This window comes from Chelonoidis abingdonii, chromosome 4, assembly GCF_003597395.2.
Source record: "Chelonoidis abingdonii isolate Lonesome George chromosome 4, CheloAbing_2.0, whole genome shotgun sequence".
In the NCBI taxonomy this organism is placed as follows: Eukaryota; Metazoa; Chordata; order Testudines; family Testudinidae; genus Chelonoidis; species Chelonoidis abingdonii.
The window spans coordinates 92,303,734-92,447,912 of NC_133772.1; the positions used below are offsets into that span (position 1 = coordinate 92,303,734).

The window sequence follows — 144,179 nt, forward strand, 5'->3', positions numbered from 1 at the left end:
ACCTCTTGTCCTACCTTCAATGGACATGGAGAACAACTGATCAGTCTTCTTTATAACAGTCCTTAACATGTTACAAAAATTATCAGGTCCCCTTAGTCTTCTTTTCTCAAGACTAAACATGCCCAGGTTTTATAACCTTTCCTCACAGGTCAGGTTTTCTAAACCTTGTAACATTTTTGTTGCTCTCCTTTGGATTCTCCAGTTTGTCCACAACTCTCAAAGTGTGGCACTCAGGGCTGGATGCAGTACTCCAGCTGACACCTTGTTAGTGCCAAGCAGAGCGGAACAACTACCTCCCCTGTCCTGCATCTGACACTCCTGTTAATACACCCCACATATTAGCCTTTTCTGCAACTGCATCACATTGTTGACTCATTCATTTGATCCTCTATAACTCCCAGATCCTTTTCAGCAGTACTACTAACTTCCACAGCTAGTCCCTATTTTGTAGCTGTCTTTGATTTTTCTTTTCTAAATACCGTACTTTGTACTTATCTTTACTGGATTTCATCTTGTTGATTTCAGACCAGTTCTCCAATTTGTCAAGCTTGTTTTGAATTCTAATCCCGCCCTCCAAAGTGCTTGTGAACCCTCCCAGCTTGGTGTTATCTGCAAATTTTATAAGCATACTCTCCACTTCATAATCCAAATCGTTAATGAAAACATTGACTAGTGCCAGATCCCACTACATATGTCCTCAAGTTTGACTGTGAACCATTGATAGTGACTCAGTATGGTTTTTCAACCATTTTATAGTCGTTTCACATAGACCAGATTTCCCTAGTTTGCTTATGAGTATGTCACATGGGACTGTGTTAAAAATCCTACAAAACCAAGATATATCATGTATACTGCTTCCCCCTTATCCACTAGGCCAGAGACTCTGTCAAAGAAAGAAATTAGATTGTCTGGCATGATTTGTTCTTGACAAATCCATGCTGGCTATTCCATATAAACTTATTATCCTCTAGGTGCTTACAAATGAATTAATAATTTGTTTCAGTATCTTTCCAGGTATTGAAATAGGCTGACTGGTGCCTAATTCCCACAGTTCTCTTTGTTCCCTTAATGTGTTGGAGCTCATGATAAACATCCCTGAGGCTTGAAAGAAATCCTCCTGTAAAACCAGAAAAGAGAAAACTTGACATTCCTGATATTTCTTAGGGTTAAAAGAAAAACAGATCTTATTTTTTTAAACATGGAAAAGAAAAATCTTTCAGACATTCTTTCTCCATCATAAACAAACAAACAGGCAAAAGCCCATTTGTAATAAATTCTTTTCAGGTCACTTTTAAAGATTTGCTATTCAAGCCACGGTGGGATGTGCTTTCTATCTTGGCGGGATGTCGGTTCTCGAGTGTGCTCATCCATTAGTTCTGATGAAACTCTGTTGACGGTGCTGCTGTTAGCTCAGAAAAGAACAAAGGAGGCATGATAGTAAACACAATTGTGCTTCTCTTGAAAACAAGTGCTGGGTTTGTGAATAAGACTTTCAAGTTTCTAAAAAATTATTGATCTGAGAAAATGGTGTTGGCTGAAAGGGAGAGAGAAAAAGGCTACATACTAACGGCAGCCACTGGAGGAGCACATCTACCTCTATTCAAGCCATGATTTCTCTTTCTTGTCTGTCCCAAACTAGTGAATATGGGCCTATGCTAATGCTCCCACTTTTTCCTGGAAGAGTCTCCCTCCCTCCGAGCTTAATCCTGCCATCTTTAATCAGTCAAAACACTCAGACACACGTGCTGTTTTGTCTGTGGCTCATTTTTCAGTAGTCACTTGAATGGGACAAAGCTGTGGGAAACCTGTTAAGAGGATTCTGTCACTTTAATCTGACAGTCAGAACTGCTCCTGTCACTTTGCTGTGACACAATTACTGTCAGTTACAAGTACACATGTTGTCGTGGCAGTTAAATGCAACCAACACTTGTGGCTTTTGCTCTCTGACTTCATAATACGATGGCATCCAGGAACTGTCTACTGTCGAGATGAGGTGGTGGTCCCTTCTGGTCTTACCCCCTGTGAAATAAGTCCCACAAGTCACAGAGTTTATGTCTATGAAGGAAAAGCTGTGTCTGGGCTTGCCTGTCTGAGCTAGCTTGGGACACCGAGCAGTGCAGACAGCGCAGTGTGGGCTTCAGCACAGATCATACAAGCCTGGTCCAAACCCTGGCTCTATACTTGGCTTGCTGGCCTGCACTGCGTTTCCTTCCCTGCTACCATTACGCATGCTAACTGGAATAAAGCTAGCTTATGTACAGCTTTTGCTCTGTAGAAATACCCAGAGTCTTAAGCTGCCAGAGATGCATTGGTACCCTGTATTTCTCCATTCTGTCAGTGGGGGACATGTCCTAGAATCCATCACTTGCCAAAATAAGAAAAGCGTAAAACCATGAAGCAAATGTAAACAGAGTGTTGTCTTTGTGAGACTGCAGAAAGTATGAAACAATAGCTCTGAGGTCTGAACCAGCTCATTATCTCAGTGAACTTTGAAACCTAAGATGACAATTTAAATGTCAACATCCATCCGATGTGCCACAACCCTAAACCACCCAGGTGCCAAATACCCAAACTGTTCCTTCCAATGTGCCCAAACCTCCAGCTTCCCCTGGCAACTTCTAAAAGGTACTTACACATTTTCACTATAGATGTGGCACACTGAAAATATACAGCAGTGTGCATTTAATATCGAAACAAGCAGCACATGGGGCTACTGCACTGGTTGTGCAGCTAATCATTGTCCTTTAGTTCGTTACAGCATTACATTCGTTATTTAAATGAAACCACTGTGAACTCCTGAGCCTGCCACACCACAGTGCTGGAGAAACCACAGATCCTGCTGGAGAACATAGGTCCAGCTTGACAGAGTACATGTTGCCTGGCCTATTAGCTCATACAGTCCATCTCTCTTGCAATGCACAATTGTCACACCTGGTATAGTGATCATAAGAACAGCCATCCTGAGTCAGACCTATGGGCCATCTAGCTCAGTATCCTGTCTCTGACAGTGCCAGTATCAGATGCTTCTGAGGGAATGAACAGAACAGGGCAATTATTGAGTGTTCCATCCCCTGTTGTCCAGTTCCAGCTTCTGGCAGTCGGAGGCTTAGGGACACCCAGGGCACGCAGCCCCAAAGACCTCTGTAGCGAGCTGAACCCCTCAGGTATGTCAGACCATAAATTCCGTACCAATATCAGGTTCACAGAAAGAGTTAATTTAATATAAATAGGAAAACAATTGAGACTAGGTCCAGTATTCCTCATGTTACTTTGATACAAAATCCAATTCTTTTCTACATTGTCCCTATGGTTTCGATGTGCCATGGATTTGTGTTGGCAATGCCTAAGGACGCTAACAAGGGGAAGTTCAGGGATTTGGCCTTTGACTAAGGCCTTGGTGGGGCTTTAAGCACTTGGGAAGGCATGGAAGCTGGTTGGGATTGTGGGATAGAAACATTACCTGGCTGTTTCAGCTAAAATGATGCACAGTTAAATTGTTAATGCTGACAGTCTTGTCGTCGTTGGTTTTCAGTATTAAACAAGTGCTAGTCACACACTTCTCTTAAAGCTATTGCTTCAGGCTGTCTCCAGACCCAGGGAGATAAACAAGCAAGATATTGAATTAAAGGAGATTCACTTTTGCAAAGATCTCTTTGCAACCAAAAGGATTCAAATAAACAAATAAAAAAATGTAATAGCAATGATTCTGGAACAAAAGCCTGCAGTCATGGAAGCAGGAATACACAGGACTCTGCCTCCTGAATTTACTGTTCTGTGCAGTTCAATTTAAATGCTACATGCAGAAGTGCCTCACTTCCTTTGGGAAACTATTCACAGCTTAATCAATTTCATTGTCAAGAAGTCTTTTTTTCCTGACCTCACCCTACATTATCTCTCACTTCTATCCATTTTTCTGATTTACAGGTGAAACTTGCACCGAGTTTTCTGTAAGGAACAGCACTGGTAACAAAGATTCTTGGTAAAGAAATTGAGGGCACTGTATCCTGTGGCAAAAAGCAGAATCCTACAAAGAAGCAGGTCCTGGAGCTTTTAATGAAATGTACCAGAAGGCTGGCAGGGCCACTACAGAATCATAGAATTATAGGACTGAACAGGATCTTGAGAGGTCATCTAGTCCAGTCCCCTGCACTAAGGGCAGGACTAAGTCCCTTGCAGGTGTTTCTCTAACCTGCTCTTAAAAATCTCTAGTGATGGAGATTCCACAACCTCCATAGGCAATTTATTCTAGTGCTTAACTACCCTGACAGGTAGGAAGTTTTTCCTAATGTCCAACCTAAGCTGCCCTTACTGCAGTTTAAGCCCATTGCTTCTTGTCCTATCCTCAGAGGTTAAGAAGAACAATTTTTCTCCCTCCTCCTTGTAACAACCTTTTATGTACTTGAAAACTGTTATCATGTTCCCCCTCAGTCTTCTCTTCTGCAGGCTAAACAAACCCAATTTTTTCAATCTTCTCTCATAGGTCGTGTTTTGTAGACCTTTCATAATTTTTGTCGCTCTTCTCTGGACTCTCTCAAATTTGTCCACATCTTTCCTGAAATGTGGCACCAAGAACTGGACACAATACTCCAGCTGAGGCCTGGTCAGCATGGAGCAGACTGTTAGAATTACATCTCATGTCTTGCTTACAACACTCCTGCTAGTACATCCTACAATGATTTTTTTTTTTTTTTGTGGCAACATATACAGTTCACTCACATTTAGCTTGTGGTCTGCTATGACCCCCAGATCCTTTTCCACAGTACTCCTTCCTAGGCAGTCATTTCCCATTTTGTATGAGAACATTTCCTTTAAAAGCAGCTCAGGAGCTGCAGCTGCATCTTTCTAAAAAGCCAGGGAAGGCCTGTCCACACTGCACCAGAGCACATCTGAACCTGGTTCCACAAATATGGCTGGTTGTCCACACAGCATTATTCCAGCAAGCAAAATTGTATCTCAGCACTGCATGTCCTCACTTACTATGCTTCAAAACAGTCTTTGCCCCAGTGCACTGTGGGAGTTTGCACATACTTGCAAGCTCAGGTTACTGTGATGTTTACTGAATTTTATTTGGATTCCATCAATATCAGGAAGTGTTCTATAATTTGGAATTGTCTCTATGGATTATTTCCTACAACTCCATAATATTACCTTCACCCAACAACCTAGATAAAACGTATAATTGTATTGTATCCGTAGGTGAGCTAAAAACAAACAAAACCAGTATTCTTTACAACAGCACACAAATAGACAGCCCAGAACAGGGATCCACAACACCCAAAATGCAACTCTAAAACTCCATAAGTCATTCTTCAGTCCACGGAGGTCTGTGCTGAGCTTTCACAGACCTGCAAGTTGTTTTTTTGTATCCTCACTATCTGGCAAGGACAGTTAATATGTGAGGAGTGGGTAGTTGAGACTGTATGGGCTACAGAATGTATGTGTATGGCCTCTCGTGGCCCTGATAGGTTAAAGATAGATGCATCACTGGAGCTCTGGGAATGAAAGATGAGAGGACTGCCTTCTCAAGAAGCCAGTTACACCACCCACTGTATTTATGACATGTGGGGCGGGGTCTGAAACATTTTGCACATACTGTAAGTGGTTACTATGTGCTACCACACCACCTCTCCCACAAACCACAACAATTCACCCCCCTCTGTACACTTAGGAGCCAATTCAGTGTCAGTAACAGACATTGACTCTTTTCCCCCTCCTCCCTCGTCTCGCTCCCAGGATTCATTCTCTCCCTTCACTAGTGTACAGGGTCTCTCTCCCATTAATGAAACACAGTCCATCACTTCTATAAATTGCTCTTTCCATTTCCAAGGGCCTATGGAGAGGTCACCACATAATCCAAACTGCTCTGTCTCTGCCTATATGGAGGGGTTTGGCTGAGCCTCATGGAGCAGCACTCAAGGCACTGCTGAGTTGCAGAGATCTTCCTGGTTCTTTTCATCAGACCTCAGGGTAAGCAGCTCAAGGCACTGACCCCCTTCCCAATGATCTCGGATCCTTGCTGCGCTGGCCTTGCCATCCAGCAGAAGTATTTCTCCACGGAGCTATGCTTGGTGGGTGTGTTACAACTATAGGCACTATGGGCCAAGCCTGTAGTCCTCAGTCCTTTTCAAAACAAAACTCTCTTAGGGAGGGTTTTGGGGGGATTTTAATTTTTTTTGTAACTTGAGTAAGGACTCCAGGATTTGGCTTTTTTTAAAGTAACGATGATGATAGCTAGATCGGTTCTTACCCTCATTACCACGCACAACACTCTGGCGATGCTTCCCAGTCACGAGTCTGCCACCAGATGGCAGACCTACCTAATAGTCAAGCACCCATCAAAAGTCCTATTTCTCTTCTCTTCCCCCAAATCCCAACCATATCAAGATATACAAAACTACGCTTGCCTCTGCCCTTTGGGGCCCTCTCCATTTGAGGCATTTTTCTTCCTGTTGAGCGTAAACCCGTTTTGATTGCTGTAGAGACCTTTGGCAGATGACAGGGTCACACTCCGCTGCAGATGTATTTTTACAGGTGGAAGTGGCCACTGAGGGAAAGGCCATGGGATCACTCACCAGTTTCCCAGTGAGGATGTCTCCCTGGCTAGAACGCTTCCTTGCCTGAGCCTGGTGCTGCTGTCTGCAGGAGCAAGAAATGAAGGCACTCCAGAGAGTGCGCACACGAGAGAGTGAACAAACCAACACACAGGCTACTATTCCACTGTAAAAGAACACAGCAAGGTGTGGCCAATATGGCTTCATCAAGGACTAATCAGAGATCTGAGGTATAATAGCAGCCTTCCTTGGAAGTGAGACAGAAGCAAAAGAGAATATAATCAGTTAATACTGCAGAGTGTCTGTTACAGCTGTCCCCCTATTCCATTTTGTTTCTTACAGCTGTCCCCATACTCCATTTTGTTTTTGTTCTCCTGTGGCCTCCCCTCCCTGGCTGTTAAGTTGTTTACCAGGGCCACTGCCCTTCTCAAAGGGAGGGCCCCTTAAAGTTGTTTACCAAGAGCCATTGCCCTTCTCAAAGGGATTGGCACGTGCTGGGCCATTTTGGTAAGTGGACCACTGCCCTGTTCAAAGGGTTAGTCCTGTTACACTTGTTAACTGGCTCGGTTAGGGTAGGCCAATGTTCAGAGCTGCAAGACCTATTGTGTTTTTAAGATCTTGGGCATAGGTCAATAAGCCTCATGTGCTTTTGAGTCACCTACTGCACAGGACTCTGCCCAAGACATGTTCTGTGTCACCTTACAGTTGTCCCTGCCTCCCTCCTCCTGTGACAGGGGAGCCAATCAAAAGTACTTGCGGGAAACTGCCTGAGTTTGCCTGTTAAAAACAGACATTTTTAAAACTAGATCAGTAAGGTTCCTGCATGTCTGCCTTGGTCTGATCAGCCAGGGGTTCTGGGGGGCCTTTCTCCGCTCTCGTTTATTTTTGGCATTACCCCCATTTTTTTACCATCCGTGCCCATGAGAACAAATTTGCTTGCCTGAGAGTCTCCTGATTATTGAAGACGTATCTAGCCTTCCAACGTTCTTGCTGCTTTGCCTCTGCTGCTTTCCTTTGGGGCTGGTAAGAATCCCTCTGTGGAAACTCTCTGTATTATTTATTTGTTTAGCTGTGGCTCTGTCTTCCCAGCACAACAGACCAAGCTAACTGTGGTCTGTGTCTTAAAACCTCTCCTAAACTCCGCGGCATTTGCTGCTAAAAATAAGTTTTGTGCCTGCTAAGCTCTCTCCTGGTGGGCTTTGCCTCGGGCTCTCTGCTTGCAGTTGTATTCACTGCTAGCACCATCCCTTGCTTCCTTGAAGCTGGATTCCTGGCACATCATCACTCTGCCCTCTGTAACCTTGTGCTGAACCCCACTTACTGTACCCCACTGTTAGAACTCCCTACACTGTTCAATAAGAACCCCCCCCATCATTGTCTATTGTAAACACCCTATACACCCCATCCCTTCGTATTTTATTGTGAAATTCCCACCACTTCCTTTTTCTTTTAATAAAGAAATTAATTGGCAGCCCACCTGTGTGGTAATTGCTCCCCAAGATCCCATATACCTGCTGAAAGGGACACAGAGAAAAGATAAAGGCAGTGAAAATGCAGGATTAGAGCAGCTTCCCCAAATCTGTGCATGAGATGGGGTGACCAGATACCCCGATTTTATAGGGACAGTCCCAGTTTTTGGGTCTTTTTCTTATATAGGCCTTTCAGCCTCGTCCACCCCGGTCCTGATTTTTCACATTTGCTTCTGGTCACAGTAGCGTGAGAAGGAAAATAAAGAGAGAGACATTTGAACAATTCAGAAGTAGTGAAGAGCTTGTGAACGCGGCTCTTGATAAATAGTTAGTATGACACACCTGGGAAATGGACCATGCACAAACTGGCAAGTCCGGAGATGTCCAACACTGTAGTATTTTCTAAATACAGAAATCAAAATAAGTATAGAGCTTTGTGGCTCAGGATGTTCACTAGCTAACTCCTTGCATGCACCTCCCCCTCCTTGTGCCTTCACCCATTGCTAGTGGCTTTGCCAATAGATAGTGATGGTCTATCCCACATAACCGGATGGTGCACACCCACATAACCTGCAATGCCAATTTTTCCCACCTGGCTAGTGGCCTTACAGACCCATTTCTGCAGCCACCTCAACCTCCAAGCTTTCTTCAACCTGCTGCAGTGGATGAAGCTCTTCTCCAGTGGATCCAAATCCCACAGTGAACCTGCCAACAGCCTCAAAGAAAACACAATATTTAATTTGCATAAAATAAACCAGCCCAATTTAGGTACATTTAGATTTGCACACAAAGCAGTAGACAAAGAAAGCGAGTCCAGTGGATGGCGCACCAGCCTAGGAGTCGGAGGACCTGGCTTCTATTCCCAGCCCTGCCACTGACCTGCGGGGTGAGCATAGGCAAGTCACTTCACCTCTCTCTGCCTCTGTTTCCTCTGCACCCTTTCTTTGTCCTATTTCAACTGTAAACTCTTTGGGACAGAGACAGACTTTCACTATGTGTATGTACAGAACCCAGCACAACAGGGTCTCTCTGTCACAGTTGGAGTCTCTACGCGCCACTGTAATACAAATTACAGACACCTACTGATCTCCTGGTGATGTTGAAGGGACTCCCCACTCGCTCCCTCACCCCCCAAGGTGATAATCCTTCATCCCTCAGAATGCTTTGCTGAATGGGTCTGTTCCAGTGGGCGTTTCCGTCTGGTGTTCTGAAGGCATAGACCTTGGAGGCTGAGGGGTTTTTTGCTTTTACCACTAAGAAGTCAACTTCTTTTTTATTTTTAATTCATTTGATTCCTCTCTCAGATTCTCCTGGGATGGAAGCCACAGAAAACCAGATTAAAAAAAACAATGCCCCCATCTGGTGCTCACTCAGCATCTTCCTCCTTGGGTGGCTCTCTTGACACACACAAAGATACCTAATTACTTTCCCTATCCCTTTGTCGGCTCATTCTATAACCCTACAGATAGCCACACCTCCATAAGTACTTCCCCCCATCTCCCAACTGCAAGTTTCCCATCAATCACACATACCAAGGTCACACATTAACATCTGCTCCTAACAGACTCAGGCCTTGGCTACACTGGCGCTTTACAGCGCTGCAACTTTCTCGCTCAGGGGTGTGAAAAAAACACCCCCCTGAGCGCTGCAAGATATAGCGCTGTAAAGCACCAATGTAAACAGTGCCGCAGCGCTGGGAGCACAGCTCCCAGTGCTGCAAGCTAAACCCCATCAGGATGTGGAGTATGTGCAGTGCTGGGAGAGCTCTCTCCCAGCGCTGGCGCTGCGACCACACTCGCACTTCAAAGCATGAAGTTTCAAGTGTAGCCATACCCTCAATCTTGCTCGCTTCCGGTTCCTGGATTCCTGGCCTCTACTCAATTCTCCTCTTAAATTGTTCAAAGAGCCCCCCTGCCTGAAAACTGGCCAGAGCTCTAAGCCAAATGAAATTCTGAGTGACAGCGAAAAATAAAAACTGCACAAGACTTGACATTTGTTTTCTAAATCAATACAATTTTTCAAATTTATTTTTTAAGAATTACTTCTAATATATCTTTCTCACAGAAGGAGGGTATAGGGAATGTTCTCATTCCATCTGTAAACACTGAAATACAGATCTGGGAAACCAGGGAAGAGACACAAAAAAGTGCATTTTACAAAATTCTCAACTAAAATATATTTTACATGTATTACATTTCAATTTAAATTCTACTGACTGCATTTTCAGTTTCAAAAAATATTTCCATATCTAATAGATTAAAAAAGCATGAAATAGTCTCATTATGGATAAGATATTTTGATTCATTTACATGCTGTTTGCACAACAGCATAAGCAACCATGTGAGTCTTGAACAATGTTCTTGGCCTGAAGCAGATTCTGACATATCAGAAGAGAGAGGATTTCTCCTCTCTGGACAGGGGTGACAGCACATCCCAGAACATGGGTAAATACAATTTTTCCTCTTCCCTTTGGGCAAGCTGGATTTCTTTCCCCGCACCTGGAAAGGAGATAGGACAGGTGGAGGGGGAACCAGGAGAAATAAAATTTTCAGCAAGTGACTGTGGTTTCTGAGGCTGGATAGTAAACGCTTTACTGACTTTGCAGTAGTGTGCAGATTTGAATTAGCAGGAAAGCTTGAGAAACCCTGTCATGACACCAGTAAATAAAGCTACTCCTTTTGTAGAAGAGGATCCTCAGGCAACTTAGCATGGACTGTCTCTGACCCCACTGATCCTACTCAGGATGGCTGTTGAAGGAGTCCCAAATCTGACTCAGAACACATCAGCTTGTCCATAAGGGTTCCTAATACTTTCCCATATCATTGATCTGCGCTGTTTCCCCTGTATTAGTCCCACTGCTCCATTTTCCTTGTGCGCCCCTCTCCACCCTGTAGCCACAACTAACTACCTCTCACCATGGGACCAGAAGGGCAGGCAGCAGCTACAGAAACTACAATATTGCTCCACAACCACACCACTGTTTACTATGAGGGAGCAGGAACTACACCATCCTCCCATCTAGTGAGCATCCATCCCCTCCATGACGCTCTCACTTGGCCAATTGAGAGCCCTGAGGTTACCCCAACCCTGCTCTGACACTGTAGTGAAATGCGCTCTGTAGTGCCAATGGCCTAACCTCCTTATTCCAAGTAATTATTAAGGAGAAAACAGACAATTACTTGACACCAACAGTACCTTGAGGTATAAGTGGGATTAAATGCTTAAATTATGGATTTGTGCTCAGGTTCCTAGGGTTAAACCTCTTGAAAATGAAAGCTTGGGAGTTTTCCCCTGGGGCGCACTGGCAGGGACTTTGGAATTTTTCATTGTTCTCTGGAATACTGAGCAAGAATTGTCCATTGAGATCAAGTGAACATGTGCCACACTTCCAGGGTTGGCCCTCATGGGCCTCGGACCTTCCCATCTTCCTTCAAGGTTCTCTTGTCCTTCCATAAACATTTCCCTCTTTGGTATGTAGAACAAATCTCTGGATAGCGCCTGTGTTAACAGAAACACAGACTGCACAATTTTCACTTAACGGAATTTAACGTGGTAGGGATATTTTCTCCAGGCCAGGTAGGCATAGCCTCAGTGATCAAAGCAAGAGGAAAATCTCCTTGATCGCAGCTCCATCAGTGTCTGTGGTGAGTAAAGGTAGTGCTACTTCCACTTAAAGGACAACAACATTAAAGCAGTATGAACATTTCTATTGTTTAACACTAGTTCAGGCACCCCAAAAACTGAAAATGCAGGTCTCTACTTTAAATGAGTGACTCCAGCAGTCAGCAGGTACATGGACTGATACAGTGTTGATTCTCATTCTTTAAATTAGTGCAATCTACAAATGGATTCCCAGCTGTGTGTGACTGATTCAATGGACTCTGTTATGCTGTCCTTTGGTTTTCTTTAGAATTAACTTCAATAGTTTGTGTTAAGATATACTAAAGTATCTCTAGGATCTATACACATAAGGCAAGAGGCAAAAGTATCTGTAGGAATCAGGCAGCATTTTTCAACAACGCACACCTCTCATTGGTCAGTTCCTTTCAGAAGCCACAAAGCCACCCTGGTGAGCATGTTCAGATGTCAGTATAAATAGTAGGGGAGGAGGATGGAAGGCAGTGCCAAGAGAGAGCACTGCTAATTTTATCAGCAGTATGACCATGCCCAAGACCAAAACAATTGTCAGGTGTCATTTTTAGGATGAAATAGCCAAAGGAAATATTTTTCACTTCTTCCCCTGCCTCTAGCTTACCCACCTATGGTGGAATGTGCACATCTAGATTCTACAGGGACTAAACTACAGCAAAGAAAACTGAACTTGGAAGGGAGAGAATAAACCATTTACACTGTTAGGGAAGGCCTCTGATGTCAAGGAGGGCAAGGAGATGAGTATCCTGAAGATAAGAAAAGCATGGCTTTCACCTACAGAGCAAAGCTCATGTGTTCCATATCTTACAACAGTACGTGTCTGCTGGAGGTATGCCTTGTTGGTCAAAGACCTCTGACAGACATGCAGCTTTCCATAAAGGCATGAGGTAACGCCTACTATCCCTTGCCCCGTTTTTTACCTTGGAGCTGAAACAGAGTTCAAGGCCTGCCTAAAGGCCCCGATCTGGGTGGTAAATCATAGACTGCAGAAAAATTGTAGAGGAAAAAGGAGTCCCTCTCCGTTTTCAAAGCAAAAACTATTCAGTACAGCAGATGGCCACTCTGCACTTGGCACAACTTCAAGAGGAATTATTGGATTTTGAAGTAGCAGTGACATCAAGAATCCCCACACCCTGCCTTTTCTGCTGGGCAAGCATGACTATCCTGCACCATGCAAATGAACTGGGCTTTACCCTCTCTCTTCACATCAGGACATGAAAACCATGGACCTATCACAGCTTGACTCATATCTGCATCACAGAATCCCTCCTGCATATTCCAACCACCCCCATCAATGATGGCTTTGGATTTAGTATACTGACTTTTCTCCCCTGCAAAATCCCTCTCAATATATGCATCTCTATATACATATATAGATATAGATTTACATATGCAAGTACCTATATCTATATACATATATTTATTTATAGGTATATATTTTAATTTTAATTTATGCTCTTTAATGAAGTGCTGTGCTTTGAACTGCTGGCCTTCCTTGACATGGATCTGTTCCTGAATGCGGAAATCTTTTCAGTCTTTGAGGACAGAGTGCTTGGACGTTCCTTCTGGCCTGCAAGCAGTACTAAAAAGGTTGCTGAGCATGCATGGATGTCCCAGACGGTCAACCTGCCACTGGCTCTCTGGTGCCACTTGTCATCACCATAGCTGGACTGAAGAGTTTTGCTACTGCGGATTCTTCAAGATGCGCCCATGTCGAAAATCATAGACATGGCGGCAGAGAAAAACCAGATCAGGATCAGTGTCCTCTGGGACCTTGCGATGTGGAGGTGTGGAATACTCTTCTGACGGAGGAACCATCATTGTTTTCCTGCCTGGGATCCCCTCGACACGACGCTTTGCCAAGGCACAGAATCTGCAATGTAATTAAATACAAAAAGTCACAGGGAATCTTCATTTAGTGCCTTCACTGCTCAAGCTTTCACTATTCCTGCTAAGGCCTCCTGCTGGAAGAGACTATAATCTCCTTCTGCTCCTTAGGGTTACACTCATTACAGTATATTCCTGCCAGGCTACTGCAGGAGTGGGAAGGATAAAGTTATGGATTCTGGAATAGAACTATCCTTTCACCAAAAAGAGATTTAGAGGTTGGTTTACAAGTTATAACTACTCTGAGCTTTACCAAATAGCACACTAGTTTAGATTTCCTGGCTGGTAGATTCTCTACAGTTTTACAGTATGGAGGATTACAACAGTTAATCTGCATTGTTTAACCACCTTTGCCTTATTTCTGTTGATTAGCACTGGAAAAAGATTATTGCTCAAATAAAGGTGATTAAGCAAGAACATAAGCCAGGTCACAGAACACTCCATTCTCTGAGTCAACAAGGTCTTTTACTGGTGCTACAGGATGACAAAAAGACTTAAATTAATGCACGCTGGAGTTGGATATTCTGCAACAATACCTGCCATTTGTGAGCCTGGTCCAGGAGGAGGAATATGCCCTAGTGGATTATGGTACTTTAAAACAATGACTGGACATTTGCAGAAATAATGCGTGCGTATAAAACGATTCGCCAGCCAGTCAACTTGATAATTATACCACAGAGTTTTAATTTATAAGCACTCATAGCAGAAGGCTACAGGGCACCTTAAAATATAAACATTTGCGTATGAATGGAAAGAACTTGCACAAACAGAACTGAGATCAGGAGCAGAACAAAGCATGACACCCAAACACCAAGTAAAATAAAAAACCTTGAGCCTTTCCCAGTGGGATGACACAGACATGCAGTGGGAAGTGTTGGGAGGGACAGCATTCCTGGCCCTGCAGAGAAGGTTCTGCCTTCTGTCCTTTCTAGAGTTTATTTATAGCAAAGCAGCTGTAAGAACCTCAGTGAGCTCAGCTGTAGCAGCATGACATAAGCAGAAAATACCTGAAGGGCCCTCTAACATAAGGCTATATGATTATAGCCATAGTGATCAATTAGCTGCCTGTTCAGCAAGTCAGCAACCTATGGAATGTGGGTGTAAAACTTGTGGGCGAAGGCTCCTGCATAGTAGCCAAGTTTGTTCTGCAATAGCTGCAGAGCTGGAGTGGTTTAAGGGCACGAGTGTGCACATAACAGTAATCCAGCCTAAAGATCAAAGGCTGGACTCTCCATGCTAAGGTCGGCATCAGGAAGAAAGAGCCTACATTTGAAATACTTTGAAGATTAAAAGCATACGAACAACTGTTGACCACTGAAAAAACATGGGCTTTGGTGATCAGATTGCAATTGAACACGATGCTCATGGTGAGAACTCTTATCATTGTGCTTGGTACATACCTGAGACACAGAGCTGCCAATGAAACAGCAAAATCCTTCACCCACTAGTAAGATCTCCTTCCTATTTAGCTTGAGTTCAAACATGTACTTTGCAACGACTGTGGTAGCACTGGGATGGAACCACCATGAACAAGGCTTACATAATTTTGGCCATCTGCTTACTAACCCAGCTGGTTGAACTCTCACCTGAATAGAGGCACTTAAGAATGGGCGAGGATGTCTGCAAGATCTTAATGAAATGGATACCACATATCATGCTACCTTATCAGTTCTTGAAGTGGTTTCAAACACACATTGTGCAACAGTGGTTATGTGAACAAGTATCTGTATAGGAGGTTATTCTGAGCCAGTGAATTCAGCTTTGTTGACCAGTTTGTGAAAACACCTTCCCACTGCCTGTGCTGATGTCTTTAGACTCCCTGAGCATTCGAACCAGTTTAGCACAGGTCAGCAATGGATTACTTGTATAGTGCGCAGAGAGGCATATTTCTAAGGAACACAGCCAACAGGTCCAATTAGTACAAAATTTGTAAAGGCTCCACACAGTGCAATAAAAATATATCAACATTTGGCCAGTGAGTCAGGAATAGCCCCTGTGGGTTCTGAGATGGGTAACACTTCAGCATACAATAATTTATGAGGAAAGGCTATATTCTAATCACAGCAGCTTCACGCCAGAGCTGATTCAGCTTCATAGGTTCAAAGTAATTAGAGTAGGAACAAACCTATCCTATTTTGCTGGTGTTTTTTTTCTGGACATACCAAGCACATTTGTAAGAACATCCTGGTTTCTTTTTTGCAGGGATTCACTGTATCAACAAGCTTTTCTTTACTACATTTTCATTCTATTGCTCACTTTATTAAGTGCTTCTGAAAGCGCAGTTATGCCAAAAGGAAAATGACAAAGTGATCTTTCCAAATTATTTTAATTCTCCAATTACTCAGAGTGGATTTATTCCACTTTTATTGAAGTTCCATAAAGGCAAATTCTGAATAGTGCAGAGCTGCTCTAGTTGCTTTAATGTAACATCCACCTGCTTCTGTCAAGCCATGCCACAGGGAAATGGGACTCCTGTCCAAAAGTTTCAAACCAGTGCAGAAGCCCAATGGTATATCATTCCCAGTCACTCATGTCTGCTTTTTTGGGAAGTGAGTTATTAAAAAAGCAGCAGGTAGTTCAGAACCAGGATGTACATGGTGCTCAAAAGAACTTTTGTAAAAATCAGTATATGTTCGTTGAACTAAAAATAACTATTTTAGGAAATGACCTTCATTTTTAGAAACCCAGTGAAGCTTTGGTACGTGGCATAAGGACCAGTGTGAAACTGGCTAAGCTACTGCCCAAGATGAGCAAAGCATACAATGCAACCAATAGCACACAGTAAAAGCACGTAAAATAGGACAGATTTTTAAAGGGTTATTTTCCATTTTAATAACCTACAGTTTGGACTTTAAATCTAATTTCTATTTTGCAATTGTTACTTTAAATTTGGTACTGTTAGAAAATACTGTTACTGTTAGAAAATACAGATACTCTGAAGTCCTTGGTCACTAAGACTGATTAAAAATAGCAAAAATTAAACTGTAAAGTCGTTAAATATTTCTCTAGTCACTATATTGGGTGACTCAATTACCAAAACACCTGATACTATTGGCATGCCTGCAAAGAATGATAAGGACAGCAAACACATTAGGCATATGCATTTTAGTTGAACTTGGAGCATACATGTACATATGAAGGAAATGTATGTACACTCCAGTTTTGTAACTGAAATGTTACTGTGTTTTACTGTGTCTACTGATAAGCATGTTCTGTAGCAAAAAGGTCATGCACATGTAAACACTTATAAACTGCTTAAAGTGTTTATAAAACACAAAGCAAAGAAAACAGGAGTACTTGTGGCACCTTAGAGACTAACAAATTTATTTGAGCATAAGCTTTTGTGGGCTACAGCCCACTTCATCAGATGCATGTAGTGGAAAATACAGTAGGAAGATATATATATACACACAGAGAACATGAAACAATGGGTGTTAATATATCTTCCTACTGTATTTTCCACTGCATGCATCTGATGAAGTGGGCTGTAGCCCACAAAAGCTTATGCTCAATTAAATTTGTTAGTCTTTAAGGTGCCACAAGTACTCCTGTTCTTTTTGCGGCTACAGACTAACACGGCTGCTACTCTGAAACAAAGCAAAGAGATACCCAAAGGAGCTAGATAGGGTGACCAGACAGCAAATGTGAAAAATCAGGATGAGGGTGGGGGGTGGGGTGGGGTAATGGGAGCCTATATAAGAAAAAGACCCAAAAATCGGGACTGTCTCTATAAAATCGGGACATTTGGTCACCCTAGAGCTAGAGCACGACAAACACTCTTAGATTAGCACAGCACTCTCACTCACTAAATGTACCGCAGTACAGTTTAACTAGAAGAGGTAGGCTGCAAAGCACACACAGTTCTGCTGAATGAGATCAGGTAACAGAAATGTTGAAAAGAACTGGTGATACAGAGATAAGCTGCAAAAGCAACAGCAAGTTAAGAGCACCACCTACCTGCAGTACTCTGCAAAGGTCAGAACATAGCACTTTTCCTCAATGCAGGCAATACTGTTTTCATCCTGATGTCGGGATGCAAAGATCTCATTCTGCAAACGGATATACAAAGGGGACAGTCACTCAATGGATGGGAGCACTTAGAGAGGCAAGGCAGTCCTAGGTACTCTCTCCTTAAAGGAGAGAAAGACTATGCACACATGCAACACCATACTTCTTAAAGAGAAAGCCACAACCCCCTACAAGTTAGATGTTGCAATCAACCCAAACAATTTACATTTATAATTTTATAGCCTAATTGTTCTAGTGACCAAAAGAACTTCACTGTTTAACATTTGACCAAAATGTTACAGCTTTCCCATCACATAAACTCACCGCCATTCTCCTTTATATTATCAATCTCCACATGTATTGCAAATATCACTGTTCAGTAAGACAGCTGCCACCAGCAGGCAGCTCAGGGTACGTCTACACTATGGGATTATTCCAATTTTACATAAACCGGTTTTATAAAACAGGTTGTATAAAGTCGAGTGCACGCGGCCACACAAAGCACATTAATTCGCGGTCGAGATGCCACGCATCCGGACGCAGACGATAGCGAGTCGATTCCGGTAGCGTTGCAATCGTGGGTCAGCTCATCCATAGCTAGTGCCATAGTCTCACCTCTAAGCACGTTCTGCCCACGCCCTATAGCCACAGGTGAGGAGCCTCTACGTCGGCCACGTGGATGTGAGCGAATCATGCGCGCGCGAAGGTGGTTCTGCGGTAAATGTCGCAGTCATTCCTTCCGTCCGGGGAAGCACGCAAACAATCATTTCGCGCCTTTTTTCCCGGATTGCCTGGCAGACGCCATACCGCACGGCATCCATGACCTGTTCAGCCTTACCCTTTTTTTTTTTTTTTTTTTTATTTTTTTCTATTTGGATACAGCTCACCAGTATGTGTACCTGATGCCGCGGACAGACGAGCGTGCGATACCCAGCAGCGCTACAAGCAGCATTATTGCTTTGCATGATATGCAGAGACGTTATCAGTTCGCTTCTGTACCGGTCTGCCTGACGGCGCTAAATTATGCGAAGAAAAATGATTGGTGGTAGCTTTCCTATGTGCATTCTGGCTGCTATCGATGGGTGCCCTGCGTGTGAGATCGGCCTGGGGGCTACAAAGCAAAAACTGGAATGACCTCCCGAGTCAATCTCTCTATTTCCAAAATAGAGTCATCCACTAGAACATGGGCAAGTCACTATAGAACCAGCGTATCGAGAAGCACAGGGCTCTGTGTCAGATCTGCAGAAAGATGGCTACATGCCATGCACGGGGGTGGCCCTGGAAACAACCTCACCCATTGCTTTCCTCCTCCCCAACCTTCTGGGCTACCCATGGCAGTGTCCCCTTTGTTGTCATGAAGTTATAAAGAATCAGGAAAGAAACAGAGACTTGTTATGAGATAAAACAGGAGGCAGCCCCGGCGCTATGACAGTCCAGGCAGAACATTAAGCGGGCGGGAAAACCCATGCTGGCGCATAGAAGTCAGGCAGTACACAAATCTTCTTTACACAGAAAGCCGCGAGGCCTGATGATCAGCCCCAGTGCTATGCATGATAGACAGGCAGTATCCTGACTTTCTTCACATGAACATGCAGGTGACTGAGCGATGCACCGTGATAGATCACTTCATCTGTTTCTGTACCATTCTGGGACGAGGGTCTCTGGCCAGTGTCCCGAACCGCCTCACTTGAGTGCAGCGGAGCACTCAACGGGTCTGATTGGTAAGACGTCGGATATCAGTCATATTGCACGTCTGTCCGGGAGGAGAACAAGAGCCGGGATAACCTGCTCTTCACTGCTGCAGTATCACGTCTACAGCAGCATAAGTAGACTAGGGTGACACTGAATAGAAGTCAAGAACTGTTTCTTCGCTTTTCTTGTGCAGGGGCATGTGGGGCGGGGGTTGGGGTGCAGTGACGCAGCTATTCTCTCTGAACAACGCCAGACACAATGTGTTTTGACCCACGAAACTGGAGCTCAGCCAAAGTGCCTGGTGGATGTGGGAATAGCTGAGTCCTCAGCCCATCATGCTGAAGTGTATTTGAGTCTTGGTTTCCGTTACGTTTGGTCACGCAGACACTGTGTCCTGTGAGATTTTTTCCAACGCTTTGGCATTTCGTTTCTTAACGGAGCTCTGATGAGACAGATGTTGTTTCCCATACAGCATCAGATCAGTATCTCCGTAACAGGTCCATGCTGGGCTCTTTTTGGATTTGGGACTGCTATGCCACCGTGTGTGATCAGAGCTCCTTGATGGCAAACAGGAGAATGAAATCTAAATTTCGCGGGCTTTTCCTGTTTACTCTGCCAACGGCATCGAGTTCAGATAGCGCTACAGATGCGTGTTCACAGTGGTGCATTCGTGGATATCCGCCCGGAGGCACAATACCGTCGATTCTTCCGGCCATCTATCGAACACCCTATGTCGAGTAATATGTAATAGGCAGCCACTGAGATTTTTAAGCAGGGGGCTACGCCCATCACACCCGAGGGTTGGAGGGATGTATACAGAAACTGATTTAAAGAGCCCTTTATATCGATATAAAGAGCGTTGCAGTGTGGATGGGTACAGTGTTAAATCGGTTTAACGCTGCTAAAATCGGTTTAAACGCGTAGTGTAGACCAGGCCTCAGAGATACTGCTTCTCCAAATCTCTCATTTCAAATGCAATTGAGAATCTGTGTCTTATATTGTGATAAGTGCTTCTCACCAGGTGACCTTTCAGAACGCTGCATTGAGCAATATGAATGCAGCTTTTTCAAAAAGTGCTCTTCCAATACCAGACTCAGCAAGAAGAAGACAGCTTAGAGGGTAAAATGTCCTGTAATGTCTGTCAGGGGAGATATTACAAAAGGCCCAAGATGCAAAGAAATCCAAAGTAAAGACAGAATTTTTCACCCCATCCAGTCCCAACGTCAGACCTCTAGAACTGTATGTGGAAAGACTGGAGAAATTGCATGGCAAAGAATGAAACTTCTTACAATCCACGACTTTGTTTAGCAACTTAGGCAGAAGGCAGGAGCTCTCTTCCCACCCCACTTCCAATACCCTGGGGGACCGTCTCAGTTTTCTCTTTCCTGCACTGGAAATCTTTTCTGATTCATTTACACAAATAAATGATATGAATGGTACTTGGCCAACCTCTCCCACTAGCCTCTAAAGTACTGTAGTGATCAGTCTCAGAGTAAATAAATTGTTCCCTTTTCCTCTCCAACTCTCTCCCATCAACTGGAAGAGCTATTCTAAGTGATGAAAAATGGCAGTAGCCTCTTCTCCCCAGTCTGGATCTTGAAAGGGGGCATCTGAAGCAGTTAGGGACAGATTGACATGTGCTGCCACAGGGCATGGGCCAACCCAGCTGGAGCTAATTTAGTATCAGGTGTGGTAATCGGAAGTGAAGAGGATCTGGGGTAATAAAGGTGCCATTGTATAGGTGCCAGCAATGTGCTTTAGGGTTCATTTCACCTGGAGCCCCAGGGAAGCAGGGTTGGCAGAGGACAGGCTTCACTACAGCCTCAGGAGCAGGGTCAGAGTCTGGGAACATGATCAACAACTAGAAAAGCAACAAAAAACTAACCAACAAACAAACCCCAACCCGCAGAGGTGTGTGAATGTTTTGGTTCCCTCCTTAAATCAAGTTTACCTGAGTCATCCTTGGCAAGCCTATTCCACCTACTCAGCCCAGTGGCAGCTTCTCCTTTTAAAGCAGCTTTTGTACAGCAAGAGAGGTGTGGGAGGAGGAAAGTGAGGTAGTTCCTCCCTAACCTGACTTCTTGGTCTCTCCGCACTAAAATGCAGCTAGATACTCTCAGATTTCGTTTGTGGACTACAATGTCACAAGGTACCACACTGGTTTCCAAAAGAAAATCTGGGGATCATACACGCGGCATGTACAACTACTGAATGGAATTTAAAACCGGCACTTTGTGGACTTTTTGTTGGATGGAAAAATGGCAGTAACTCATTCCTCTCTAATCTCTCTGCTCTTTTGGTTTAAATATGTACCTTTTCCCCTCCATACAAAACTAAGCAAAGCAACAGGCCTGGGTTTGAAGACATATTGGGTCACAAGTTTTACTTTTAAAAGTGAACCCATTGTGCAGAAGGAGCACAGTATACTTCTTAAATCTGTTTTTAACTCCCCTAATAAAGCCACCCTTTTCTGCCCATTATACAAAAAGGGAACAGGAGCTTTTGGTCCCATATGACTAATTTCAGGCTAGAGGGACTGGACTGATCCCCTAAAAGAGGAGTTTTTAACAGAAAGTCACAAATTCAATGCATAGATTTAAGGAAACAAGGGACTCATTCGGATCATCTAAGTTGGATGCCCCGCATAACACAGGCCAGAGATTCTCACCCAGTAATTCCTGCATAGAGCTCATAACTTCTGGCTGAACCAAAGCCTATCTTTTAGAAAGACATTCAGTCTTGATTTAATATAAAACACAGCATCTTCTGATTCCCAAAACAATGCACCTTCCCCTAGCTCAAGTCAAATAACCTCTTTTCTAAAGTGGCATAGCACTGTTTTCAGACCACAGGAAATCGTAAATTTTAAAGCAAAGAAGATCCTGTGAAAGGTACAGATACTTCTGTTACCACCCATTCTTGCTACTTACAGCATCAGATTGCTTGTGTCCTACACGAAACACACTGGTTTTACTCATTCAACACAAAAATATGGTACCATCTGTGGAGCAGCCAGGAGATCAGTGTGACAAGGATCCTGCCTCCACGTGTTATGAAAGGCTAAGCATGAATGCTGAGCAGGGATATTCATTCCAGTCCCATCTCCCTGGAATAGAGTAGATCCTTGCCAAATATCCCCTAACTTTCCCAATGAGGTATTTGGGACTGCTCACCTGATGCATGCTGGGATTGCGACCTCCCTGAGTGTGCTCTGGTCTGTAATACCACAGGAGACTCATCATTAGCTCCCCTGGAAGGAGACAGGAGACATTTTAAAGTCCGTGATGAAAACATGCATTAAGGAGTATCACAAAATCCAGTTTCAGTTCTCCTGTTTCATCCATCAGCCCTTCTATTTCCATAGCTCTCACCTAACTGCAGCTATACCGTGATAAATATTTGATGCTGAGCTGTTTCCTTTTGTTATAGCAACTGACTAAGTAAAACAAGTGGCGTCACTATTCCATTGTACCTGCACCACCTAATAACTATTCACAGTCTCAGATGAAGAGATAACTAGTCAACAAAGCCAAACGTTCAAATGTGAAATAGCAGCTGAACTGGGATTTGTCAAGTACATGGGTCCAAGGTCTGGTACTTGCAATATTTAGTACTGGACAAATGTAACAAAAAAAAAAGCACTGCTAGCATGGTCGCAGCAGTGGCCTTACCATCTTAAGTTTTGCTATTTCACAAGCTGTCAGAGGTGTGACTTGCTCTGTATGATTTGGCATACTGAGTTTCCAACTTACACAAAGAATTAGGCTCTAGCCCTCAAGACCTGTCAGATATGGGATCTTACAATAAAAATCACGTTATTCCAGTTACCGTTTGGCTTGGCCCTATTACATGATTTCCAGTGCTAATATCAAGAATTTCTGCAGCTACAAATCAAATGCTTCATCTCCCAGATTACAAACTGCCTAGAACATTTGCAATATTAGTGCTTCATGAGATACCTGCTCCTACAAAATCACATGGGAGAAATTGTTCAAAGATCTTTAGTTGGTAGATTTGTTGCAAATGCTTTCAGGAGAATTACTGATTCTGAGTTAATGACTAAAAAGATGAAATTTCAGTTCTTGTATCAGAGGTCACCATGCACAGCTATAGGGCTCTGATTACCTAGCTCCTCCCCTTTATCACCAAACCTGTAGTGGTGAGTTATTCTGGTAAATTAGCATCCGCTACTCAATTCTGCCATTAACCCATTTCCACTCAGTTCTTTGGGATTTGATGGACAGAGGGTGAACATAATGTACTCTGGCTTTCTGCCCAGTACCTGTTTTTGGGTCTTCCCACAGCGCCGATATCTTTGCCACATAAGGCATAGATTTCTTTCGTGGTCCTGATTTCAAAAGGACCGTATCTCGTACCCGGATAATTTCCCCATCTCTCTCCACAGCCTGATAGCTCTTACGAACAGCTGGCTCTGGCTCATTCTACAGCATTGGCAGGGGAAAGAGAGACAAAAAGTTAGGCCAGGAAATACTTCAGAACAGCTAATATAAGCTGCCTTTAATCTTCCTGGTCTTGATTAAAACAGTTCATTAAAAGCCCTGTCCGAAGTGGTGCACCTTGGCTACAAGAGATCCCAGAGAGAAGTCATACAGCACAAACCCACTCATAGCATCTCTACATCCAAAGGGTAAATTTGAAAAGTGGGTGTGAACTATTTGCTAATGAACCTAGAAAAAACCCCCACAGAACATTCTCCTGGGTTCAGTAATCAAGTGTCTTCAGATCAGGTATGGCCACCAGTCTGACGTTCAGAAAGGCTATGCAGAAAACATGCTGCTATTGCTTCTGTACAGTAGATTGCAGAATCTTCACCATGCCAGTTTAAGAATCAGTCCTAGTCTAAAAGGAAAAAATAGTACTTTGAAACCATCTCACCCATTGTATTTTAAATGGATCAAAAGAGCATTCCTACACCTGTACACACACAAACCTGCTTTCAGGTAAGTGTTCTTGTGACAACAATTTTTTAATATTATCAACCTAGATATTGCAGGTTTCCAGCTGCTTATGCTACTGGTGCCATTGGAGACTAAATTTGTTGTTTGTTTTGAAATGTAATAGTTATGCGTCCTAAGAGACTGTTAAAAACTATTTGTAAGAATGCAACATGTAATTTGTCCTCTTGAAAATACAGGCAAAGTGAAATTCACTTTACCAACGAAATGAAGTGAAGGGGTTGTGACAACACAAATTGGACTGGTGCAAAAACATTTGGGCTGAGTTACTTGATTCTTGGCTTCTCATTCTTCCTCCAGCACCACAGCAGCACATCCCCTTGTCTCCAGCATGACAAATGAGCAAAGGAAAAGCCTAAAAGGTGAAGGTTGCTTTTCTGCTCTGCTCCCACCTGACCTCTTGGACATGAGGAACAAGAGTAACGGGCTCTGTCTCTATTGGTACATCTACAGTACAAAATCAAACCAAACCCAAAGCTGACATTTCCACTCAGGCTGGAGCCCGGGCTCTGAAACTCAGCAAGGGGGTTGGTCCCAGAGCCCAAGCTCCAGCCCTAGCAGGAATGTCTACACAGCTATTTTTAGCTTTGCACTGCATGCCAGAGTGTGTAGACCTGGGGTTTGAGACTCTCTGCTACAGGGTTTTTTTTGCAACGTAGATATACCCTGATAAGAGCCACCTATTCTGCCCCAAGACATGGGATCGTTTCCTCCAGATTTTTTTTTTTCAAAATTTGTGTGTACACTTTGATATTATGGATAAAATGAAGCCACAGAGCAGGGTAACCCCCTGATGCAGCAGAGTTGTCGCACAGGGACAAATCTCTACTCCTACAGGCTCAGAATGCCAGAGATCTGTTGAAGGGGAAGCCTAGTTGGGAAACCCACATGGAGAAGAACAGCTGGCTAGGGCCTATAAATAGGGCATAAAAGATGTGGGCTGGTGGAGCCCCCATTGGGCTGACTTTGTGTCCTTCCCAAGGCCGTGTACTGGGCAACGGAGGGGAATTATTGCTGGAACTACAGGCACCACCAATGGTTGACAAGACAAGCTCAAGCACCTTGGCAGTTGCTATTTTTGCCTTAGAATAGTCCTTAGACTGCCGCTTCCTCTACTCCCTGTAGTGGGGATAGAAGGTACCACTTGCCACTTCCCTGCTGGGGTTCACTGCTTTTCTGATCCAGCGCCTGTGTCCTGGCTTATGGGAGGCAGTCATCCCTCTCTGAATACAAACCCAGCAGCGCTCGTTATCAATTATCTGGGAAGAGGGGCAGGAGAAGCAGGTTTTCCTTTCAGGCTTTTTCTCTGCTTGCCTGTCATGCCAGACGCCAGGGCAGACCAGGGCATGTGCTGCTGCAGTACGGAGAAAGAAAGAGAAGCCCACGATCAAGTGGTTCAGCCCCAAAGCCCAGCAAAAATGTTTTGCACCAATCCAATTGTTCCCTTGTTAAAGAAATGCTGGATGACATCCAGTGAGATCGTGCTGTTACAGAGGTAATAGCAGGAGTGTCTCTGGAGAATGCTCCTGTACCTGCAGGCAAGTCTACCTAACCTGAAATCCTGCAACCTCCCTTCCTTGTCCCTACTGGATCTCAGTTTACTGTGCAGCATGCTTGGAGGCATACATAGGAAAGCAGAATTTTTCCAGCACTTACCACAACATACACGGCCTTTTCGCAGGCTGCACCCACGGGTATCCAGCCATTGGTTGCTCTCCTCCTGCTGATGCGCTGCTGCTTTGGATGAGAGTGACCTCCTGCTGCTTTGCTATCACAGGCATGTAAACAGCCCGCAGTATTTCGAAGACCAGATTTGGAGCCACTGGGGGGCTTGGAGCTCTGTGGACACTCTCGGGCCATGGTCTGGGGTTCCGAGTTGGGAGTCTGCAAGTGAGGAACTGGTTCTGCAGCTGGTGGCACACTGGGCACAGGGCATCCTGAGAGTGGGTGGGCAGGTGATGCGGGGTGCCCTGCCACAGGGATTGTGAGGCTCAGCTGGTCCAGAGATTTGCAACTTTCTAACAAGAGAGAGGGAGAAGGGAAGAGTGATATATTTGTACCGCAGTCTCTTGATAACGACTAAATTAGTAGGATGATCCTAAGCTAAGCACTACTTTCCTACAGAATTCTCTTTATTGCACTACTAGCAGTAGCCAATACTTATATTTAAGGTAAACATAGACCTTCTGTGCTAGGAAGCATTTTGTACTACTGCTCGATTCTAAAAGCACTTGAGCATGCTGCTTTGAAAAGCAGTGAAGTACATCCTCACTATGACAAACCAATTTGATATGCCCCTCAGTAGTGCCAGCCTTTCATGTACAAAGGGCTGGGTTAGCACCCTAAGTGATACTAGACTTCAGTGATTCCAGCCTGTCAACATACATGTAAAGGTGAGTAGCAGTAGGGCTTACTGTGTGAGAGGATGAGAACTCACAAAGGACTAAACTACACATTAACCATCTGTCAGGGACTGTCTACAAATACTCAACCCTGCCTCAGCTGGGGGTGGTGGACTAGATGACCTCTTGAGGTCCCTTTTAGCCTTACATCTATCTCTCCGTACTAATCCAAAAGCCCAGTTTCCTTCAAGGTGCCAATGCAGATACTCAGTTCAGTCAGTGGAAGTGAAGAGCTTTCTCTAATGAGATCCAGAGCAATGATAAAACATAGGGCGAGCTTGAAACAAAGAATGGGCTGTTGCCTTTAGGACAGCCCTATATCCCAGAAACAGACAGATTTACTACCATATGCTAGCAAGTCAGCTGACAAAGCCTTCCAAAAGCATCCCAAAGCATTTTACAATGATAATACACAGCCAAAATTTCCAGTGCCAGAAGTGTTCAATCCATGAAATAAGCCTGAGTAAAAAAGAAAGAAGCTTAGATCGGAAGAAGTCTAGTGACACAGCATTATCATCTCGGGCAGGGAAAGAGCCCCCAGCTTAACAAACAGCCCAGTACATACGAAAATCCCCATGCTTCATAAATCTCAAAGCATGCATCCTGGAAATGCCAAAAGGGCAGCTTGAGGCAATCTCAGACAGCACTAAGGTTCACAAAGACAGTTGCTTTGATACATCTGCAGGTCCTCAAGTGGGCACTGCCTTAAAAATCAAAGCAGTTTAAGAGAATCAGCGTAATAACTGATTCAATTTACAGAGTGAAGCATGGCTGAGGCTGCTCCAGACAGCAGGAAACTGCTGCCCTCTGCCTCCCACTCAGTGAGCTGTAAAAGGTTATGAAACAATCACCATCCTTGGATATAGGAGCAGTAACAAAAGAAAGATGCATTCACAGATTAGCAACAACAGCTATAAAAACAAGTACATCTAATAGAGCTGGTCAGAAAGATTCTCGATCGCTCTGCTTGCTCGGTTTGTAGCAGCATGGAAGGCTACAGATGTAGAGCACTGTTCCCCTGGGAGGAGGAGTGTTTCCTGTCACTCAGCAGCTTCCCTCCAACTCTTTAGCTGATGGGGTTAGTGGTGATTGTGATGGGTATTTAAAAGATGGTGAAGTGGGAAGAAGAACATTGGAAGGTGCAGAGCGGCACACAAGAAGAATAGAGCAGTTGTACTAATAAAGGGGAAACAGCCCAGAATGGTGATGTAGGAAAGTCTTAGGAACTCGTAAATGGACAAGCTGATATGTCTTGAGTCAGATTTGGGACCACTTGGACAGCCATCATGAGCAGCTCTATTTAATGGTGTGAAGATTAGGCACTGAACTCTGGCGCCCTATGGCCTAGACACCCAGGCTAATTCCACAGATGACCTTGATAGTAATGTAGCAGCCTCAAGGACACTGAGGTCACAAGCCCTTTTCAGTTCCAAACTGAAGCATGACAAACGACTTCACACTAATACAGGGGTTCTCAAACTGGGGGTCGGGACCCGTCAGGGGGTCGTGTGGTTATTATTTGGGGGGGTCACGAGCTGTCAGCCTCCACCCCAAATTCCCGCTTTGCCTCCAGCATTTATAATGATGTTAAATATATTTTAAAGTGTTTTTCATTTATAAGGGGGGGGGTCGCACTCAGAAGCTTGCTATGTGAAAGGTTCACCAGTACAGAAGTTCGAAAGCCACTGCTCTAATAGCTACCCACCTTAAGAAAGGGAAAGACTTCATTCAACCAATGCTCAAGGGGACCACAAGAACTCCATCATGTCCTACATTCCCACCTGCCATGCAAACATTCCCACCACTGAAAATGATCTGCCCAGGTTTAACCTCTCTAGCATCCCTCCACCACCCATTAATTCATTGGCTTCAAGTGCTACCAATAAAGCATCCCCCATGTCTAAAAATAGATAATCATCATGGCCAACTCCTCATCCAGTCTGCTCAGTCTTAACCCCATTACCCTGTGTGCAGTTTTACATAGCAGGCTGCTGTCACTGGAAGTAATCCCTCTCTTTCTCTCTGCCAGATATGGCACACAAACACAGCCCACGGCACCAGCCTAATCCCTTCACCTGTATACAGCAGACCCCCATCATTCACCTACAAGTGAACACATCCTCCCTCAAGAATGAGACTGGCACCTCATTCTTTCAATGCACTGTGCTACTCTGAGTACAAAATTAACACCTGTCCCCTGTAAAGAGAACGCTAGTATCTACGAGCAGCACTAACTAAACCCATCACTATCAGAATGACTGCGTTCAAAATTAGTTACCTCTACAAGGGCAGGTTGGCCTCACTCGGTACCCAGCTAACCTCTCTAACAACCAGGGGCAGCTCCAGGCACCAGCACGCCAAGCGCGTGCTTGGGGCAGCAAGCCGCAGGGGGTGCTCTGCTGGTCCGGCGAAGGCAGCAGGCAGGCTGCCTTCGGCGGCATGCCTGCGGAGGGTCCCCTTGATCCCATGGCTTTGGCGGACCTCCCACAGGCTGCCACCAAATTTGCGGGACTGGGGACCTTCCACAGACAAGCCGCCGAAGGCAGCCTGCCTGCCTGCCGTGCTTGGAGAGGCAAAATGCCTAGAGGCGCCCCTGCTAACAACAGACTGTAATCAACAAGAATATAGATGCAAAGCACTTGATATATCAAGCTGGCAACACTGGAGAGATCAACCTTATCCCCTCTTCTCTGCATATGACATTATTTGGGTTAAGTAATTCTTTAACTCACTGACCTTTCCAGGGAAGACTCAGATCTTTTTCACAAGGCTCAACAAACCAGGTCTAGAACATTAAACTTTATTTATGCTAGAAGAGACCTCCCTCCACAATTCACTCAGCAAAAGCAGAAACTCTAGGGTTTTCCAATTTTGCAGAATTCTAAACGGAAGATACTCGGCAAAAAAGACAAGAGGGCCTGTCCACACCTTTGAACACACACAATGCAAATGCACCACATTTAAGAAGTGCACTACCTTGCTATTTGCCTTTAAAAAGAAAAATCTATAGCAGGTGAAGTCTGGAGGAATACAGCAGAATTGGAGAAATCCTACCTGTGGGACAGATTGGCACTACTCATGGCATCTTAGCTAATTATCAGCTTTCCAAGAAGGGATGACATCAATCTTCTCCCTCTGCATAAGACATCAACTTTTCTCTCTCTACATAGGAAATCACTGAGAGCACCACCAAAATACCATCACACCCCTTTCATCTGAATGTTAAGCTAGCATCACTAAGGTGCCTGACCCAATTCCTTTTAGCATAGTATAGATTGGCATGACTCAAGGCAGTACGTCAAAGAGCAGTATTCTTATTTCTGAACTAGTCTTCGCACAAGTATTATTCAGTTATGAAAACACAGAGCTATTACTGAGACTTTTATGTTACTGTCTAGCCCTCAGGGTGGGGAGGGGGCTTCCACACCAGGACAGCAGAGAGATATTTTGGAAAAAGGAAATCTACACTTTGCTCAACTGCTTCTGAGTTACAGCACCTTCTTAGAACAGAAGGAGACCATAAAGCCCATCTCATCCTGTACTCTTGACTTAGAAGATTCATCCGTCTACCTAAAATCCTCCAGCAGTTTTAATTGGATAAGTTATCCTTCCCTTTGAATCCTAAACTGTACAGCATTGCTGCATGTAGCCGCATCTTCAGAGACAATTCCATCTCAGAGGTAAATGAAGCAATCTCAGTTTACAGATTACACTGTATTTTGGTAATAGCAACACACATCTCGTTTACAGTTTTGTGGCTTTTATGCTGAAAAGGTACTGGTATACGATCGCCCTGGCACAACAATTCTGGTAGCCAGTTTCAAATATGTAAATAGACATTTTTCTACATAGTGAAGGCAAAGCTCCTGGATAAAAACCATAGTACAAAGTCGATGGATAACATAGCTAGAAAAAAAAACTGTACAAATACCTGAACCATTTATTAAACATATTATGCTTCTGGATTTCAATCTCATAGGCTACACACAAAAAATCAGAGAAAGGGATCTAATGCAGTGTTTCTCAAACTGGGATTGCCGCTTGTGTAGGGAAAACCCTTGGCGGGCCGGGTCAGTTTGTTTACCTGCCCCATCTGCAGGTTGATCGCGGCTCCTACTGACCGCGGTTCGCTGCTCCAGGACAATGGGGGCTGCTGGAGGTGGTGGCCAGTATGTCCCTCGGCCCGCGCCGCTTCCCGCAGTCCCCACTGGCCCAGAGCAGCGAACTGTGGACAGTGGGAGCCGCAGTCAGATGGAACTGTGGATGGGGCAGGTAAACAAACCGGCCGGGCCTGCCAGGGGCTTTTCCTACACAACCAGCGACCCCAGTTTGAGAAACACTGATCTAATGGGATCTCAAGAATCCACTGACATTCAGTGAGTTAACTATTTCACTGCTAACATCTTTTGGTGTTTTTCCAAACTGGGTTGTGTGACAGAGTGCTGGGCAACAGCAGCTATACCAACAGTCTGATCACAGGATCACCAGTTAAATCACCCCGGAGGAAACCTGAGGAGATAGACTGGGGATGGGCAGGAGAGAGCTACAAGGCTAATGAATCCATCAGTCCAGAAGCAGAAAACACACAGGAAGGATGTGCTCAGTGGGGAAGAGAGAAAGACTGAGAATGGCACGCAAGCAGGCAGGCTTTTCAGAGTCAGAGCCAGAGCCAGAACCAGGAAAGCTCTTTCAGAAGGAAGATACTTTCTGTCTCCCCCACTCCTTGGCTGAGAGAGCAAAGGAGCATATGCTATTGTAAATACAGAGCTGCACAACTCTGGAAAGGTGGTGGGGAGAATACTGTAATGCATTGCACAAGGTGTTTGACTAGAAGGCTCCGAGCAGTTTGTGCCCAGAGAAGGGACAGGAGCAGGACAGTACCCTGTACCAGGCAGCACCTGCTGAAATACTCAATAACTTTGGTGTGTTCAAAGGAAAGAAAAAACCCAAATCAGCAATTTTGTGAGAATGCAATAAAATGTATTTTGGGAATTTCATGGTTCGCAGATCAGATACAGTGCAGAAGGCAGTGCCAAGTTTCATATACTGCCCTACCAGCATGCCTCAACCCTTCACTAAAGGGACGAAAGGGTCATTCGATTTCCATATTCTAGATTAGCCTTTGGATTCAGATGGAACTGTGAACTAGAGCTCTTATACACAGTGGTGGCCATTTGGGAAACTGGACAGCTCAGCCACTAGGAACTGAGAGGGATATTTCAGAGGTTTGAACACTGGCCTACTAAACGCAAGGGGTGTGAGTTCAATTCTTGAAGGGCCACTTAGGGATCCGGGGCAAAATCAGTACTCGGTCCTGCTAGTGAAGGCAGGGGGCTGGACTTGATAACTTTTCAGGGTCCCTTCCAGTTCCATGAGATAGGTATATCTCCACCCCCTCATTTCCCATAGATTAGACAGCCATTGTACTGTGGTTACTCTAACCTGGGCAGAATTCAAACCCGGGACCACCTTTTTTCTGCCCCAAATCTTACCAGCCTTCTGACTCAAGTTTTCCATCCCCATAAAACATTTTAATGGAAACAGCCTTCAGAGGAAAAGGAAGGAATGCCATAACATCTAGAGGTGTAGCTGAACGCTGCATCTTCCTCACCAACAGACAGTTCATGTCCCAGATTTAGCTAAACCCAATACATAGGAAGCATGCCTCTTACTTGGTCAGACCCAGGCAACGAAATACCCCGCTCTGCTGATCAGTGCACTAATCTAACCTTCTTCACTAAGGCATGCTAAGACCTCCATTTGTTACTTTGTCTTACCTGCTGCAAAAGGCATTTTGTAAGGGTAGCTGTTCCGTCCTGTATGCACACTGCTAATCCTGCTCTCCGGCACATGCATGACTCCACAAAGGCTGTAACTGTTAACAGCTGTTCCTTCTCCACAACAGTATGGAGAGTTACACCAGTGAAGTGGCTGGAAAGGAGTACCTGATGGTAAGGAAGTTGGAGATACCAAGAGCCCCTCACACGTAGACTGTGAAAGCTCATCCTTAGGGTAAACCGAGCAGTGAGAGTAGCCACTGTATCCACTTTGGCCATAATAAACATAAAACCCGTTCAATGGAGTCAAATCTGAAGATTCACAGAGACATCCACAATCCGTGTGATTTCCTGGCACAGGCAAGGGATGGAACTGCTGCACGGGGAAGGAAGGCTGATGAAATTCCTGTTTGGGAGTAGGAGATTTCTCTCCAGGTCTCCCATACTCAGGCTTCATGGAAGCTTGTCCACCCATAAGCAAAGGCAGTCTGTGATAAAAACCCTCTGTGCTATCACAGGAATTAGATAATGGTTCATAATTCAGAGATTCAATTTTGCCATGGAGACTAGGGGAGTCCTGATGGTCTGCTTTCCTAAAAGCACTTGCAGGAAATCCTTGCCAGCCATGTGGACCCTCCATTTTTACATTGGACATTTCCTTTTTGGATTTGACACAATTCTTCCTATTGGCTTTGGCCCACTTGAGCCTCGATTTGGAACAGTGGTTCTCAGACTTGCCCTCTCCATCTGATTTACTCCTCGGCTTCAGAGGTTGGTCTTTTTCATGGGTCAGTTTCAAAAATGCCACAGCATTGAGACTGGCCAATCTCTTTGGGGTGGGATGATAGGGAATTCCACTATCCTCCCTCTTTGTTCCATCTTCAAACACGTCATCCAATGAATGGTCAGAGCTATTGCATTTCTGACTAGATCCACTCTGACTCTTTCCCTTAACTGTTTTTACAGATGGTTTTCCCAATGAGGGCCAGTTGCCACTAGCTTTGCAGTGCAAGCCCTTAGTGCTGCAATCTCCACCGGCTTTGACAGAGTCTTTCCGAAAACGCCTGCCAGATAATAAGCCATCATCTCGTTCAAATAGCAGGTTATTCACTGCCTCTGCATTCAGAGAGGCTAGTCTTCGTTTCCTGGGCTCCAAAGGAGCAGCACTGGGTTCCTGTTCTGTTCCAGGACAAGTTATTGTGCTCTCTTCCCCAGGTGGATCACTCTTCCCTGCTCCCAGAGTCTGAACTTGTTCTGGGAAACAGGGAGGTCTGAAGTCATCCATCCAACTGGAGAGGTCTCTTTTTGTGCCACTCTGGGTCTCCTTTGACAATGATCCAGCCACGTCCTCTAGTCTGGTGAGAAGCACTTTGCACGTTTTTTTGTCCACAGAAGTGATCAGACGTTTCCTTAATGGGTACGTCTTTCTGATCTTCTGCAAATTCCTGCTTTTGTTCACACTCATAAACCCACTCTGGCAGTTTTGAATATCAGCGGTGTCTCCTTGCTCACTGCACTCTGCCTCAGTCCTATCCATTCTTTCACCGTCTACTGGTGACAAAGCTTGGCCAGCAGAACCAGCTGGATGTTTTAGAAGGAAAAGTTGTTTCTTCCGGGCATGAGTCATAGGACCAGGTTCCACTCCTGTAATCAAACAGAAAAAAATGTCTATTAATATCACCGAAAGGAACCCATCTCCTCCTGCGAAATAGGAAACATTTGAGGATGCTGGTTACTATACAAAATATAGTCTTTCTGGGTCATGGCCAGTTTAAAGCAATCAGAAAACAAGATGTAATGAGATGTGGTTTAACACTAAACCATAGAATATGACAGTAATTAAATATGTGACTGACACTGAAAGCCTCAGAAGCCAGGAAAAACCAGGGTTAAAGCCAAAACTTCATCCCTCACATGCCCTATTATGTCTAATTACTATTCCAAGTATGTTACATGAAAGTCCAGTCCCCAGTTAAACTGACATGATTTTTAATAGGTCACAGATTTTAATCAAACTAACGAAAGTTAATTTAAACCCATGCCCAAGGTGTATGGTATAAATACATTCTAGGTATATTTTTGATTACTTGTGTGTTGTTACAAGCAGGGCTGCTTCCCAGTCATTTCCCTGGACAATTAGACAAAAGATTACTGGGTCATGTGAAAGCTGAACTTTAAAGAAAGACAAATGGACAGAGACTTACCAAATATAACACACAAACTTAATATATATACAAATCTTTGTGCAGGTAAGAACTTGTCTAAGTGCTTCTCTTAACAATTAGTTTGAAATTTTAATTCTTTTAAGGTCCACTCACAACCTTTAAGTAAGCCATCTGATCTGTAGATAGGCCAGCATAATAACTGAATCCCAAGACCATGATTTTGGAAGGAAAAAAACTTTTGTTCCACTGAGTTAAAGTCTAACCTTTCATCCAGATTTTGAGAGTCAAAAACGCTATTCAAAACTGAGCTAACACATAACAAAAATACAAAAGAGGAAGTTATAAGCATCTCTCTGCAGAACAGGAACAGGTTCTTCTACTTGCATGGTTGAGTGAATGTATGATTGGTGTTTTTCTAGGATTTCAGTTCCAACTTTTTGCTAGATTTGCATTTTGAAAATTATTTCTGAGTTGGGACTTTTTAGGACTGTTGAGACAATGTCTGTAAAGTGACTCATGACCTCAGTTGTCTCAAAATATCTATGGACTTGCCCACTGACTGGATATATTTTTGGATCCATGGTCTTTGAGTTCATAATTACTGAAATGGGGGAGGTTCTTAATTTGCATAAGGGTGACCTAATCAAACGCTTAAGGTGATGCCAGTGACTTTAGAAGGAGATTCAATTATGATCTGCCATGGGACTCCTGAGGATGGATTCCCAATGGGAGGAACCAGCCATACGGCCATTCTCAAAAACTGGAGGACAAGAAGAAGCTAATACTTGTTACTTCAGGCTTGTTGGCCACAAACCGTGGCTTGCTTGCAATGGTTGTTGCAGTGGCTGCTGCGGACCTTGGCTGCTGGCCTCTGGCCATGAGATGCCACCGTGTCTGACCACATGGCCTGTGCTTCCTCCACCACCCAGGTGGCCACCAAGGGGTAGGAGTCCAGCAACATGCAACATCCAAGACTCAACATCTACATGCAAGTAACTTCTACCCAATGAGCAAGTCCACCACTGTTAAATCTGAGCCAACAAGAGCACTTGCTAATCTTTTCAACCACGTGCCAGCTTTCTTAGATTATCCACAAGAGTTGACACCCATCCTGCATATGTATCAGCCTTTCGGGTTTTGTTTTCTTTTCCATCTCTACCTTAACATTCTTCCACTTTTAACTCCAGCAGATGGCTAGTAGTGAGCAGGAGTGTGTATGGATAAAACCCACAGGATCTGAGAACTGCGCCTATAGAACAGTTTTGCCAGTACCCAAAACAGCCATAAGTTAACCAACTTTGTTGACTGAAAGATCGCACAATATTTCATGGGTTAGAAGTTGTACGCTGACTCCTGAGAAATCACGCTACTTTCACCTAAATTTGTCATTCAAATTTTAAAAATAACAAGTTATTATCTTGAATTGTATTGGAACACTTCATGTAACCCTATGACTGGGGATGGGTGGTGTGCAAGATTAGCTATTACCTAACAACCATTAATTTTCGAAAAGCTCCCTTAATTGGAATCAAAGCTCAAACATTAACTTGAAGCTGGGAGGGATTAGATCCTTCCTGTATTAGCTACTTGGCTGAAAGATAAGTATACTGGCTGACACTGAGATTGATAATATCCTCCCATTTTGGGGGGCTCTCAGTTATGCCTGTCTAAATTATTAGATAAAGCTGTTGATTTAATCCGGTTTAAATCAACCTGATGTATTTATTTATATGTATTTTATTTGATTCTTTCGTTTAGTTAATAAAATATATAAATTAGAAACCTGTTTGATTCAGATGTTTCTTTCAGATGTCAAAGTTCCAGATTTAACAAGTCCCAGGGTAAATAAGAAGCAACTCAGTCTCAGACCCCTATACTGGTGGTCCACTGAACTGCCTCAGAACCCTTCCATACTTGGTGCTGGAACAGAAACACTGTTGATTTTTGAGGGAAAGTTGATTCATGTACTGATCACTTCTTTCAGTAAGAGATGTAGGTTTTAGAACTTTTTGAGGGCCTGGAATGGTGAATACCAACTGGTCAACCTACAGGCTGACCAATTCCCCTTATTTTCTCATACATCAGTGGGCAATTTTAACTTCAAAAACATCAAGAGCAATCAGAAATAGGCAACAAGATCTTCTGTCCCTCTATTTAAAATAAATGAATTTTGTCATATTAAAGAGTCTTCGACTTATCCACCAAACAGGTACAGTAGGGGTAGTGGTAGTGCAAACACCCTACACAACCCTGCCCTGGAGGGAGCCCTTACACCAGACTACATGGACAATTGATTTGTTATAGTATGGCTATTTCTATGATCCTATTTCTTCTTGTCCCCATCAAAAGGATAAGTCTCTAGCATAAGTGCTCTGCAAAGAATTATCTCCAGGTTGTTCAGAGAGAGTCCCTTGAATTTGACATCAGCTGTTCCCTTCCTCTGCTAGCCCCCACCATTCCTTTGTAGGACTTAGTCTAATCCCCCTTGAACAGGAATTTCTTTCCAATATTTTAAAAATACAATTAATAAAACAGTTGTATTTTAATTACATCCAAGTCCAAAATGTCTGACTTAAATAGATATTCAAATTTTATTAATATCCCTTTCTTCTCTATCTTTTCTAGTGGCCAGTTACGACAAATTTTCCCTGAAATGAAAAAGACTGGTGCAGACTCACAAGGAATTGGATTTTTCTGTCAGTAAATATTACTCCTGAGGAACTCTGTGAGAACAAATTAAAAATTCTGTGCACAATATTTTAAAATTCTGCAAATTTTATTTGCTAATAAATAAATGTGGAGGCTCCAGCATGGCAGAGGGCAGTACAGGCTACTGGCTGCATGAAAGTGGGAGATCACCCTGCAGGCTCCTCCCTGCCCCATGGGACATGGACTCGGTGGTGAGGCTGCACCTGACTCTAGGGTGACCAAATGTCCCGATTTTATAGGGACAGTCCCGATATTTGGGGCTTTGTCTTATATAGGCATCTACTAACCCCAGCCCTGTCCTGATTTTTCACATTTGCTCTGTGACCACTCTACCTGACTCTGACAAAGTGCAAGAATTCAGTGTAGTGAGATCTAGGCAAGGGGGGAGAGGGTTCTGTGTGGGGCAATCTGGGTACAGCTGGCTCAGAGTGGGTGGTCTGGGTGTGTGTGGGGGATCTGGATGCACAGGGGCTTGTCAGAGGGGGGTTCTGGGTGCAGGGGCAATAGGAGTCTGCAGGGAAGTCCAGGTGAAGGAGCTTGGGGCTCAGCATGGAGGGTCTGGGCTTGGAAGGGGGATCTGGGTGTGAGGGGCTCACTGAAGAGATCATGTTGCTGCAGCAGTGGGGCTTGGTGGGGTGGGGATTCGGGTGCAGCTTGTTGGGGCTCCGTGGAGTAGGGGTCAATGTGCAGGAGACTCATTGGAGTGGTCTAGGCACATAGGAGATGGGGTTCATTGGGGGGGGGTTCAAGAGCTGGGGATGGTCTGCGTGCAGGGGTGGGGGTCTAGATGTAGGGGGGTGCAGCTTGGCAGGGGGTGGTCTGGGTTCAGGTGGGAGGGGTTCGGCAGGGGTCTGGATGTAAGGGAGTGGGGCCTGGCACAGAGGGCTGGGTGCGGGGAGGGTTCAGCCAGTGGATGGGGGCGGGGGTTCTGTGTGCAGGGGGATGTTTGGCCAGAGGGTCTGGGTGGTGGTGGTGGAAGGAGTATGTCCAGATGAACAGGGGTTGGGCAGACAGGGGAGCAGCTCCCTGTACAGTGATCCATCAACCCATGACTGAGGAGCAATGGGGATAGGAAGCAGGAGTGGTTGGTGCAAAGCTGGGGGAAGTTTCTGGGGGTGGGCTGGACCAGGCCCCAAATGCTCTGTGCAGGGGAAGGCTGCTTCTCCCCTACCCCCAGCTCATCTGGGACTAACAGCTGAGCCTAGCGCAAGGTAGGAGCCATCGGCCAGGGTGTCAGGTGAAGAGGGGCAAAACTCAATGGGGGGAAGGGGCTCCCAATGCAGTGGGTGAGGATCGGCGGGGTGGGGACTGGGTATGGATGCCTGGGGGTGGGCAACTGTGGGGTGGGTCTGACCTGGCACTGGCCGGGGCATCCTCAGCCCCACCCCACCCCAAAGTGACTTGCCTCTCCACTGGCTCCTCTGGGTGCCCGAAACAACACACCCGCGCTGCTGGGGAGGGGTGAGTGACCGCTCTTGTGGCTTCCCTTTGCTTCCCCATTACAAAGTCATTTTTCTGCAAGGAAGCAAAGAAATCTGCAGTGGACATGAATTCTGTGCACATGCAGTGGCACAGAATTCCCCCAGGAGTAAAATAAGGGAGCAGTTTACAGCCCAGGATACATCCCGTGCAGGTTTGGTGGCACAGCCAGTGCTACCAAGAGACTAACCGCTTAAAATGCTTTTAAAAAAAACTATAAATATGAATGCTTAAAATCATATGCCACCGCCCCTGAAAACATTTAGTAAGATGCCTTTCTATAGTAAGTATCACTTAGAATTCAGAAGAAAATTCATACACTCTCCCAACCTTGACTTTGAAATATATGTTCTACTGCACAATACCAAGACAGAACATGGCAAGTTGTGGTTTATTTATAGCTAGTAGTTTAAAAAAAATCATTCAGCACTGATGGACTCAAATCCCACAGATCAAGAGACACTGAATTTATGGCTTATTAGAATAATCTATAACCCACTAACAATCCCCTCCAACTTCTCCCCTCTCCTCTTCCTTTCTTCCCTTTGACTAGAGGGGTGTTAACAAGGCACCTCACCTTGAATGGTCCCTTGAAATATGTGTTTATTTATGTCAAACAATCTGTGCCACCTTGTATTTAGCTGTGACAGTCTGAGTACCTTTCCCAGACCTGAAGAAGAGCTTGAAAACTGGTCTCTCTCACCAACAGAAATTGGTCCAATAAAACATATTACCTCACCCACCGTATCTCTCTACACACCAAGAGAAGCATTTACAGTAGTTTATCATGTGAAGAGATTGCAATAGGTATTCTATACTAGAAAATAACACATTAAAAGGTAAAAGTATCAAGAATTAATATGTATCCAGATTCCATGTAATATGTTCAAGGCAGACCGATTTAAATCAAAGCAATTTAAATCATGGATTTTAATCATGATTTCAAGCAGCAAGCAGGAAACCCTTGATTTAAATTTATTTTATTTAGGTTTTGCATTTGTACGTGTTAGTTATTTTCCTAACGAAAGGTTGATTCCCATTGGTTGGTAACCATTAGAACATGTTGATTTGAAACTAAATATAGCTTTTATACTAAATTTTTTACTTCTTGTTGCTAACCAGGAGGATATACTATATCTACTGGGACAAAGTTCCTCCTCTACCTTGGTGGGTCCTGCACTTATTGGTGAATTTTGCTAGCCTCGGAGATCTTCCTGTGTTGGATCAAGAGTTGAGAGGTTTTGGGGGGAACCCGGGCTTGCTTTCTACCCCAGGTTCCAGTCTACCCCTGTGGACTGCAGCTGTCTAGAGTGCCTTCTGGAACAGCTACATGACAGCTATAATTGCCTGGGCTACTTCCCATGGCCTCCTCCCAACACCTTCTGTATCCTCACCACAGGATCTTCCTCCTGATGTCTGGTAACGCTTGTACTCCTCAGTCCTCCAGCAGCACACACACACACCTCTCTCTCTCTCTCTCTCTCTCTCACAGCTCCTTGCGTCTCTTGCTCCCAGCTCCTCACTTGCACACCACAAACTGAAGTGAGCTCCTTTTTAAACCCAGGTGCCCTGATTAGCCTGCCTTAATTGATTCTAGCAGCTTCATGATTGGCTGCAGGTGTTCTAATAAGCCTGTCTGCCTTGTTTCCAGAAAGTTCCCAATTGTTCTAGAACCTTCCCTGTTACCTTACCCAGGGAAAGGGGACCTACTTAACCTGGGGCTAATATATCTGCCTTCGATCACTCTCCTGTAGCCACCTGGCCTGACCCTATACACAATTATTTAAGCAATTATATAGCTTAACTTACATTTATTCAGTCAGATTCTTAATTTTGACTATGTTAAAAATGGTGAATGAGGTATTTCTTATTTATTAGATTATTTTTTACAAGCCTGACATGGATGAAGATTCAAAGAAATTAAAAATGCCAAAAAAAAAGAAGAAAAGAAAAAAAAAGCACTTTTAAAATTAAACAGATCTACCTTAAATGTGCTGGATAAATGAGAAAAAAGTTTATCAGAAACATTTAGCATTAAAACTAACTGGTTTATTAAATAAAGGAAGTATTATTTGTACTAAATGAATTGAACTGATTGTTTCGTTACCATGTCCTTCAAAATTTTAAAAGTAGTAAATCTCACCCTCTCACATTCAGTTTTTATTCATAGAGAGGAGGAGGAGAAGGAAGAGAAGGAGAAGGAGAAGAAGAAAGCTTGCCTGTTTTTTCAACTCCCAAACAGTGTCTCTACTTTGAATGAACTCACAATTGAGCTGATTGATTGAAATTAAATTAACATGAAGATGATATTGGCTCTGTACAGTACTTGCAGAAGGGACTACTGCTGTCAAAAGCTAGTTTAGCACTTCAACAAAATCCAGCTGCAGGTGCTTAGCCAATGACTTCCACCACTTCAGTGGTTTGACTTTCTTTAAAACTTGGCAATAAATATGTACGCCTTAATTTTTTTTTATTTACTTGAAATGATTTTAACATGCTATAAGTAGCTTAGGCCTTAATATAGGTTGTCACTTTCAAAATTTTAATGTTAAATAGGTTTATTTTTAAAAAAATAAAACTTGTATTTAATTTAATTTAAAATAATTTTTTTCTAAAAAAATCATCGGAATTTTTACCTACCCTGAATCTGTTTCAAAGGTTTCAATTGAATTAGTTATACCTTTGATATGATGAGTGGTTATACACAGTACTTACACAACAATCACAAGCAGCTGCTTTTTTAAGGGGTCATGCATGCATATAATTCTGTTCTTGTTAACCGGCATTATGAGAAAGCATCAACTCCTTAAACAATTCTCCCCACCTTTAGAAGTCAATTTCCCTTAAACATCACATAAGGCTAATCGATATCAAAGACCAGATATTCAGATTTAGAGACACAAAATGATTAAAAAATACGTGCATTGTTTGGCATTATAGATGAACCTCTCCTTTAAAATTTTGGTGAACAAAGTGGTAGTTTAACCCACAGGTAATAAAACACTTTGAAATCTAGGTTTATACCACCAAGCACAAGAGAGATGATATGGAAGCACAAGTCAGAAAAGTATTGTAAGAAGTGTTACTGAGGAATTCCATATTTTCTATTTCAAAGATTTCTACATCAAATTTACTCAGTTTAGAAACCAAAGAATGATTTCCCTGCCACCCTACTGCGGGCTTGGCTACACTTGTGAGTTACAGAGCAATAAAGGAGCCCCAGGCGCCCTAGCTCACTCCCTGTCCACACTGGCAAGGCACGTAGAGCGCTCTGACTCCACAGCTACAGCCCTGCTGGTACTCCATCTCGGCAAGAGGAATAACGTTTGCTGTGCCTTGGCTACAATGCACAGGCATCAGTGCGAACAGGGTATTGCGTTACTGCGCTCCTATCGGCCTCTGGAAACATCTCATAATCCCTTTAAGTCAAGTGGCCACTCTTGTCATTGTTTTGAACTCCTGTAGGAATGCGGAAATGCCCTTTCAAAGCTCCATTTCTGACAGCCGGCACGTAAGCCATTAGTGTGGAATGCTGTGTGTAAGAGAGAGAGGCGGGAGGTCTGCTGCTGTCTGAACTTACAAGACAGCATGCTTACATGCTCTCAGCAACCCAAAAACTCACTCACTCTCCCCCTACATACACACAACACACTCCCTGTCACACTCCACCCCACCACACCCCCCATTTGAAAAGCACGTTGCAGTCACTTGCATGCCGGGCTAGCTGCCCATAATGCACCGCTCCCAATGCTGCTGCAAGTGCCGCAAATGTGGCCATGCCAGTGCTCTTGAAGCTGTCAGTGTGGAAGACTGCAGCGCTTTCCCTACTGCGCTCTCCGAAGGCTCGTTTAACTCAAAGCTCCCTACATTTTCAAGTGTACCCATGCCCTTATGCTTGTTGAGCCCTCAGGGAAAACTTGATAATCCAATTGTTTCAGTCCAGCTCTAAGCTTAAGAGAACTGAAAATTAAGTTATCTAAGGTCAGAACAGCACTATTTTGTACCTAAGGGGACAGAGGACAGAAAGACATTTAGATATACTACTAATTTCGAAAAAGGAAGTATTTAATCACTAGTTCCCAGCTCGTCCTCATCACCCCGGTTACTCTAGAATTCACTAAATGGTAAACTATAGAACCACCACTTGCCAAAAAGTAAAATAACCAGAGAGTTAATGCCTCATTATCAGGAAAATAATCAAATGTGTTAACAGCTGCATTTTCTGTATATGCCCTGTTCATCCAGACAGAGCCCTCTCTCACACCCTGAACAATATCATGCTCAGAATTTGAATTGCTCAGCAGGACATTGGAATAGACAGTGGTACAGGAGGCTGGTATTAAAACAGGTAGTTCACTATCTGTATGATTTCCTGTTAGTGGGCATAGTAGATTTCGGAGTGTGCCGGCCTGCTGGCCTCATTCTAGGTTGGGAGTACCACTACAAGGAGACAAGACATAGGACCCTCTGTTAAGCTGACGCCCTTAGGAACTGAGTTAGATCCACGGGCCGGTATCTGTAGACCCCTAGCAAATAAGCTGGCAGAACTTTTGGGACTGTTCCAGAGGGCCAGAGCATCCAAAACAGTTACATTGCATGAACTGCAGGCTATTATTCGTCATCTTAATTTTGTATGCCAAGTCATGGCCCCAGGACAGTCATTTTGTGTTCACTTCTCAGCTGCCACCTCTGGGATAACAAGGCCCAACCAATTTACAAAAAAGAGTGAATAAAGAAATGAAGGGGATTTATGGGTATGGAAACAGTTCCTGAATCATTGTAATGGAGTTTCCTTTTGGAAAAAAGAACAGACGCTAGAGGCAGACCTAAATATTCATTCTGATGCGTTAGGAAGTACTGGGCTTGGGTTTTTACGGTTTGTAAAACACACATCAGGGAAAGTGATGTTCTCAGAAATGGCTCACTGACTGGCTACAAAAAGGAATTGTAAAGGACATAACATTCCTGGAATACTTTCCCATTTTAGTTACAGTGAGAATTTAGGGAAAAGGAGCTCAGAAGAGAGTGAGATTTTAGAGTGACAACTTGATGGTGGAACCTGTTATCAATTGCCAGTCCTTTAGATCAGTGCTTCTCAAGTTATCTGATGTGGGGGACCAGCAATTTTTTTTTCCAATGTGCCAAGGACCAGTGCCATATTATTATCCTATTTGACACCCTTATGAGGAAACTCGCCGCGGACCAGCAGCCGATGGCTGATGGACCGGCATCGGTCTGCGGACCACCACTTTGAGAAGCACTGCTTTAGATCATTCAGTGTTATGAGGGCATTCATCCTGCTGTGTTTAACTTAACATCTGTTGTACTGCTAAATATGTGCCCAGTATTAATGGTGTAGGCGATGCTTTGACTTGCTACTGGGAACCAAAAAGGAACCCAAACAGATGTTGCTAACCCTTTGGAACATTGGCACATGACTGTTATTGGATTTCACAGAGATCAGTAGCACTGCAAACATTTAGGGCTTATGACAACGGTTAATCAGTTTCAGATGGATGCCAATGTTGACCAATTCCTGAAGATCGGGTACTTCAGTATATAGTGTCATTTAACACCAAATGGTGGCATCAAGCACTCTCTCTTGGCCCTCATCGGGGATAAAAAGTTACCCTGGTTCTTGAAGCAGGTTTTTAAATGGTTGCTAGAGGAGTGGTCTCAATCCAAAGGCCCTAGGGACGATCCAACTACTTGTCACTATTCAGCTATTTTGGGCTCTGGTGTGAGTTCTTCACCAGACATGCCAATGAAGCCAGGAGCGTTCTAGTTCTTCGTGGCATTTTTTTGGAGCATTTAGAGTCAGTGATCTGGTGCCTGGGGTCAGCAAAGAATACCTCTGGTAGGGCTGTGGAGTTAGGGACTTATAAAAAGGTAAGTAATTAGTCATCTTAACTCTGAGATGTCCAAGACAAACCAAGGAAGGCAAGGGGACTCCATAGCTCTGCAAGAGGTAGCAAGGCAGGGATTAGCCCATTAAGGACTTATACAGCACTAAGACTGAGTGGGGATGGGCAATGGGAGGCATCTCACATAATACCAGTTTGAGGCACTCTTTAAAGAGGGGCTTACAGCAGTAGGGTTCCTGCTGTGCATTCAGGTCCTAGTCACTGAAGCTTGTGGCAATGACAAGTGCAGCCCAACTGGCAACAGGGACTCAAGAGAGGCAGCTAGACACCAGTAAATGAGAATCAGAGTCCAACAGTGTGAATGGCTAACATCACTACGATTTCAGTTTTCAGGAGCAAGGTAGCAAGTCCTGTGAACTGCTGTTTGGATCTGCGGATGAAGTATTGTACATTGGACCTACAAATGGGTTGCCAAGTCACCTGTAGGTTCCCGGCTGGACCCTGATGGCAAGGCAACTGAATAGGGATGGAAGGACAGCTATGCTCTGGGACTAGTTGATTCCCATCTTATGCTGTTTAGCGGCCACTGAACATGATTATTGTACACCTGGGTGAAAATGATTTGTGATTTTATGAGAGTGTTGACTCATTCTCCAAGGCAAAGAGCTTTATGACAGATGCAGGACTTTTTCCTGAGGGCAGCCATAAACTGTCTGAAATGCTGCAGCAGAGGATATAGCGGGGAGCTGCCGAGCCTCCACTGGTTGACAAGGCCACAAGATATGTGAATCATGAGGTGGTTAAATATGTACACAAATGGGGATGATTGGTAATTATCCTTCAGAAAATATTATACTGGGCAGATGTGTTATTCAGGGAAGACAGGATATACCTCTCTGATTAAGAAGCAGGTATATTTTTGGTCAGTGGTAGGGAGGTAACTTAACTATCTGGGATGCCCGTCGGGGTGCAGGGGAGACAGCCAAGCTCATTGCTGGTGTGCAAATGAAGGTACTAGTTTTATAGGAGGTGTGGTTTCTTCACAAATCAGAGATGGACAACATTCTTTCTCCAGCCCTTTAACCTTCCAACCATGGTAAAGTGGTGGGTTCCAGCAGGTTGGGAACAGCTTTGGAGGGGTGGGAAGCTGATGGTAACCCTCAAATAGTTGGAAACAAGTCAAGAAGGAATGAAGACCTGCACCGTGCGTTACTGACAGAAGACTCCCAGATTAGTGAAGTTAATACATTTGTGGCCTAATTAAATCACACCCCTCACATTATGATAGATAATAAAACAAACTATCCTTTTCGTAATGGTTCCTACCCTTGCTAGCTTTTTTTGATTGCTGTTGCACATTGAGAAGATATTTTCAGAGAATTATTCAAGATTCCAAGATCTGAGTGGTAAAAGTTAATTTAGACCTCATAATTTTGTGTCTAGTTGGGATTATTTTTTCCAACATGCATTACTTTGTACTTATCAACACTGAATTTCATCTGCCATTTTTGGGTTTGTCTACAGTACAACTAAACACCTGCACCTGGCCGCTGTCAGCTGACTCAAGCTCACGGGGCTCAGGCTGCACAGCTATAAAATTGTGGTAGGGACGTTGGGGTTTGTGCTGGAACAGAAGAGGGTCCCAGAGCTCCGGCTCCCACCTTAGCCCCAATCTCCACACTGCAGTTTCATAGTCCAAGACCACCCCAGCTGACACAGGGCAGCCACAGATGTTTAACTGCATGTAGACACATCTTTTGTTGCCCAGTCATCCTGTTTTGTGAGATTTCTTTGTAACTCTCTGCAGTCAGCTTTTAACTCAGCTATCATGAATAATTTTATATCTGCAAATTTTGCCACCTCACCCTTCAACTCTTTTTCCAGATCATTTTATGACTATGTTGAACAGCACAGGTCCCAGTTCAGATGCTTCAGGGACTGCACTATTTATCTCTCCCCATTGTGAAAACTGACCATTCATACCCATCCTTTATTTCTTATCTTTTAACCAGTTACTCATCCATGAGAGGACCTTCCCTCCTACCCCATGACTGCTTACTTTGCTTAAGAGCCTTTGGTGAGGGTCCTTCTGAAAGTCAAAGTACACTAAATCCACTAGCTCACCCTTGTCCATGTTCGTTGACTCCATCAAAGAATTCTAATAGATGGGTGAGGAATGACTTTCCTTTACAAAAGCCCTGTTACCTCTTTCCCAGCATATCATTGCCTTTCAGTACTTGAGAACACTTTAAAAAAACAGAATAATTTTTTCAGGCTGAAATTGAACTTTCTTGGTTTCAACCCAAAGTCCATCCCCCCACCCCAAAGCTTCACAAAAACCTCTTCAGCCATCTGAGTAAGCTGAACACAAAAGTGTTTTTACAATGCTTTATATATATAATTTTTTTTTTGCTATAACTCAAGAATGGCTTGGTTTTATACCACCACACTTTCTGTGAATTGAATCCTAATGAGTTGCAAGCAAATTTCTGGAAGTTTGCAAATACTGCACTGAAGAATGCCCAGTATAGTTTAACTTCAGAAAGACGTACCCACTGGATATGGAGGCCTCTGTAGCTATCACAGAGCCAATGGACGGAATTTGGAATTTTTATTCAGGGTCAGCACTGTTCACATCCTTGCCCCACAAAGGAAGTTTTCTCTAACTGTATTTTGAACGCTAATGCTAAAAACACTCACAGCACATAAAAGTACAAAATGTAATAAATTACAGGATTTAAAATACATTGCAATTATAGTCAGCCACTGATGTACAATGGCTACATCAGTTTGGATGTAATACCTGATTAATAGTTAAGCATGTTTGAGCGCAGTCCATACTTGCATGGCTGACCAACTGAGGAGTCTATACTTGCTAATTCTCTGTGAAAACTACTGTTATTGTAATAACTATTTGATTTGCTTTACAGCAAGAGTGGCCAACCTGTGGCTCCAGAGCCACATGTGGCTCTTCAGAAGTTAATATGCGGCTCCTTATAATAGGCACTGTCATAAACAGATTGTTAAGGGTTAATGTCTCTTTCACCTGGAAAGGGTTAACAAACAGGGAACTAAGCACCTGACCAGAGGATCAATCAGGAGACAAGATACTTTCAACCCTGGGTGGAGGGAAGTTTGGGTGTGGGTCCTTTGTTCTGTGTTTTCTTTTTCTCTCGGGGGTATGAGAGGGACCAGACGCTATCTCCAGGCTCTCTAAGTTTCTGTTCAAATAGTAAGTAGAACAGGCGATTTAGGTCTTTTAATTGTTTTACTCTGTTNCCCCATTTGAAAAGCACATTGCAGTCACTTGCATGCTGGGCTAGCTGCCCATAATGCACCGCTCCCAATGCTGCTGCAAGTGCCGCAAATGTGGCCATGCCAGTGTGCAAGCAGCTGTCAGTGTGAACAGACTGCAGCATTTTCCCTACTGTGCTCTCTGAAGGTGGGTTTAACTCACAGCGCTCTACATCTGCACGTGTAGCCATGCCCTGCGAGTACTGCATACTCAACTTAGGACCCAAAAAGTCAAGATGTTGTCTTTCTAGCTTACACGTTATCACCAGTATCGTAGACTGCAGTCAAAGCTTAGATTAATTTTATTAAAGACGAACAAAGCAGATAGAATCCAGCTCATCGTATAACTGTTGCTCCACAGCTCCAATGCGAGTAATCTCATTTTTAAGTCACTGACTTAAATCTGCTCACTATATGTAGTTAAGTAAGAGTATACCACTACATACCGGTAGGCATTTTCCTGAGGATATCGTCACCTTAAATAGGACCTGCTACAATATACAGACATTCTTGGAAGCAAAACACTATTCTCAAAAGTGCTTTTAGTGCTAAGAAGAATCCTATTACCATATCTATGGATGCCAGATTTACTAGAGCTTGTTACAAATGATAAACACGTTATCCAAAATATTTCTGGAGACATAGTGGATCTGTGGGTGCTGATATCACCATGATGAATACAAAATGAAGAATCTAGAGTTAGTGACTTGCACATCTCAAGCATCACACTAACTTAAATCCATTCAAATATATGGATTGTTCTTCTCCTGCCCCATCAGCTCTCAGAAAAAAGTATTTTTTAATCTTTCCACCTAGGTCAATCCCTCATTTCAATAATTTTTGCTGCATTTTTCTGAATTTCCTACAATTTGTCACATAAAAAAAGACACAGCAAGAGAAACTTCAAGGTTTTTACCTAGAGTTCTGTGTGACTGTGGATATAACAAGATTGATATCAGTGGAAGAGCTATATCAAGATACAAGCGCAACGCATGACTGGATCATTAAACTGACAACATTGCCAATTCTGGTGGTTACTATTCTCAGCATGAAGAGAAAACTGGACTATTTTAGCAATGCAAACATCATCCCACATTCTGGAAAGAACACCCAAAAGCTAGCACCCAAGAGAACTCAAATAATTTAGCAAGATTTATCAGTAAATAAAAACACCAGAAATAGTAGTACTAGAATGTACTGAGTCTACATTGTTAAAGGAGAGTTCTTAGTACTATGTTGATTTTCTAAAATCAAGTTTCCTTTGGCTACAGATTTGTGCTACATAGTTTATGAAAGCTACCTGGACAACCTGACTCAATATTTGGTGCTTAGCATTCTCCATCCCTCGCCACATCAATACACAACTTCCAGAGCCCTATTCAAAACTAGAACAATGACAGTTGAGTATTATTTCACAGCTTAGTATCAAAGCCACACAGATTTATGAAAACACAAGCTTCTGACCCTTAGTATGAAATACATTTCAGAAGGGAAACAACATTGTCAGATTCTTCATCCCACTATAGTCCCTGCTAACTAATGGATCCATGGTAATGAACTAAAGAATTCACACAAATGATGGAGGGCATGGCTACACTTGTGAGTTAGAGTGCATTAAAGCAGCCCTAACTCACGACGCATCCACACGGGCAAGGCACACAGAGCGCCCAGACTCTGTGGCTAGAGCGCTCTCGGTACTCCACCTCGGTGAGTGGAATAACATTTGATGCATCCCTGCTGGAGCGCTGCAGTGCCAGTGTGGATGCTCTGGTCTGTTAATGCGCTCTGATCGGCCTTCAGAAGTGTCCCGCAATGCCTGTTCTAGCCACTTTGGTCATCACTTTGAACTCTACTGCCCTGCCCTTAGGTAACCAACTATCAGATCCGCCCTTTAAGTTCTCTGGGAATTTTGAAAATCCCCTTCCTGTTTGCTCAGCAAGGAGTGGAGTGCTCTCAGTGAATCTTTCCAGGTGACCATGCCTCCACGCGCCAGACGATCCCCAGTATGGAGCAATGGCGAGGTGCTGGACCTCATCACTGTTTGGGCGGATGAAGCGGTCCAGTCCCAGCTGCACTCCAGCCATAGGAATTTACGATACCTTCGGGCAGATGGAAAGGGGCCATGACTGGGATCCACTGCAGTGCAGGGTTAAAGTGAAGGAGCTGCGGAATGCCTACCATAAAGCCCGCGAGGCAAACCGCTGCTCCGGTGCTGCCCCTCTGATCTGCTGTTTCTACGAAGACCTGGACACGATACTTGGGGGCAACCCCACCTTCACTCCAAGGACCACCATGGACACTTCAGAGCCCAGTTCAACGACGCAGGAGGAGGAGGAGGAAAGTGGGAGCAAGAGTGCTGAGGTGGAGGAAGACACCCCGGAATCCCTAGATGCATGCAGCCAGGAGCTGTTCTCAAGCCAGGAGGAAAGTAGCCAGTCGCTGCGGCCGGTGTTTGGGGAAGGACAAAAGCCCGCTAAGTGGCTTTTATTTTGGGAAGGAAGTTATTCGGTGTGGGCTCTTGGGTTGAGGAGGGTTAAGGCTACATGCATGCCTACATGTGGAATAGGGCATTGATGTGCTCTCTCACATAGCAGTAATTGGTCTCAGTGATCTCTTCAGAGGTCTCATCCAGAACTTGGGTGATGCGCTTGCACAGGTTTCTTGGGAGATCCACTGTGGTCCTTGTTCCAGGCAGGCTAACATGTCCGTGCCACTGTACCGTGAGGGGCGGGGGGACGATTGCTGCACACAGGCAAGCTGCATATGGGCCAGGGCAGAAGCTGCATTGTAGTAGAAGACCGTCCTTTGCTTCCCAAGTCACCCTCAGCTGCGAGATATCTTCCACGATGAACCCCTGTGGAAAATTGGGGACTGTGTTCAGTATAGGGGCCTCCTCCAGCTGTTGGCTCTTCCCAAGGCACAGAACAATCAGTCCCCTTTGACCCTATGCTTACTCAGCATTTTGGGGCTCCCGTGGGTTATGTGGGCTCGCTTTGGGATGGGCAAATTATGCTATTGTGTAGACTGCGCTTGCTCTTAAGTATGGGGGAATCATTGCTCTGTTTGGTGTGAACAATGCTGCCTCTGTTAAGTGTTGCATTTTGCCTTTACAGATACAACCTTGAGATCTCAGCTGTCCATGTTATCACTGGCCGAGAGACTGCAAAGAATCAGGAAGAGGTCACGCAGAAGCAAAGAAGACACACTGCATGAAGTAATGCAGCAGTCACTTAACAAGAAGCTATAAGCGCAGGAGTGGAGGAAGAGTGAAAGGAGGATCTGACAACAGAATGCAGATCACTAGCACAAAAGTGCAGAGCTCCGGCAGCAAAGCACGGATTGGCTGATAAGCATCATGGAGTGCCAAGCAGACTATATCCAGCCACTCATAGCCATGCAGGTGGAGCACTACAGTGCCCACCTCCACTGCAGCCTTTGTCCCAAAACTCTTTCCCTTGTGCCCCTATGTCACCTCCAACCCACTTTCCCCAACATCCGGGTTCTTATCGCCACCAGCTGCCTCCAACACCACCCAGCCCTGAAAACTATGGTCCTTACTCACTGCTCTCAACCCCCAACACCATGCAGTATAGCCATCCTGAAAGTGCAGTACTTATTGCACAGCACTCCAGACAGGAAGGTTGAGTATGATAACAGGACATACACAAATTTGTGATCGTATCATTCCGCACTCCACTCCCTTGCCCTTTCTGTTTCCCAAGCAGTTGTGTTTCTTTTCAATAAATTGATTTTTTGGCTTTGAAAACATTCATTATTGCATAAAGTAAAAGATACTTTAGCCCAGGAAAGCAACAGGCACTGCAAGTCAGAGTAGCAAACACAGATTCCTACTAACATTGGAACCACTGCACTTCACTTCCATGCAGGGCACCAGACATTACTGGTGGCTTTCAGCCTCAAATTGCTCCCTCAAGGCATTCCTAATCCTTGCAGCCCCGCGCTGGGCCCCTCTAATAGCCCTGCTCTCTGGCTGCTCAAATTCAGCCTCCAGGTGTTGAACCTTCGAGGTCCATGCCTGAGCGAATCTTTCACCCTTCCCTTCGTAAATGTTATGGAGGGTTGTCATAAACAGACAGTAGGAGTTAATAAAACAGAAGTACTTATATCTCTTTTGACTGTAAAGGGTTAACAAGTTCAGTAAGCCTGGCTGTCACCTGATCAGAGGACCAATCAGGGGGACAGGATACTTTCAAATCTTGAGGGAGGGAAGTTTGTGTGTGTGCTGTTAGCATGTCGCGTGTGCTGTTAGGTATTCTGTGTGGTGGTTCTCTCTGGATTCTGACAGTGACGCAGACGTGCACCGGTTTCCTCCAATCTCTCCAATACAGGCTTTAAAGTTTAAATAGTAAGTATAGGTAGATAAGGCCGAGTTAGGCTTATGTTTGTTTTTCTTTATTTGCAAATGTGCATTTGGCTGGAAGGAATTAATTGTGCATTTGGCTGGAAGGAGATTAATTGTGTATTTGGCTGAAGGAGTTCAATTTGTATTTTGCTTGAAAGGATTTTAATTTGTACTTGTATACTTAGGCTGGAGGGTATTCGTTCATAGCTGAAACACTGTAACTTAATGCCATCTTAAATCTACAAAAGATAATCTTTATAATGTTTTTTCCTCTCTCTAATTAAAAGCTTTCTTGTTAAAAAGATTACTGTCTCTCTCCACGCTAAAAATTCAAATAGCACAACGGAGAGGGACGGGAAAGAGAGAAGATTAAACAGAACCCGATTAAAGTTAGAGAGGAGAAAAACAGTAAAATTAATCTTATGTAGATTTTAGAGGATAGGTACAGGGTTTTTCAAGCTATAAGAACACTGGGAATACCTCGGCCTAGGGAAGATTCAATGTAAAGAATTAAATCTTTCAGCAATACAATTTGAACTCCTTCCAAGTCCAAAATAACACAATTAAGATTCTCCTTCCAAGCCAAATGCACAATTAAAATTCCTTCCAGCCAAAATGCACATTGCAAATAAAGAAAAACAAACATAAGCCTAACTCGCCTTATCTACCTAGTACTTACTATTTTAAAACTTATAAGAGCCTCGTATTAGGAGAAGCAAATTGGAGAGAAACCGTGGTTGCACGGTCTGGTTCCCACTGTCAGAAAATCAGAGAGACCACCACCAAAAACCTAACAGCACACGCGACATGTCACAAACTTCGCCTCCCCCTCCATGCCCTCAAAGATGAAAAAGTACCTGTCCCCCTGATTGGTCCTCTGATTCAGTGACAGCAGGTACTGAACTTGTTACTTTACAGTCAAAAGAGATATTAACTTCTGTTTTAAATTAACTCTATGTCTGTTTAATGACACCCTCCATAACATTTACGAAGGGAAGAAGGGTGAAGAATTGTCGGGGGCTCAAAGCAGTAGGACCTCGGAAATCCGTAGGTTCATACAACCTGGAGGCTGATTGAAGCTGAGGCCAGAGAGGCAGGGGGAACTATTATTAAGAGGGGCCGCGGGTCTGCAAGGATTAGGCAATGCCCTTGAGGGAAGCAATTGAGGCTGAAAGCCACCAGTTAATGTCTGGTGCCTGCATGGAAGGAAGTGCAGTGGTTTCCAATGTTGTAGGAAATCTGTGTTGCTAAAAATAAAATACTCTGGACTTGACAGTGCCTGTTGCTTCTGGGCTAAATATCTTACTTTATTGCAATAATTGAATGTTTTCAAAGCCAAAAAAAAATCAATTATTGAAAAGAACCCACGATACTGGCTTGGAAACAGAAAGGGCAAGGGAAGTGGTAGTGCGGAATGATACGATCAACAGATTTGTGTTAGAGTGATGTTCTGTTATCAAACTCAACGTTCCTGTTGAGTGCATGTGGGCACATAAGTACTTGCACTTTAGGATGGCTATAGACACACCTGGCATGGTGTTGGGTAGGTGAAGAGCAGTGTTGTTAAAGGACCGGATAGTTTCAGGGCTGGGGTGGTGTTTGGAGGCCAGCTGTTGGCGATAAGAGACAAGAAAAAACGAGGATGGTTGGGGAAGTGGGCTGTTGGAGGTTGACAAATAAGGGGCCACAAGGGAAAGAGTTTTGGGACAACAGGCTGCAGTGGACGGTGGGCACTGGTAGTGCTATGCCCGCAAAATACTGCATGGCTATGATAGGGCTGGAAATTAGTCTGCTGCGCACTCCATGATGCTTAAGCGCTCAATGTGCTTTATTTGGCTGGCCGGGCTCTGCAATTTTTGTGCTAGTGATAACTGCCATCTGTTGTCATATTTCTCCTTTTCCACTCTTCCTCACTTTTCCTGCGCTTATAGCTTCTTGTTAAGTGACATTCCCCGCCATTAACTTCATGCAGGTGTCTTCCTTTGCTTCTCGTGACCTCTTTCCTAGATCTTGCAGTCTCTCTGGCCAGTGATAACTGGACAGGCTGAGAGTAGATTCAAGGTTGTATCTGTAAAGGCAAATGCAACACGTGTAACCAGAGGCAGCATTGTTACACAAACAGAGCATGATTCCCCACGTTAACTTAAGAAGCCAGCGGCAGTCTGCACAATAGCATAATTTGCCCATCCAAACGTGCCCTACAATAACCCCACGGGAAAGCCCCAAATGCTGAAAGTAAGCATAGGGTCAAAGGGGACTGATTGTTCTGTTGCCCTTGGGAAGGAGCCAAACAGCTGGGAGGATAGGCCTTTTACTGAACACAGTCCCCAATTTTCATCCTCCCACCCGGGCAAGGTTTTGGGGGGACCAGAGTGTACCAGGCACTGGAATTCCTGGTTGGTGGCAGCGCTACAGGTTCTAAGCTGGTAACTGAGCTTAGAGGAATTCATGCTGGTACCCCATCTTTTGGACGCTAAGGTTCAGAGTGGGGAATTGTACCATGACAAGGGTACAGCACGCAGATATAACCGCAGGGATGTTGTCATGGGCCAGGTCCAGCTTCCCATACAGAGAGCGCCAGCAGCCCTTTAAATGGCCAAAAGCACACTCCACAGTCATTCTGCACCGGCTCAGCCTGTTGTTGAACCGCTCCTTGCTGCTGTCAAGACTCCCTGTGTAGGGTTTCATGAGCTATGGCATTAAAGGGTAGTGGGGTCTCCAAGGATCACAATGGGCATTTTGACTTCCCCTAAGGTGATCTTCTGGTCTGGGAAAAAAGTCCCAGCTTGCAGCTTCCTGAAGAGGCCAGTGTTCCGAAAGATGCATGTGTCATGCACCTTTCCAGGCCAGCCTGCGTTCATGTCAATGAAACACCCACAGTGATCCACAAGTGCCTAGAGAACCATAAAGAAATACCCCTTCTGATTAACTTACTCGGAAGCTAAGTGGGCTGGTGCCAGAATTGGAATATGCGTCCCATCTATTGCCCCTCCACAGTTAGGGAAACCCATTTGAGAAAAGTCAGCCACAATGCCATGCACGTTACCCAGAGTCATGGTTCTTCTGAGCAGGATGTGATTAATGGCCCTGAAAACTTGCATCAACACAATTACAACAGCTGACTTTCCCACCCTTGGTTCGCGACCGATCGGTAGCTGTCTGGAGTTGCCTGCTTCCAGATTGCAACAGCCACCTGCTTCTCCACCAGCAGGGAAGCTCTCAATCTCGTGTCCTTGCGACACAGGGCTGGGGTGGGCTCACACACAGTCCCATGAAAGTGGCTTTTCTCACCCAAAAGTTCTGCAGCCACTGCTCATCATCCCAAACTTGCATGATGACATTATCCCACCACTCAGTGCTTGCTTCCCGAGCCCAAAAGCGGTGTTCCACAGTGGTAAGCATGTCTGTGAATACTACAAGCAATCTCATGTCGTATGCATTACTCAAGTCAATATCATCGTTGGACTCCTCACTGTCAGTTTGGATTTTAAGGAATAACTCGACTGCCAAATGTGACATGCCGGCGAGACTCGTCAGCATATTCCTCAGCAGTTCGAGCTCCATTCCTGCAGACCGAAAGGGAAGACAGAGCGTGCAGTACAAAAAACATTGAAAGATGATGCCAAATGTGGATGAAAGCACAGGGATTGCTGTGATGCAAACCGATGCATCTCGGGGCACTGGGACAGGACCCAGAATGCCCCGCACCTCCCACCTCCTTCCCACAAACCACAGCGCCAGAATGGGAAGAGGTGCTCTGTGGGATAGCTGCCCATAATGCATTGCTCCCAATTGCCGCTGCAAGTGCTGCAAATGTGGCCATGCCAGTGCGCTTGCAGCTGTCAGTGTGGACAGACTGCAGAGCTTTCCCTACTGCGCTCTCTGAAGGCCACTCTTGTCATTGTTTTGAACTCCTGTAGGAATGCGGAAATGCCCTTTCAAAGCTCCATTTCTGACAGCCGGCACGCAAGCCATTAGTGTGGAATGCTGTGTGTAAGAGAGAGAGGCGGGAGGTCTGCTGCTGTCTGAACTTACAAGACAGCATGCTGACATGCTCTCAGCAACCCAAGAACTCACTCTCTCTCCCCCCACATACACACAACACACTCCCTGTCACACTCCACCCCACCACACCCCCCATTTGAAAAGCACGTTGCAGTCACTTGCATGCCGGGCTAGCTGCCCATAATGCACCGCTCCCAATGCTGCTGCAAGTGCCGCAAATGTGGCCATGCCAGTGCTCTTGAAGCTGTCAGTGTGGAAGACTGCAGCGCTTTCCCTACTGCGCTCTCCGAAGGCTCGTTTAACTCAAAGCTCCCTACATTTTCAAGTGTACCCATGCCCTTATGCTTGTTGAGCCCTCAGGGAAAACTTGATAATCCAATTGTTTCAGTCCAGCTCTAAGCTTAAGAGAACTGAAAATTAAGTTATCTAAGGTCAGAACAGCACTATTTTGTACCTAAGGGGACAGAGGACAGAAAGACATTTAGATATACTACTAATTTCGAAAAAGGAAGTATTTAATCACTAGTTCCCAGCTCGTCCTCATCACCCCGGTTACTCTAGAATTCACTAAATGGTAAACTATAGAACCACCACTTGCCAAAAAGTAAAATAACCAGAGAGTTAATGCCTCATTATCAGGAAAATAATCAAATGTGTTAACAGCTGCATTTTCTGTATATGCCCTGTTCATCCAGACAGAGCCCTCTCTCACACCCTGAACAATATCATGCTCAGAATTTGAATTGCTCAGCAGGACATTGGAATAGACAGTGGTACAGGAGGCTGGTATTAAAACAGGTAGTTCACTATCTGTATGATTTCCTGTTAGTGGGCATAGTAGATTTCGGAGTGTGCCGGCCTGCTGGCCTCATTCTAGGTTGGGAGTACCACTACAAGGAGACAAGACATAGGACCCTCTGTTAAGCTGACGCCCTTAGGAACTGAGTTAGATCCACGGGCCGGTATCTGTAGACCCCTAGCAAATAAGCTGGCAGAACTTTTGGGACTGTTCCAGAGGGCCAGAGCATCCAAAACAGTTACATTGCATGAACTGCAGGCTATTATTCGTCATCTTAATTTTGTATGCCAAGTCATGGCCCCAGGACAGTCATTTTGTGTTCACTTCTCAGCTGCCACCTCTGGGATAACAAGGCCCAACCAATTTACAAAAAAGAGTGAATAAAGAAATGAAGGGGATTTATGGGTATGGAAACAGTTCCTGAATCATTGTAATGGAGTTTCCTTTTGGAAAAAAGAACAGACGCTAGAGGCAGACCTAAATATTCATTCTGATGCGTTAGGAAGTACTGGGCTTGGGTTTTTACGGTTTGTAAAACACACATCAGGGAAAGTGATGTTCTCAGAAATGGCTCACTGACTGGCTACAAAAAGGAATTGTAAAGGACATAACATTCCTGGAATACTTTCCCATTTTAGTTACAGTGAGAATTTAGGGAAAAGGAGCTCAGAAGAGAGTGAGATTTTAGAGTGACAACTTGATGGTGGAACCTGTTATCAATTGCCAGTCCTTTAGATCAGTGCTTCTCAAGTTATCTGATGTGGGGGACCAGCAATTTTTTTTTCCAATGTGCCAAGGACCAGTGCCATATTATTATCCTATTTGACACCCTTATGAGGAAACTCGCCGCGGACCAGCAGCCGATGGCTGATGGACCGGCATCGGTCTGCGGACCACCACTTTGAGAAGCACTGCTTTAGATCATTCAGTGTTATGAGGGCATTCATCCTGCTGTGTTTAACTTAACATCTGTTGTACTGCTAAATATGTGCCCAGTATTAATGGTGTAGGCGATGCTTTGACTTGCTACTGGGAACCAAAAAGGAACCCAAACAGATGTTGCTAACCCTTTGGAACATTGGCACATGACTGTTATTGGATTTCACAGAGATCAGTAGCACTGCAAACATTTAGGGCTTATGACAACGGTTAATCAGTTTCAGATGGATGCCAATGTTGACCAATTCCTGAAGATCGGGTACTTCAGTATATAGTGTCATTTAACACCAAATGGTGGCATCAAGCACTCTCTCTTGGCCCTCATCGGGGATAAAAAGTTACCCTGGTTCTTGAAGCAGGTTTTTAAATGGTTGCTAGAGGAGTGGTCTCAATCCAAAGGCCCTAGGGACGATCCAACTACTTGTCACTATTCAGCTATTTTGGGCTCTGGTGTGAGTTCTTCACCAGACATGCCAATGAAGCCAGGAGCGTTCTAGTTCTTCGTGGCATTTTTTTGGAGCATTTAGAGTCAGTGATCTGGTGCCTGGGGTCAGCAAAGAATACCTCTGGTAGGGCTGTGGAGTTAGGGACTTATAAAAAGGTAAGTAATTAGTCATCTTAACTCTGAGATGTCCAAGACAAACCAAGGAAGGCAAGGGGACTCCATAGCTCTGCAAGAGGTAGCAAGGCAGGGATTAGCCCATTAAGGACTTATACAGCACTAAGACTGAGTGGGGATGGGCAATGGGAGGCATCTCACATAATACCAGTTTGAGGCACTCTTTAAAGAGGGGCTTACAGCAGTAGGGTTCCTGCTGTGCATTCAGGTCCTAGTCACTGAAGCTTGTGGCAATGACAAGTGCAGCCCAACTGGCAACAGGGACTCAAGAGAGGCAGCTAGACACCAGTAAATGAGAATCAGAGTCCAACAGTGTGAATGGCTAACATCACTACGATTTCAGTTTTCAGGAGCAAGGTAGCAAGTCCTGTGAACTGCTGTTTGGATCTGCGGATGAAGTATTGTACATTGGACCTACAAATGGGTTGCCAAGTCACCTGTAGGTTCCCGGCTGGACCCTGATGGCAAGGCAACTGAATAGGGATGGAAGGACAGCTATGCTCTGGGACTAGTTGATTCCCATCTTATGCTGTTTAGCGGCCACTGAACATGATTATTGTACACCTGGGTGAAAATGATTTGTGATTTTATGAGAGTGTTGACTCATTCTCCAAGGCAAAGAGCTTTATGACAGATGCAGGACTTTTTCCTGAGGGCAGCCATAAACTGTCTGAAATGCTGCAGCAGAGGATATAGCGGGGAGCTGCCGAGCCTCCACTGGTTGACAAGGCCACAAGATATGTGAATCATGAGGTGGTTAAATATGTACACAAATGGGGATGATTGGTAATTATCCTTCAGAAAATATTATACTGGGCAGATGTGTTATTCAGGGAAGACAGGATATACCTCTCTGATTAAGAAGCAGGTATATTTTTGGTCAGTGGTAGGGAGGTAACTTAACTATCTGGGATGCCCGTCGGGGTGCAGGGGAGACAGCCAAGCTCATTGCTGGTGTGCAAATGAAGGTACTAGTTTTATAGGAGGTGTGGTTTCTTCACAAATCAGAGATGGACAACATTCTTTCTCCAGCCCTTTAACCTTCCAACCATGGTAAAGTGGTGGGTTCCAGCAGGTTGGGAACAGCTTTGGAGGGGTGGGAAGCTGATGGTAACCCTCAAATAGTTGGAAACAAGTCAAGAAGGAATGAAGACCTGCACCGTGCGTTACTGACAGAAGACTCCCAGATTAGTGAAGTTAATACATTTGTGGCCTAATTAAATCACACCCCTCACATTATGATAGATAATAAAACAAACTATCCTTTTCGTAATGGTTCCTACCCTTGCTAGCTTTTTTTGATTGCTGTTGCACATTGAGAAGATATTTTCAGAGAATTATTCAAGATTCCAAGATCTGAGTGGTAAAAGTTAATTTAGACCTCATAATTTTGTGTCTAGTTGGGATTATTTTTTCCAACATGCATTACTTTGTACTTATCAACACTGAATTTCATCTGCCATTTTTGGGTTTGTCTACAGTACAACTAAACACCTGCACCTGGCCGCTGTCAGCTGACTCAAGCTCACGGGGCTCAGGCTGCACAGCTATAAAATTGTGGTAGGGACGTTGGGGTTTGTGCTGGAACAGAAGAGGGTCCCAGAGCTCCGGCTCCCACCTTAGCCCCAATCTCCACACTGCAGTTTCATAGTCCAAGACCACCCCAGCTGACACAGGGCAGCCACAGATGTTTAACTGCATGTAGACACATCTTTTGTTGCCCAGTCATCCTGTTTTGTGAGATTTCTTTGTAACTCTCTGCAGTCAGCTTTTAACTCAGCTATCATGAATAATTTTATATCTGCAAATTTTGCCACCTCACCCTTCAACTCTTTTTCCAGATCATTTTATGACTATGTTGAACAGCACAGGTCCCAGTTCAGATGCTTCAGGGACTGCACTATTTATCTCTCCCCATTGTGAAAACTGACCATTCATACCCATCCTTTATTTCTTATCTTTTAACCAGTTACTCATCCATGAGAGGACCTTCCCTCCTACCCCATGACTGCTTACTTTGCTTAAGAGCCTTTGGTGAGGGTCCTTCTGAAAGTCAAAGTACACTAAATCCACTAGCTCACCCTTGTCCATGTTCGTTGACTCCATCAAAGAATTCTAATAGATGGGTGAGGAATGACTTTCCTTTACAAAAGCCCTGTTACCTCTTTCCCAGCATATCATTGCCTTTCAGTACTTGAGAACACTTTAAAAAAACAGAATAATTTTTTCAGGCTGAAATTGAACTTTCTTGGTTTCAACCCAAAGTCCATCCCCCCACCCCAAAGCTTCACAAAAACCTCTTCAGCCATCTGAGTAAGCTGAACACAAAAGTGTTTTTACAATGCTTTATATATATAATTTTTTTTTTGCTATAACTCAAGAATGGCTTGGTTTTATACCACCACACTTTCTGTGAATTGAATCCTAATGAGTTGCAAGCAAATTTCTGGAAGTTTGCAAATACTGCACTGAAGAATGCCCAGTATAGTTTAACTTCAGAAAGACGTACCCACTGGATATGGAGGCCTCTGTAGCTATCACAGAGCCAATGGACGGAATTTGGAATTTTTATTCAGGGTCAGCACTGTTCACATCCTTGCCCCACAAAGGAAGTTTTCTCTAACTGTATTTTGAACGCTAATGCTAAAAACACTCACAGCACATAAAAGTACAAAATGTAATAAATTACAGGATTTAAAATACATTGCAATTATAGTCAGCCACTGATGTACAATGGCTACATCAGTTTGGATGTAATACCTGATTAATAGTTAAGCATGTTTGAGCGCAGTCCATACTTGCATGGCTGACCAACTGAGGAGTCTATACTTGCTAATTCTCTGTGAAAACTACTGTTATTGTAATAACTATTTGATTTGCTTTACAGCAAGAGTGGCCAACCTGTGGCTCCAGAGCCACATGTGGCTCTTCAGAAGTTAATATGCGGCTCCTTATAATAGGCACTGTCATAAACAGATTGTTAAGGGTTAATGTCTCTTTCACCTGGAAAGGGTTAACAAACAGGGAACTAAGCACCTGACCAGAGGATCAATCAGGAGACAAGATACTTTCAACCCTGGGTGGAGGGAAGTTTGGGTGTGGGTCCTTTGTTCTGTGTTTTCTTTTTCTCTCGGGGGTATGAGAGGGACCAGACGCTATCTCCAGGCTCTCTAAGTTTCTGTTCAAATAGTAAGTAGAACAGGCGATTTAGGTCTTTTAATTGTTTTACTCTGTTTGCACATGTGGATCTGGCTGGTTAACTTTTATATGTGTAGTTGCTGGGAATATTTTGATTTGTATTGGTACTGGAGGAAGGGTTTCTTCCTTTGTCTGTAAACTATAGGACCCTGTAATATTTACATCTTGAAGTTACAGAGATAATTCTTTACTTTTCCTTTCTTTTATTAAAAGATTTCTTTTAGAGAACCTGATTGATCTTTCCTTGTTTCCCTTGTTTTATCCCAGGGATTGGGTTTAAACACCAGGACTGGTGGGGGAGGAGGGAAGGGAGAGAGAGAGGCTAATTTCTCTCTGTGCCAGGATTACTGTCTCTCTCAGGGAAAGTCTGGGAGGGGGAGAAGGGGAATGGTTTATTTCTCCTGGTTTTAAGAATCCAAGGGATTTGGGTTCTTGGGGTCCCCAGGGAAGGTTGGGGAGATCAGAGTGCCCCAAAACACTATAGTTTTGGGTGGTGGCAGGCTATCAGATCTAAGCTGGTAATTAAGCTTAGAGGAATTCATGCAGGTACCCAAATTTTGGACGCTACGGTTCAGATTTGGGAATTATACCTTATGACAGGTACCCACTCCGGGGCTGGAGCTACAGGTGCCAACTTTCTAAGGTACTGGGGGGTGCTCACTGCTCAACCCCTGGCTCTGCCCCAAGCCCTGCCCCCTCCCGAGCCTGCCGTGCCCTCACTCCTCCTCCCCTACAAACTTCCTGCATGCCATGAAACAGCTGTTTGGGAGGCAAGCCTGGACACAGTCATTACTTGAGGAACCTCCGTACATTCCCGCCCCTCCTCCACCATTTTTGCTGGCTTGGGCGATTTTAGTAGCATCTATCTAATTTACTTTTTTGAAAAATGTTGGGTTTTTTTTGCCTCAGTCCCAATGGCAAATCTATGCCCTATTATAGTTTGAGTGACCACCAACTAGCTCCAATATCCTACCATAGCGTATCGAGGAACTGTTGGCAACAATAGAAATATTAGAATTAGGCCGAACAGCCAAATTACCAAAAATAGAAAAACTGTAGATGCAAAATTTGATTACACAAGTTTGGTCAAAAAAACCAAGCCTCATTATCTTCTAAGCCTTCATTTAACCTCAATGTAATTTTTAAAGACATAAGCAAAAGGCCTGAAAAATCTACTTATTATGGTGAATGAGAACTTAGGCTTCCATTTAAAAATAATCACATTTCTAGACTCTACGGATACAGCTAACTTTCCTGAATGTAGAGGAAAGGAGTGTGTTATTTTCCTCAATCTTCAAAAAGCTCCAATGCATCTTCTGTTGCTCATAGCTTTGCCAAGCTACACAGTGAAATTCTAGCCAGTTGCACTGATGCTATTCAGAACTATGGGTAGCAGTGAAACTGTCAAAAATCAGATCTGTTTCATACTGCTACCACTACTAGGCAAAGCTATGAACTGAGGCAAGCACTGAGTTATTCACAGCGGAAGAGGAAGCCCCAAATGAGGCAAGGGATGACAGTAGAACTCTTCCCTCTCCATCCCTCTTGAAGCAGCTAGGAGATTCTGGTGCAAAGGGAGAGTACAGAGGCACTTACGTCTCTCTTTGAAAGGGAGGTAGGGGTGGTGGTGATGAAAGATTATGAAGCTTCAAATTAGACATCTAGTCAGAGGCCAATACAGGATATGGAGATCCAAAGAAGGGTCCAGGAACAGCAGCTTGGCAGAAATCCAGGGTGGATTTGATTAAAATCACTGATCAGGAAGACTTGATTTAATCATGGATTTCTACATAAGAGTTCGTTCTTGTTGGTTGTTATAACCTTAATACATATTCTTCACAACTCAGATAGATGTGTATCTTCTAAAAATGAAACCTACACTATACATTTTTAATGTGATTTATTTTGAAAACTTTTCAGATTAGATTTACAGCTATATCAGAAGATGAATGATTGGTTATTTCATTTACCTTTGGTAAATGAAGCAGATATCTATGAAGTCACTGGGAGGTGAACTATCTCCAGTTCAACAGGTTAATCATTAATATTTGGAGGATTTCTTGCCATGCTGTATTATGAGGAGATCACCACCAAACAGACATTTAAACTGTTTTATTTAACTAAAACAACATTATGTAATCTGGATTTTTTTCAACAGCAAACATATTTTTACAAAACAAGCAAATGAATTTTTGAATTTAGGTAAACATTCAAGTTTTTTTTTTTAAATCAGGTTTGTTTTTGTTAAAATTGTTTTTAACTAAAATAGTAAAAAAATATTTAAAAAAAAAACAGAAAACAAATTCAGTCAACTGTCAGCCAAGTCAACATGAGAAATTTCAGATATTGGCTTCTGCAGCTACCTCAGTCATCTTCACCTTCCTTTTCCTGTTTGTTCATAAAACAAGCTTTCCTGCTTTTTCCGGCCCCAGACGATCTCTCAATTTGGAATGAATTAGCGCAAAGGAAGAAAATATTCTTTGTACACTGACAGAAGAAGCTACTGCTGTTAAAAGTGAGATTATCACTTCAACAGTCTCTGAATCCAAGTGCTTAAGTGACTTCCACCAGTTCACTGATGGGACTTTCTTTACAACATCATCAGCCAACATATATTTCTTGAATGGTTCTTATTCCCAAACTGGGTCTCTTTTATGGCCTGCTGCCATTATAGATTTTCCCTTCTAGTGAAAGAATGGTATGGTAGATCTCAAATCAATGAAGGCTACATTCAGAAAGATCAAGACTTCTGGAATATGCTGCTCAAACAGTTTCACTTTTGTTTCTACTGCCTGTCCCTCCCTTCTCACATTTATCTCCAGACTTCTTCTCCTTGTCCAGATCTATTCTTCCCCCAACAATCTTCAATTCATTGAACTTTGCACTTTTAGAGAGAGGTAAGGGATTGACTCTATGTACACAAATTTGCAGAGGGACAATAGGATTATTTCTCACCTCTCTATATTATTTATTTTAAAACATTTTTGCTGTTAACAACCATGTTATCTCTGGAGACAAATTCACAGTTTGAGAACTGCAAAACTAAGCATCTCTGATGGTTATCTTCTAGACTGAGCACTGAGTAGATAGAAAGATTAACCTAAATCTATACACAAGCCCCTGGAACTCCAGAAGGTTGGGTCCCTAATCCATGAACTATTAGAACTCATTTACAAAACTCTTCTTAAACATTACATGAATATATTGTCTTATACTATAGAATTAGAATGTAAAATCACTACGACGTTATAGCTCAAAAAGATCTCATCATGGATCTTAATTAAAACTAGCTTTAGATGGGGTTTTTTCCTCAAAAAGCATTTTATAAAAAAAATCCAATTTTTTTTTAAATCATTGATTTTTATCTACCCTGCAGAAATCACAGTAGACAAATCTCCCTAAATGACCGAATGTGGTAAGGGGTGTGCTTCTTACAAGATACAGGCCCTTGTTCACAATTGTCTCCTCTCCAGGAAGTAAACTGAAGAGTTTGGTTTGAAATGCGTTCACTGATTTTTGGTACCCAATCTGACTCACCTTGGGCCCAATTTTCGGAGGTATGGAACACCCACAACTCCAACTGAAGTCAATGGGTATTGCAGCTGCAGGCACTCGGCACCTCTAATAATCTGGCTCAAAGTCTCTCAAAAGTTCGGCACCAGTAAAATGAGGCCAGTATCCAATTTTAACATTTTGGCCTTAGTCGACCAGCTAGCGGGTGTCCGATATTTTTCAAAGTCCTGGTCATAATATCCCTCTGCAGTGTTCACAACCCAACCATTGCAGCACTGCACTTAGGAGCCCTTGGGGAGTGGGGTGAGTAAGTCCCTCCCTACTCTTCTCCAGTTTTGGGGGTGTGGATAATGCCACCTTCTACCCTTAGCCTGATCCTGCAGGGGTTCTAATCTTTTACTCCCATTATTTAATCTCAGGGTGCATAAAAATAGATTCTTAAAAAAACAGCTTTTTTTTAAAATTGGATTTTTTATTTAAATTACATTTTTATATTTTTTTTAAATGAACCTACTGAAAAATCAGAGGGGTAGCCGTGTTAGTCAGAATCTGTAAAAAGCAACAAAGAGTCCTGTGGCACCTTGCAGACTAACAGATGTATTGGAGCATAAGCTTTCGTGGGTGAACACCCACTTCGTCAGACGCATGTGTCGTGGTATTCACTCATGAAAGTTTATGCTCCAATACATCTGTTTGTCTATAAGGTGCCACAGGACTCTTTGTTGCTACTTAAAAATGAAATTTCAAATTATGACAATGTATGTTAAGGCCTAAACTTATCATTGTCTATACAATCATTTAAATTAAATAAAAATATTAAGCCATACATGTGCTGTTTCCCCCGAGTGAAAATATGAGAGGTAATCACAGGATTAGACAAGATTATGAAGTTGTCTGGCAAGTCTCCACTTATGAGGACACACACTGGAGCTAGTGACACAGAATCCCATGGAACTGCTCAAATTAGAGAAGACCTCAGGCACCTTGGAAGGCAGCAGAAGGAAAGGAGAGTCCAAGTGATCTCATTGGAAAGTCTACAAATGCAATGAGCACGAGAAGGCAGAAAATACAGGTGGTGAATTTTGGCTGCAGTTGGTGAGAGGCTACAGGTATAGGTTTTGTGGAACACTGGGCCAAATTTCAGTGGAAGAGGGAGCAGTAAAAACAGGATGGTTGGCATCTCACAGATCGGGGGCTAACCTTGTCTGTACGAAACTAGCTGGAGCAGCTAGGAGGGCACTGAAATACCAACACAAGAAGAGGTGCTAAGGAGGCAAATGTAATACAAAACTCAAGACATCATGAACAAATTGAATTGATGTGACAAAAATACATGAAAAGACACGTTTCCACTGCTTATATGCCAATGCTAGTTGTTAACCGGATTCCTAAGAGGAATTAGAAATTCTTATTGATGAGGAAAAATATATACAATTGGCAATACTGAAACCTCGTGGAACAATTCACATGATGGGTATCACCTATCGAGGAAGAACAGAATAGATTAAATAAAGTGTGCATGGGAGGGCACTCTACATTACACACTGTTACCTGTTTTACAGTTATTGATAATTCAGAACCACAGGATCTTGATTACATATGGATCAATGTGGTAACTAAAGCCCAGGATGTGGTCTGCTGAGCATGTGTTACAGGCCACCAAATCAAACCAGAGAACAGAACGAGTTATTCCTTACAGACAGGTGCTTAATGTATTGATAGAAATGGTGCTGTTTTTGAAGAATTCAATTTAGGAGACATATGCTGGAGGTCTCATGGAGCCATCAATGTATAATGCAATCAGAAGTTATGAAGAATAGAAAATGGATAAAGGAAGCTAAAGACATCAGAGAAAAATCCACAGATGGCCAAGCTAAGGACAATAAGAAGGCACTTTTAAAGAATATTAGAAACTAAATAATTCCTAGAAATGGTATAAGGATAAATGGCAGATTCTCTGTAACCTTAAGTCTTTAAATTGTGATCCGAGGACTTCAGTAACTCAGCCAGAGGTTATGGGTCTATTGCTGAAGTGGGTGGCTGAGGTTCTGTGGCCTGTGATGAGCAGGTCAAACTAAATAATCATGATAATCCCTCTGGCCTTAAAGTCTATGAATGTATGTTTATTGCCAAGTTTTAAAGAAAATCAAATCACTGAACTGGTAGAAGCACCTGGAACCAGCATTTATTGACGTGTTAACCCGGTTTTTGACACCATTACCCTCTTCTACAGATGCAGACAGAATGTTTCCTTTATTTCAGTTTATTTCAATTAGTTCAGTTCAATGACTAGTTCACTCAGTTATGAAAAAGCAGGAAAACTTGTTTTCTTCCTCCAATCTATGAATAAAAACTAGGTGTGAGAGGGTGAGACCTACTAGGTCTAAAAACTTGGAGGACATGGTAACCACAAGCAACCAGTTCAGTTAATTACACATACATTCTTTGTTTATTAAGTCAGTTTTAAATGTAAAAAGTGTTTTGATAAACTTTTCTCTTATGCATCCAGGACTTAAGGCAGTTGTGGTTAATTAAAAAAAACAAACCTGTTCTTGTGTATTCAAATTTATGAAATTCCAGCCAGAGTTTTACACACATCGAACACAAAATTAATCTAGCAAATAAGAAATGAATTCTTCACCATTTTCTAACAATCAAAAAGTATAAAAATTAAGACTCAGAATACATGTAAGTTAAGCTATGAACTGCTTAAATAAGTGTTTACAGATATAGTGTATCCTTCTGGTTAGCAAAAAGCAACGAATTTAGCCTAAGTGCTAGTTTTAGTTGGGAATCAACATGTCTTAATGATTATCAGCTAATAAAACAACTTTCCGTTTGGGCCTCTCTCTTATATAGGCACCTATTACCTCCCATCCTCGTCCCAATTTTTCACACTTGCTGTCTGGTCACCCTACAGAGGACAGATAGTGGAGCACCCATAGGGATGCACACCTTGAAGAATGACAGTTACCACACAAGGTGAGTAACACTTCCATCTTCAAGGAACAGGGGGCTGAGCACCTGCAGACTCTTAACAGGTATAGCTACAACACGATAGCCATTTCGAAAATCTTAGTAGAAATGGGAGCACACACACACACACTCCTTAGATCTACTGGCAAAGGATATGATGAGTCCAGACTCTCTCTCAAACTGCTTAGGCAGTTCTTTATGTGCAAAGGGACTGCCAGCTGCCAAGGTGCCCCTGGTCAGAAAACAGGCAGTTCTCAGCCAGCCTTGAAAGCAGAGGAGGCACAGCCTTGCATGACTGCTGAATGCTACCAAAGGTGCATGCTGCCATATGGCCAAGGAATTGAAGCCTGTTCCTTATTGATGTCCAAGGACTTCCTTGAATCATCCTTATCAGTGTTGACAGAGTCACAAGTCTGTCTAAAGGAAGGTACACTCCGGCTGTCACTGAGTCCAAGTATGCTCCTATCTAAACTGGATCCTCTGCAGCGGTACTAACATGGATTTCTTTGCATTCAGCAGTAAGCCCAATTCCCAGAACACAGGAAGGGCCTTCTGAGTGGATGAGAACACTGCCTCAGAAGAGTAGCCTTCGAGAAGCCAATTGTTAAGATACAGGAAGACGAGAATCACTTCCTGCCAAAAGGTAAGCCGCCAGTACCGTTAGAACCTTCAAAAACACCATTGGGGTCAAAGACAGGCAGAAGGGAAGCACTCAATACTGGAAATTACCTTTCCTCTAAAGAAGTTCTAGTTGCTAGAGTCATCATCCTGAACTTTTGAGGGGAAAGGAGTGGAGTAGGGGTGGGGCATTGGGCAGAGCCAGGGTCAAGCACCTCCCATCACATTGGAAAATCAGCACCGGGGCTTGTAGAGCCATTCTGGCCAATAGCCAACCCTCTGCAACAACAAACTGGAATTATTCCCTGCAGTCATGTGGCAGTTGCTCAATAAAGACCACAAGCTTGTTGTAATTAATGAAGTTATATTTGGCCATGATCACCTGATAGTTTGCAATCCAAAACTGCAGGGTTGTGCATGAGTAAGACTTTCCTCCAAAAAGATCCAGTCGCTTTTGGTCCCTGTCATCAGAGTAGTCTTGAAAAATGCTGCCTCTCCCATTCATTTCCAGCATCTGCCATGGGGGAGTTAGGTGGGGGATGGGAACAAAGAGTTGGAATTCTTAGGGGGCATGTAGTAGTTCTTGTCTGCCTTTTGCACACTTGTGGAATAATGGCAGATGCCAGACATCATCTTAGCTGGATCCAGGAGAACCTCATCAATAAGTAGCACCACTCTGAAGCACGTTACTAACTGCAAAATATCTAGCAGCTTACACTGCTGATTTTTGACCTCCTCCAGAGGGATCAGCAGAGCGTAAGCTACCCTCCTAATAAGGTTCTGGAACTATCTGAAGTCATCAGCAACAGAAGGAGGGAGATGAATAACTGCCTCATTGGGAGACAATTGCGAAATGGAAGTTGCAAGGGAGACTCATCTGCCCTACTTTCAGGCTCCTCAACCATCTTCTCCTGCTATGGAAGATTAGAGGGAGGATGTCAAAGCCTAATTTCCCTAACGGACAGCACCAGTGGTCTCTTGACCTGTCCACGGGCAGACCACAGGTCCCAAAATCGCCACTGCAGTGAGGAGGGAGAGGGTGGAGAGAGAACGGCACACAGGGTTGGTTCCATCATCCTCAATGAGCAGCAAAGTCCTCCCTGCACAAGGGCAGATTCCCAAAGGGATACATAAGAGAACACCTAACAGAGATAGAGGAGATCAACTAGGAGTCTTCCTCTTCTTCCTCCACATCCTCCCAAGGGGGACAGCCAAGGAGAACAGAGGAGAGTCCTGTGCCATTGAGGGACACTCAGACTGAGGTCTCAGTATAGAGAGATGCTCAGTACCTGACTACAAAGGGGACTTTGGCTCATCCAACACCAAGAGATCCCAAGTATGGGCACTCTTGTGGTACCAGTAAGGACACAGGTGCTGATACTGTAGCCAATGTCGCCATGGCTGGAGCCAATGGTACCAATGACTGAGTATACTGAAGGCTTTGTGCGCGGTACTGAGGACACAGCTTGTACAAGCACTCTCAGCTGAGCTATTGATATTGGGACCGACGGCTGGGTTAAGGCGCGCATAGCAGCACTAACAGCTGAGTGAGATGCCTCAGTGCCAATGATAGGGCCAAGCTCAATGGTACCCTGTGCCTACTCTCCTTATAGCAGATGGTACAGGTGCCCTATCAGGGCCGTGCTTCCTCCCCCTGGATGTCTGGGGCTTCACAGGCCAGCCGGTTCTGGAGGAATAGTCCTTGGCCACAACGGTAGCCTCAGAGACAGAGGTCCTCAATGCACCCCTGGTCTTTTTTGGAGCTGGCTTTTTAGATATAGTGTATGCTCTCCTCTTTTTGGGAGTCTTCCCACTGTGCTCCAAAGACTTCCTTTTCTTAGGAGAAGCCTGCCCTGAGTTTGATGGGGTGTTGGATGCATCCTGGGACAGATGTACAGGGGACCCTCCTAATCTGGCTCAGAGGGTGGTTGCAGGGAATGTTCCACCCAGAACAGTTTGAGCTTTACCTCTCTGTTATTCCTAGCCCTAGACTTAAGGGATAGACAAAAGAAGCACTTCTGGGAGATGAGGGATTGCCCCAGGCAGACACACTCACTTGAAGTGTCCGTTACACACCAGTATAGCCCCCAGCAAGAGGTGGTGTTTGAAGCCTGGTGAATTTGTTATACCCAACCAGGAGAGGACAAGTTTCTCAAGGGAAAAGAAATAGAAAACCAGTTCCCTTTCCTAAAAAGGACTAACTATATTAACATTAACATCAACTCTATGCTAGCTACCTTTGATAGAAAAAAGGTAAAGCGAAAAGGCCAAGTGCACACTAGGCAGATATGCTAGTGTTACATCTTGGACCAAGAAAGTAGGAAAGGCACTGAAAGCGGTTTGCCTCTGCACCCCTACATAGTCTCCGTGTCTGCCACAAAGCGGCATAGGACACACAGGCTGAATGGGCGCTATTAGCTAGAAACCTCTGATCAAGGGCTCCAGAGGTGTATGTGCACCTGAAGTGGAACACTCATAGGGACATCAAAGAAGTTTAAAATTGCAAAAACAAGCTTTTATTAAAAAAATAAAATCAGATGAATTCCAGAGTTTTTGAAAAAAATTAAGTTTATTTTTAAACATTCTAACTCAATGTTTGAATCCTGAGTACTGCAGCACTAAGTAGTGAAACATCATTAATTCTCATTGTAAAGGATGAAAAAAAAGCACAGGTAAACAGAATAGTGACAACCTGGTTTCTAAGTTTAATTATCTGAAATGTTTTTAGCAAGGAGTTAGTTTAAATTATAGGTTGTAAGCAAAGTGATCCTTCATGACCAAGAAGGGAAGAAATTAGGATGAACAGGAAAGGGTAAGATGGTCATCTAACATTTTTAAAGGATGAGAATAATTTGGGCCTGGTTCTCAGATATAAATTAGCATAACTCTACCCTTTTTGTTTTTTTGCTAGTTTAACTATTCACCTCCCTTAACATTCGCCTAGATATTTAAGATTAGTAAAATGTTCCAAGTTAAAAGCTTCAGTAACAGAGCTGTACAAATAATCAATTTTTCAGTTTTCTGACTGAAATGGAAAAAATAAAAATGTTCATTTTGATTGACCCAAGAAGTTTCAGTTCCTCATAATACAAAAAAAACAAATCAGGAAAATATTGTTTTGAGTCGACTCTGTAGCCTTGTGGTTAGGACACTCACCTGGTGGGACACACCTGGGTTCCAATTGCTGTGGCAATTAATATTTATTTATACAAAGTGGAACAGTTTCAGAAGAAGGAAAAATTGAGAGAGACCCTCTCCAGAATAGCCCAGAGCTCTCATCCACATTGTGAGTGCGCCATCTTTTTGAATCCCTGCTCTGAATTAGGCAGAACAGGACTTGAACCGGGATCTCCCACATCCTAGCCAAGGGTATGGCTACACTTGAAACTTCAAAGCGCTGCCGCAGCAGCGCCTTGAAGTGCGAGTGTGGTCGCAGCGCCAGCACTGGGAGAGAGAGGTCTCCCAGCGCTGTACGTACTCCACATCCTTATGGAGTGCTGTGCTGTTTACACTGGCGCTTTACAGCGCTGTATCTTGCAGTGCTCAGGGGGGTGTTTTTTTCACATCCTTGAGCGAGAAAGTTGCAGCGCTGTAAAGCACCAGTGTACCAAGGCCCAAGTAATCTAGCCACAGGCATAAGGAGGGCAGTACTACTACCATCTCCCTCTAATGGTTTTGTGAATAGCACCTAAGGTCTCTTGGGAATTTTATCCAAAAAAATATTTGTTTGGTTTTGACTGTTTGGTCAATGTGTGGCAAAACAGTTTCAGTTAAACAAAAATGCAGTTTGGGGGTTGACAAATCAACTATTCATTTGAAAAGTTGCACCCAGCTGTACTCAGTAAGCACAATCACCCTGTGGATGGAAAACAGGATTCTCACTGTCACTTTTCTAATTCATGGAACAATATTTTCAACCAAAATCCCCTTATCTGTATTTGAAACAGCAACTCATCTATGAGGCAACAGAATGCAGGGCCGCCCAGAGGATTCAGGGGGCCTCAGGCAAAGCAATTTGGGGGCCCCTTCCATACATAAAAGTTGCAATACTATAGAATACTATATTCTCAGGGGGGCCCCTGTGGGGCCTGGGGCAAACTGCCCGACTTGCCTCCTCTTCTGGGCAGCCCTCACAGAATTACATTATCTGTGGGATTTTAAAATACATTATTCACAAGTCCAGGTAATTGTTCTCTTTCATGAGCAAAGTAACACTGCTATTACTCAAGGCAACAGTCAATATTATTATTACTTTTTTTTATTCTTTTCTCTCCGTCACCCAAATCACCCTGAAATAACATGCTTACTCCACAGCACTGCCCCAAAATTAAAGAAAATCAGCACATCTTTTCACGTCTCCTGAATAACTCTGCACTTTTAAAAGCCCATCATCTCAATTCCAGCTCAGAATTTACATTATTCAAAAAAGCTTTCATAGAACTTAAAAATACAAGGGATGCTATATATATTTAAATCTAGTGGAAACAGTTTAACCAAACATACATTCTACCTTCTACGTCTGCAACTCAAGCAGCAGCTCTGAACTCCTGAAAGTAAAGCTGAACTGAAACAAAAACTGACAATTGATTTTCAATCCACATGCAAAGAGAAATGCAAAAAATAATCTTCCATTATTTTTTCTGCGGTATTATAGCACAGGCTTCTCATGCTGGGTCTCAAATGAAACCCGGTAGAACATCCCTAGGTCACGTTTTTGGAGACCTGTTAAGCAGTTACAGTAGTCCTGTACACCACACTGCAACACACCAGTTCTAGCCACCAGCCAGCACCACCTCAGTTCCTAGAAATCTTCCAGCCAAAACCTACATTTCTGCAAGAGGCTAACACTCCCCATTCAAATTTGAGATAAAGATTAATAAAAATGGCTAAATGCCATATTTTAAGACTAAAATACCAAAAGATGTTCCAGTTTCTATACATTATCTAGACATGTGTCTGTATTCATATGTATATACACAGATTATTGCAGCAGCTCCGTTGTCATTGCAAGCAAAACTGCTTTGCTAATTCCACTGCAAGCCTTGTTTTAACAAACATCCCTGCTTTTTTATGCATATACACAATTTGTTTAAAGTGGGTGTAATGTAGGTGAAAAGAAGTTCCTCTGATAATTTGACAACTCTAGCTGTTTTCACACACTAGTCACTCAAAAATTAGCACAAGAGCTAGTGCAATATCTCACTACTTCTCATTCTGTTTTTCTTAACACAGTATACATTTTTTAATTCCTAAATTAACACCAGTACTGTTTGGTCTGTATGCTCCAATATAGCATAGTTCAAGTTATTAAAAGAAACAGTAACTTATTAAACAGATACCCCACCATCTCCTTTGGTGGGTAAAGATACATAGTCTGGTTAGCCAGAAAGCTCAACATTGTTTTGATTTTTATGGCCATTTGACAACAGAAGTTGCTGTACTCTCTAAAATTCAGTCACTTGTGCCTGTGAAACAAAAGTTAACAGTCTTCATCAGATTACAGCAGGGGTTGGGACCCCTCAGGGGGTCATGAGGTTATTACATGGGGGGGTCACGAGCTGTCAGACTCCACCCCAAACCCTGCTTCACCTCCAACAGTTATAATGGTGTTAAGTATATTCAAGAGAATTTTTAATTTATAAGGGGGAGGTTGCACTCAGAGGCTTGCTTTGTGAAAGGGGTCACCAGTACAAAAGTTTGAGAATCACTGGATTAGAGGATCTCCACCAGCTTGAGTGACTACAGTTAATTGCCTAGTAATGAAAAAATTAATCACTAAGTAATTAGCACTTAAATGTTTAAGTGATAAGCACTTAACAGCATTCCAGAAATACTAGGAGTTAGGGAGTACAGCCGGTAGGGTTGGGAGGAACAGAGCATGAGCAAGGGTCTATAGGGACTTCAAGTTTTGCCACACAGGCACCTTTGGCAGCTGGCAGACCTGCTAAAGCCTGATTAAGAGGAGTCCTGCTCTGGAGAACAACGTGTGGTCCAGTGGAGTGGGATTTCCCCTCCTGAAGACCTTAGCGTAAGAGGAGAGTGGATAGGCAGAGGGAGGCTGGCTGGTGGTTGGAGCCAGGGCACCATCACTCCCACTGTTTGGGGCTGGAGAGGTAGGCAGGTGGGAAGCCAAGAATCCTTTTGGGCCATGGCTCCAGAGCCTGCCTCACACCCAGGGAGCAGGGTGGAAACTCCATTTTTTCAGATGAAATGGTTGGCACCATATTATATCAGATTTACAAAAGAAAGGAGAAAATTCCAAAACAAAAGTTCAATTCAATAGTAGGCAAACTATGTAACTTGTTAAAACATTAACAATTATGAAAGTCAAGCAATTCAGAGAGCAACAAACAAAGTCTCAATACCAGCACCAAACAACCTTAACTCTGTTCCTGCATCTGTGTTACTCTTTGAGGAACCAATCCAGCTTCCATGGAGACTGGGATCTGACTCTTACATACCTAACTGTGTAGCTAAAAGGTATTTGACTATGCATATATTAATTAGTTCCATATTATCAAGTTGGAACATTCATTGCAACACACTCATATCCCTACCTGTTTTAATACAACAGATAGTGTTTGGTGATGTGGTTTGGGATAATATTTCATGTATGTCCATATAGTTACTGTTGCATGGAATTCAATCATTAAGAATATATTGCAATTTGGATGTACTTATTTATAATTGTGATGGGTGGCCACAGGGTGGATTGATTTAAATCAAAGTGACTTAAAACACAGATTTTAATCAGCAAGCAAGAAACCTTGATTTAAATCAATTTTATCCAATTTCACATTTGTACTCTAGTTATTTTCCTACAGGAAAACATTCTCATTGGTTGGCAACCATTAAAACAAACTGATCTGCAGCTAGATATAAACCTTTACACTGGTTTTGATTCTTTTTACTAACCAAGAAAATACACAACTATACACACATTTAAGCAATTATATAGCTTAATTTACATTTATTAAAATTCTTTTTTTACAATTGTTTATTGTTAAGAAATGCATCATTCACAATTTTCTATTTAGGAAGTGACAATTTTTTTAAAAAACCTATGTGTGTATCAAGCTATTTCAATGGAAACTGAGTTCAATTAAAAATGCACCGAGTTTCATTTAACAAACAATTTTAAAGTCCTATCTTAAAGGGGCTAATTTATAAGAAAAATTCAGCAAAACACATTTTGCATTTAAATATAACTAATTAATACGACACTATCAGTACTTAGTGAATTTAACTGATTGCACCTGGTCACCATGTCCTTCAAGTTTGTTTTTGGAACCAGTAGATTTCATCCTCTTGCTTAGTTTTTATCCAGAGATTGGAAGAAGCTACTGCTAGCAAAACCTAGTTTAGCAGTTCAGACTCCAGATCAAGGTGCTTAGCTAATGCTTCCAATAGTGGAGTGGTTTGAGTTGTTTTTTTTTTAAATTCAGCAAACATACTGCTGGAATTTTTTTTATTTAGATGATTTTAGTAAGTTATATTGGAGGCCTAAACTTTCTATAGGTTTCTAAATTTGAAATTAAGGCTTTTTAAAAAAATATTTAATCTAAATTTAAAAAAATTAGAGTTGATCTTTTCTAAAGAAGTTTCAAGAAATTTTCAATATGATAATTCAGACTACCTGAATCTAATCAAATTATTTCTTGATTTTGTTGGTCCTTTATGGTTGGAAAATAGGCCAGACTTCTTAAAAAAAAAAAAAAACTCTGAATAAAATAAGGTAGAACTATACATGAATATTTATGAGTGAAAGCTATGGGATCAATATTTTTGCTCTTTTATTGTGAGTTCTCTTAAAGAGCGAGTGTTAAGTTTTTTGTGGGTGGGGAGTTGCTCACTGAGGCTTTCTGTTCAATGATGTACATGCACTTGCATGACTGGGTGTGATGTTGTATGGAATGCGAGACAACTTTAGGATATCATGAATACCAATACTGTAAAATTGCAATGGGTTATGCTGTGTAAGGTATCTGCAAAAAATGTTATAATTTGCCAAGTATGATGATCTCATTTGTGTGTTAGCATCACCTTTGTATTCTAAGTTTTATATGTATGGTGTGTCTGTAGTTCCAAATTTGTGCTGTGCATCTGGGTGACACCCCCACACAGATTGGCATTAGCACTGCCAAGCCTGCTTGACAACCCATCAAGGGACACCAACTATACAATTGACCCACTGAGAGAAGGCATATACCTTGACTCAGGACAGAACTCTAAGGCTTCCAGGACACGTGCTAGGCAGCTTGTGTTTGGAACAAAGGAAATCAAGCTGTGTGGCAAAAAAGACTATAGAAGGCAGCTCCATCTTCTGCTTTTTGTCTTCAGTTCTGCTTCTAACCTCTGGAGTAACCTTCCTACAAACTAAGTTCTGAACAGAGGACTCAATGACCCATCCAAGCTGAGGAGGTGCTCCAGAGGGACTTTCAAGCCAGCAGACTCACCAATACTGCTAGGAACCTGATGGGCTTCGCAGTCTTTATACGTATGTGACCGTTTTACCATTTAACACCTCTTGTTCTTTATAATAAACCTTTAGTTTTAGGCACTAGAGCAGGGGTAGGCAACCTATGGCATGTGTGCCTGTCTGGGGGGGATCGGCATTTTAATTTAATTTAAATGAAGCTTCTTAAACATTTAAAAACCTTATTTACTTTACTATAGCTTAGTTATATTATAGATTTATAGAAAGACCTTCTAAAAAAGTTAAGAATGTATTACTGGCACACGAAACCTTAAATCAGAGTGAATAAATGGACAACTCGGCACACCACTGTTGAAAGGTTGCCAACCCTTGCACTAAAGGATTGGCTGGCAGCGCAGTATTTTGGGAAGATTCAAACTTATGCTGACCTGGTAATGTGGCTGACCCTTTGGGGTCAGAACAACATTTTGTAAATGTGAGCAGAGTGTTTTAAATAAAACTTAAGTTCTCACTGTACTGGACCTAGGTGCTAACTGGGAGCCAGCAAACTGGAATGCAATAAAGGGCTGTGGGATTTCTTTTTGATAACCAGTGTCAGGGACCAGCAGCACACTCTGACTGGTTGCGAAGTTTAACTTCAGTGTTACCCACCATTCTTGGTAGTATCTGCTCTACATTCCAGCCTGCCCTGACATTGGCATTACCAGTGAGGACTGCCCTAGGCACCAAGAGTCACACTGGGGACTTAAAGTTAGTGTCAAACTTTATGTAAGCTTAGATGTCTTTTGTTTTTAAGATGTGTTTACTGATATCTTTTGAACTGCATTTAGCAACCTCAACTATTTTAAAAGTTTGGTTTGGAAGAGATAGTGATGTGGAATAGTAAAAGGGTTATTTTCATGATTTCGGGATAGCAGCATTTCTTACAAGTGGTAGTGCCACAAATTATCCTGCAGGTCAACAGGTGCTGGTAAAACCTTTATCATGCGGTATGTATGCATATGCCACATGTTACAGGAGAACCATTTTAAGAGTACTGAAATTTTTACTGGATTATGTTTTCCCTCTGCCTGCAAAACCAGGTGCCTTCATTACCATGAATACAACTATACAGAGCTTAGAAGGAACCATACAACCTCTGAAAGTCAGATACAATCACTTTTCTGTACATAAGTTTCATGTTTTAACGTCCAATATCTCTGGCCCTTCGGTAACAGGCCCCAGTGGGAAATGCAGGACCTCTACTTTCCAATGGCATAAAGTTCCTGTTTCTAGATTCTTTAACAAGTGCATGAAACATCTGACTTTAAATTCTGATGTTTATATCTAGAAAGCTATCACTGATGCAGTGCTAAATATTGCTGGCCGGAGGCTCAAGTAGGGAATGTTTGGAAGGAATTCTACATATGTAGGGACAAAAGGGAACTGTTTCTCCTTTGCAGGGTGATAATTGACAAGATGGTGTCTATTTGAAGCAGCTCAGGTGTTTGGAATGTTAGAATAAATCTCAAGGGAGATGGATTAGTGAAGCAGCTACAAGTGCATGATAAACTGTAGTCATGTGACAAATTTAATCACATAGACATCACCTCCATATGTGATATGCCTGGGAACATATGCATAGGTGTGATATAAAGGTCCTACACCAGCATTAGTTTAAAATTGTGGCATTATGAGAAAGGTTCTTCCACATTATCTGATCATCAACAAAAGGATGTCAGAACACATGTATGTTATTCACCGGGAGATCGCAGTCCAATAACTTAGTGATCTCAGACCTTAGGGATTCCACGATGGACTGCTGTCATAGCTGGCTTCCAAAAGAACCCAGAAAAGCCAAGATCGTCTATAGCTAAATTGCTGCGTTATTTGCTGCTCTGCTCCTGTGGGTATGTATCTGGCCTCAGATGAGTAAGTCCTCATCAGTGAAATTAGTACTCTCTCCATATTCATCTACTTGTTTGTGTACAAGTCAGAATGTTATAGTGCAGGTTGTAGTAGAAGAGTCCTTGTTGTAGGCACTGTGACTGGCTACAGAACGATTAGTGATAAATGTCATAGCTCCACTCACGCCAGTTTCTGACCTGAAAGACACAGGCATCTTCCTTGGTGCAGAAAGCGCTTAAAGATGCAAGACCACCACCAACCTGTATTGGGACCGGGACAGCTGCTTCATGTCAAAATGTCGCTACTTTCAAAGCAAGCAGACATGAAACTGAAAAACTGTAGACAGTAAGTCAATATACACCATCATGAAAAAAAAAAAAAATCAATCAAGGTTCCACAAATAATGCTGCATCTATACATACAAACAGGATTTGGAGACTCTTGGCTCCTCACACCTTTAGAACATCTGCAGAGGCAATGCCTCATCAAGGGAAAACTTCAACTTTGATATCACCACAACTCACCATGAAACCACCAGTAAAACATATCTGGTGATCCTTACTGATAACTGGATTTGTGCTCATTGGAGAGTGGTGCCAACGTCAAATTCAGATGCCCAACAAAAGGACATGACTAAGATTTCTGTGAAGAAGCCTTTAAGAATCATACAAGCAGGATTTATGGAAACATCTTGAGGGTGCCTTACAGAGAACCTTCAGGTATGCCCCTTGAAGCCAGACAGCTCTGGGCAACATTGCCAAGCAGATCTGACATGTGTGCACATCAGAGCCCCAAGAACAAAATATAGCAATTGTCCTTCATGGATGAACACATTTTATGGCCACATCAACTCTTCAAGAATTCACTGGGCTTCCTCCTTCTCAGGCATCAAGGAAGAGGAAGACACCCTGAAAAAGAAGAACTCAAAAGAAAAATCTAAGCCACATCAACTGCGGGAAAGGACAAATGCAGTGTCAGATCTGAGGGTCCAGTTGTTAAACCTTGAGAGTGGTGACTGGGCAACAGAAGGTGTCATGACCAAAATGCACAGATACAGAACACGTTGAGGTTGAAAATCTGCAGTACATGATGTGGCAAGAAAATGTCCTCAAAGCGTTAAGGGCATCAATGCAAGAGCAACAAGACAAACCCACGGGGGCAAAAATAAAAACAGCTCAAATCTGCTAGCTCAGAAGGACCCCAAACAGTAGCTTGTACTTTGTCTCTTGTTCCATGACAATTTGTTAAAACTGACCGGAGAGAAGATCAGCAAAGGATGCCTGAAGCGGAAAGAGCTACCAGGTGGAGCAAAGCCAGAGTGACTTTAGGAAACACTAGCAACTCCCTCTCTGAAAGTTTCTAGGGGCTGAGATACTGACAGCTGGTGGACCCAAGAACGCAGTGGCATGCTTTGCTTAGGAAATCATGTAGGCTATATGAAGATAGAGTGGATTTTAGCAAATTTTAGCAGTTGTGGAATCTCCTTATGCAGACTAGTGGTTCTAGTTCTAGTCAGGAACCTACAGGCAACCCAGAAACTGCCCAGAATCATGTCAGTTTCCTGCTGCTGTGAAAAGATATGAGTAGCAGAGGAAAGCAATGGTATTTGAGGAGTAGAAGCAAAACAATCGAAGCTGCGGAAGGTGGAAGAATAAGGAAGACCAGCTCTTGCTCACACAGCCCCTCTTCGCAGTAGGCAGGAGGCTCTGGATGGGGAGACTAGATAGAGTTCCTTCATCTTCCTAGCAAATTTTTTTTTGGAGAGAAGGGTTGGGTCATGAAGGGGAAGGAGGATGTTTCAAATATGAAAGATACCTATTTAGTCAGAGGCTTCTTTTAAAGTTGAAGCCCCAAGTAGGGAGATAGTATGCTGGCACGAATCCCAGCATCCATCCTTTTTATAGAAACTGGGAATGGCAGAAGGCTGGGTTTTTCCACCAGGGAGCAGCCTGTGGATCTTATTAGCAGCCCTTCCTTCCCTGCCTTCTGTATCAATGGAGTAAGTTTGGTCTTTCAACCAGTATGCAGCTGGAAATCCTCAAGTCTGTGTATAAAATACTGCCCTTTAAGCATGTTCTACTGGTTATGGCAGCAGTTCTCAACTAGGAGTCCAGGGCCCCTGGGGGCCCGCAAACAGGTTTCAGGGGGTCTGCCAAGCAGGTCAGAAAGCTGAAGCTCCACACATGAGGCTGAACTCAAGGCCTTGCGCCCCACTACCTGGGGCTGAAGCCAAAGCCTGAACAGTTTAGCTTCACTGGGTCCCCAAGCAACTGCCCTGCTTGCTACCCTCTAATGCAGGTCCTGGCTTTTATATGTAGAAAACCAGCTGCTGTGCCACAGGTGGGCCATGGAGTTTAACAGCATGTGGGGGGTGGCCTCAAAGAAAAAGATTGAGAACCCCTGGGTTATGGGATACCTGATCCTGTACCATACGCTCAGTAACTTTCTAAAGCAGTGCATATACACACTATAATGTGCAGTAGCAGCAAGCTATTATTTTTCTCCTCAGTTTAAAAGGATGCTGCCAACCTAAAAATCTTTCATCTGTCTAAAATATTTTACCGACTATTACAAGTACCAAACAAAAAGAAAAGTCCTACATTGGTTACTTCATGCATTTAATCAGTTTCACTGTTTTCCCAAGTTTGTGTGGATCTTTCATAGAGCAAAGGTGGAGAAAGTCTGAAATACAAAAATGTGATTGTAAGACCACAAAAATAGGCATTGGGCCTCAGAGGCAGTGGCAGTACTTGAAGCTACTATAATTCTTTTTTTAACTGAATAATTTCATTTTAGCAGAATGCAGACCCATCAAAGAAAAACCATCTCATGGCCACCTACTATATGGTTTTATTAGGGTTACTGCTGTTAACTAGATTTTAATAAAGCTCAAGTATTGAGCCAGTAGGAATGCTTGTGTGCGTTCACTTTCCTTCCTCTCTATGGTCCATTTCTGCGATTGCTTCTGATGGTTACCTTGGAAACATGCAAGTTAAATTGTATTCATGTCCACTTAGTGGTAGACAGATGGAGTTTTCAACAGGCCAGTGCATGAGATTCAGAAAACTGTAAGACTTGGAGAAGTTCACATTATCTATTTAAAGAAAAAGTAAAAAGCAAGCAGCCACGCCCAAGGGCCCCCTACCCCAGCAAGTAGGGCAAGTGACCTATTATACCACAGTGGCTATGTGAGCTTAGCATCACAAACCTCAAAATCCCTTATAAAACTTTTTATACTTTTGTCTAGATAGCAAGACCACGGGTACCTTTGACATTCCCACTAACGTTTTAGGGTTGTGTGGGTGTTTGTTTTTAGGCAAGGACAGGACAATTCTTAATATTGGTTAGTAGCTTCAGGCAGGAGAGCTGGTGTAAATTAGGCTACATCTATACAGTAAGCTAGGGGGGTGATTCCCAGCTCTCATTCACATACTCACACTAGCTCTTATCTGAAGAAGTGCACTAAAAATAGTAGCGTTGCTGCAATGGCATGGGCAGCCCGTGCTGCTATTGCCCCTGGCCACCCTAAGGGCATATCCAAGGACTGGTTATTCCAGAGGACAAGGGAAGTGAGAAAAAAAGTTAAGAATTAAGGCAGAAAACGTTAAACATGGGCAATCAGATTGAAAGAAGGAAGCAGATTCCTCACTTCCGGCTGGGGGAAAAGCTGGGAGGGGAGGAGATCATTCTGAAGAGGGAACAAGGATTACCAATATCTCTGGAAATAAGTAGAAATTAGTCTCTGCAGTCTTGAGGGCATTCTTGTATAGAAAGCCACTTATAAGGTCTCCTAATGGCTGTAGAGAGAGGACAGCATTGCAGTCGTGGGTCAGTGCTGGTACATTACACTGCATGCTGTGAGACTTGTTCAGCAGTCATTAGAAACATCAGAGCATTACAGCAGTTATTTTCAATATCATTGGTATAAATACTGTACCAGTGTTATGTCACAACCTGAGAAAAGCTCTCCTATAAGACAGGGGTGTGATTCCCAGCTTGCATATGCATACTCGCACTAGCTCTCATCTGAACTAGCACATTAAGTACAGTAGCATGGGCAGCAGCGGCACAGGCTATTATGCTCTAAAGTTATTTCTGATGCTAGTAATCCTTGTTCCCTCTTCAAAATGATCCCCTCCCTTCCCAGCCAGCCAGAAGTGAGGAATCTACTTCCTCCTTTCAATCTATGATTGCCCAGGTTTGACACTGTTTTCTCTAATTCATAACTATTCTCTCACCTCCCTTGTTTCCTGGAATAATCAGTCGCTTAAGAAACCTCCCTTGTCCTCTAACCTCTTTTTGTTTGATTTCATTATTCTTCTGTTACTTCCTACATTACTACTGTCCTCAGCTCCTTTTCCTCTGATACCTTCATCAACTTGAAGAGTCTGCTACAGCCCATCACTCTATTAAAAAACAATCTTTATTCCTGACAATACTTACCTTCCTATCGCTTACCCTTTTCTTAAAATGCTTTGTAGTTCACCTGGGCAACAGGAGAAATAAAGAAAACCCCTCTTCTCTCCTTAGCTGGTGATCTGCTTCCATTATCCATAAACTTGGCTTCATCCTAGAGTATGAACTTTCTCCTCACATATTATATATCTGCTCACTGACACTTTTGCAACATTGTCTGCATACCCCAATGCCTCAGCTTTACCTCTTTGAGGTGAAAGGAACTGCGTACCTCAACACAGTTAAACTCTCTCCTTTCTTAACTGTCTCCCCAAATCCCAGTTTGTCAGACTTTGGGCATCTAGAATAAAAGGTGACCATATCACAGCCAGTCTCTGAGAGCTTCACTGAGTCCCCATTCATTTCAGGATCTACTTCAACTTCCCCTTTGTTTTTAAGGCCCTCCATAGACTTGATTCATCCTCACAAAACTTATCTTTCATTCTGTTCCTTCTCTACTTTTAGCACTAGCCTGTCCACTCAATCCTGTCACACGATTTTGCAGTTGCTGGTACAAGGACTTCTGCAGAGCTCTTTCTGTATAACCCCACTTAATATCAAACTCAGTTGAACTGAGACTAACTTTTCTCCCTTGTCTATAACAAATATTTTCTTCTCCTTTGCAGTTAAAATTGTTTTATTTATAGGTATTCTACAAGCACTTGAAGATACAGTCTGTACAAGAGACACTATATAAAACTGTACTGTACTGGAGGACAAGCTAAGGAACACTTTTCAGTAAGGCATTCAGGGCCACAGCCCGCAATAATAGAAAGTCAGCATGCTTAGGGTCTACCTTTGTCTCTGCAGCTCTAAGGTCTCATTTAAAGAACAACATTTAGACTAAGATACATTTGTGAAGAAAAATGGTTTTACATAACTTAGTGTCTACGATTTTAATTTCAAAGAAAACTTTAGATAAATTAAAACATACTAAGTCACGCATACATAAGAGTTTACAAAAACCTTTGAGATATTACTTCATAAACAACAGGGCTTTGGAGCACAGCCTGGAGTTGGAGTGTGGACCAGTAGGTTTTTGCCCAGAGCTGGAGCAGAGCAATTCAAAAATTTGATTGCTCCAAATCCCTGGATAAAAATCCAGCCTACTTCACTCAGGAGATGTATACTTCTACCCCTGAACATTTGAGGTAATATTTTGAATAAATACTCTAACAATGGGTGCAAGGAATCACCCCCATAGTGTGGCTCAGAAAGGAAAACCACACAATTAAGCTGCAGCTAAACATGGAACAAAAAGTCACAGCCCAAGTTAACATGAGAACTGACAGCCGTGAACTAAAGCTATAATGTACCACATTCAGAAATAAGATACTGTAATAAATCCCATTTATTCTAATAAAAAAATCATTCCACTTTAGCCATCCAGATGCTTATTTGTATAGAGAGCAAATTCTATGAACACTTGCATCTATCCCACATTAAACAATGCTACACTAAATACTCGCGTATACATCTGAGTGTAAAGAAAAATGCTTCACTGTGTTTTAGTCTTTCCTACTGGTATAGGAAGAGACCATAACACATTCAAGTCCCAAGACATCTATTTTGTGTACGAATCATTCCCAACACCAGTCACATATAATAATATTACACCAACTCTTTGTGCATATTACAATGCTGTACCAAACACATGCATGGTATCAGCTGATACTAAAAACTATGCCAATAATCTGTTTGGCTGCCATTTTCATAACATTTACCTGTTTGAACTTAATTGTGTGTCTGCCTATGATTATAACTGAACATTTAACAAGGTACTTATCAGTAAATGGCACCAAACCATACATGGTTAAAAAAAAAATTCCCTGAAGTGTTTTGGAACCAAACAGCCTTGCATTAGCATTAGTGTAGAAGAACCAGAAAATGAATAGAACCAGTTAACAGCAAGAGTGAAACTGACCAGCTTAATGAAATCCAGAGGCAAAAATAGCACAATTATTTTCCCCCCAGTGTTAAGCTGTTAATTCATAGCTGGGAAAAGTATATTAGGAAAGTGAAGTTTCTAGGCCTGTCAATTGTAACAGCCTTAAAATGTAAGTCTCTGGAAGCACTGCTGCCATGATGAGTCTGCATCCTGATGCACCAGAGTATAAAAATATATGTTTCTACCTTTTCATCTTAATAGGTGTTTATTAGCTACAGAGGAGTGCACTTGTTTAGTGCAGTTGGACCTATGGCACATTATGTATCCTGACATTCCATAACTACTTGCTGCCAGAACACATTCACCCTTCCATCAGCTACAAAGGCAATTATACAGCAAGCTGGTATAACTTGGCTTAGTGCTCTTAGCAGCGGGCCCATGCAAAATTTGAAGAGAGATCGGCATGTGCTGCTTAAGCTCAAGAGTTTTAGCTAAAACAGTGTAGCCTTTTATCAAAGGCTCACAGAATATTAAATGTAAATAAGTGATTAATTGGACACACAAGCAGTAGAATTAGTTTTACCCATCAAAGTTTTCCCTCATTTCAGGAGCCCCTATCTAAGTAAATCTGTGTAACACAGAACACCTACTCTCATTCAGAGAGTTTCATTACAAAACCTTTAAAGGGACATCAATTTAAAAGTATACTTCGATGGGAATTTTTAAAACTTACAGTGGGGCTACAACTGAGATTGAATAGAAGTTTATTTGGTAATTTATTTACTTTGGGCAACTGAAGGCACTTTGTCTACTCAGTTTCACTATTTTCCCTTTACACTGTTTCCCCTATTTTCAGGGGGAAGAGGTTCCCCACACAGCAATAGGAAAATGGGATTGTAAAAACCACAATAATTGGCAAAGGGGTAAAACCTGAACTCATTTTGAAACTATCAATAAAGACTCAATTTTGGTTCCATTTAAAATCCTCTCTCTTAAAATATAAGTGTATTTTGTTACTATGCCAATGGAAGAGTTATTTGAGAGAGAGAAAGTAACCTAGATACTCTACTGAAGTGTTTGTGACCCAAACATTTCAGTCTTCCTGCACTAGCACAAGAATGCAAAGTGAAATTGACTATTTTGTCCAAAACATTAAAAATCTAACTTTATTTAAATCTTAACAAACAAAAGTGGTACGAGTAATATTTGTAAGGAAATTTGTTTTCAAGCCCCCCTCCTGCATTTCAGATTTATTTTTACTCAACAGTATGTAATTAGTACTGAGGATCCACAATATGAACTTGAGTAGCAAAGACCACTATGGATTTAACTTTTACATTAGCACATACAGACTAGGCACAGATCAGCTATTGTTTGTGTATTTATACATATGTAAATAGCATTGTTTTGCCCCAGTTAAGAATGGCAATTCATTGTGTTAGGCACCATGCACATCCTAAGATATCGCCCCAGTGTTTACAGTCTAAATCATGTTTTGATATTTACATTCTTTTTAAAAAACTGCTTACACAGCATTGTATCACAAATGCCACCTAAAACCAAGGTTTAAATAGGTTCCACACACTTGACAGTTTGGGGAAATATCCGAAGATACATACTAGACTGGCATTAGTGAATCATAGCCAGTTTACTTGCTGTGAGCAATAAACTGCCTTGATGTCGAATGACATTTAAAAGTATGGGGAAGAGGAAAAAGCCCTTCAGAAATCCCATGGAACGTAGAGAGAAATCTCAAAAGATTTTTACTAACATTTCCCTTACAGTCATATTCAATATTATCCCTGATCATGGCATATTCTGTGGTATAAAATGTAGAATGTTTATTTTAAGCATTTGTTTTTTTTTTTCTTCTTTCGATGTTTGTTGATGTGCGTCCATTTTTCTGTAGCATGCTTCCAAGTTAACTTCACCATTTTTCTGAACTTCTGTTCTCATTGGTTATTCACAGGGAAGACACTTGAGACTTTTAATTAGTTTGATCGATTAATTGTCAAGTGGGTTCTCTCTCCATGGTGATTGTGTGTGTGTGTCACACACACCAGGTATGTTTTGTGGTGGCTTGGTGAATAGTAGATGGAGCAAAAACCTGTGTGGAGATGTGGGTGTGTAAAATATATTTGGACATTTTTGAGGATTCTCTTAAAGTTCTGACATACTAAGTCTGATCATCAGCAATAAATATACTAGTTTTCTTGTGGCCTGAATTTAATGACAATGTAACTGCATGCCTATGTTTGCCTAGGATTTCTAATTATTTTTCAATTGTTTATTTTGGATAGGTCTGCTGTTAAGGGCTTGGTTTCAATACTGAAGTATATCAGGTCAGTGTTTGGAGAAGAAGAGTATACATTTCCCAAATAATTATTCATCACCATCTCAGTAAAATAACCATGTACTGTACAAGCACATGAATAGCTGCTCACAATACACACTGCACAATGACAATTACTGCTAAGACATAATACTAAATGAATCCACTAGTTTCAATCAATGATGAAAGTGAATAAAGGTAGCATAAAGATATTAGAGAGGAGACACAACAGGGACAAACGTTAAAATTTATTTAAAAAGAAGTTATTGTAAGCCACTTTAAATGCAGTGATGCACAATCTCAGAGGCTTTGCAAGTAACCAAATTCCAGCTAGAAATCCAGTATTATCAGCCCATAATGCTGCTATATCAAAAATGCATATCTACATTAATGCCAGAAATCTGAAGAAGGCTAAGTCATTTTTTTCCTCAAGATTTGAGCCCCATACTCAAATGTGTCAAATTTCAACATCAAATACAGATTCAACCAAGCCAAATGCTAAAGTAAGTGTGGGACTATTTTAGTCACTGGTTATAATTGTCGATTTCTCAAATGACAAAATCCATCATGGCACAAAGGTATTTTACCAAGGCAATGGCACTGTATTGTTCAGTATAACTGTTTTAGTTGATAGCAAACTGGATCATCCAGATAAGATCCTACACATGAAATTCCATGGTAAATTATTCTTCCCTCAACAGTAGTGCTGGGTCTTTAAGTTAAATTGTACGTCTATAAGCAAGGGTACTTCAGTGAGGTCAACCTAGATTCTGCATCAAGGACGCTGGATTCTGTAGCGCTCATCATACAGCAACCTTGAAATAGAGGCTGCTTCAGTTCCTTTTAAAAAGAGAGCGATTTACTGAATTAAATATGAAAATGAATACAACAATTAATGCAACATTCCAAGTATTTAATCTAAGTTAAAAATTAAAATTAGTTTAACAATTTTGTATTGAAGTTGCAAAACTGCATCATAGAAGTTGTAAAGGAATCTGAAGTTTTTGGCAGCTCAGCAGGGGACAGTTGAGGTATTTGGCACTTGAGAAAGTGTGGGGAATGATTTTAGATTGTGGAATAGGCACATTATTAGCTGAATATTTCTGCTAAAATGACCTGCAGTGAACTAGTTAATGATGGCATTTTAGTTATAATTAGATTTCAAAGGAAATGCATAGTGCCCAGTGCATCACATTCGGAAGGTTTACTTTACAACCATAATGGTTAGAAACTTACATTTTTTTAAATGAAAGCTCAGATTCTGGAGCAGTTTTGCAGATACAGAATCACAGAATGCAGTGAGCTCTGTTTAGAAGTAGTCTGGAATTTATCATATTCTAATTGTGACAGACTGATGGATAGATCAATTAACTGTAGTACCAACTGCCCAGAAATGTTCTCTTAAAAGTTCATCTGCTCCTGATGATTATAACTTGAGATGTGGAATAAGTATCAGCAGTAGCTGTACTCTTAAGAAAAATCCGTTTGCAGGCTCTCTCTTTAGAAAGATGTACCATACAGGCAAAAGAAGTTCTAAATTTAACATTTTCAAAGTTGTCTCATAAAATATCACTTGATCTTTTTAAAGAGATCGGGTTGCCATGATGCACCGTAGAAGGAATAGGAATAACCTGGGATTTTAGCATCTCCATTTATCCAGCTCACTGGTTCTCAAATCGTAGTCCAGAGAGCACTTGCTAGTCTACAGAGATCTGGCCAGTCACATGGTGCTGGCTCCTGTGTCTTGCAGAAGCAGCTGGAAAAAAGGAGCCAGTGAAGCTGCCTCTATTAGAAGCCACTGCTACACAAAAGAAACAAGCTTCTCTCAGCAATGAGAGCCACCAACAGGAGAGACAATATTCAGGACGATGGGAACCATGAAAATGGGCAGCATGTGTAGGGGAACAGGAGGAACGTTTAAAGTGAAGAGCAAAGGAGACGGTGGATTTAATCCACATATACCCCAAACAGAACAAAAGCCTTATTACAGTAAAGTCAGTTAAATGCAATAAATACTCTAATAATATTACTGTATGTAAACTATTGCCTTAGTTGCCAGACAATTAATTCAAAACAGAGGAATGGTCCAGTCACTCTATTAACACATGATCTACACCATCAGAAAGTTTGAGAATTTATCTACTTAATGAACATTTATTCTTAGTGTAGTTATTCTAATTTCTGGCATATTCAGAAAATCAATTTGCTCACAATAAGCCACACAAGCTAAATACCAACCATTATATACACACACACACCTTTCAAACTTCCATTCAACTATAAAACTGATTCCGTGCCTTAGATCTTACTTTAAAGATACTTGAAAATAAACACTATCATGAAACACCAAGAGTCCTTATACTTGCATAAGAAATTATATAGTGAGCACATACAATCTGCTCTCCATCTATTTAGGTGTTCCATCTAATATACTCACAAATCCAAACTCGGCATATGGCCCTGGAATCATGTTAAGATAACCATAATCTTTCTTTGGAGGGGGAGACAAATGACACCTTGTTTTCATTCTCCGTAGGCAGTTTACTACTCTAACAAATTCCTTCTCCATTTTTCTTAACATGGTGTTGCTTCAAACATATGCACCACAGGATATACAAACTTAAGTTTATGCTTTTCCCCCGTGCAAACACACACCACTTGAATTAATATCAAGTAATTCTGTTTCTTGCTCTTTCCAGAGAAAACCGATCAGGATTCATTTTCAAACATTTTTCCCTTTAAGACTGTAATGCTTAGTCACTTCTACAGTTTTTTTCCCCCGTTTTAAATTGCCTGTCAAGTTGCCCAACATCTAGGAATCAACTATTCTGTTTGTTTTTGTCCTTTAGAGATATTTTAATAAGGACATTTGTCTCAGATATTCCCCCCCCTCAAATTAAAAAGTTTCTGTAAAGATTTTGTAACCCTCTCAGAATGAGCAAATTATAAAATACTCCTATGACTTTAGAGAGATAGAGGAAAAGAAAAAAAAATAGCTAGCCAAGGAGCACAAACCCCATTTGTGTGCTTCCCCCTGAACCCATCACATGCCTTCTCCACATCATTTGGAGTTTCCAAGTTAATTGTTCTATTACATAACTTTAAACCTAAAGCTAATCCCAGAGCAAAACAGCCTGGTCACAAACATGATATGGCACTGATGATACCAGGCACTCACAACCAGAGCTCAACCCACCTGCCATAAAGGCCATTTCCTCTACTCTCTGGGGAAAGGGAAGCCGCTCAGACAGCAGGGTGATGGGCGGGGTAAAATGGAAACAACCCACTGTGTCCTTCAGCTAGCCCAAGTGCCAGCCTGGAGCAGGATGCCCTTTGCGGTCAGATCGCCCCCCATCTCCCAGCCTAAGGGTTACAAACCCGCCCGCCCCTGCTTCGCGAGCTCAGCAAAGAGCGAGTGTCCGAGGGGGCAGCTCCTTACAGGGGCTGAGCTCTGGGAGGCCGACGCAGCCGGATCCCCCACCCCGAGCACACGCGGAGATCGCAGGGCAGGGGGTGGGGAGAAAAGGCTCCGCCACCCCAACCCCACATTGTCACCTCACGCCGCCAAACACGAGCCACCCACTCACATCGGGCAGAGGACCCCCGCCGCCCCCCCGGAGCTCGGATACCCGCCGGAGTAAACCAGCCCCCGCCTCCCCCAGCCGGATCCGGGCGGAAAGTTCCTCGTCTTCCCGACCAGACCCGGCGCCCTGGGCAGGGGCGCCTCGCAGGAACCGCCTCGGCGGCGGCTGCAGCTGCATCCCCTCCCCTCGGCGGCACCTGTTCCCATCACCCCGCTCCGCAATGGAAGTTACCCGGGGAGACGGAGCCAGCCAAGCGCCACTGCCTCCGTTGTGCTGGATCCCGGGGCGGGCGTAGCCCCGAGCTCCATCGCGTGGGACTCACCGCCGCGCTCTCCCGCGCTGCTCCGTGGCCGGCCCGGCCCGTCGGGGCCCAGGGCAGCCGGAGGCCCCGGCCGGGATGGAATCCAGCAGCTGGACACCCCTCGCCGGGGCGCCCGAGTCCCGGGCTCCACGCTGCTGCGTCAGCGCCTCCCCCGCCGCCTCCCCCTCCTCCGGAGCCTCCCGGCTGCGGGATGGGGATGGGGGCGGCCCCCCGGGGCGTCGCGATCAGGCTCCTCCCTCCCGCCGCGGCCGCCCAGCGCACACAGGCCGGGAGCAGGCGGCCACTACGGCTGGGACAAGAGGCTCCTCCGCCGCTGCCGCTCGGCTCTAACTCCCGAAAGCAGCAAGCCCCTCCGTCCTCCTTCCTGCTTCCTCGTCCGCAGCCAATCAGCGCCCTCCCAACCAGGCCGCTTCTCCACAGCCGCCAATCACACGGGCTCCTGCCAGCCAATCCCGGCTCCCGCCACCCCCCCGCCCGAGCCGGGCCAAGCGCCCCCCCACCACAACCGAGTCCCAGCGCAGGAGGCTCCCAGCAGCCACGGCATGGCCACCACCGCCCGAGGGCGGGGGAGGGGCCAGCTCCACACGAGCCTCAGCATCCCCCGCGGAGCATCGCTGGAGAAGCCCTTCACCCAGCCCGACTGCCTGCGACCCCTCTAGAATCCCTTCCTCATCCCACACCCTCCTGTAGCCCCCTGCACTCCATCCCTTCCTGTATTCCCCCAGAGCCTCGTCCCCTGCCCCTCAGCATCCCCCTACCACACCCCCGTTCCCATCCCAACCTGCCTACAAGCGCCCCACATCGTGTCCCACCCCCACTCAAGCTCTGCTGCACCCTCTCTTCCCAATCCAAACCGTCTCCCCTCCCCATCCCACAGAGATCCTTAACTAGACCCTCATGCCTGACCCACTGAAAGCCATTCCTAGCCTAGTCACTGCACCAGCCTGCCACCCACTCTCCTCCCTTGTGACTCTACACCTCCGTCTCCATCCCCTCACTGAGCTTCCAGAGGGAGTCTCCCACCGTCCAGCACTTCCCTTGCTTTGGACGAGCTCTCTGCTGCACCCTCATTCCTTTCCCACCCTAGAGTATGTATAACCAGGTCACTGACATTCCATGGAGCCTTCCGTTGTGTCTACTCCCCCTACACGACTGCCATATTCAGATCACTGACTCAACTTCTCAGTCAACCTCCAATACTTCCTCTCCAGCCAGAGGAGCCCTCTGTGCACTCTGCTTGGCAGTTTGTGATCTGGGATATGGTCTACATGTTAAACTAATCCTACCTTCCCCACCTGGATATTATGAAAGTGAGCTGAATTTATTAGCAATTGGTGTATTAACCTATAATCAGGGAGACTAGAAATAGAGGAGATGATCATGTCAACACTTATACCTTAAATCAGATTCCCAAAAGGTGGTCTGGTCACATGCTGGCTTCTCTTTTCCACCTGTCAAATAGCATTAAAAAAAAAAAGTAAAGATACATGAAACACTTTCCTGTTTAAGGAACTGTAGTTACCACAAAGATGTTGTGTGATTGTGAATGACAGAAGCAGTCCACAAGACAGTCTGTATTAAGTGTGTTCCATACTATGAAAAAATGGGAACCCTTGGGTTAAAGCAATACCTGTTAACCACACATTTATCTAGTTATTCTATTAAACTAGCCCTCTCCAATGATTACTGCAAATCATAAACAGGCATACTATTAAATGCAAGAATTACTGTTAATGCTGAGAATTCAAGCATTCACATATAAAGGAAATAGCCAACATTAAGATTCCTACTACTGTAATAACTTTGTATACCATGTAAAATATATTATAGGTTACACAGTAATATGATAAAGTTTGCAATTCAGAAGGTAAACTACAATATAAAGTACTATATTTGAATAATGTGACTGAGTTAACACTGTGGTAAAACCTTAACTTTTGAGATTTCCTAAGGTGAGTTCTTGATTTTGTGACTTTAACATCACATCAATGCTAATTTTTGTAGTTGATTTTCTCAAGTGCTGAAAAAACCACCACCACCTTACAGCACACTTTTACCTGACACCTTAAAGTGAGGTGGCTATAACTAATGGATTCTTTAATAAAGATATCCTTAATTGACAGCCTGCCCTATGCTTTGGTATCTTTACAAATGCATCCTCCCCAAATCACCAACTATTCAAATGTGTAAGTTAATCAAAGGCAAAGATGGAAAAAATATACTTTCCTTTAACTGAAAGTTGGAACAATTTTGTTTAAATTTTCCCCAAATAAACATTCATTTTTCAGCTGAGATCAATCTGAAAAATTTTGAAGCCGAAAGAAAAGAAAAGTTAGTTCAGAAAAGTTATAATCAATTGGAAAAAGCGGCAATAGTACAGAAACCAGAACTCAGCTTTACCTATAAGCGATCACTACTAGCAACCCATGTAAAGATAAATAACAGTAGAACACCTTCACCAGTATTTACATTTATACTGAAGACACTGCAATCATGGTTCTTCAATGCTTTCCCCATTTACATTGTTTCCCCTTTCCATTCAAGGTGTAGATCAGATTACTTTTCTCCTGGTACGCAGCATGGCAGAACAAATGAAGACTACGCTGCTGCCTCTACAGATATTTGTAAACTGGGTCATGCAAGCATGAACATCTGATGGCAGGGATGGGCTCCTGGATGCTGTGGAGAAATAAGAAAAATAAGAAGCGTTATAGAAAACCAACCCTGCTGCCTATCACCATCTGTAGGAAACCATTTTCTAGCTCCCCAATTACCAGTATTTAACACACTCATAGCACAAACAAAGGCAAACTCCCTCTGAGAGATTAGATGGCAGGTGATTGTGATTTCTCACAGAAATGGAAGCACAAAGAAAAAAAAATCTCCCTTATTGGTTCATTGGCACAAAACTGTTTACAAAAGGAGTTTGTAAGCCAGTATCAGCAACTTTCCTGTTCCTTTAGGGAGAGGCCAATTTTACTCACTAGCCAGGAGGGATCAATTGCCACAGAAACCTCCCACTCCTGTATTCCATACCTTCTCCCACTGAAGGGGCACATTAATAGCAACAGAGGGGAAGGGGATCACCCCATATGTGTATCATGACATATGGGGCAGTTTCTTCTGCTCTTGCAGCCAGAGACAATCATTACAGTAAACACATCAGTTAAGAGTCTGTGTCTTACATATTTTAGTGGAAGTGCTACTGTCATTAAGGGCTTGCTTTTGTAATCATCTACTGCCATTCCATAATAGGAGGATCCTACCACACATACCTCTTTCTGTTTTTAAGGAGAAAAATCTATTTTTTAAAAAACGTACTTTATCACCAGACTCAGCACTCCCCCAGTGACGGGGCACCAGGGACAAAGTGTTGTCTAGAACCATCTCTGGAGGCCAGCCATGGGACTGGCCATTGCAAGCAGAATGCTTCTTCAAAGCAGTGGCACTTAGCTGCACTATCCAGCCTAGATAGGCTGCAAGAAGGAAATGATGCCCCTAAACAGATATTAGCCTGAAGTAGTGACTGGAGCCAGTACCAGGGCATTACCATTGATAGTCAAGTTTCTACTGATTCATCATCTACGTGTCTTTTCCCATTCCTGGCCACTAAGCAGAGAGGGTGGTATTTCCAAACAAGGCGACAGCTGTCTCCTGAGGAGCTGCAGTGAGAGCCACATAATGTGATTTACAAATTGGGAGTTATAAAAAGCAATATCCATTTTCTCAAAGATAAAAAGGTGTGTTACTTTCACTGAGATTAGGGCAGGAGATACATGCTCCCTGATTTCCACCAACTCACCCCCGTGCTAGCCACATATTGAAACTTATCCATCAGTTTTAACATGTTTGCCGTTCATTTCACTCCCACTACAGTTCAGGAGGACTTTGGGTAGCAAGCACATACCACACAGGATAGCCCAATCACAATGTAAGAGTATGTCTAAATAGTAGGTGTACACCAATGAACAGACAGTGTCAACTAAGCCTTAAAAAACTAGGTTAAAACAACATTTTAGGTCTGGTTGGAATTCAGTAAAACCTAAGGAAAGTTAAGAGGCTGAAATACTCTTTTTCCATTGGGCCTGGATACTGTAACCTACGATGGCTGATCATGCATACTGTGTTTTGAAATCCTTGCTGTGCCTGAGTGAATTGGGCTAAGAGGTAAAAGGGTGCATTTCAATCAATTGGAGATACTAATCCACTTTCTAAACTACACCCCACCGCTCCTCCCCCAACTCATTATTTCCTTAGGCAGTTTGTGTAGATGTAAAATTTATTTTAAGACATACCTCTGCAGTCTTCTGTTCAAGCATCTACCTGCCACTTCAATGAGATAGTGCAACTCCTCTCAACAACCAGGATTTGTAAGCTACTGATAAAGTCTCCACATGATGGTAAGTAATTGTCTGAGTCTACCACACAGTTTACAGCAATGGTTTCACATATGCAAGGGACCAGAGTAGGGTTCACTGATGGTATATTTTTCCAGGCTAGCCATCCCCAGAGTAAGTGGTCAGCCACTACTAGATGTTACTATGGTGAACATTGACACAGGCACTTGAACCTAGCACACTGGCAAGTTACCATGAAAACTAACCAACATGCTTTTGGACTGAGCTATGATAACTGATTACATGAGGCCTGATTGAAGTTTCATTTGAAACCTGACCTCTCCAGCAAAGACATGTACACTACCTGTGACAATGGTACAGAAGCTAGACATTTGGCTGCCAGAAAAATTTGCTACCATCTTTGATAAAGAACAACCTTCTCCTTCCTCCCTCCCTCTTAAGATTTATCAGCTATACTGCTGAGAGCCACAGGGGATTTACAGTAGCAATTGGCCTTCATCCAATAACATAACCACCTTTGAAAGATCCTTGTGTTTTGAGATGCTCAGAAGACAGGCTCTGTAGAAGTGCACAGTGCTAACACTAAATTTTCTCCTCCTTTAAGGTAGCATTAAAATAGAAAACAGTCAATTCACAGAAGTATATGGAGATGATAGTGCAGTCTATCTTATGACTACTTAAAGTATATGCATGCTATGTACTCTGAAGACCGTAATGGTTGTAAAGGAACACAGTCTCATGCAGGTCCGTAAACTTACTAAAGAGTTGATTTCTAACGTGACAGCATGCAACAGCTCCTCAATTGGATCAGACTTTTCAGAATCACGACTGCTCTCGGACCTGCTTCCCTTATGCTTTAGCAACTTTATTCCAGTTTGGCATTTAAAGAAATATGGGGGGGAAAGAAGGGAAAACATTCCCATTATACCTTTATTTCAACTCATCCCTCAAGAGTTCTGTAGCACAGCAACATATCCTCAGGACATGCAGTTACCCTCCCCAAGCCCATCAATGCTGGTGAGCGTCAGCTAAAGGGAGTCACCCGCAGGTAAAAGGTATTCCCTGTCCCCTGGGGCTGAGTGCTGCCTACACAGTGCTCCCAACCTGAAGAGTGAGAGAGTCAATCTTTGAGAGTCAGCAGTATGTTTTACCACTGGACTACCAAGCCTGTCCTATACATTTTTAAAACAGGCTCTCTCTATCCAGTGAGCAGCAGCAATAGGTTAACTAAGGTACTGGCCAAATGCAGAGCACAGAATCTAATAGAGCTATCTCACCTTACTCTCCAGAAGTGTTTTAATGACTCTGCAGCCATACCACTGTGGACTGTGATTTCAGCTAAGGAGGATCACATCTGGTTAATACTTGGATTGGAAACTGACAGATTTGGAGATGCTCTGAAATAATTTATGATTATGAATACCGTATGTTGACATCATTAGTGGGATGTATACTGTATGAATATATTGGTTTAGTTTAATATGGGGCTGTAAGGAAAAAAAATCAAGCAGAAAGGAAAAAGAATGACTCAAGATGGACATTCCTCCAACCCATACTTCCTTAGTTTGCTGATGAGAATGCTGTGGGAAACCGTGTCAAAAGGACTAGATGACCTCATGAGGTCCCTTCCAACCTTTTGATTCTATGATTAGATGAGCATTTGTAGAGAAATGGCCTGAGCAGGGCTGGCTTTAGGCCAATTCAATCAATTCCCCTGAATCAGGCCCCGCCCCTAAGAGGGCCCCACACCCAAGCTCCAGTACAGTGTACTGGCAAAAGCCAGTGCGCTATACCAGAGTGGCCCAGCTTCCCCAGGGGGTGATTTAAAAGGCTTGGGGCTCCCAGCAGGGGCTGGAGCCCCAGGCCCTTTAAATTGCCACCAGAGCCCCACTGCTGGAGCCCTGGGGTAGGGCTGTGGGGCTCTGGGGGCTATTTAAAAAGTCTGGGGCTCCCATCGTTTCTACTGCCCCAGCCCTTTAAATAGCCACCGGAGCCCCACTGCTTCCCCAGGATTCCCATGGCTACATAAAGGGCTGGGGCGGTAGAAGAAGGGGAGCCCCGGGCCCTTTAAATACCCCCAGAGCCCTCGGGTAGCGGGCTGGGGGCTCCAGCTGCCTCTGCTGCCCTGGTCCTTTAAATAGCCCCCGGAGCCCCGACACTTCCCGAGGGCTCCCGCGCCTATTTACAGGGCTGGGGCAGTGGAAGCAGGGGAGCCCCGAGCCCCGGACTGCTGCTCCTACCCTGGTCGGGGAGGGAGGAGGCGGGGCACTCACCATACAGGATGGACTGTACCCCCTGAACCTGCACTTGCTGCCTGCTGCCAACCCCTGCTGCACCCACTGCCCGCAGCCAGCCCATCTCCCGCCAGCCCAGCACCCCCTGCCTCCAGCCAGCCCCGCACCCCCTGCCTTGCCTCCAGCCCTGCACCAGACCCTGTCTGCAGGCAGCCCCGTCTCCAGCCAACCCCTGCCGCACTCACCTGCCTGAAGCCAGCCAGTCCCGCACTCCTTTGTCTCCAGCCCTGCCAGCTCATGCCGCACCCCCCCTGTGGCCCTGCCTGAAGCCAGTTAGCCCACCCCACACCCCGTCTCCAGCCTGCCCCACACCCCTTGCCCAGCCTGCAGCCAGACCCTACCTCCAGCCACTTCCCCCTCACCTCCAGCCAGCCCCATATCCACTGGTGCCCTGCAGTTCCCAGGGAAGTAACCCTGCACACCTGCTTCAATGAGGGGGGCAGAGAGCGCTGGGACCCACACGTGTGCACCCTAGCACACACCCTCAGGGAGTGGCGGAGCTCATTCTAGTTCAGACCCATCTTTTTTAAAAGAGAACTTTAGGTAGGGTTAACATACATCTGCATTTTCCTGGACATGTCAGGCTTTTTGGTTCTTAAATCGCCATCCAGGAGGAAAATACGGACGTATGGTAACCCTATTGGTACAAAAAATACATACTGTGGCAGAACTTTTTATAGGGAACCGGTTGCTAAGAAATGAAAGGCTTTTTTTTTTTTTAAACACTTTTTTTTCCCAGTCATCCCTGCCAGGGACCCGCCGAAAATATTCAAACTGGGCCCCGCCCTTCCTAAAGCCGGCCCTGTGCTCGAGGGTTAAGAGACAGTGCCATACAGGGAAAGGGGTGCACACACCTTGAGATCCAAAGGGCCACAGCAGTTTAGAAAGACTCTCTTGAGAGGAGAAGAGGGAGATGTTTGGAGGAATTAGGATGAGATACAGGCACCCAATAGGGGGTATGAAAAATTAGCCCTGCCTAGCTTACGATGACGCGAGGACAAACCTTTAGGTAAAATAGACAAGCACAAAGATGGCTTTAAAATCCCTTTTCTCTAAAGCTTTGTTCCTACTGTTAAAATACAATGCTTTGGTTTTAGGAAGGCTGTTGGCCACTATATTCACCACTGGCCACAGAACTCCTGACAGGAAGAGCCACAGGTGCCAGAACTCAGTCCAATCTGTTGGGTAAGCATGGTTCATACATAGTGCTGTAGCCCAGGGCCCAGTCAAAGTGTGCGAATTGTAGAATGTCATCCCAGGAGAGGTAATGGCATGAGGTGTGTCAACTGTGAGGGTGCTCTCAGAGACCAGAAAGGGGACAGAGGTGCAACTAACCCTGTAACCATGACAGAAACTTCCAAGGAAACAGGTGCTAGCAGGAATTGGTGCTTTATGCTTCAGTAGATGGCACTCTTCCCTTTGAGTCAGTACTGAACCAATACCCCAACATGATGTTAGGGGTCACTATGCTGCTGGACGTTCCATCTTTCAGATGAGACAGAAAACTGAGTTCCTGACTACTTTTGGTCAGTGAAGATCAAGACACAAAAGAATGTGTGTGAACAAGGGTGTCTTGATCAAAGCTTAGCTCGGGTAATTAAACTGTAATTTCTTAAATTCCCCCTTCAGTTTCAACTGGAGAAGTTATTCAGTTCCTAATACATATAATGCTTCTCCCTGCCATCACATATCACACAAATACCCTTGTTGATTCACAATAGCATGCGCATACACACACCCTGTACACAGTAGCTGCCATGCATTCTACTTCAGGTGTGGTTGCCTTTCAACAATGAATGAGATATCTGGATTTAGAATACACGAAGCATGGTGGGATCCCTCTCTCACTAACAGTATCCTGCTGCTGTGTAAATTAATCTCACTTCCCACGCAGTGACGTAGTACATTTAGGAATGAGGGAGGCCAAGGGACACAAATGGAAAAAAGTTAGATTTCCTAACAGTTGCTTTATTAATCTACATCTAGGCAAATCTGGAATTAAATTAGCTAAATTATCTCTATCCCGTAATAACTGATCAGTAATTGTTAATCAGAAGTTTTTCCAGTTACACTATTAAATCAAACTACCTCTACAAGAAATAAGCACATTGTTAGACACTTGTTTCTCACTCAAACAGCAATACATGCACTTTCCAGCATTTAGAGTACAAATTTTTCAGTCAAACTATTGCCTAAGAGAAACTTGTCAATGTACATGCTATTCCATTTACAATTAAGTGTCACCTCCTCATTAAAGGTGCAGGACAGGTAACTTACCTCTTTCAAGGATGCAGGATATCAGAACATCTGGAGACCAGGCCAAGACAGTAATTATTACACACACACACACACACACACACCTCTGTATCCGATGGAGAAGTACAAGAACTGGAATTGACAGAGAAAGCAGACTTAGACCCTGCATCACCAGACTTGTCTCTGGCACGCTTCATATAGCCACTTTTTCCTTTGGGACATTGACTATTTAAACTTCTTTTCTTGTCCCTTCCATAGCCATCAATTACACTCTCAAAGAAAGGGAGGTGGAGAGGAAATAATGTAATCATTGGTTACAATACAAGATAGCTGCTATCTACTACTCCCTAACCAACATCACAGGAACCCCATGAGAGTGGTTTTTCTCATTAACAATGAAGAACGAGCTGCCAATGCCCAACTGTCACAGAACATTCTGATTCCTGTAAAGGGAACAGGATCCAAAACATTCTGCTTGTTGTCTGAATAGTAGCAGAGGGGAATAAATATCCCTTTGTTTGTTGACTCACCATTTGAAATGTGCTGGTATAGGCAGTAGCAGTGTTTACTAACCTGCTGTCACATTCACCTCCATAGCCAGTGAAGGCCTGGTTGTAGCTTCCTGTGGCCTCCCAGTAGCAGGGTGGCTCCTAGGAAGCTACAAAATGACAGGAATTGACAGAAGCTGAAGGCTTGATTCTCCACAGCTGTGCAGCTTATACAGTCATTTATGCCTGTACAGAAGGGACAGGTACCAATGAGAAGGGATGGAGACTGGGATGGGGCAGGAAAAAGAAAGGCAGTGGAGAAAAAGACAACACTGATTAAAGGAAAGAAAATGGTATGACAAAGAAAGAGAATGGCTTTAGAAGAGAGGGAGAAAGAGAAGGGAGTTATGTTTCTTTATTCCCAATTACCCAAACAATCGTTCAATTAACAACTTTAACTGGATAAAAAGAAACAGACAATGGGAATATAACAAATGGATCAACTAAGTGTGGCCAGAAAGTCCTTCAAACAAACACTACAGCAGAGAAGACGACACAAGCTGCCTGTGTGCCACCCTCTAATTTCCCTCTATTTAAGGGACTCCCAGTCCCTACAATCCCACACCCCTCCCTCATGCCAGGGGCTTGGTGCATCTGCCACACCCTCTCCCCCCATATGATTTAACCTTTTTCTCTATTCCTCTTATGGTAGGGGCTCCATGTGTGCCCCCCAGATCCCTATTTTGTTATCCCATCTCCACTCCCACCTTTCCAGGACCCTGTTTCTTCCCCACCCTGATTTTCCCTCCCTGTCTCCACTCCAGGTCTCGGCTTCTATACCCATCTATTCAGTCTTCCATCCTGAGTCCCTCTTTCCCTTATCACCACCCCCACTCTCCTCCTCCCATTCTCTTGTAGGTCTCTGCTTTGTCTCTCACACCCACTCTCCTGCCCACTTCCTTCCCCTCCCCCACCAGCCCCCAGTTCTCTCCCAGCCTCTGCTTCTCCATCACCACTGGCCCACACCCTGTCCAGGTCCCTGCTCCCCCCTCCACCCCACCCCCATCACCAACAGCCCATCTGTCTGGTCCCCACTACTTCCCCCTACCATGGCTATTTCCTCCTCCCCCTCTGGGTCCCCATTCCCTCCACAAACACTCTTCCTCCCATACCCCCCAGTCTCTGCTTCACACCCTCTATGTAAGGCGGTCTTATTTTTGATGGAGTCCAGACAACAATGTGCTCCCCAGCAAATTAAGCTGCCACATCTAATATGTGTAGGCATCAGAATCCTCTGTCTGCTGCACCAGGCTGTCTTGCGGCATCGGTTTCCTGAGAATCAGTGTTCACATTTGCACCAAACTCACTAGGTTTGTGCCCATTGCTGCCCAGAACATTCCCTGAAATTTTGGAATTGATCTGATAAGGCATTAGAAAGTTACCACATTAAAGACAACTGGCTTCACTTGGCCAAAACTGTGGGTTCCATATGCAGCAGTTGCTTCTGCGGCCTTAAAGCAGATAACATCCCTCTTTTTGTGCTATTAGCCTCAGGACTAGCTGACCACTGCAAACTGACTTCTTAGGCTGGCCTATAGCGATCAAGTACATCACCCTGACCACACAGTCTGTGAGAGGCAGGAAGAAGTGTCTCTTCCTCCAAGAGCAGGAGATCCCATCTGAACCTGACCAGGACCACTAATGGGGAATTCCCATTACACTTGCTGCTTGCAATTAATTAGGATCTATTTGAAGTAGGACAACAAACTTAAAACTGTTGACAGCAATACACTAGAAGCAGCTGCTTAGAGTACTCTTGAGAACTCCTACTCTAACCTTTTCCTAGATCAACTTTAATGGGTTCCAGGGAAAGCCTTATCCAGCCTTCCTTGGCTGGAAGTCATAACGTGGTGCTTTTGGAGAGCAGATAGGATCCTGACAAGATTTCTTCCTGACACCAAGCAGTTGCTGGGAATCACAAAAAACTTGAGTTAAGTAGGTCCAGGGTGACCAGATAGCAAGTGTAAATCATCGGGACAGGGAGTGTGGGGTAATAGATGCCTATAAGAAAAAGCCCCCAAAATCAGGACTACCTATACAATCAGGATATCTGGTCACCCTAAGTCAATCCCTTCTGATAACAATATTTGAAATTATATCATTGCCATACTTACATTTCAATGCATCAATTTGCTGTATTAAAGAGATTCTTCTTATTTTACAGCTTCAATAATCTCCCTCAGAAAAGTCACAGATTTCCATTGCAATCTATTGATGTGTTAGATGTTCGCAAAATCCAACATCCTCATTTAACCTGGATTTCTTCATAGACTTGAAGTTTTAAAAAAATCAACCAGTTTGCTCTAAGCAAGAAGAATCTGGCAGCACATTACTTGTCTCTCCATAAGGTTGGGGGTTCAAACAACACTGTATGTTGGAGAGAACCAGATCCTTCCACAAACATCATAAAAACCAAACTAAGAACTCCATGTACAGGTTAGTGTAGGGGGAGTGGAACTGAAAGGGAGCAGCACTCAGTAGAATTAGGACCCATACAATAAAATATAAAAACTACATTCCCAAGAAGCTTCAGTTTGAAACCTATAGAAAAAACACTAACATATTCCCACCTGTGTGGAGGGATATAGAGTCCTATTCCTTACAGACTGAGATGTAAGTAACTATCAACCCCTTAGCAGATCAATTTTATACACTGATAGGTGTTTAAATTTACTGCATACAGATTAATTTAACAAAAGACTTTCAGTTTCATTTACTGAAAATGACAACAAAGCCCACTCCCTCATCCCAGCCAAATACAAATAAATTACTAGCTTTCCCAGCCTAGATTGAGGTGCTTTTAAATTAGACCTCCCCATACCCTGTGAGGGAATATCACAGTTGTACACATGCTGCAGGCACCTTTATTTTCTGTCATAAACTCCTCTGCACTTCCTGGGACTAAAATGAGAAACAACCACTCAGTCAGACTTTTGTACCTGGTTCAATTTACCCAGAACCCTCCCTTGTAAAGTTCTCCCTCCCCACCCCTTGTAGGGATATCTTTAAATGACCAGACTCTAAACCAGAGAGCATACAAATATCCAAATCAGCTGAGTCAGCCCTACCTCACCTGATGCAGAGCAGCCTCAGCATAAAAGGTGCTCACACTGCACCATCTACTGCTTAAAGAGACAGTTTCCATTCCTTTTTCACAGAGGAATAGCAAGTAAATACTGCAGGCCAAATTAATTTCTGATGGAACTCTACTCACTTACTTGGAATTACATTATACTGAGGATAAATTTGGTCATCAGTGTTTAGCTACACAATATATCACCTTTAGTTACAGATGCTTTTTCTTTTGAGACCTCTACTTAAACATCAACTTTTCTGTATTCTTTTCATAGCGATTTTTCCTCCTTTTCCATGAAATGTAATATAGTCTCTGCCCTGATGAGGGCATATTAGAAACAGGCTCAGTGTGGGAGATCTGTCAGCCAGCATGAAGGTGCCAGATAAATCTGAGATATTTTATTTACCTGGAAAAATGGCAAATAAATAGCAGCATGTGTGATTACTGGATAATTGGAACTCCAGACTTTACATAAAATAACATCTTTAGTACAGTTATTGCGCTTTCACCCAAAGGTCTCAAAGCACTTCACAAAGGTGTATGTAAACTTTGTTAGTCACATGTTACAGGAGGGGAAACTGAGGCACAGAGACATGAAATGTCACAGTGGGTAAACAGCACAGCTGAGAATAAAGACATGGATTCAGAAAACGTGCTTAAGCAAATGCTTAAAAGTTTAACACATACCTAAGAACTATCCTGAATTGCAATGGACTTAAACTTTGAACTGGATCATGCTATCATTAGTGAAAATTCATATGCACTATCAGATGTTTAACCATCCCCAGATAACAATTATTTTATAAAGTGTGATTCACAAAAAACTGTACTAAGGCTGTAGTAATATGAACATGAAACACATGTCCCAAGCAGACAATATAGTACATAAAACAAACAGCAGTTACATGATCTGCAAAATGAAATCTGAAATGATAGATTTGTAGTGGCCTTGGAATGCTGATGCAGTTGTTCCCAGAGCACAGACAAGGGCTCTATGGTATAAAGCTACAATCGGTAAAAGCCAGACCCTGTCATTTGTTGATGAGTGCCAGTGGATACAATTGGCTCAGATAAGTCAGTGGGTTCAAAGACACAAAGGGTATGTCTGCAGTGCAATATAAGCCCAGGGTTTGAACGCAGTTTCAGGCCTAACCCCCTTTCCATCTACATACATATTGCATTAATCCAGGGGTCTGACTCAGGGTCCCAGGCGCCCATGGGATGGAGGGTCCAAGCCTGAGTCCAGATGGGGCCCAGGGTTCAAGCCCTACTGCTTTGCAATGTAGACACAGTCCCCCTGGACTCATGCTCTGAGTGTCCACCAAAAGTATTCCACCATCCCTTGGGCTGACTTTCATTGACCCCTCTGGACAGTCAAGTTTGGTGGACAATCAGGTTTTCCCACACTACCCCATGAACAAATGGCTAGAATGGCCACATTTCAGGAAAGCTCTAGAAAGTCTGAGATGGTTGGTTGGACTGAGGTTGGTGTGCTGTGCCCCAGGTTCAGGAGCAGGTTAGAAAATTCTTAACATAGGGTTGACAATCAGTGTAGACGCTCAAGCTCTAGGTTCTCTAACCCAGATCTGCTGACTCAAGTTCTACTAACCCTAGGCTTGCACTGCAGTGCACAGGTATCCTCTGAAATTAAGTAAAAGGTGCATGGGTGCAAGGGCTCAGTGCAACACGTTTGCAGAGGGAAAGCAGATGCAACACCAAGAAAGCCACATCTCTTTCCTGTCTTCATTTGCCAAGTACACAGGGACTCAGTCTGGCATGTGTACATTTCAGTTACATTTACAGCTATTTCCAGGTCCCTTTATGCTGCCAGAGTGGAAGGATGGTCCAGTGGGTAGGTGCTAGCCTCAGACTCAGAAGACCTGAGATTCAGTTCTCCACCAGAGACTTCCTTTATGAGCTTGGGTAAGTCCCTCTGACCCATATCCACAAAGCTATTTAGGCTTCCAGCTTCCACTGAAATCATTGAAACCCTGAAAACAATGGAAGTTGGGGTCCAAACTACCTTTGAGGGTTTGGGCCTCTGTGCCCTATCTGTAAAACAGGGATAATCGCACTCTGCTGTCTCTCCACAGTGTTGTGAGGATAACTTCATTAAAGACTGGTTTCAGAGTAACAGCCGTGTTAGTCTGTATCCGCAAAAAGGACAGGAGTACATGTGACAGCTTAGACTTAGAGATTAACAAATTTATTTGAGCATAAGCTTTCGTGGGCTACAGCCCACTTCATCAGATGCATAGAATGGAACATACAGTGAGGAAATATATATACGCATACAGAGAACATGAAAAGGTGGGAGTTGCCCAACCAACTCTAAGAGGCTAATTAATTAAGATGAACTGTTGTCAGCAGGAGAAAAAAACGATTAAAGACTGTGATGCTGAAAGTAATGATATTACCATAGATAGACAGAGGGTGGTACAGGGGGCTTAGTATAAATGAGAATCATGCCACAAGCTGAAATGAAATACCAGACCCACCCCATTCACTGTTATTAGATATATCCATTAACACAACTGCAACTACCAGTCAACTGTCCACGGATGTGCGGAAGTGGCTCAGTAAGGAGCCCCCAAGATGCTTTAGCCTCTACTGGTAATGTCTATGGTCTCGTCTACACTTACAGAGCTGCAGCAGCACCGGTCCTGCTGTAGTGCTTAGTGATGACTCTACCTACACCCATGGGAAAGCTTCTCCCATTGGTACCCCGCCTTCCTGAGAGGCAATAGCTGTGTTGATGGGAGAAGCCATCCCACCGATTTAGTGCTGTCCACAGTGGGGTTAGAATGGTATAACTACATTGCTCAGGGATGTGGATTTTCCACACCTCCTAACTGAAGTAGTTAGTTATACCAATGTAAGTTCCTACTATAGATCAAGCCTATGTTTACATTACCCTTTGGTATCCTGAGTGTGGAGGAATTCCAGGATTCTCTCAGGATGTAGATAAGACACACAGATGTACACTCCGAGAAACTGCTCCCTTGCACTCCATGTACACCACTGCAGGTGTATCAGGAAACATTTTTGCCTTCCCAATTGAAACATCAGATGATGACCAAAGCTGAGGCAAGACACCTGATTTGACAGACCAGTAGCCTGATCCAGTATGGCAAATCACACATTCTCAGTCCCTAATTCTGCTCTCAGTTACACCAGTGTAAATCTGACCTAACTGCATTGACTTTGTTAGAGTTTCTCCAAATTTACACCAGTGTTACTGAGATTAAAATTTATTCCTATGAAAGTAACACACAATCTGACAAACCATCCAGGATTCCTACAGCTTCTTCCAAGGAAATCCTTTTGCTATTATGATGTACACTGATACACTATATAGGTACACCGCTACATGCTATAATGTAGAACCTCACTAATTTTCAGGGACACCCATTGCAAACTACTGAATTTTCTGAATTAGTGACTAAATGAACAAAACAGAACAAAAAAAAGCAGGCTATGGTGTCTCAAAATGAACTTTGTTCTTTTACTTGGTCAATTATAGTTTAGTTTGATTTATGATAACACTTCAGAGTAGTGTCTGTAGTATATATTGTGAAAATAATGAAATCTTACTCACACAAGACCTCACTCCATTAAATCTTTGCAGAGAGATGGAGAGAGGCTGCCATTATTTTGTGCAGATTATAATAAAGTGTGCAGTTTAGTGGAGAATGGATTATGAGGTTCTACTATAACTAAGACTGATTTATAGCTGTCCTTCTATTCCCAATAGTTGCTGATAACTATCTCAGACAAATTCCTTTTTCTATGCTTAGTCTCAGCCCCAAAGTGAATTGTTTTGAAAGTTTTGTGAGGTTTTTTTTTCATAGATCCCTTACTTTAAAGAACTTTAGAACACTAGACATGCATAGAATCCATTTATCATCAGATCACACTTAGATCACTATTAATTCTTCAGCCCTTAGCATTAAATCTGGCTCAGACCTTACAATGTAATTCTACTCTGAAAAGTGACAGTGAAAATTGTACTTTCTAACTAAACAGATCTTTGTCCTGGAGGCCTGATTTGTCATGGCCTTTCACCTTGTGGCGTCATTTACACCTGTGAAAAGAGGATGTTAGATACAAGCAAACCAGAATTCTCCACTCACTTCAGCAGTACGGGTCATACATCCATTCTGAACAGGTGTAAAAGAGGAATCCACAACGGGACTTAGGTGGTGCAATGCTCAGTGTCATGGCACCTAACTTTTAGGTGCATAGGAAATCACAGGAACAACACAGTGACCCACAAAGCCTGAGCTCAGCACCTAGGCTTCCTATACAATAAATGGGAAGAACTAGGCATCATAGAATACAAACCACAAAAGCCAGCATGCTAGGTGGGGAGCTCCCTAAACTAGTGAATGGGAGATACAGTGAATGGGTGTTTTCTAAGCCCCACCCCTCATTCAGAGATAGGCACCTAATGCCATGCTACAGGGAGGCACCTATCTCTGCTCAGGGATCCTGGAATGGGAACCTGCTTCCTGGAATCAAGCAGCTTAGGTACCTAAGCATTTTCTTGCTGGAATGGGTTAGATGCTTGTCTCACTCTACACAAAATGGAGGAGCCCAGTTTTAGCCCAACAGTTAGAGCTCTTGCCTGGGATGTTAGAGTCCCAGGTTCAGTTCCGCCCTCTCTGCCAGAAGGGGAGAAAGGTGGGAAACACCTGTTCAGATCCTGTCAGGAGACAGCTGCAATGACTGAGCTATGGAATATACTGAACTAGGGCTCCCTCATTGTCTCCTGTTGGAGCTGTTACACTTTGGACAACCAACGCAAGAAGGGTTGAACTGTGAGATAGACCCATGGAACTCCCCCCTCAGGGTGGGTGCCCTAACCACTGGATTACAGAGTCATTCTCATTCCCTTTCTCTCTCAGACCCAATGATTATTTAGGTGTCTATCCACAGTGGAACAGTCACTGGAGTCAGAGAGCAAGGGACTGGGAATGACTGTAATCCAGCGGTTAGGGCAGCCTGCTAGTAGGTAGGACATCCTGGGACCCTCACCTTGCTCCAAACACGCTTTCATTATTTATCCAGAGTACAGCAGCTTCAACAGGAGAGACTGAAGGAGACCCCCCACCTCACAATATCCCATAGTTAGGTAGGTAGGGAACTCTCCTGAGAGATGGGAGACACCTGTTCCAATCTTTCTCCTACTCTGGCCAAGAGGGGAGAATTGAACCTAGTTCTCCCACATCCCAAGCAAATGCACAGGCCACTGTATTACTGGTGATGACAGATAGGCAGCATGACATTCACAACCCAGTTGGAGTCTGGTAATTAGGAAAAAAGTGTTTTAATTTTAAACTGAGCAAATGTGATCTGAAGTCATTGAGACTTACTAAACATGGAAACCCATGACACCATTTTTAAAGTCACTTTTCAGAGCAGAATCTTCAGTGCCTTCACTGCTGAGCTGCTTTAAGCATTTTACCTCTAATGATGCTCTTAAGCACTTACTGGTGCTGTTTGCTCTAACGCTTTAAAGTTAAAGGCATGCTTAAAGGGACCTGACTCTTTAAGGTGCCTCTACACTAAAGAGAAAAGCTGTTGTTTCTGGCATGCACAAATCTTGGAAATAGATTCTGTCCACACAGATAAGCACTCCTGACCTCACCAGTATCATGGTAAGTATACTTTCTTGAAGCAAGTGTTAACAATACCACTTCCTGAACCGTTCATTGCACAGCAGCGTAACACCAATGCAAATGTAAACCACAGGCTTTGCAGCCACACCAAAGTTGTCTGTCCGTTTGGCTTGGATCTACAGTGCTCTGCCACCCCTACCAATGACCGTTCCCCAGCTCTCTGTTCCAGGAAGATTCAAGAGTAGCCCAGGTGATGCCGGTCTCTTCTCTGTTCTCTCCACCCCCAGGAGAGAGAGATCAAATAGCACACATAATCAAGGTTTATTTATATACAGTTTTAACTGTGACATTTACACATAACGAACAATAAAAATCATAACCAAAGCAGTTATCCCTTCATTTACTCCTGTAAAAGATGAAAGGGAGAGAGGTTTGTGAGCACAGACCACAAACACACACAGCACATCCATTAAATAATACTATAGAACTGAACAGCATCAATAAAAAATGAACTTAATTTAATGGGGGCCGTGTCTGAGTTACAATTTGGGAGCTGCAACAGTTGCACCTTCCAGGTGCCAGGTATTTGAAAAAAATAACCAGAGAAAAGGGATGTAGTGAAAAGTCACTGAAATGACAGATCCACAGTCACTACACAAGGCTACTGCCAACCTCCAAATAAATCCTAGCCCTCTACTTACCTTTCCACAGTGTATCCGTGCTACAAAAGGACCTCTCAAAACTGATGACTGGGCAACAAAATGGCCGATGAAATTCAATGTTGATAAATGCAAAGTAATGCACACTGGAAAACATAATCCCAACTATACATATAAAGTGATGGGGTCTAAATTAGCTGTTACCACTCAAGAAAGATCTTGGAGTTATTGTGGATAGTTCTCTGAAAACACCCACTCAATGTGCAGTGGCAGTCAAAAAAGCGAACAGAATGTTGGGAATCATTAAGAAAGGGATAGATAATAAGACAGAAAATATCATATTGCCTCCATATAAATCCATGGTACGCCCACATCTTGAATACTGCGTGCAGATATGGCTGCCCCATCTTAAAAAAGATATATTGGCATTGGAAAAGGTACAGAAAAGGGCAACAAAAATGATTAGGGTTATGGAACAGCTTCCATATGAGGAGAGATTAATAAGACTGGGACTTTTCAGCTTGGAAAAGAGATGACTAAGGGGGGATATGATTGAGGTCTATAAAATCATGACTGGTGTGGAGAAAGTAAATAAAGAAGTATTATTTACTCCTCATAACACAAGAACTAGGGGTCACAAAATGAAATGAATAGGTAGCAGGTTTAAAACAAATAAAAGGAAGTATTTTTTTCACAAAATGTACAGTCAGTCTGTGGAACTCTTTGCCAGAGGATCTTGTGAAGGCCAAGACCATGGGTGGCGGGTGAACCCCTGCTTTGGGGAGGCTAGCCAGTGACTGTGCCCCTTCCACCTGAGGCCCCGCCCTATCAAGCCCCAAATCCTCCCCTAACAGGAGGAACCCTGAGGGCCTACCTCATGACTTGAGGAGCCCCATGGCCTGACCACTCCAGCCACGCAGCCCCCTCCTCAGCCCCTGAGTGACAGTCCAGTTCCAGCCACGTTGGGCCAAGCTGTAAGTCTCATCTCCCCCCCGCCACCTCACCCCAACCCCTAAGCCTCCAGCTCTGCTGAACAGCCATGTTGGGCTGAGTTGATGGCTCCCATGGAAAGCCCAAGCGCTGGGCTGAGCTGTCCCCCTGAGTTGCCATGCTGGATCCAATTATGCCAGGCCAAGGCGCCTACCGGACAGGCCAAGCCGATCAGCCCCCCTGGACATGTTGAGATGAGCCGCCATCCACGGCCCTGCCAAGCTGTCCCCAACCACGCTGGGCTGGGCTGGGCTGAGCTGCCGCCGCCCCCTGTACCCGGCCAGCCATGCCCAGCCAGCCTCCTGCCCGTACCCTGCCAGCCGCACACTGCCAGCCCCAGCGTACAGCCGAGAGAGCCGCCTCACTCCTCCGCTAGACCCTCCCACCCACCACTGGCTCGCCGTGTTCCCTTCTCACTCCCCCGCCGCCAAGGAAGAAGGATGCAGCAAGCAGTGGCAGGCAGGCAGCAGCAGACAGTGGGGGCCTCGGGGAAATGGAAGGGACAGGGCCAACACAACCCAGGTGTCTGGCAGTGGGTCGGCAGCAGCTGCACCAGGGAAGGCTTAGCCTTCTCTGGCCCATTATACCTGCTGCCCATGGCCAAGCCTATAACAGGATTCAAAAAAGAACTAGATAAGTTCATGGAGGATAGGTCCATCAATAGCTATTAGCCAGGATGGGCAGGGATGGTGTCCCCTAGCCTCTGTTTGTCAGAAGCTGGGAATGAGCAACAGGAAATGGATCACTTGATGATTACCTGTTCTGTTCATTCCCTCTGGGGCACCTGACATTGGCCACTGTCGGAAGACAGGATACTGGGCTGGATGGACCTTCGGTCTGACCCACTATGGCCGTTCTTATGTTCTAAAACAAAACTCAGGGCTTCTGAACGGAAAGCAGGCTGCAGGATTGGGCTCACGTGGAAATTCATACAAAGCATAAAACTTTATATGTATTTAAATTAATGTTAAAATAATCAAATCAAATCCCTACCCCTGGAGAATTATTACCCAAAGTTGGGGATGCTCATCATAATATCCTGAGAGCCTGCTGTCTGTCACAACGGTTAACCTGCAATATTTGCAAGGGAACACCCTGCCAATCTTTAGCCATGGCATCAATATACTTGTGTGGGTATGTGGAAACTGTAATACGCCATGGGTAAAGTGTCAGAGAAAGCATCATTTTCTTCTAACACTGAACAAGAGTCTTTATTAGAATAAGAAAAATATCATCATCTCTAAAGATATTCTGTCTCTTGAGGCCAGAGCTGTGAAGGTATTTAGGTGCCTAAAGATACAGTGACATGCCTCAGGGGGTTTTAAAATGTATCTAGGTGCCTAATTCCCATGTACCTCCTAAAGATGCAGATAGATGCTTCAAAAAATACCATTAGGCACATAGCTGCATCTTTAGGATCTAAGTAACTATAAAAATCTGGCCCTCTGTCTCTTCTGTTTCATGACAAAACTTCTGCTTCGAACTTTTCCCAGGCCTGGTTTCCTGCTACACATTTAAAGAACTGTACATATATCCTCACAGAAAGAGAAAGTGAAACACGTCTGATTCTTCACTTTAAAAATCAAACTCTACTTAATATTAACAGCTACAAGTAATATACTACAAGTATGCACTTGCCACTGTGCCATACACCTGCTCCAGGGAGCTGTGTGACACAATGACCACAATGTACAAGGTACAATAATAACAACCGCGGCAAGTCCCCTAGGTGGACATACTGCATCCACTTGAAAAAACAAACAAACAAACAATCAATCAATCAATCAATCAATCAAAGGCAGGCTGGTTAGTGTAGGCACAATGAACCACTGTAGGGACAGATGGGTCTGGCAATGGTTAACCACATTATTTCCCCCCTGAAATGGAACACTTCTATGGTGCAGACAGACCTTAAGAGAGCTTCAGATCACCTTTACCTCTTTTGTCCCCCATTTGTTTCTTTTATTTTGTCTTTAAAAACTAAAGTTAATGCAATGTTAAGGCTGAGCCATCATGCACACATAAGTTAGGGTAACTCCCACGATGCTAACTCTACCACACTGTGCACTTTATGTCATTTACAGTACACATTAATAACACACAATAGTACAGTAAAGGAGATCTGCAAAATGGCACAAACCCATTCTTTCCCCCTTTTTGGATCCCCTTTAAAGCTGACATTTAACAAGGAAGGTAGGAATAACAAATACTACATGGATGTAATATTATTATTATTTGCATTATCGTAGCACCTAGGAGCCCAATCATGGACCGGGACCTGATTCTAGTAAGTGCTTTACAATATGTATGTGTTTTAGCACTGTGAAAACAACTTTGAAGTGATATTCTACTCTGAAAAGTGACAATAAGAATTGCACCTTCTTACTCAATAGATCTGCTCTCTGTATATATTCAGAGGCATATCTGCTGACTTTAGTGTCTAAAATACATTTTTACTATTTTTCACTCCTGTTAGCACAACAAAATCAAAACACTTATGGCAGAAAGAGTTGGATTCTGTTCTGGTTCGTGCACCATCAACACAATGTTAGCTAAGTTCTAGTTGCAGTACCCTTATATTTGATGCTGTGTGAACCCAGTTTGACTCTCAGATTCTGGGTTGACTTTGCAGGGCTGGCATTTAGAAAAAATCAGATTTTTACTTGTAAACTGAGCAGGTTCGATCTGGGAATCACTGAGAGACCATAAAGATGGAACCACACAACTGTATTCTGACCAAGTCACTTATCAGAGCAGAACAATATCTTACCTTTTGAAGACTCTAGCTTTCTCTGTTCTTTATTTTTCATTCTTAACATTGCAGTAACACAAGGTTATTAAAATTTACCATCCCTCTTTCTTTAAAGGAAAAAAATAAGGAACTATTTGGCTTACGGAATTTATAACTTCTGTCAACTTCTAAAGGTATTACAAACTCCACAACCCTGCAGCTCTAGCGAAACCATCATTAACTGCCCTTGTAAGTTCCTTGATATGTCACTATTTGGCCTGCAGAGTTTACAGGCTTGGTTGGCTTTAGTAAGACATCTGTAGCGAGGGGGCATGGCCCTCCACTGAGAAAGAGGCGGCAGGGGGAAATGACCATAGACCCTTACAGCATCCTTAACAAACTTTTTTTAACCTGGTGTTTTTAGACTTAATGAAAGCTACAAAAACAACACAAAGGCCCAATTCTGCCATCAGTTACATATGTGCAGTTTTCATTTATATAATCTGGAGCTTCACCGTTATAACTGTAGAGAGAACTAGGGCCTAGTTTCGATGCCACTGGACCCAACCTAATGTACAGCCTTAGCTGTGTCCTATGCTTACCAGAGTGGACCCACATACAGAGCAGAAAAGGGAGTACAGAACAGTGAACACTTAAGAAAATGACAGTAGTTGTCAGAAGTGAATCCTCCCCCGATTCCTCCTCTCTCTCATTTAGTTTTGGAAATGGCTTAGCTTCTAGTTTGGATGGGATAACAATGTTCCACCAAGTCGTAATCAAACTTTCTGTAACAAGAATTAAATTAGCAAAGAGTCCTGTGGTACCTTATAGACTAACAGACATTTTGGAGCATGAGCTTTTGTAGGTGAATACTCACTTTGTCGGATGCATGCACCCACAAAAGCTCATGCTCCAAAACATCTGTTAGTCTATAAGGTGCCACAGGACTCTTTGCTGCTTTTACAGATCCAGACTAACACGACTACCCCTCTGAAGAATGAAATTGGTTTTGTTCTATCTAGCAAACAAACCATTTCAAACACATTCATGGGTGCTCATCAGGGAGAAATTGTTTCTTTCCATCACTTTTGTCAGCAATGGGTGATGCTCCAAATGTAGAAAAAACATTTAAAGGTTAGTCATGGAAGTAAAGGCAGCAATGGCAGCAAACAAATGGCCTAGAAGGTTTCAGATTTTATTGTTTTATGTTTCACAAACTAAAGGAGCCAGGGCTATCGTAATGGGAAACATTACCCCTTGTGCTCTTGGAAACACACCTACACACACCCTTGCTCACTGCTCACCCTGCTACACCATCTACTTCCTTAAAATCAAGTTCCTAGTCCTGTTTTTCATGGACACCTTTTCTGCACTCTCCTATCATCTTTCTCATTTTAACACCTTCCTTGTTTCCAGTTCATTTCAGTTCTATCAGCAGGGAGAGAGCCTGCAATGCAAATGAAGATCAAAGGGGAGGCATATTTGCAAAACAAAACGGAGTAGGGGCAGGGGAAGCTTACAGTAGCCTAATGTAAAGCTCCAAACCCAGATACAGTTTATTTCTACTGCATCTCTCTCTCATACACACACTTGACAGGGGTGTAGGAGGGGGAGCACATACTGATACTCAGGGAAGGAAAGAACTGCGCTGCTCTTTGAGAAGCAAAGCCCATCTGCGGATACACATCTTGCTAGTGATTTTCCTAGTAGACATGGAGCATAGCCTATGCTAAAGCTGGGACAGCTTCCATTGTGGGAAAGGTCGCTTTGCCAGGGCAAACTAAAACCCGAGGCCAGATGCTAGCAGGGGGTGTGGGGGGGTTGTTTTTTTGCAAACGATCTCTGATCTCGTGCCTCCTCCAAGAGAATTTCTCTCCGAATCCACCTCAACACTCTCCTAAGGGGCTAGAGGCAGACGAGCAGAAGCTGCCAGTTCACTAACAAGCCGGAAATTGAGCACTGGAAGCAGCAGGAGGCTCATTAGCCAAAGTGCTCTGCTCCGCCAGTGCATTAGCCACCCAGAGAGAGAGAGAGCTGCGGCGGCTGCCCTGTCAGCACCAGCGCCCGGCTCGCACATCTGCCACGGGCCCGCCTGGGCTGCAGCTGGCAGCGCGGGAGAGGGGACGCGCTCTGTACAACGGGGCAGCCTTACAGCCCATTCCCAGCTGCGAGCGCGACCTGCCGGTCCCGCTCTACTCCCCCCCGGGCGGCTCCGTTCTAATGGCCCCAGCCAGCCGCAGCCTCCGCTCCAACGCGGGAGCTCCCCCTACGGGCGGCCCGGCCTCGTGCCCCAACCCCGCTGCTCCGGGCACGCTGCCCACTGAGGCTGGGGGAGGAGTCTCGGGCGCAGCTCAGATCCCTAAGCCCCGGGGAGGGGCTTGGCTAGCCACGCCAGAGAGGGGAAGGGGAGCAGCGGAAGCGGGATCGGGGGGAGCGAAGAGAATTGGCCCCGGGGCGGGGAGAAGCGAGCAGAGGGCGGGCGGGTGTATGTCAGGCCGGGAGCCAGGGCGCCCCCTGCGGCTGGAGGCGGACGGGGAGGTTTGGGGTTGCCAGGGGCCGGGGGAGGGAGAGGGAGAGGGTGAGGTTTTAACCCAGCCCGGCTTCTTCCGCCTGGGGGCCCCTGCCCAGCCTAGCCTGGCCATGTGGCTACCCCTCCGCAAGGGCTGCACCCTTACTTGCCATTGCACTGGCCCTGGTCAGCAAATGTATCACTGCTGTGTGAGATTTTGTGAGGGGAGGGGGGCACACAAATTCTAGTCCCTGCGCTTTGCCCCTAGCAGGCCCTGGTTCCAGCCTCGCATCCCCCATTGCATCTTCCCCTCCCCCTGGCAAGGACCTTTGGTCTCCTTCAGCCAGGGAGTCTCCCCTCTCTCTTACCCACAGACAGTGTATGAACTGGTGCCGCCAGGAGTCAAGATCTTGGCTAGTGCCCTTTGCTCTGCTGTACAGGAACAGGCTGCCCAAGCACCTGGTGGCAATGCTCCAGTCCACTCCAGCAGCCCCATACTGATTTAGTATAGGAGTACAGCTTAAAGGGGGCCTGGCCCTGCTCCCCACCCTTTGAGCAAGTGCAGAAACCTTGGGGGAAGCATTCACAAACTCACTCCAACCCACTTGATTGGCACCCGTGTAGGGAGGTGGACAGGAGTAAGGAGATAGTGTGTGAGACTGGCACTTGGGGCCATCCAGACCAAATCAGATTTTTGATGAATGAGGGGTGGGGCACTTGAAAACAAAAAGTTTCCCCTTTGAGCCTGCCACTCTAGCTTAGGACCCAAGAGAGTGCACAATGGTCATGGGAAGAAAACAGGAATAACTTTGTACTAGACTTGACCTAGCAAGGTGCTGAGTGTCCTCCACATCCATTAAGTTCCTGCAAGGTTTCCAGTTGTCCGAGGATAATTTTTTGTTTGTTTTTTTTACTCTGAGGCTCACTCTGCTGCAATAGTTAAAAGATCTGGTCAGGAATTTTATTTTAAATTCCCATTCTGTTCTATATAGGATCTTATACTGCCCTCACCTTAGTAGTATCTGAGCACCTTCCAATCAGCCATCTCCCAGACCAACATCTTTCACATGTGGTTCTGCCTCTTGTCCTCTTCACAGGGGGAGAATTGTGTGTCCAATAATATTTTGTTTCACTGGGGTTTTATTTTGGGGGTGGTTGTTCTTTTTAAGTGTATATGCTGTTCTGTTTTTGTTAAAGAAGGCAGTCAGAAAGTGGCAAGATTTGTGATGATCCTTAGCTCTTGTGGGTGTTTGTTCTCCAGTCTGGGACTAGCCCCTGAGAAAGCTTTGTCCCCTGTACTGATGAACTTTACCATTACGACAGAAAGTTCCACTGAGCCTGAGAAGCACCGTTGTTGACTGTGGTCTTTTTTCCAGAGCTTTAGGTGACCTTTTAGGTATGCTGGGCCTGGGCCATTAAACATCTTAAGGATTGAGACCTTGAACTTGACTTGACTTTCTATGGGAAGCCAGTGTAAAGAATGGAGGACAGATTTCTTGTGCTCGCTGCAGCCTGAGGAGATACAGCATTTTGTACTAGTTGGAGTTTCCTAAGTACTGAAGGGGTATATGACATGGCTGTAGTTCAGCCGAGAGGCGATGAAGATGTGAATAACTGAGGCCAGGTCATCCTCCATCTAGCCCACCAGCCATGGGGAAAGCAGTACTAATGGATGCTGCTCTGTGAGAGCTTAGCATCAGTGAGGAATCCAAGAGCAATCCTAAACTACAGACTGAACTGACCAATTGTAGAGATGTGCCTTCAACCAAAGAGAACTGCACCTTGACTGCAAACTCTGCAAAGCACTTGTCTCTACCCACCAGCATCACCTCTGTCTTGTTTGGGTTGAGCGTCAGCCAGCTGTTCTTTATCCATGAGCTGATCTTGCCCAAGCACTTGGCCCATCTTGGTGGTAATGGTATGGTGGAAAGTAGTGAAGGATAGGTAGAGCATCGTGTCATCTGCATATTGCTGCCACATAAGTCCATATCATCTGACCGGTTCACCTAGTGCCTGTACGTTAAGAGAGAATTGATCCTTGTGGAACTCCACAACTGAGTGGTGGAGGTGCAGTTTCCCATCACTACTTATTGGATGTGTCATTTCAGGAAGGACTTAAAACATTTTTGTGCAATCCCCTGTACCACTGCCACCTGTTTTAGGCAGGACAGCTGTCTCCCATGGTTGACAGTGTCAAATATTGCAGAGAGGTCAAGGAGGATGAGAATGGAAGTCTTCCCATCATTGACAGCAGGAGATCATCCATCTGACCATCCATTTGTCTCATGGCCAAAATTTTGAAATTTGGGCACCTTGATCCATATTTAGGCATTTAAATAGAACTGACTTGATTTTCAGAGGTCCAGAACACTAGTAGCTCATTTTGACATCTGGAACCTGAGTTTGAAAATGTTGGCCCAGTTTTTAAGCATTTATAAATTGGACCGTAAATTAATTAGAATATGCTGCTGGCTGAAACTGTGTGGCAGTGCAGACTGACAGTGCTTTTTAATTTTTTTAAAACAAATTGCTAAAAATCTGTCCACTTTTAGTTTATACAGCTTTGAAGAATTAAAATGTAGTAGATTTGGAACATGTTTGTATGTATCTGAAAACTGGAAATGCTTTTAAAATGAAGTTTTCCATTATGCAGTTGAGACTTGTTTGTTTGTCTTTGAAAGTAACAAGCAAAATCATTGGTGGTGTCATTGTCTGTGCCCAGTAACTTATAACGTAATATGCTATGTGTAATATCTGCAAGCTAACAATTTGTTAGGAATAGTCATAAGGTGTTCCTGTCAAAAGGCCATGCAATGGCGTCAAAGGGTCTAGTGGGCTTTTCACCCGTCAGATCAAAATTCACATTTATATATTCATAAATTGCATAAATTCATGTTTCCCTTATGAGACATCTAAGCTCCAAAGGAAATTGCTCTCCGTTGGACAAATAATAAGAGTTTTACAAATTGTTTTTCTGTGCCATCGCTTTCCAATTCCATTAGACTACATGTGTGGAGAAACAGACATTTTGCAATGGGAAAATGCAGTGGGAAAATTTCTTCCATATAGCTCTGCCAGCTTTTCTCAGTCCTGACCTGAAGCAGCTTCTGGACCACTACAGAACTATGACAATATACCTGAAATGTCCTGCAGTTCCAATCGTTAATTCCCACACAGCTTTCCTAGTGTACCTCCACAGTGACCTACTGCATTACAGCTATTCCAAGCCAGGTCCTCTCACAGCAAAGAACATAAGTGATATCAAATTATGCCAGACTGGCTGCTAGGTTGTGTGATGGAGAAAGATGTCCACTGGAGACTAGTCTGAGGCTATCAAACTCATTTTGCCTGTGACCTAAAATAAATTTGAATGTAGATCTCCGAATCCAAAAGGCTAGGTTACTTAACCTTTACAATCTTTAACCACTGTATTTTTCTTTTCTTAGTAACTAACAAAAAAATCATGAAATACAGACACACACACATATCATGCTTGTGTATTATCCAAACAGTGCCCCAGAGATGCATGACATTTTATAGACAATCTTGGACCTTCCCCTGAGATGCTGACAGTCTAACGGCTTGGGCTTGCTCTCATTGATATCATTGGTACAAAATCAGGCCATAAATTACACTTACCATGGATTAAGGGATGATAGACAAAAGTCATGTGAGTTTTGAGTGAGGAGGTCTGAGACTCTCAGGAGTACAGTGTTAAGAAACTGAAGGATATATATATATACACACACACACATACAGTATACATAATATTACATATTTAATCCCACGAATGCTGCTGATACTCATGGGCTGTGAATAGCGTGAAGCACACTAAAGCATTCTGAAGGTCATATGATCTGAGAGGATATGAACAACTGGGCCATGCATATGCCACTTTGATGGCTGTATGTTGAATACCTGCAGATCAGCAAAAGAGTTAAGCTAATAGGGCAATAAGCTTTTCTGTGATGTTTGGATGTTTGCTGTGAAAATCCTATTAGCATTTACCGCAACTGTGTGGCTAAATCCTTGCATTTTGGACAGAAAATGATCCTTTAAGGATCTGATGACTTAAACCATCAAATGCCAAGAACATCAGTTAACACTGAAACTCCACCCGTAAACAAGGTCGTGCTCATGTGCCCATACTGTAGCTCATATAATATGTAAATCAGCCATTGCTTGGAGTCTCAGCAATAAGGTAAGTCGGTGCCACACAATGCTAGTTCCATTAGTATGTGCCTCAGATCTCAAGGAAGGCAGTGCAATAGCTAGGGTAACTGACATGTCCAAGTGTATGATGCAGCACATACCGGTTGGTGTCTAATGGAGAAGGGTGGGGCCCGCCAGCATTGACATTGACACGTATAATCAGCAATTGACGGAGCGAAGAGAAGAGGTTGAAAGAGAAAGTAGAAAAGGGATTGAAAGGAAAAGAAAAGGCAGCCAAAGAGAGGGAAAAGGGAGCAGAACACGGGGAAGAAAAGTGAAAAGAGAGAAAGGGGCCGGAAAGTGGAGGGGGCAGAACAGAAGGGAATAAAAAGAGAAAGATTCAGAACAGAAGGGGAAATAATGGGGCAGAACAGGGGAAACATGGGGACAGTGGAAGGAAGAAAATGTCATCATAAAATTTTGTGGCTTTCTATCTGACACTATAAACATTCCATTTTTGACTCTCATGACCAAAAAGGCTCATCATCAGTGACCAAAGCCAAATAAGAGGAGTTACAAAGGGGCTAGATTTCAGCCTTACATTTCCATTTCATTTGATTCTGACAGTTTAAATGAGCCAGTGTAGGTTTCAGTATGTGGGCACAACTAATCTGCCTCTGTATCCCACCAGGAATTCAGCTTTCAGTTTGAACACTTGTCCTTTAGATAAGAACCTTTTTTGAAGTTTCTTTTCCTTTTACTTTCTACATTACATTTTTGTTAAAACAAAAAGCCACAATTTCCTTCAAAGATTGTTTGAAATTTCTGATCAGTCAAAATCCTTGGGAAGAGAAAAAATAACAACTTTTTCTGTTTTGGAACTAAAGTATGTCGACAAGCAGAGCTAACCTTTTGCTTCTGTAAGGTTAGCACAGTCCTTAAATATGGAGGCCTGCTCGGTGCATGAACTTTTGCTGTAAGTCATCTGTGTTCCTCAGCTCTCTGTGCTCTCTTCTGATGCCTGGACAGTACCCTGGCACTGCAGTAAGTCATACCAACACCTGAATGAACAGCTTCCTGTCTTCATTATGATGATTAAGCTGTGCTCCTCAGTTGCCTTTCTCTTTTGTGAGTTTGTACTCTAATAGTACTTCACAACAAATGTCACTCGGTAACTTGGTAAACAGCAGATGCTGGGAAGCAGCTTGTTCAGCAGCAGGTCCTTCTTTTAATCAAAAATAGAAGCTCGGACGTTAGAAGCTCGGACGTTACCACAGGTGACCACTTAAAATAACCTGAGGAACTATAACAGTATGTGAAATAAATGTTAGATTAACTCTCATGAGGGGTTTGTGAGACCCTAACATGGCACAGATGCAGGGCTTTGGAGAGGAGCCCGGAGCAGTGGAGCTGCAGGTTTTTGCCTGGAGCTGGAGCAGAGCCGGAGCTGGAGCACAGCTCCAAAGCCCTGCACAGATGTGCAAAAGAAATTTCAAGTGAGATAATGGATTTGTTTGTCAGTTCCTTTAAGTTCTTGGGAAAGAGCAGTTGTTCTCAGGCTGTGGTCTGTGGACCACAGGTGGGTCTGCAGGAAGCATGACGGCCGCATAGTGCTAGCCATCCTCCTTGTTTTCACATGATAAATTGGGTTAAAAATGCATTACATTTTCCCAATAAGCAATTGCTAGAGATACAAGGTGGGTAAGGTACTATCTATTATTGGACCAACTTCTTTTGATGAGAGAGACATGTCAGAGAGGTGGTATAGGACTACCAATGGGAGGGGAAGAGACCCGGGCAATCACAGTGACAAGGGCAGGTGATCCATGAGATAATCCCTCTACTCACCTGTGATCTATATTCTAAAACAGTGTGAGGACTCATAGACTCTAGGACTGGAAGGGACCTTGAGAAGTCATCGAGTCCAGTCCCCTACCCTAATGGCAGGACCAAACACTGTCTAGACCATCTCTGACAGACATTTATCTAACCTACTCTTAAATATCTCCAGAGATGGAGATTCCACAACCTCCCTAGGCAACTCCTGCTATAGAGAAGCTGTTTCAGGCAAAGGAAGAGCTAAAATCCTTCCCAATTAGTAGTATTAACATCAGTCTTTCAGCATCCAGATTGTCTTGACAATTCAGTTCAGGATCCTGAACCACACCGACCTAAGCTTCTCACGCAAACGTAGCTACTGCCGCTCATGGAGTTGGTTTTATTATGCTGACCAGAGAACGCTCTCTGTTCGGAATAGGACATCTTCACCAGACATGCTACAGTGGCACAGCTGTATCAGTGCAGCTGCCCCACTGTAGTGCTTCTAGTGTAGACTAGCCCTAAGAAAACTCAGGATAATTCAAGAAGTGGTGATGCAGTAGGTGGCACTCTTCCTTTTGAACGTATACTGAATCAGTTCCCCAGAGTGAGGTTAAAGGACATTGTTGATAGAGTGACTGTCTTTCAGGAGAGTCTTAAAGTCAGTGTTTTGGCTTTGGTTCTTTTTGCAAAAGTAGAGGTGTTAACCTTAGTGTCCTAGATCAATATATTCTGCCAGCCTAAAATACTTCTGCAATTTCAGCTGGATACAGAGTTCCTGTTTTCCCCCATATATGAGCAGAAGATTGTTTAATCTCATTAGACAAAGGTAAAATAAGATCCAGTGGCTGGAAGCTGAAGCTAGATAAATGTAGGGTAGAGAAAAGGTACACATTTTCAACAGTTACGGTAATTCAGTATTGGAACAATTTACCAAATTATGCAGTGGATTTCTCATTACTTGAAGTTTTTATATCAAGATTGTATGTCTTTCTAAAAAATATGCTCTAGTTCAGCCACAAGTTATGGGCTTGATGCAAAAATTACATGGTCTGTGTGATGCAGGAGGTCAGACTAGAATAGATCATAATGGTCCTTTGGGGCCTTTAAAAATATCTGTGAATCTATTCATCTTTCCTAAATTTCCATTTGGTGTGTGAGGTGCTGTAAAACAACACTATTCCTCTCTAGAGGTGGCTGCAGTCTGTTGAGGGGTGAAGGGATTGTAGTATGGATATTTTAAAAACAGAAAACTGCATTTAACAAAACAAGTAAGGTTGCTGATTGACAATAACATACTTACCTATTGCATCATTAGCAAAACACAAGCATTTAAAAGCCAGAAAATGAATAGTTGAAGACATCACTGCCCACATAAACAGATTATTCTTATCAAGTTTAAAGTAATGCATATTTCATCACAACACAAGCACCCTAATTGTGATGCTATATGAATACTTTCTGTCAGAATCAAACGTAGAGAGCAGTGGAATTCTGGTCTTGAACTCTATGAATTAGTCCTCTCTGTGGGAACTGGGACAGCACATGCAGTAACAGCTTAGGTTTAGATCCTACCTCATCACTGTGACTGAACTGGAAGAACTATCGCTCTTAATGAAAGAATAGTTCAGTTTCTCTGTGCTGGTTCAGATCTTGGCATCTCTTCTGAGTGCCAACAAAGGTGCCAATTAGTTCCAAACGCGTAGACTGCATAGACTGTCGGTCCTTCATCAGTTAAGACTGAGCCGATCACAACACGTCTTCCAATCTTCTCTCACTCTGGCCATCCTTCGCCATGCTTGTCCATATCTCCTTGTTAGGAAATCATCCCACCTCTTTGGAGGCCGACCTTGTGGCTATTTCAGTTCTCGTGAATACCACTCAGATATAGCTGCAGTCCATCTGTGGTCACTGAGTCGGGCCACATGTCCCACCCACCACATTTTGCTGATCCTGCTTTCAGCAACATCTTGCACTCCAGACTGCTGCGTAATTATTTCACTGGGGATGTGTTCAAGGAGCAAAATGCCCCAAAATGTTCGTTTCATCGCCCTCTGTGTGACAGTTAGTTGATGTTCTTCAATCTTCATCAGCGACCATGTTTTGCTGTCATATAGCATCGCTGGAAGCACAGTCGAGTTAAATATCAGAGGGGTAGCCGTGTTAGTCTGGATCTGTAAAAGCAGCAAAGAGTCCTATGCCACCTTATAGACTAACAGACGAATTGGAGCATGAGCTTTCATGGATGAATACCCACTTCGTCGGATGCATGAGACATCCCCGAAAGCTCATGCTCATGCTCCAATATGTCCGTTAGTCTATAAGGTGCCACAGGACTCTTTGCTGCTTTTAGTTGAGTTGAAAAGATTTGCATGAGTTGTTTTGCTGATCTTTCCTTGGAGGATGTCTCTGTTGTCGTTGAATGTGCACCATCGGCTTTTTTTCTGCGTGATAGTTCGCCTTTCTGATCGTGGTGCATGTTGACTTCCTGGCCCAAATAAACTTATTTGTCGACCTCTTCGATCTGCTCTTCTCCAAGAGTTATTTAGGTTCTTGGCAGAACATCTGATCTCATATATTTAGTTTTCAATTGGTTCATTTTTAATCTGACCTGACTTGACTTTTGGCTATCAGCACTATATAATCTGTGAACCTGAGATGGTTTAGCTGCTCGCCGTTGATATTAATCCCACTTTTCAGGTCTGTTCTTCGAAAGACCAATTCAAGACAGGCTGTGAATAATTTTGGTGAAACTGTACCTCCTTGTTTCACACCTTTCTTGACAGGGATTCGGAGGGGAGTATCGAATAGTGATATATCCATGCTGCAGCCAGAGTTCGCTTCCTTTAATAATGTGATATATTTTGCGCTGATGCCCTGTTCTGAAAGAGCTTCAAGAATGGTGTTAGTCTCCATGCTATCAAATGCCTTCTCATAGTCCACGAAGGCAATGCGCAAAGGGAACTTGTATTCCCTTGAACGCACTAGTAGTTGATTTAGAGTGAAGAGGTGGTCTATCATGCTGTAATTTCTTCGAAAACTGGCCTGCTTTCTAGGTTGCTATTCAGCCAGGTTTCATGACAGTTGATTTATTATTATTTTGGTGAACTAATGTATAGACACATGAAAGCAGGCTGATCGGGTGAGGTGGTATTGGACTCTTTCCAACTGGATGGTATCTTCTGGATTTCCAGGTAACGGCTGAACTTTTGGGTGAAAGCTTTCCAGAGTTCCTGACCTCCCACCTTAAGCACTTCTGCTGTCAGACCGTTCTTGCCTGGAGCCTTCCCCTCTTTCATTTGATGGACTGCATGACAGACTTCGCTGATGAGAACTGGGAGTATGTGTTCATCGGTTTATTGAAGTGATGGCATTGGGATGTCTATACAGCATGCAAACAGCTGGGTATAGAAATCCCTGCAGACTGCCTCCATCTCTGTTCGATCAGTTACTGATTCTCCGTCCTTGTTCTTCAAAGCCAATGATGATGACCTATACAATGCCACTTCCCATTTGCATTTTTTGAGACTTTTACAATCTTCAGCAGGCTTTAGGAGCTTTTTGGTTCAAAATTTCTCAAAGTCTTCCTTCAGCTTCATTCATATGAGCTTGCAGAGAAGGGAGTACTCAAGCCTGTAGCTGCCAAATGCAGTCCTGATTTTTGTTATCTGTCCAGCAAAAACTAGACTGAACCACCAACTTATTTCACATGGTCATCATATTGTAGCTTTTAGTCTCTACCAATCTGGAGGAGATTTGAATGGACAACCCAGAGATGAAAGGCTTTTTAGTCTATTACCAGTCCCTCACCACCATATTATTCTGCACATGTCCCTTAGGAGGTCTTGTCCTCCAGAAGTGGGGTTACCTCTTTGATGGGGCCTTCAGTTGTTACCTAATAACATAAGTTATATAGTACTGAAAAAGCGTTTCCTACTCTGATGCAAAAATGTTGACCCTGGCCTCATACGATGCTCTAAATACAATAGCTGTTGGCACAGTTTTCTTGACCAGTATGGCAAGGGATTGTTTTCTAAAAACAGCGCTAGCTAAATCATGTCATAGACTAGTCTCATAGGGAGCAGTTTGGCTAGCACAGTGCTTTAAAAAATCACCACCAACACCACTGTGTTCACACATGTCCTGGAGACCATGTTAGTATCTACCTGGTCTAAATAAGGTGGGTTATTAGCACTGTTTGGCCAGAGCCTTTTATCCAAAGCCACTTATTCTGCTAGTACTAGTCAATATTTCCGTCACTGTTACTAGTACTATTCACTATTCCCGTCACCATTACTAGTACTATTTATTATTCCCCTCAGTGTTACCCTGGCTGTTTAAGCTGGGATCTATATAATCCCACACAACCGAGCTTCTCCTTGTGCCAGAACCTGTAGTGAAGTCATAATTCTCATTTTGCAACATCACAGTCTGTTGCTATGGGAATGATTGTAATATCACAGATTCAGCATTACAGTTCCACTGTAAGAGTAGGTAGAAAATGGCTTAGAGTGGGGAGAGAGCTCTTGTTTGAAGACAATGCTCTTTGACAATTAGCCAGGGAAGTTACAAACCACACAGGCAACAGGACTGAATATATGTTTAATTCGGATCTATTGGATAATTGTTGTAAGTGTAGAAACCCTTTTAAAATAAATGATGATGCAGTTTGGTCAGACTGACAAGTGAGATTAAACACTCGTGCTTCAGAGTTGAAGCTCTTACACCCAACAAACACTGGCTAATGATCATAACATTGAAAAACCCAGTTTTTGTTTCCAAATCTGTAATTATACATTATTATTGATTGAGGATTTGATTGGGGATTTGACTGGGAATTTGATTACTAGTAGAGGAGCTGCCAATCAGCTAAAGGCACCAGCAAAACTGAGCACCACTTGCTCCAGATTCTGGCAGTTATGTTCTGCCAACCCAGATTTTCTAGGCAGAGCAACCTTGATCTTTTTGAGTTATTTGTGAAAATACTTAAAAAAATTAACAACTTAAGATACATTTTTGCACATGAGAAGTCATAGCTGGCTGAATTTTAAAGTCTGAAATTTATAATGTAGCTAATCCTCACCTTGGAATAATCCTGTTTAAATTTGGGGAAATAAATCTGATGATAATAAGTGAAGTTATGAGAGACTGAGAAAAAAATGATTATTCACCTTCTCGTAACTGTTGTTTTTTGAGATGTGTTGTTCACGTCTGTTCCAATTAGGTGTGTGCATGCAAATGTGCATGGTAGCTGGAAGATTTTTCCCATAACAGCCTCCGTTGGGTCGGCCTGGGCGCCCCCTGGAGTCACACCTTCATGGCGCTCAATATAGAGCCCTGCAGACTTGCCACCCCATCATTTCCTTCTTGATGGCTACTCCAACAGAGGGGTAGGAGGGTGGGTATTGGAATGGATATGAGCAACATATCTTGAAGAACAACAGTCATGAGAAGGTGAGTAACTGTTTTTAATTCTTCGAGTGATTCTTCATGTCCATTCCAATCAGGTGACTCTCAAGCCCAAGTTCAGGAGGTGGGGTCGGAGGCGTCCACTGATTGGAGCTCTGCTCTTCCAAAGGCTGCCTCATCTCTGGCCTGCGGGGTAATCACATAGTGCATGGTGAAAGTGTGTATGGAGGACCACATCGCTGCTCTGCAGATTTCCTGGGTGGGAACTTGCATCAGGAATGCTGTTGAAGAGGCCTGGGCCCTGGTGGAGTGCATAGTGATTGGAGGTGTGGGCACCTTCGCCAGGTTGTAGCACTCACAGATGCAGGACTTGATCCATGACGAGACAGAATGAGATGAGACAGAAAGACCTTTCAGTCTGTCCACCACTGCCATGAATAACTGTACAGACTTTCAGAACGGCTTCATTCTCTCGATGTAGAAGGCTAGCACTCTGTGGACATCCAACGAGTGAAGCCTCTGCTCCCTGACACTGGAGTGTAGCTTAGGATAGAACACAGGGAGGAAGATGTCCTGGTTGATGTGCAACTAGGAGACAATCTTTGGGAGGAAGGCTGAGTGAGGTCTAAGCTGAACCTTGTCCTTCTAGAACACCATGTAAGGAGGCTCTGATGTCAGGGCTCAGACACCCTCCTGGCTGAGGTTATTGCTACCAGAAACACCACCTTGTATGAGAGAGAGAGCAGGGAGCATGTAGCTAAAGGTTCAAAGGGTGGTTCCATGAGTCTGAAAAGGACCATATTGAGGTCCCAAGCCAGGACAGACTGTCGGACAAGTGGGTATAGCCTGTCAAGACATTTCAGGAGGCTGCTGATCACAGGTTTGGCAAAGACTGACAGGCCCTCTGCACTTGGGTGGAAGGCAGAGATAGTGGCCAGGGCCATCCCTATCCATACGCAAACTGCGCAGCTGCATAGGGCACCAGGAAATTGGGGGCACCAAATTGCCCCAAACTTCCTGGTACCCTACGCAACTGCATGCTGCATCCAGCTCCAGCTGCCAGCCCAATCCCCTGAACAGCTGAGCTGGCCCCTCGTGGGCTGCACACATCAGGGCCCAGGAAAGCTGCCTCTGCCCCTGCCTCATCCCTTCCCCTTCTCCTCAGCCCCCACTCCGCCCCTTCCTCCTCAAACCTCATCCCCTGAGCTTTGTGTCCCGGGCAATTTCAGCAAAGGTCGGGCCCACCCTGCACTCACTGGGCAGTAGGAAGTGGAGCAAGCCGGCCCCAGCCCTGTCCGGTATGCCAGCTCCCAGCCAAACCACCAGTGAGTGCTGGGGGGTGGTTCCCTCCCTTCCCCCAAGCCTGGGAGCTGGGGGAGCAGAGTGAAGTAGGCTGGAGCCAGGTTGCTCCACTTCCCACCACACCATGAGTGCGGGAATGGGCCAGACCCATGCTGCAGTCCTCCAGGACGCATAGCCCAGGGGATGGGACATACCATGAGACTCTGCTTTGGTTTCTGCTGCCTAAAGGATTGCAGTGAGAGAGAGTGGTACGTCCTGCCTCCCAAGGCCCTTGAGCGCAGCCTCCTCACCCCCCGCAGAGGCCTGGGATGCCCTCCAGCCATAGGCACCAACTTTGTGGGTGCTCTGGGGCTGTAGCACCCACGGGGAAAATTGGTGGGTGCTCTGCACCCACCAGCAGCTCCCTGCCCTGCCTCCCCACCCCAGCGCACCTCCGCTCCACCTTCTCCCCTGACCGCGCTGCGGCTCCACTTTTCCCCCTCCCTCCCAGCGTTTCCCCCGCAAAACAACTGATTCGTGGCAGCAAGCACTGGGAGGGAGGGGGGAGGAGGGGGAGTGCAGCACACTTGGGGAAAAGGGGCCAGGGTGGGGATTTGGGGAAGGGGTCCAATAGGGGCAGGGAGGGGTGGAGTTGGGGTAGGGACTTTGGGGATGGGGGCGGGGCAGGGGCAGGGTGGGGTGGGGCAGGGGCGGGGCGAGTACTTACCAGCACCTGGAAAACGGAGGCTGCTATGGGAAAAATCTTCTGGCTACCGTGCATGTGCGTACGCACACATCTGATTGGAATGGACACGAACAAGACATCCTGAAGAACTAGTTTTACACTATGAAATTCCTCCTCAGTGTAGAATTGTTACACTGTAGTTTATGTGACTGTGGAGCACAGTAAAAATAAATCAATCCCAATTTCTCCAAATGTTTTTGTAATTTGTAAATATTTGCCAGAGTAGTTTAGACAATTTTCAGCCAAAGTGGTGTTTATCAACTGTTCACTTTGAATACACACTATTCTTGAGGTGTGATTGGTCTCGGGGAGGGGGGTGTCACATGAATTTGTTTCTGATTCCTGATTGGAGGACTGAAAATTTTTAAAACGGGAGAATAATGACCGTCAAATAATGCACAATGTGCTACCAGTACAAATATTCAGACAAATAAGTATTTCTGCTAAACATTTTGAAAATTTCAGGAGTTGTGAACAACAAATACCACCTCGTGAATAGCAGCAGAGCAAAGCTGGTTTTTAAAGCATTGTTTGATATTTACATGAATGCGTATTTGTGCTGCTGTTTCATTGCAGCGATTTAGAGCTGCAGCCATCTGTGGAAATCAGCAGAGATTAACCATTCATGTCTGAATGTCCTTTTCCCTCCCTTTCCTTGTCTTTGGTTTTCTTTTTTGTTTTTAAAGAAGGAAATTAAGGGTCAAGTCCTGGGAAATGTAACAAAGCCCTTATTACAGAGCTTTGGACGTGGTGAAAATATCCCCGGCCCAACTGCACAGGATGTCAGTGCTGCTGGACTTTAGCTACGCCACAGGGCATTTGGGAAGAGGGCATAGCAGATGCAGCCTGCTCCTGCTTCGTGGGCATGTTTTGGCTCACTGGATCCATACTGTGCTAGAATCATCCACCGCCATGCCTCCGTTTATAGTGACTGGGAAGACCCACCACAGAAGCTGCCTGCTGTGGAAGGGAGTGCAGAGTCCCTTTGCAGAGAGTCTCCACTGCTTTTGCCCCCTACAGATTTCAGTTGATTTTTGGACTTACATGCACAAATAGGGCTTTCCGGTGTTTGACCCTAAGGGTACATCTACTAGGGTGACCAGCTGAGATGAAGAAAATATCGAGACACATGTGGGGGGAGGGGTATCCACCGGCGGAGCAAAAACCAAAAAGACGAGTTCTGCTGGTGGCGCTAAAAACCAGTGCTGCCGGCGGCGCGAAATATCGGGACAAATTGGGTCCCGACTGAAAATTGGTCAGGACGTGGGACAACCCCCCAGATATCGGGACGGTCCCAATTTTATTGGGATTTCTGGTCACCCTAACATCTACACAGGATCTGGAGGTGTAATTCCCAGCTCAGACAGACGTACACACATTAGTTCTGCTCGAGCTAGCATGCCAACAATAGCAGTGTGGCTGGAGAGGCATGGGCTGCAGCTTGGGCTGGCTGCCAGAGTACGTACCTGAGGTCTTGGACAGGGTTGTACTTGGGCAGCTAGCTCGAGCTGCCACCTGTGCTGTGGTCGCCACATTGGGAATTTTAGTGCACTAGCTTGAGCAGAGCTCACACGTATATGTGGGGTGACCAGACAGCAAGTGTGAAAAATCAGGAGACTTGTTTTCCAGGGGGGTAGAGTTGTGTACATAAGCCAAAGCCCCTAATGTCAGGATGTCTGGTCACCTTACGTGTATGTCTACCCGAGTTAGGAATCACACTGCCCAGCTTCAGAGCAGACATACTCTCAGGTTTAACAATGAAAACTGAACAACAAAATTAACAGGGGAGGAGAAGCAAAATATTTGGTCACATTTTTTCCGCTTTTCTTTTAAGTTGTGAAACATTTGAAATTTTCTGATATGAGCAACACTAAGCTGCCCACTTTCCATGTATGCAGCATTTTGGATGATAACTCAGTGAGGGAATTCACATTGCTATGAAACCTTGACTTTTGCATCCCCTGACATTTCAGCATTTACATTCATAACTGTAACATTGCATCTGGGCACATTTCTGCCAGGTGCGGTTCTGCTGGCTCTGCCTCATGCCAGCATGCACAGCTATGCCTGGAAGCCATGTGGAACTGATCTTCAAGGCCTCTCTGTGTGGGTTCCTGGCATGTTGTCCCACCCTTAAACTCTAGAACCATAATAACCCTGCTGTATCAGGGGCTCTGCACACACGCAGAAGACAGTTACAGTGTAATAAAGATGTGACACTCAGCTAAGCGACTGGTATTTAGTCTCTGGGCCCCTGTAACTTAACATCAGTCAGGGTAACGCAAAGTTACTGGCTGTGATTTTCACAGGATGCCCAATTCCCATTGAATTTCAGCAGGATTTGGGTGCCTAACTCGCTCAGACTCCTTTGAAAATCCCGGCCTATACCCCTGTCACAAAGCAGGCATCAGACTCCATTGACCCCCTCACTGGCTACTATTATAGGGGTGGGCAGTGACTGGCCCTTAGTGAGGATAAAAGTAGAATGCCTTTCCATTAAAGGGGAAGGAATTTACTTTCTCACTGCAATCTTTTAGGTGGCAGAAACCAAAGCAGAGTCTCATGGTATGTCTACACTATGAAATTAGGTCAAATTTATTTAAGTCGATATTTAACTTCTGATTTTACAAAGTGCTGCATGTCCCCATTATCCACATTCTGTTGGTAGAGCACATCCTCACTACCATGGCTAGCATTGACACATGGAGCGATGCACTGTGGGCAGCTATCCCACAGTTCCTGCTGCCAGTTGGAATTCTGGGTGAGGCTCCCAATGCCTGATGGGACAAAAATATTTTCATGGATTGTTTTGGGTACATGTCATCAGCCTCCCATGATGCATGTCCCTCTTCCCTTCCTCCCTCCCTAAAAGCAACGGCAAACAATCATTTTCGCTCCTAAGCCTGGGTTACTCATGCAGACACCATAGCATGGCAAGCGTGGACCCCGCTCAGCTGTACACTGTTGTGAGCATCGCAAATACCTCATGCGTTGTCCTGCGGTATTTGCAGAGCCAAGCCAGGAGCTAGCCAGGTGTGGAAGAATGTGATGCCATGCAAACAGCCGTGCTGGAAGCCATAGAATGGAGCAATTTGCTCATACTGGCGGCAACAGCCGGGCTTGTTGACATGGTGGAACACCGCTTCTGGGCCCAGGAAACAAGCACTAACTGGTGGGACCACATAGTTATGCAGGTATGGTATGAGGAGCAGGGGCTGCATAACTTTCGAACGCGTAAGGTCACTTTTATGGAACTTTGCAAATTGTTTTCCCCAGCTGTGAAGCACAGAAATACCAAAATGAGACCTGCTCTGACAGTTGAGAAGCGAGTGGTGATAGCCCTATAGAAGCTTACAATGCCAGACTGCTGCCAGTCAGTCGGGAATCAGTTTGGAGTGGGTAAATCTACTGTGGGGGCTGCTGTTATCCAAGTAGCCAGGGCAATCAATTCACTTCTGCTAAGAAGGGTAGTGACTCTGGGAAATGGGCAGGGCATAGTGGTTGGCTTTGCCGTGATGGGGTTCCCTAACTGTGGTGGTGCGATAGACAGAACGCACATCCCTATCTTGGCACCAGACCACCTTGCTAAAGAGTACGTAAACTGCAAGGGCTACTACTGAATGGTGTTGCAAGTGCTAGTAGATCATAAAGGCCATTTCACTGACATCAAAGTGGGATAGTCAGGAAAGGTACATGATGCGCGCATCTTTAGGAACTCCGGTCTCTTCAGAAAGCTGCAAGAAGGAACTTTCTTCCCAGACCAGAAAATTACCCTTGGTGATGTTGAAATGCCAATAGTTATCCTTGGAGACCCAGCTTACCCCTTGCTCCCATGGCTCATCAAGCCGTACACAGGCAGCCTGGACAGCAGTAAGGAGCAGTTCAACCATAGGCTGAGCAAGTGCAGAATGGTGGTAGAATGTGCCTTTGGATGCTTAAAGGGGCGCAGGTGCAGTTTACTCACTAGGTTAGACCTCAGCGAAAGCAATATTCCTATTGTTGTTGCTGCTTGCTCTTTGCTACTCATATCTGTGAAAGTAAGGGGGGAAAGTTTCTGGCGGGGTGGGGAGTTGAGGCAGATCGCTTATCCGCCAGTTATGAACAGCAAGACACCAGGGAAATAAGAAGAGCACATCGAGGTGCACTGCATCTCTGAGAGGCTCTGAAAACCAGTTTAATGAATGACCCAACACTGATGTGACAGTTCTGTGTGTTGTTCCTTACCAAGCTGCTCCCTTTTTTGCATGTACTGCCCTGTAAACTAAACGCCCACCAACCACTGTGTGCACAATGAATAAAGAGCCTCTTCTCCTCAATCCATTCATTTTTATTATGCTAACAAACACTGAACAAAGACAGCAATGAAAAGCAACGATAACCTGGGTCTAAGGTCCTGATAACACAGGGCGGGAGGGGCAAGGACACGTAGCTTATTACAACTGCACTGTCTAGCAATCCAAACTGTGGGAATGAGAGCCTTCTGCTCCATGAACCATCCCCTGGAGTTAAGGGATAACAGAGCTCCCCCTGGCCCACATTCTAAGAAGTCTGGGAGAGGAGGATATGGAACTTGGTGAGGAGGGAAGCTGGTTCATCACTGGGTGCAGCAGTACTCTAAGGTCTAGCTGCCTTTCCTGCACCTCAGCCAGATGCTTCCACATGTCTGTTTGCTTGCCCATAAGTCACAATATCTCCTCTTGTGTGTTATGTTCTTGTTCCCTGCACGCTTTCCTGCCCTCTAGGTCAGTGCGCATGCTCTCTGATAGCGTGAGCCTCCATGCATTCAGCTGGGTCCCGTCAGTCTCTGAGGAACGCATCAAATCACAGAACATGTCTTCCTTTGTCCGCTTTTTTCACTTTCTAATCTGGGACAGCCTTTGTGCCGGTGTGGAGAAAGCACCCTCAGACAAAGTTGCAGCTGCAAGGGAAAAAACCCCACAAGGATAGTCTTACAGAACATACATTGTTGAAAACAGAAGGTTAACTCTTGCAATGAATGAAACATTTCACAGCAGTAAATACATTCCCTGAGGTACACGGCCACATTTTGTCTTTTAAAAGAAGCAACTACCAGTAAGGTACAACACATGGCAGACTTTTGGTTTGCAGGCAGGCGTGGTAAACACACAAGAAAGGGAAGGAGGTGTCAGGGCACACCCAGGGACTTTTTTTGGTGGGGAACTCTTGGCACATAATCAGGCTTTTCTGGGGAACACCCTTTGCGTGGCTGCACTGGCCACCACTGTATCCCAATTGTTTACCTCAGATTAAACATTAAACACAATTGCTTTTAATCCCTGTAGTGTGATTACAAGTGTGCACTCACCAGAGGTACCTTCCCTGCCATCACAGTCCCGCAACAATAGGCCCTGGGAGGGGATTGGCTCCAGAGTTAGGAAAAGGTCCTGGCTGTCAGGGAGAATGGATCCTCCGCTTGCCTGCTGCGCATTCTCCTCCTCTTCCTCATCAAAAATGTCCTCCTCGTTGTTGCCCAAGGCCACCTGGGGCCCCTGGGAGGTATCCACAGAGAGAGTGTTGGGTATTGGTGGAGTCCCCACCTAGAATCGCATGCAGCTGTTCATAGAAGCAGCATGTCTGTGGGCTTAGAACCAGGACGACTGTTCGTCTCCCTTGTCTTCTGGTACGCTGGCCTGAGCTCCTTTATCTTCATGCAGCACTGCTGTGTGTCCCTGGTGTAGCCTTTGTCCCCACTTCCCTGCACAGTTTTGGCAGAGATGTCAGCATTTCTTTTGCTGGTTTGGAGCTCTGCCTGCACAGACTCTTCTCCCCACACAGCAATCAGATCCAGTGTCTCCTTTATGCTCCACATTGGAGCGCGTCTGCAGCCCTGGGCAGGCACGGTCAGCTGTACTAGTGAGCTCTCCATGCTGATCAAACACGAAATGAAATTCAAAAGTTCCCAGGGCTTTTCCTGTGTACCTGACTGAAGTGCAGTGGAGTTGAAAGTGCTGTCCAGAGTGGTCATATTGGAGCATTCTGGGACACCTCCCGAAAGCCAATCCCATCAAATTACACAGTGTTATGTCTACCCTACACCTAATTTGACCCGGGATGGTCGACTCTAGTGCTATGCCTCTCACTGAGGTGGAATACAGGCGTTGACTTTACAAGCCCTTTAGGTCAGCGGAAAAGGCACAGAAGTGTAGACACACACATTATAAATTTGCCCCAACGAGGCATATGTTGACCTAACGCCGTAGTGTAGATCAGGCCTCAGTTCCTCACTCTCATTTGATAACATCAAAACCTAAGGTTAGTCCCTTAGCTGTGAAGCAAGAGCTCGGACCGACATAGAGGGGAGAAGTTGCTAGAAGAAACTTTCGAGTGATCTGGTTGCACTTGTCCAGGCAACCTTCTCCCTCACTGCATTCAGCTCCTTGAAAACTGCGATAAACTGGACTTCACTGGCACAGGACATGCTTAGTATGGAAAAAAATGGTTATAGGAGATTAAAGAGAAATTTTTAAACTAAATATTTTCTTTTCAATGTACTATTCATTAGTTTTAAACACATGGAAACTTTGCTTGTAATAAACACATTCTAAGCGTGATTGTTACTCTATAGCAAAAGCGAGAGCTGGTGGGTGTCACAAGGAGCTGCAGGAGCTGTGCTTCCGTGTTATTTGAAAAGAAAATAATTATCCACGCATTGTGTCAGGCCTTTTCCTCCTCAGCTCGGCAAGGACTTTCAAAGTCAGTCATTTACATTTCACAGTGCAACAATTCCAGGTTGCAGGAGTCTCACCAGCCAGCCAGCTGATCTATGCTGGAGTGAGAATTCACAGTACAAAGCTGCATATAACTTTCAAGTGCCTCATGACCAGATAAACTGTAATTCACACTGAATGAGGTTGTTGCTGTACAAAGCACTAATTGAAGACAAGCCCTCCCCTAAAGACTTTACTTTCTAGTAGATGAACAGAGACTATGGGATGAAGTTGGAAGCCCAGAGGAGGCCTCAACATTGGATCAAAGAAAGTTCCCATAGCCCAGCAGACCGCTGGCTCAGTTAGTCCAGCATCCTTTCTTCAGCAGTGGCCAGTACCAGATGCTTCAAGAAGGTGCAAGAAGCCTGGTAATGGATAATTATGGAATAACCTGCCTGTAGGGGGAAGGTTCTTGAAAACTCCAGGTATTTAGGCACTGAAGCAAGAGGGTTTATATCCTGTATAGTGTAATTGTTGTATAGGAAGTATGATTAAAAGCCAGAGGGCACAGCCAGAGAGCAGCTGTGCTCCATGAGGTATGGGGGAGCTGAGTTCAAGACAGAACAGCCCAGACACTGGCCCCAGAATATGCTCCCCGCTTCCCCCATTTCCCAAGCTGACAGGATTTTGGGCAGAACTGAGAATCAGGCCAAATATCTCCTCAGTCTGAACTAGAGATGGGCCTGAACCAACCTTCCCCTGAAACTGGGGGAGGTCTGGATTAAAAATTGAGGGTTCAGACCCATCTCTCAGCGAATCCCTTAGGGCCTGTTAACCAGGCAAATTGACTATAACATGAGCTCCTGCTATGGTCAGTTTGCTTGTGCAGATGGGCTCTAGCTCAGCCCATTGGGGAGACACACGGTTAGCCATACTTGTTATGGGTGGAGTACACAGAACAAACTACATCTGGGGGAATTGTGCTACCAGCCTCTGCTGTAGGCTTGATTCCCTCTCCCACTCTGGATACAGCTGGGTTTTGGTGGAGGTGGTTGGAGGGCCACTCTCCTTCCTTGTGTTGCTCCCAACATGTTTGGGACATACCTGTCCCCTCTGTTGCGCTCCTGCCCAAGACAACCACAGTGTGTACACTCCCTTGAGAGATCTGATCACTCCCCCCAAGAGACGTCTCATGCATGCTCCCCTTCCTCTGTGATACATCTGCTTCTCACACACGCAAGAGATATTGTGGCTAAATCAGCCCATGTATAAGAGCCAAGCACTAATCCCACATCCTGTGGAGAACTAATCCCATCTCCACCACTGTCTCATTCTGTGGCCTTGAGCGTATACTTAATGTCTCTATATACTGGCTGAGTCTCTACCAACCTCTTTTCTGAAAGACTCCTCCACTGCTGAACCTAGTGCAGCTCTGGCAATGGTAAGAGCACTAGCATAGACACTGCCATGGTGTTATAACCACCATGTTATCTCATCCTGCTCAGAGCAGGTCGACCCAATGGTTGGTGGCTACTAGCACTTTGTCTACACTACAGCTGTCACTGGGGGAGCTGTGCAGGTATTAGCACTGGCAGGACATTTTTCAGAAAAAAATAGGCTATTGTAGACAAGGTCCCTGTGTTTTCATTTCCATTTCTCCATCTGTCACAAGTGAATGCCGCACATAGGCGCTAACCAATAACAACTATGTGGGCACAACCAGGCAATCACTGTGCTCTCCAAAGAACTCATATAGGAAAATGATAAAAGACAAAAACGCCCTATCACCTTTCACAAAGCAACCACTCCAATCTGACCTCTCCGTCTTCGTCCTCACAGGAAACCTGAAGAGCACTTTCAAAAGACGAGCCTGGGAGCTTAAATTCATAACTTTGCTAGACACTAAAAATCATGGACTGAACAGACACACTGGATATATGGATTATTACAACAATCTATAACCCACTAACAACCTCCTCCAGCTCTCTCCTCCCCCCTTTCTTTCTTCCCTATGACTAGAGGGGTGTTAACAGGACACTTCACCTTGAACGGTCCCTTGAAATATGTGTTTACTTATGCCAAACAGTCTGTGCCACCTTGTATTTAGCTGTGACACTCTGAGTACCTTTCCCAGACTCAAAGAGGAGCTCTGTGTAAGCTCGAAAGCTTGTCTCTCTCACCAACAGAAGTTGGCCAATGAAAGATATGATCTCACCCACCTTGTCTCGCTAATATCCTGGGACCGACACTGCTACAACATCACTGCATATCACATTGGTGCTGTGAGGATTATTTAGTAAATGTCTGTACAGTAACTCCTCACTTAACGTTGTCCCGGTTAACGTTGTTTCGTTGCTGATCTATTAGGGAACAATCTCGTTTACATTTGCGCAATGTTCCCCTATAATGTCATTTGGCAGCTGCCTGCTTTGTCCACTGCTCACAGGATTCTCTGGAAGAGCAGCCCCTCTTTGTTGGGATTTGACCAGGTGAGTCCAGCAGCCCCATCAGCTCCCCTAAATTCCCTGTAAGGTATGTGGCTCAGCAGCTGCCCAGCAGCGGTTCAGGTGCCCTCCCACCCCCATTGCCATGCTGCTCCTACCCTGCCCTTGAGCTGCTCTGGGGAGCTTCCTGGCTGCTGGGGAGGCGCTGATATCAGAATGTCCCCTAGCTCCTGCCCCGTTCTGTACCCCCTCACCACAAAGCGGAGAAGGGGAGACAGGGCTCAGGGACAGAAAGGAGGGAGCTTACTGGAAGCTGCTGCTTCCTGTCTTATCATAAAAGGGCAACATAGTTGATGTGGGGTCCGTGTACTTAAAGGGGCAATGCAAATCTCTCTCTTTTACTTATGCACGCACTCCTACAGCACTATGAAAAGTCAGTATCTGTGCAGCCTTCCATATGCTGTCAGGAGGAGGGAGTGGGGTGCTCCAGCTGGATTGCGTGGGCTCATCATGTTCAGTTTTTGCAGGGAAGTGTTTGCAGCTACTGCCCTACATCTATTGTGTTTCGTCCCTCCTACCTCAGTCCATGCTGCCTTGTAGAGTGTGAGGCTACATTAACAGCAGCTTATTAATCCTTGAGGGCTCAGCTGAGAGCTAGTTCATCATTTAGCAGCAAGGCATTCCCTGGGAAATATTGCACCCTCTAACTCCACCACCTCAACCAAGCTTCACAGTCATTCACTGCTGTGTACAGTATTAAACTGTTTGTTTAAAATTGTTTAAAACTTATACATGTGTATATAATGTCTTTTGTCTGGCAAAGGTTCCAGGGAAAAAAATTACCTCCCCCCCATTTACATTAATTCTTATGGGGAAATTAGATTAGCTTTACATCGTTTCTCATAAAGTCTCATTTTTCAGGAACATAACTACAACATTAAGTGAGGAGATACTGTACTGTGCTGTGGACATATACAATGATATGTAAATGCTGAGTTATTATATGGGCAGCTGCTCCAGATAATACACATGCCCTCCCCATCATGTGCATCCCTGACACATTTGTTCTTTACGCAGGTCAGCCTCTGCCTATGCAATTTTCCCTCCCTGCCATGCTTCAGGGGTGGGATAGCTATTTTTTCCCTGCAGAATGACTTCACAGAATTGCATGCACACAAGAAAAGGAAAGGATAGCCTCTCCTGGCCCAACCTCCACTCTGCGCTCACTCTTTCACAAAGAGGAAAACCAAGAGAGAGCAGCATCTCCAAGTTCAATCCTTTGGTGTCTTCTCTTGGCCTTTTCACTTTTAGGGGAGGTGATATTTCTCCCCACTGTACAGCATAGAGTTGGGGTGGGAGTAAATAGGTTCACATACTAGATCCTCCCCACACCTTCATTGAAAAAGAGATAAAGTGAGGAAAGGCCTCTCACATCTTCAGAGATGGAACCCTACCCACTACATCCAGAAAGTAGCCTGAGACAAGACTTACCATCTGTAAGGCCCAGTGCAAGAGTCTTCTCTTCAGCCAGGTCTTCCCCACAGTGGAGTTACATGATGGCTCAGCAATATTGCCTCTTGGAAACCAAGAGGAATCCAAGGCGACTCAAGAACACTGTTTAAAACAGAGACGAAAGCTGGGTCCATCTTTAGGATAAACAGAATGTCACTCTACATTTTGTATATGGTACCTACGTAATATGGTTATGGATACATTAGAAATGGAGGGATAGATAGAAAAGAATAGATAGGAGAGGAAGGGTGTTGTTCCTTTGAGATCTGAACCAGGGGCAGCTCCAGGCACCAGTGTAGCAAGCGCGTGCCTGGGGCAGCAAGCTGTGGGGGGACGGCGTGCTGGTCGCCATGAGGGCAGGAGTCAGGTGGCCTTCGGCAACATTTCTGTGGGAGGTCCACAGGTCCTGCAGCTTTGCCAGCAATTTGGCGGAGGGTGCGGGACCGTCAGATCACCCACAGAAACGCTGCTGAAGGCCGCCTGACTCCCACCCTCACGGCAACCGGCAGGCGTGCTGCTGAAGACCGCCTGACTGCCATGCTTGAGCATGCCCCAATCTGAACTCATGTAAACTGAAAAGAAACCATTTCAGGGGAAGAGGGCAAGGTCTGCAAATAGTTATATGTAATCTGAATTTCACTTGAAGAGGCAGAAAAACTCCAGGGTGGAAAGGAAGGGTCAGTGAAGGGTATTAGAGAAGGTGGGAGCAATGTTATAGCTACTAGTTACTGCTGAGATAAAATTTTCTCTCTCTCTTTGGGGTTTCTGTAGTGCTCATCCATAATGAGCTTCCATTATCAATGCTTAGAACATTCACAAGCCTTACTTTTAGGAATAAAATTGCTCAACTCTGGTCTCATCCCTAACAGCAAAAACTACTTTGGATGGAAAGTTTAATAAAATGTTGTTATCCCTCCCCCCACCACTTTTTTGTTTGTTTGTTTGTTTTTTGAGTATTACAGAAGTGGCTGTCATCAGTGGAAAGATAGGTCCCCCCCTGCAGGGCTGGCTCGAGCCATTTCGCTGCCCCAAGCACGGCGGCACGCCATGGGGGCGGTCTGCCGCTCACTGGTTCTGTGGCTCCGGTGGACCTCCCGCAGGCGTCCCTGTGGATGCTCCACCAGAGCCGCAGGACCAGCGGACCCTCCGCAGGCACGCCTGCGGGAGGTCCACCAGAGCAGCCTGCCGCCCTCCTGGCAACCGGCAGAGCGCCCCCTGTGGCATGCCGCCCCAAGCACGCGCTTGGTGTGCTGGGACCTGGAGCTGGCCCTGCCCCCTTGCACACATGAACCTTTTTGTTCCTGCTGATGGTTGCTTCCAAACTGCAGACTTGGCACATACATAGTCCTGAATGAGGAATTCACCTTGTTGGAAAAAAATTGCATTAGCATAACAAAGCTGTTATTATTTGAAACTGAGCATGCCCAGTACACTTTCCTCACTTGTTCAAGTATGCACCAAAGTGTAATGTTTCCAGGTGCAGAAAGGAAATTTGGGATCATCCTCACCTGTGATTCAATTCCATTTAAAACTGAGGCACTGGGGAGTAAGGATTGGTTTGCATCTGGCAGTCAGTAAGCCCTAAAGAGTCTCCTCACGTGTCTCCTTTGTCAATAAATGCATGCTCTGCAGAGCTTGGCTCTGTCAGGCTGAGTCCTGTTTAACACCCTTTCCCAGCAGTAATTATCCTCCTTAACTTTAAAACTTGCCACCTGCACAGTGGTTTATAAAATTTTAAAGCTAATGCTCTAACAAACTCAACTAGCACTCCAGCAGATGTTTAAGTGTGTACTCAGATGAATAAATTATGGACATCCACAGAAGTTGCTATTGAGGAGGAAGTAGGTGGATGTTTTTGACAGCAGATGTAATTGATTTAAATTATAGTGTCCAGAGCAATCATTTGGGATTGTCTTTTGGGGTCTGGTGAAAATGTGACCTGGAGCATTCAACCATATTGTGATAATAACAGCAGTGGTGTGAGTGCAAACAACTTGTACTAGAGAGGCTGTCTGCAATTATTCCTGCTTTCTCCTACTATATTTCTATTAGTGATGAGCCGCAAACTAAAACCTGAACCTAGATGCCTGCAAAATGTGGAAGGGGGCAGATCTGGAATTTGATCCCCAATCTGAATTTGGCAGCTTCATCTCTATAAGACAAACCAAAGCTCCCAGATACGAACAGCTCTGAACTTCAGCTGGAGGGATGAAATCCAGGTTTAAATGTGAATTTTGTTGCTTAGACCCATCACTTATTTTTATTTCTATTTAGGCCTTGAATTTTGTGCCTGTGCAATTGCGTATCTGGAGTACTGTATCAAGGATACCAATCCCCTATGCTCTCTTACTTGCTGTTTTGAATAATATTTTTATTGTATTTGTTAAAAAGAGCAGAGCGGTGGTCATTGGGACCTATCTGAGCCCACCCAGCATACCCATTCAACTCCATTAACCTCCAATGGAGTTTCTCCTGGTTTATATTGGTGGAAATGAGAGAAGAATCTCATGCTAAGAACCATGCAGGTTCTTGTGACTCAGGTTGTTGCTTGCAGGCCTCAAATGGGATGTAATGCACAGATATAAAGTAAATTCTCCCCTAGCTTTCCAGGTCATACATCCAGGAACAAGGAACATAGGCCAGACCAAGGGGGCTGTATCCTGGAAAGTAGTGATGCTGAAAAGCATCCCAGGGTCCTAGTGGACAGGCAACTCAACATGAGCTCCCAGTTCGATGTTGTGGCAATAAGAGCTAAAATGATCCTTGGATGTATAATCAGGAGAGTAGTGAGTAGGGGGTTGATTTTACCTCTGTGTACGGTATTAGAGAGACAGATACTGGACCACTGCTTACAGTTCTGGTGTTCATGTTTTAAAAACGGAAGAGGGTGCAGGGAAAAAGACATAAAAATTATTTGAGGGCTGGAGAAAATATTTCCTAGTGAGAGACTAAAGATCTCAACTTGTTTAGATTTTTCCAAAAGACGACTGAGGTGACTTGATTACAGTAGCATCATGAGGACAAAATATTGGGTACTAAAGTCAGAACAAGAACCAATGGCTGGAAGCTGAAACCAGAGAAATCAAAATTAGAAATAAAACACAAACGTTTAGTAGTGAGAGTGATTAGCCAGTGGAACAAACTACCAAGGAAAGTGGTGGATCTCCATCGCTTGCTGTCCTCAGCCCAAGACGGGATGCCTTTCTCAAAGATATGGTTTAGCCAAACACAAGTTATTGGGCTCAGCAC

At 44.0% G+C, this 144,179-nt stretch overlaps 1 protein-coding gene across 1 annotated transcript; it reads right to left on the reverse strand.

Moving 5' to 3' along the window:
• Positions 1 to 10,012: 10,012 nt before the first annotated feature.
• Positions 10,013 to 91,940, reverse strand: BAHD1 (bromo adjacent homology domain containing 1). The gene is made up of 7 exons (XM_032802527.2): positions 91,860 to 91,940; positions 32,414 to 34,057; positions 25,891 to 26,252; positions 23,541 to 23,700; positions 22,432 to 22,508; positions 17,516 to 17,607; positions 10,013 to 13,544 (listed from the first exon to the last, which is right to left on the reverse strand). The coding sequence occupies exons 2-7, from the start codon at positions 34,038 to 34,040 to the stop codon at positions 13,355 to 13,357; spliced, it is 2,508 nt and encodes an 835-aa protein (XP_032658418.1). The 5' UTR covers positions 34,041 to 34,057; positions 91,860 to 91,940; the 3' UTR covers positions 10,013 to 13,354.
• Positions 91,941 to 144,179: the final 52,239 nt, after the last annotated feature.

Coding starts and splice junctions, on each gene's coding strand:
- BAHD1 (XM_032802527.2), bottom strand. CDS start 34,040: ATGACTCATGCCCGGAAGAAACAACTTTTCCTTCTAAAACATCCAGCT. Junction 23,701..25,890: donor AAAAGGCCGTGTATGTTGTG/GTAAGTGCTGGA, acceptor CCAATGCTGTAG/AATGAGCCAGAGCCAGCTGT. Junction 13,545..17,515: donor ACCTTTGCAGAGTACTGCAG/GTAGGTGGTGCT, acceptor ATTACATTGCAG/ATTCTGTGCCTTGGCAAAGC.